General features: G+C 39.7%; 5 protein-coding genes across 8 annotated transcripts; 3 read left to right on the forward strand and 2 right to left on the reverse strand.

The window, feature by feature from the left end:
• Positions 1 to 348: 348 nt before the first annotated feature.
• Positions 349 to 11,713, reverse strand: coq5.L (coenzyme Q5, methyltransferase L homeolog). The gene is given in 7 exon segments (NM_001096042.1): positions 349 to 1,142; positions 1,718 to 1,829; positions 3,005 to 3,093; positions 3,300 to 3,406; positions 4,535 to 4,759; positions 9,660 to 9,809; positions 11,530 to 11,713. Coding segments are annotated over 7 exon segments (933 nt in total). The 5' UTR covers positions 11,678 to 11,713; the 3' UTR covers positions 349 to 1,040.
• A 157-nt stretch (positions 11,714 to 11,870) lies between these two features.
• On the forward strand, positions 11,871 to 35,463 carry rnf10.L (ring finger protein 10 L homeolog). Of its 2 annotated transcripts, XM_041566395.1 has the most exons (18): positions 11,876 to 12,342; positions 15,861 to 15,963; positions 16,057 to 16,238; positions 17,891 to 18,087; positions 18,170 to 18,260; positions 18,371 to 18,555; positions 18,654 to 18,790; positions 19,282 to 19,442; positions 28,270 to 28,389; positions 28,461 to 28,677; positions 28,974 to 29,107; positions 29,252 to 29,369; positions 29,824 to 29,925; positions 31,506 to 31,646; positions 32,992 to 33,068; positions 33,894 to 33,951; positions 34,018 to 34,176; positions 34,260 to 35,463. In XM_041566395.1, exons 3-18 carry the CDS (start codon positions 16,221 to 16,223, stop codon positions 34,331 to 34,333), a joined length of 1,989 nt encoding a protein of 662 aa, XP_041422329.1. In that variant the 5' UTR covers positions 11,876 to 12,342; positions 15,861 to 15,963; positions 16,057 to 16,220; the 3' UTR covers positions 34,334 to 35,463. The 2 variants fall into 2 exon arrangements, with proteins under 2 accessions (XP_018117068.1, XP_041422329.1); XM_018261579.2 differs by lacking the exon at positions 15,861 to 15,963 and having other exon boundaries at positions 11,871 to 12,342.
• On the forward strand, positions 19,449 to 26,326 carry LOC108716019. Its single transcript, XM_018261592.2, has 2 exons — positions 19,449 to 23,383; positions 23,886 to 26,326. Exons 1-2 carry the CDS (start codon positions 22,858 to 22,860, stop codon positions 24,434 to 24,436), a joined length of 1,077 nt encoding a protein of 358 aa, XP_018117081.1. The 5' UTR covers positions 19,449 to 22,857; the 3' UTR covers positions 24,437 to 26,326.
• Positions 35,464 to 39,014: 3,551 nt separating the features above from the next.
• pop5.L (POP5 homolog, ribonuclease P/MRP subunit L homeolog) lies at positions 39,015 to 44,062 on the reverse strand. The gene is given in 5 exon segments (NM_001099903.1): positions 39,015 to 39,653; positions 39,731 to 39,814; positions 42,816 to 42,965; positions 43,785 to 43,927; positions 44,002 to 44,062. Coding segments are annotated over 5 exon segments (492 nt in total). The 5' UTR covers positions 44,019 to 44,062; the 3' UTR covers positions 39,015 to 39,555.
• Positions 44,063 to 63,698: 19,636 nt separating this feature from the next.
• Positions 63,699 to 93,381, forward strand: cabp1.L (calcium binding protein 1 L homeolog). 3 transcript variants are annotated; one of them, XM_041566401.1, is made up of 7 exons: positions 85,675 to 85,882; positions 86,814 to 86,975; positions 89,191 to 89,221; positions 89,426 to 89,569; positions 91,006 to 91,115; positions 91,904 to 92,051; positions 92,689 to 93,381. In XM_041566401.1, the coding sequence occupies exons 1-7, from the start codon at positions 85,766 to 85,768 to the stop codon at positions 92,712 to 92,714; spliced, it is 738 nt and encodes a 245-aa protein (XP_041422335.1). In that variant the 5' UTR covers positions 85,675 to 85,765; the 3' UTR covers positions 92,715 to 93,381. The 3 variants fall into 3 exon arrangements, with proteins under 3 accessions (XP_018117075.1, XP_041422335.1, XP_018117078.1); XM_018261586.2 differs by lacking the exons at positions 85,675 to 85,882; positions 86,814 to 86,975 and adding an exon at positions 63,699 to 64,804; XM_018261589.2 differs by lacking the exon at positions 85,675 to 85,882 and having other exon boundaries at positions 86,515 to 86,975.
• Positions 93,382 to 122,315: the final 28,934 nt, after the last annotated feature.

Below are 122,315 nucleotides of genomic sequence, written 5' to 3' on the forward strand. Positions count from 1 at the left end.
TTGTGGTAGAAATCACCTGACAAAGGGGTACACCCCAGAAACATTGTATCCTTGTTGGCTTGACATTGAACACAGGTTATGTGTGCTGGATCTACTGTTTTTTTCTTTTTTTGAACTCCTTTGTGTGTCAGGTAGCTGAGGTTACCCTGTGAAATAATTTTTCCATTTTAGAGACACCAAACAGAAAAGTCAGTTCAGTACAAGTCTCCAACATCATAATCCAAGAAGCAACAATGCAAGGTCTGCTCAGCCTTCTCCAACTGAGACTTCTAAATTTATAGGTACGTATGTGTGTGTGTTTAAACTAACATATAAACAAAACTTACAAAAATGCAGCACTGTATTTCATTGTCATTTTTCTTTCTTTATAAATTTTATTAAAAGCAATATTTCAGGAGCATCAATTCTCTTTATCGAGCCAATTTCGTATGTACTTCACTCACAGATCACACAATTAATTACATGTCCAAGTAACACAAGTCCATATGTTTACATTCCAGTTGCCTTAGCACTTTCACAGGTTTAAATGGTATACATACATTTCACTGCCTCCTTTTGGAATCTCAGCTTTATCAAGCTCTTGCTAGACAAGTGTAAGTTTATGTCAGTGGTTCTTTAGTTTACCCCAGCAATATTTAATAATACAAAGAGGCCACTTAAGCAACTTTGCTGTTGTATCACACTGATTGGCTGTATTCTTTTTTTTTTAAACCGTTTTCAACTGAGGAACAATTTTGCAAAAATAATTTTACTTAAAGAACGAGTGTTTTAGACATGCTTAGTATTCAGTTTCCACTGCCAAGAATGACTTAGGAATCCGTCATGTTTTCCTTTGATTGTGATAATGGGAGAGCCCATCCTGCAAACAGCAACTCTGAAGTCTCTGATTGTACTCGGACGTTTCGAGAACTAAACCACATAAACAGCATCCACACTCAAAGTGGCTTCATTCGTGAAAATGTAAACGAATTTAGTTTACATCAATTGCAGGTTTTCATGAGTTTATTCTAGTTCTCTGTGTGCTTTATAGTGTGTTTGATTTATAATTTGAAGCCCGAGTGCACTGCGACAACACCAGATGTCAGATTGTGATAGTTCACCTTGGAAAAGCCAGCATCTTCTATCATGGCCTTAAACTCCTCCTAAAAGAAAACAAATCAAAAAAACTCTTCAGAACAGAAAATAAGTCACTCTAAATGAAAAACAAAATGTAATGAAAAAAAATCCAGTCACAATAATTCTGTAATAATTTTGTCATTCATCTACAACAGTTTTTCAGACTTCTTGGATTCAAGCCACCTCCTTATTAGTCTAGTGCTACAAAAGACCAGAAGTCCTTTAGTTAATAATAATAATAATAATAATAATAATAATAATAAGTTAAAAATATGTAAAGACATTAAGGGGCATAGTTATTAACATTGGAGACAATCATCACTGGTGATGTTGCTCATAGCAACCAATCAAATATTTGCTTTTGTTTTCTTACTTGACTGTTCAACTCTAATTGCCGATTGGTTGCTGTGGGCAACATCACCAGTGATATTTGTCTCCAATGTTAATAAATAACTGCAATACTCACCCTTCTATAGATTTCTAGATTCAGAAAAGCAATTTACTCCGAAGCTCACCCTCCATTGTTTAAGTCAGCTATAGAGAGTAGCCCCACAGTCTAGGAGAAACCTGCTGTACACAAACATTATATGACAAGTTTCACCTGAGATGGGAAGCGCCTGATGCTCTCTACAAGGTACTGGTAAGATTTCCAGTCTTTGGCAATGACTTCTCCAAGCACTGGAATCACTTGAAAACTGTATACATCATATATCCTGGAATGTTAAAGAATAACATAATGAACAACTAAAAAAAAGCTTATATGTAACATTACTGCTGCTACTGTAAGGGTCAAACAGTAAATGACATGCAGATTCAATTTTAATATTCCTGACAGAGGAACGTAGTACATATACAATTTGAAAGAACCTAAGCAGTCACTTTGGGCAACTTTGCACCGTGTTTGTTTCCTCACCGACAGTTTGCATAATTGCGATGGGAAGGAAATAAGGGACATTTTGTAGCCCGCTGTAGCCAAAATTTATTGCTGGTGACAAAACATCCCATGTGCAATTTCCCGAAAAAAGGGAGGGAGAGAAATATTGGGCCCCCTGTAGTTGCGATTTCTGCTGATATGAGTCATACCACTAAGACTTAAGATAAATGGGGTTATGTAATACAAGGTGCAACATTTGCGATAATTCTTATTAGCAACCAGTCATACTAAAATAATAGTAAAAAGCAAACATCTCATTTGTTGCTATAGGTTACTGTACATGAGAAAAGCTGGCACTTATATATATATATATATATGTGTGTGAGTGTGTGCTCTGCAAGAAATGTGTTAACCTTTTCAAATAGAAAATTTATGTTATCCCTTTGATAGAGTTACAGAATACATTTACTGGTCTCACAATTAATTTAGGTTTTATAAATCATGGTATTGTCCTTATGAGAAATTCCATGGAAATGCATGCATCAGCTGAATTTCCTTAACTTACTGATGGACTACATGGTATACAGTCCATGGGACACCATATCAGTCATCCTAATTATCACAATCAGCCTCAGTATACTTGGAAATCCTGGGATTATTTTGGACCTCAGTCTGGTTATGATCACAATATAGGGACCATCACTAATCAGTAGATTATAAGTATTTATCAGTGGCGGGAACTACCTGGGGAGCAGGGGGTGCGAGCGGGCCAGGGCCCCACCCCCTCAGGGCCCCCCGGCAGCCCGCACGCCACTGACAAATGCAGCCAAATGCGGCCGTACGGAGGGGGCGGGGCCAGGCTGCGCATCACGCACCAGGGCCTGCCCCCCTCTAGTGACGCTACTGGTATTTATATAGGAAATTATATATTTGTACCCTTATGCAATAGATGCCATAATGCCATGTCTAATATTTCGATGTTAACAGCAACATTTGAAATAAAGAGGTCATTACTTGGAGAGAAGTGGGTTGTTGACATGACTGAATTCAAGGCATAAGAACCTTCCTCCAGGTTTAAGTACACGATAGGCTTCCTGCAATGCCTTAAGAAGAAAAAGAAATCTGCATTAAAGCAATAAATAGGTAATACATTGTGTTACTATTCAGAAGTGGTTACCATTAAACGGTTCTGAAAATCGGGTGTTGGTTAGGGGCTCATATTTAATATTGTCATTGTAAAAAAGCATTGACTTCACTTCTCATGCATTGCAAATTAACATGTATATCTAAAGGTCTTTTAAACACTAACCTGCTCTATATGGGTCACATTTCGAATGCCAAAGGCAATGGTATAAACATCAAACTTATCATCACCAAATGGCAGCTCTTCGGCATCACCTGCTACCCAGGACAGTCCTAAATACAAAGCACAAAATAACATTTCAATATGCTAAGAATTGTTTTAAATATAGCTTTTGCTATAAAACACTGAAATATTTGCAAAAGGCACACTACAGTTGGAGATAAAACAACAAAAAAACTTTTCCCATACATCTTGAAAACATAACAATAAAAAGTACAATTACATATAACATAACTGTCCAAAAGGAGCTGCACATTTTAAATTTGATTGAAAAAATCTAATTTGAGAGATGTGCAGTCCCAAGCTTGTAGCACTCCAGGGGATTTAGATTTAAATAAAATATTTTTCAAAATTTATGATAACATATATTATAAAATATACAAATAGCAATAGAAATTTGAAGAGCAGGTAAGCCTGAAGCTAGTATTGGGTAAGTGGAAGGAAAAGGGGAAAAAACACGGAAAAGGGAATACCTTCGGAATTGTGATAAAATTAGTATTGGAGGATAGCTATAGACCAGTGATTCGAAACCAGTGGCTCGTGACAAACATGTTGCTCTCCAACCCCTTGGATGTTGCTTCCAGTGGCCTCATAGCAGGTGCTATTTTTTTATTCCTGGCTTGAAGGCAAGTTTTGGTTGCAAAAAAATCCAGTTGTACTGCCAAACAGAGCCTCCTGTACATTGCCAGTCCACATGGGGCTACCAAATGGCCAATAACAACACTTATTTTGCACCACCCAGGAGTATTTTACATGCTTTTCTTGCTCCCCACCTCTTTTTACATCTGAATGTGGTACATTTATAGTTTGACTGTACATAGAGGTTGCAACAGACAGTGGCATTTATTGGAAGCTATAACATCCTGCCTGGAGTTGAACCTGTGACCTCTAGGTTGCTGTACAGGTTCTTATACTGCAGTGCTGTATGAGCAGACTGCTAATGTCCTGGTTCACTCTTATAGGCCTCGGCTGGCAATTGCTGGCAGGAAAGCAATTGGGTAGGTTAGTCGCCTGCAGTAGCGAAGATTTGTCGCTTGGCGACTAATTTCCCCCGTGTGCTACCGCCCTTAGAAACACTGCTCAACTGACTTTGTTTCTGTATTACTTCACTTCTCAGGAAGAACCAGGCAAATTCTGACAGCCTCCTTAATGCATTTTAGAGAGGATAGACCATAACTCACCTTCAGAATAGCCCAGCCTGAGTGACTTCTGCAGACCAACCTTAAGCATTTCTTTGTTTATATCACATATTACAGCTCGGGATCCCATCAAAGAGCCTTCTTCTTTGTTCTGATAAGTCTTTGAGATGTCTGGCCAGGAAAGATCCTGTTGGAATTTCAACTCTTGACGAATCCACTTTTCTCTCTGAGCGCGAATATAATTAATAAAACGAAATGAAATATCACCTGTATAAAGAAATTAATAAAAACATGGATGAGGTTCTAATGAGCTGAAAGGCTTAAACTTTAAAGCAGAAATTAAATAATATAAACTTTGTATTTACCCAAAGCCTTAAGAGTCTGGATTTGTACAATTAATTTTACAAGAAATTGCTGTTTATGCTAAAGAGACACAATTCAAAGGAGCATAGTCATAGTAATCTGGATGCATCTGCACTGAATATTCTTGGCAAATCCCAAAAGTGAGAAAATGGAGGAAGATGAAATGAACATCTGTAGGAGGTGCTCTGGAAACAAAATGTCTCTGGTTCGGGGGGTGTTTCAGAGTTAAGTTGCCATAGATCCCAAAGATAAATTCACACAATAATCTGTTTCGTACGATTTTCAGATCGTGTGTGGATTGTTCCGACATTTTTCATACCATGGCGTTCGGTCGTTCTGTTGAACGGACAGATTAGAAGATTTCTGTCAACCAATGATAAGATTATTAGTAAAAAAAGAAGAGTCTCAATTTGCACTCAGTAGAAAGTTTAAAAATTCACTAAATTTTATTTAAACAATCATCATTTCTGTTAATCACCATTACCCAATATGGAATTAAATTAATTAAATCTATCATTTCATGCATTAAATGAAGTTTATAAATACACCACAAGTTAATTTAAGTTCATCTCTACACCATAAATCATTGGTTTAAACATTTCCTGTGGTGAATTAATTGATTAAACCACAATTGAATATGAATTCATCTAATTCCTATAAAATGAGAGATTTAGGTATTTCATGTAATACATTAATTAATTAGACCACATTTGTGTGTGTGTGTGTATATATATATATATATATATATATATATATATTTCAGCACCATCCAGTAAAATAAATTAAAGTTGATGAATTGTGCAAACAGTCCAGTATCAAAAATTAATTGTAGAAAAGTTCCTGTTAAAAATAGAAAAAAAATAGAGAAGGAGAAGTTATTAAGTGCCCATGCTGGTTCCTTGATCGGAAGACTTTCTTTAGTAATAGCCGTGATCATCAAACCCATGGTTGGGAGCTGCAGTATAACACGGAGGCATACTTCAATCCTTCTATATAATTAACTTTGTTATACTGCAGCTCCCAACCTTGGGTTTGGTCATCACGCCTATTACCAAAGAAAGTCTTCCGATTAAGGAACCAGCACGGGCACTTTATAACTTCTCCTTTTCCATTTTTTAACAGGAACTTTTCTACAATTAATTTTTGATACTGGACTGTTTGCACAATTCATCAACTTTAATTTATTTTACTGGATGGCGCTGAACTATTTATATACAAATGTGGTCTAATTAATTAATTCTTACATGAAATACCTAAATCTCTCATTTATAGGAATTAGATGAATTCATACTCAAATGTGGTTTAATCAATTAATTCACCACATGAAATGTTTTAAACCAATGATTTATGGTGTAGAGATGAATTTAAATTAACTTGTGGTGTATTTATAAACTTAATTTAATGCATGAAATGATAGATTTAATTAATTTAATTCCATATTGGGTAATGGTGATTAACAGAAATGATGATTGTTTAAATAAAATTTAGTGAATTTTTAGAATTTCTACTGAGTGCAAATTGAGACTCTTCTTTTTTTTTTACTAATAAGGTTACTTTCTCTAGTCTCTTGCACCGTCAGCCACTGTTACATAATTTCTAACCAATGATAAGATCTCTGCACGTTTTGCCTATCTGACGATATCAATAGGTGCTATTTTTCGGACATAACTTTCGTATGGTTGCAGTCATGGCCAGAACATTGTCTGGTTTGTTCTTTTACTACTGTATTTAATCTGAATGGTTAGTTGCAGGTCGAAGATTGAGCAGTACGATCATTCATACAATATGAGGCTAAAATCTATACATCTAGGGCCAGCATTAACTGCCAACTGAGGCAACTGAGGCAACAGACCCTGAAGATAGCACCTGTGAACTCCGCTGTAAATTCCCCTGAAAATGCTTTATCTGCTCTATCAACACCCGAGCTGCCATTAGACGTGCATAAAACTTTTTACTATATGTTGAAGACAGTAGGAAGGCAACTGGTAACAGGCCCGGACTGCTAATCTGTGGGTTCTGGCAAATGCCAGAGGGGCTTCTGTAAAATGCCATAGACAGTCACTATTTATTGGGCCTGTGGGGGCTGTTTGGGCCTCTGAGTACTTGGCATGCCAGGGCCTATTTTTACTCCTAGTCCAGATTTGACTGGAAGGTAAATAATAAATAAAAAATAATAATATAACAATAAAAAATCATATTTAAGTAGTAAAGTTAGTAGAAGCAGCGTGTGCTTGGTCTGTTTTTGCTACATTTGCACTGTATAACCAATACAGAGTCTCTAATCCACCAATCCATTCTTGCTTTGAACATCATGCACATCAGTCACAAAACAAGCCCACATGGTTACCATGGCACCCAGGTTATACACACACACACACACCACAGCCAGTCTGGATACACAAAGCACAGCTCACACATAACACAGTCACTCTGGACACAAACAAAACAATCAAAGAAACATGCCCAGTATACAGCCATAAACAAATGCACACCAGAGCCATCATGGACAAAAGAGAGGACACAGATGATCTCCATAACTTATACTAATATGAGCTCTACATAAACATCACCTCTTTTTCTGACAGTTTTGACCTATATATAAGTATAAGTCCATTATGCAGAAGGGTTATCTGTGCAATGGTAAAATCAGATTATATACAATAAAGGGATACTGTCGTGGGAAAAATATTTATCAGTTAATAGTGCTGATCCAGCAGAATTCTGCACAAAAATCAGTCTCTCAAAAGAGCAAACAGATTTTTTTTTTATATTCAATTTTGAAATCTGACACAGGGCTTGACATACTGTCAGTTTCCCAACTGCCCCCAGTCATGGAACTTGTGCTCTGATAAACTTATGTCACTCTTTACTGCTATAAAACATATATTGCTTACACATGCAACTTAGGTATTTCTTGCCGATCCCTTCACAGTCCCTCAGCTGTAAATAAAAGTCCAGAGCAAATGTATATGTATTTCCTAGGGAATAAATATAAGGAGATCAGCGCCTGTGGCAACAGAAATTAGAAACAAGCATAGCGTAATACGTTCAATTAAAGGGAATATCACCCTGTGTGTGTGAAAAAATTTATAAATGTGCTCCCCTTTTCCTTGGGCAGCTATTAAAGGACAAGGAAAGTCTAAAATAGAATAAGGCTAGAAATGTTGTATTTTGTATACTAAACATAAGCATGAACTTACTGCACCACAAAGCCTAATCAAACAAAAGATTTATGCTTTCAAAGTTGGCCACAGGGGGCTGTCATCTTGTAACTTTGTTAAACATCTTTGCCTGACCCTGACCTTGCACATGCTCAGTGTGGTCTGGGTTGCTTAGGGATCGTCATAAACAAAGCTGCTTGAGTTCTGCATGGCTGGGAAGTAAGGCGGGGGCTCCCCCTGCTGTTTATAAGTATGATTGTTTTCCTGCTCAGCAGTTAGGGACCATCTGACAATTCCTATCCACAGCAGTAAATGAAGGGAGAATTTCACTGCATACAGTCAGGTTTCTTATAAAAATGGTACACATTTTTTAATTAAAGTATATTGGAGATAGGTTTCTTTTTCATTAAAGAAAGTAAAAATGGGATTTTATTTTTTTGCCTTTCCTTGTCCTTTAATTAGCAAAAGAAAGACAAATCCAGGTGATTACCCCACGCTTGGACCCAGGAGAGGCACCACAAGGGAGTCTGAAAAAACCGGCAGGACTGCCCCGAGGGACCACACACAAACTTTTTGGGACTGAATGCGTATTACCCAAAGAGGGTAAATGTGAGTGTATTTTTACTTGATTTTAATTATATTTTAATAAAAACGGTATCACACTATCCTCAGTTCCTATTTCTAATCCAGAGTCTGGCAGGAGCGGTGATCTGGAGGAGGGACCAGAAAGGATTTTTCTTGATATGCATAACGCCACAGCAGTGGTTTGTAAGTAGGCAATTTACACAGAGTGTGGAGGCACTTTACTATCGGATTGCACCTTTGCTGTATAGGAAGAACATCTCTTCTCCTTATATTCACCTGGATTTGTCTTTCTTTTGCTAATTAATAGCTGCCCAAGGAAAAGGGGAGCACATTTATAAATTTTTTCACACACACAGGGTGATATTCCCTTTAATTGAACGTATTACGCTATGCTTGTTTCTAATTTTTGTTGCCACAGGCGCTGATCTCCTTATATATATTCCCTAGGGAATACATATACATTTGCTATGGACTTTTTACTGCTGTACTGCAAGTTGGAGTGAAACCAACCCTCCCATCACCAGAACAATGGGAAGGTAACCAGATAGCAGCACCCTAACACAAGATAACAGCTGCCTGGTAGATCAAACAGCACTCAATAGTAAAATAGAGGTCCCACTGCTACACATTCAGTTACATTGAGTAGGAGAAACAACAGCCTGCCAGAAAGCAGTTCCATCCTAAAGTGCTGCCTCTTTCTGAAAGCACATGACCAGGCAAAATGACCTGAGATGGCTGCCTACACACCAATATTATAAATAAAAAAAATACACTTGCTGGTTCAGGAATGAAATTTTATATTGTAGAGTGAATTATTTGCAGTGTAAATAGTGTAATTTAGAAATAAAAACGACATCATAAAAATCATGACATAATCCCTTTAAAGAAGCAGGATGTTCAAAAAAATTAAGCTACTCTGGATTTCTGTTTCTGTAGCTCAAGCCTAGTTATTTTTTCATTAAAACAATAAACAAAAAATATGTTTAACACAAGATCTATTCATTAAACTAGACAGAATAATGCCACTTTAAATTCTGATGGTTTCTTGTAATTCTTACCTGTTCCTCCAGCCATATCCAGTAGCTGCATCCCTGGTGTAGGTTTCATAAGCTGCAACAGCCAGTCCTTCCAAAACCGGTGCACTCCCAGGCTCATGGCATCATTCATAATATCATAATTATGAGCAACATTCTCAAACACTTTGTAAACTTAAAAAAAACAAAACAAGGAAACTCAATGTCATTTATAATTAGTGTGGTACATAAACCTCAATAGGGAAATGTGGCGCACAAGTGATATTGCCTACAAAATCTGCTGTTATTGTGATAAGTTACAAAATTGTATAACAAATTATTGCCTTTGGTGAGTATTTTTAGCTCCCTTCCTTGTGCCACTGGAGTTTTTTCAATTATCCAATCTTCTTCTAACGTGTCACTATGTCATTCCTTTATGTGCCGTCACCTTTAGCACACACTCCTTGTGCCAATATCTTACCCATTATCCCACTTCCAATGTCTTATTAAATTTCCTCCTACCCCCCAATTAACTATTCTATGTTCCGTTCCAACTGTGCCCCACATTCTTAATCCACCTCTCAGTTTTATACCTTTTCTTCTTCTTCTCTCCTACTCCTGATGATGTTCAACATGCTCTCCCCTCGCTTCACCATTTATCACTCTCCGTCAGAAGAGATCATTTAATTGCACTCTCCATCTTATGTTTTACTTCTTTATTTCTTCTTGTGTCAGCTTTACAACTTGGACTTCTGTTCCCCTCATCAATAACTTGTTTAATTGAGTTCAATCAGTCCCATCCTCTTGTGTCTGTAAAACTTACTACTACCATGTAAGTGTAGTTAATATACTTTGTATATATTATTGTAGACCTGTTTGTTCTATTAATTTATTGTTCTGCTGCACAGCGCCATATATATATATATATATATATATATATATATATATATATATATATATATATATATATATATATATATATATATATATATATATATATATATAAAGCATCAAGAACCGCACTCACAGGACTTTAGAAGGTGCAAAATCAAAAAATATTTATTTCAACGTTTCGGCTATTCACTTAAGCCGTCATCAGGAAGTCACTTCCTGATGACGGCTTAAGTGAATAGCCGAAACGTTGAAATAAATATTTTTTGATTTTGCACCTTCTAAAGTCCTGTGAGTGCGGTTCTTGATGCTTTATCTATGATCTATTATAACCAGCACCTAGGCAGTAACAATTGTTATGTGTGCACCAGAATTTGGTCTTTATATATATATATACGCTAGTCCAACCTGGTGCACTCACAATCCATAGAAACAGCTGCCTGGGTGCTGGTCAAAACCAGTATACATACATTGCCAAAAAAACGCACTCCAAGGACTTGTTAGTGAAAAAAAATGAAATGAAAAAGTGATTTTATTTCAATGTTTCGGCTCCATTACTTGGTCTGTCATCAGGTCGATCAGATGTCCTGATGACGGCCCAAGTAATGGAGCCGAAACGTTGATAATTTTATTTCAAGTCCTTGGAGTGCGGTTTTTTGGCAATGTATTTATATATATATATATATTGTATGTGCAGTGTTAACACTCTTACCGGATCACAAGTTTATTGCAGGTGCGGGGTTAAAAGTGTATCATATAATATCGCAGAGGGACTAGCACTGCATTTGGATTATATTATTTAATGATGCATATACAATGTTTGGCCCACATTAGGGCCTTTCTCAAGGACTCATATATATATATATTTTTCGATCAGGGCAGCACTCAGCTTATGAGTACTCTACACGTTCGATGTGTGTGGTCTCTCATGCCCCCTGTCCCTGGGTGACTAGTGTTTGTAGTAGCAGTGCAGAGCACACATGCAGCAATACGTTTGACATTAACTTTTCAGCTGCAAACTCACCTCTCTCCCTCTTCTCCTCCTCAGACACTGCCTGGAAACCGAAGTGAGTCTCCTTCCTGGAGGCTTCCGTATAAGATGCTTTTTGGCACCTCAATATCTCCCTCATCCCACAGAGGCGACCCCGGAGAACAGATCTCATGTGCGCCATCCTGAAACTCACGACCTTGCCGCAAACCAAGTCTGCCGTTTAACCTCTCTACTAGTTCCAATAGACAACTTGTAAATATGACATTTAGCACCACCAGGCAAACAGAAAGACTACAATTCCCATCAGGCCTCGCTTTGAGTCCCGCCCCTCTATATAACTTTCCCATCCGGGGATTTCATACCGTCAGGCGATCAGTCGCCATTGTGTACGGAGCTAGTGCGCTACTTTTCTTCCCCTTTCCCCGGGTCCTGCCAGGGGTTTTTCCTCCCGGGGTGCGAACCTCTGCCCTGTCCCGGGGCCTCGCCTGCTTTCCTTGTCCCCCTGGGTCTGCTTCGGCGATTCGGGTTCGTACCCGTCCAGCTGCTTTGCGGCCTGCTCTTTCCTTGTTTTCTATAACTCTACAATATTTCATATTCTTCTTCTTGCCACTCATATAAAGATGTCGCCATGAGTCTTGCTCTCCGTTGTCCAGCTCTCCTGAACGCCATGCTCCTGGCTTCCAGCCGCCGCCTGCACTCTGCTCCCCCCACTCTGCCCACGGCCTATGCCGCTGAGCTCCCAGGCTTCCCCAGCAGATATGGATCCTGGATCAGCCAACAACACCAACAAGAACCAGAACCGCTCGGGCTCTGCGGGACCTTCCGGGGAGTCTAAGACGAAAACTGGTGAGTAGATACTAAGGTTGGGTGAGGCGTGACTTGGCTTCGGCCTACAGGCCAGGGAGGTGAGCTCAGGTTTGATTTGGTCCCACCAGGTCCTGACCAAGAAGTTTCAACTAGAGTCTATTTTGCTGATTATTAAATCCAGTGATGGGGGAGGGGCGTGTTGTGCTATTCCAGCCGCAGGTGACATCCCAAGACTAGGTTCCATCTCTCTGTCACTCTCAAACTTGATATGTAGCGTCGGGCTTGTTTCATGTCAATTTTGGTCTGATTGAGCCTTGTGTGTGTGACTGCCTTGGACTAAACTAGCGCCTAATACTGACAACTGACTAGGCGGACCTAACTTTTTAACATGTCGCTAGTCGCCACGACTTGTTATTGTATGTGTGCACAGTGCGCGATCCATGCTACTCTATGTGCTTGGTGGTGCTCTTGTTGTTCTCTGGAGGTGGGTGTTGCTAATGTTAAAGTGACAGGCCCATCACAGAGACCACAGTCTGTCCTGATACCATTAGATCCATCTCAGAGACCCCAGTCTGTCCTGATACTATTTTGGTACATAGATCCATCTCAGAGACCCCAGTGTGTCCCGATACTATTTTGGTACATAGATCCTTCACAGAAACCCCAGTCTATCCTGATATCATGTTGGTACATAGATCCATCACAGAGACCCCAGTCTGTCCTGATACCATGTTGGCAAATAGATCCATCTCAGAGACCCCAGTCTGTCCTGATACCATTTTGGTACATAGATCCTTCACAGAAACCCCAGTCTGTCCTGATACCATGTTGGTACATAGATCCATCACAGAGACCCCAGTCTGTCCTGATACCATGTTGGCAAAGACCTTGGATTCAATGAGGTCATGTTGAAGGTGTAGCTATGTGGCTAATAAATAACATATTTTTAGAACTACCAAAGGAGCAGTTAGTAGCTGCCCTTTTCTAATTCTTTGTTTTGGGATGGGATATTACTTGATGCAGCCAAAAATGTCATTTGCAGAGCCATGAGTTACCTATACATTTAAAGTACCTTTACTCTGAACTGGTAAAAGCTGTTTGTATTGAAGATATATATTATATGAAGACCCAAAGACTGCAGTTTAATTCCAGTCAGGCTGAAGAGCTGACCTTTGTATAGTCATAAATAAGCATGTTTAGAATACAGTGGACACTGTTTTAGCATGAAAATTTTTCTCCTACAAAATTCTTTTGCTGCCAACAAATAGCTTATAGGCTGGTTTCAGGTCACACAGATCTATTTTAAAAGCTTAGTTACTCCAGAAAGGGAAAATATTATGTTTACGTTTACAGCAATACTGAAATTCCAGAATATAAAAGGAATCCTTATCTATGGCTAGAAAAAACTACGAAATGCCAATTTTATCTTCTAAAAATAGCTTCTGCCTCCCTCCTCTGTTACAGCTGTCAGAACCGACAGTACTCCCCCTCATTCTCTCTTTGGCTGGAGGACTTGTAGGGTAGTGACCACTAAGCCTGATATAGTATGTAGAGAACCATTATTGCCCATAGAAAAACTGTGTAGCGTAAAAGGGATTTACATTATCTGCTATACAAATATGGGCTCTACAGCCTTTTTTGAGCACACATGGCAGCCTCCATCGCTACAGAGTAAATGAAAATGTTACATTTATGATGTTTTGTTTTTAAGTGCAGATAAGCATTTAATCTGTTCTAATAATGCTGTTCTTGTATTTTGACCTATGCTTTATCAGCATTATAAACCAGACACCACTTAAGGTCAAAGCATGTAAACAATAAGAATATGTAGTCACACCCTCGCATGAAATTGTATGTATATCACATGATCTTTAAGCAAAGTGTGTGTAACTTGCTCCACCCAATCCTGCTTTTTGAGATAAAGGCAGTGTTGTTGATCTTGCAAATAAACATTAAAGTGACTTTTCGTGGAAGAAATCAATACTGCAAAAAGTAAAAATAGGAATGAAATTTGGCAGAAACAATGGTACGTTCCCCTTAGCAGTGGGCATGCTGTTAATTTATTTTGATGTGGAAGGAGAAGTGGACCTTTAAGTATAATTTTGACAGTGAATATTCCAAGGCAATTGCAGTTGGTCTTCAGTTTTAAATTATTTAGATTTGTATTCATCAGCTTTTCAATTTTCAATTTTGGCTGATATCCAGTTGGTAGGGTCTAATTTATCCTAGCAACTAGGCTTTATTTAAAGGAGAGAGGCAGGTGAGTTGGAGTGCTGTGTGGACAGGAGGTGGGGCTTAGCTAAACCGGACACCGGACAGGGGTGAATAGAGGTTGATTCCAACATAAATGCAAGCTGAGTAAAAGAAAGTCCAGGAGTGCATGAAGTTTATCCAAAACGGAGCACTCGGAGTGATGTGTTAAAATCATTAAACTTTAATAATCCAAGTTAAAAAAAGTCCAGGAGTGATATGCATTTGGCATGTGGAGACCAGAGCAGCTGCAGGTAGGTTATGCAAGGTAGGAAGAATGGGGCAGAGACACAGTGAATGGGCGGATAACAACAGAGCAGCGGTAGTGAATGCTAGGATAGCCACTCCACATACCACTTGTCTCTTAAGTCATAAACTGTACATTCTGATGTTAGAATGTGACCTTTGTAAGTATACCATTTACTGTTTGGTTTATAGGCAAATGGCCAAACTGTAGCTGATAACCTTCTAATACACGAGCCATGAATATCCTGAAAATTTTACCGGTGCTTCGTGATGTCACCAGTTATAATCAGAGTTTAGCAATATAATTTCTTTCACATGATTCACTGAAATGTGTGTATAATAATAATTAAAGTCCCCCCTGTTGCAAAATATGAGGATTTTAGAAGTCACCTTGGAGTTCCATGACCTGTATTAAAAACAGCATTCAGCCTCATGTTTTTATATGGGCATGAAACTCCTTGGTAACTTGTATTTTACAAGAGGGGGTACTCTTTCACTATATAATACACGAACCGTTAATATCCAGTACATTTATATTCTTATAAACTGTGCTTCATGATGTTGTCAGTGGGAGGCAGAGGAAAAAAAGCAGGAAATTTCTAAATTCCATAACATGTTGGCCCAAATTTTGTGGGCTCTTGGGCAGAGTATTGTTTTCTTTTCCACAGTCATCTAGTCGTAGATATTATTAAAGTATGAAAGAGCTGTTTCATATTATAAGACATTGCCAATGATGGTATTTGTTCACAAGCTAATTTAACTAAATTAATTCCAGGAGTAAATGTGGTAGATCCTTTTCAGGACTGAATTTGTTGATAATGTACTTGAGGTGCTGGAGGAGGTTTTTTTTATTTTATCAGTGTGATAATCTAAAACAAAATCGAAGTATTGCAGACCTCTTTTTGGGCTAGCGGTCAGCTACAACTAGTCAAGAATTTAACTTGACCTTTGTTCGCTAAGGTGTTGGATTTGTTGCATTGTGCCTTGCAAAGGACCATAGATGTCTTGGATACATTGCTGTGCTGTTGTGGTTTTCTCCCCTGCTTTGTATTCTGTTGCAGGAGGAAAATATTGATTTTAAGAGTGTCCTTCTGGGCTGTAAGAGTAACCTTTGTCTTCTGCAATGCACCCTGTTCCTTTCTCAGGGTAATTGGTGCAATACAGGTAACGGAGGGCTTTTCATTGCACCTCTTTTATCCCAAAACTTTTAGCTTGTTAAAACATTTAATTAACATTTGTTTTCCTTCCCGTCCCCAGAACAGAAGAACGGAAGTAGCTCCAAGCAACGATATAATAGAAAACGAGAAAATTCTTACCCTAAAAATGAGACTTTTGCTGGTCAGTCCCGCCGCTCCGGTCCACAGAAAAGCAAAACTTTTAACAAGGTTCCACCACAAAGAGGTGGCAATAAACAGTATGGAATGGGAAGGAGGGAAGAGGTTAGAGTTAATTCATCCTATTTTTGGTTTGAGATTAAAATTAAAACTATTTAGAGCAGGGGTCCCCAACCTTTTTAACCCGTGAGCCACATTCAAATGTAAAAAGAGTTGGGGAGCAACAAAAGCATGGAAAAGTCCCTTGGGTGCCAAATAAGGGCTATAATTGGCTATTTGGTAGCCCTATGTGGACTGGCAGCCTACAAGAGGCTCTACTTGGGACTATAATTAGTTTTTATACAATTAAAACTTCATTTCAAGCTTGAAATTCAAAAATAAGCCCCTTCTTTGTGGACCCTGAGAGCAACATACTAGGGGTTGGAGAGCAACATGTTGCTCACGAGCTACTGGTTGGGGATCACTGATTTAGAGGTTGTTCACCTTTAAAAACAACTGAACTGAAAAAAAGTGTTTCAGATTGTTCACCAGAAATAAATACTTTTTTTTCAATTGTTTTTTTTTTTTTTTTTTTTTTGGCCTCGTTTTCCAAAATTGAGGTTTAATGTTCCTGTCTCTGGTGTTTGTCTGGCAGCTCAGTGATCCAGGTGCACTCTAAACTGTTGCATTTTGCTACATTAGTTGATATATTTCTCAGCAGCATCTCTGGAGTATTAGCAACTATTGTATCAATTATAACCGCTGACTTTAATGAAACTCTGGGATTGTGCTCAGCAGGGACAAAGATAAGAATTGTATCAACTAATGTATCAATTTAGGTGAAAAATTAAAATTTAATATTAGAAAAATGGTCACAAATAGAAAGTATTTGGAAAAAAAGTCTATTTCTGAAAAATCTTAAATGAAAAGTGTTGGAAGGTGAGCCATCTCTTTAACAAATAAACACAATTTGGGTTACTTTTATATGTTCATAAAAATCCTTTCTTTTCTAAGGCTCATATACAGTATCTTAATGCTTGGAATATAGGAAGATATATGCTCATTTGGGCCTTTTTGGCCAAATCTGGTTCATCCTGTTGTTTGGACCCATGGCCAATTATTGGATTATAATAAGGGCATATGTAAATTACTAAACAAATATGTGGAATTAAAAATACTTAATACAGTTAAAAAAAAAAAAAAAAAAAATATTTAGTGACTGCCCAGTCTACTCACAATCCAACACACACACACGTATTGGATTTGTTATCCGGAAACCCCCAGGTCCCGAGCATTCTGGATAATGGGTCCCATACCTGTATATGGAAACAATAAAAATATGTTTGAGGTAAAAATTAAATTACGTGGTAAAGGGGTTGTTCAAATTTAAAAATAGGGCCTGAATTAAAAGAGTAATAAAATGTAGCAATAACAATAAATCTGTAACCTTATAGAGCATTTGTTTTTTAGTTGGGGTCTTGCTAAACTACTCCTTGCTACTATAAAAGACTGTACATTTGCAAATCTGCTTTTAGGATATTTCTTAATGTGCCCTATTAATTTGCGACACCAATCAATAGGAAGTGAGTTATGCTCCTTGGACAAACCCAAAATGGCAAACTCTGTTTATTCATCAGGCACTGTGTGCCCTTGGCTGCCATTTACATGAATAGTAAAATTTGACAACACAGTTTCTTTTTCAGTCCTAGGAGTTTATGAATGTAGAGTGGCAGAAACTGTGTTCAGAATAAGCACTTATTTATTTTTCCCTGATACAGGTAGCAGAGAATCAGAGGGCAGAGTTTAGTTCAGCTCAATATTCAGGGCCAAAGAAGATCAACCTTAACCATCTTCTAAACTTCACTTTTGAGCCACGTGGATATCCTGGTGGACATCACAATGGGATTGGAAATTTTGGCAGAAGACATAAATGGGGAAACAAACCATTTAATAAAGAACTCTTTCTGCAGGCTAAGTGAGTGGAGAAAAAAGTGTTTCAATGTATGTCTTGTGACATTCTGCTTACTTGAATGTAAATATTTTTTATCTCTTACTAGCTGCCAGTTTGTGGTGTCTGATGATAATGATTACAGTGTCCACTTCACTGATCCAGATACTCTTGTTAGCTGGGACTTTGTGGAACAAGTGGTTAGTAATTTATAAGTTTTATCTACACAGTGCCATTTTCACATGCTTATATCAATCTCTGATATGGGTCAGGATTTTAGTTTTGGTAACTATAGACTTTCCTTCTGCAGCGCATTTTTAGCCATGAGGTGCCATCGTGTCCCATTTGCCTATACCCTCCCATTGCTGCGAAGATTACTCGCTGTGGGCATATATTCTGCTGGGCTTGTATCTTGCATTACTTGTCACTTAGTGAAAACGACTGGAGTAGATGTCCAATTTGTTACAGCTCCATTATGAAAAAAGATCTGAAAAGGTAAGAATATTTTAATTGCTAATAACTTTAATAATAACGGATTCCCTCGACAGATTACTCTATACATACATCCTTATGTGTTCATTGTTTGTCTGTAGTGTTGTCGCCACAGAAGCCCATCTTTATTCAGTGGGTGAAAAAATCACAATGCAGTTGATGAAGAGGGAGAAAGGAGTCCTGGTGGCTATGCCAAAATCTAAGTGGATGAAGCTCGATGAACCTATTCATATGGGAGGTAGGACAAATAGCCTGTGTGAGTTTTATGAAAGCTTCAGATATATGAACATTAGCTAACAAGCTTTTGTACAACTAAATATAATACCAATATATACAGGTATGGGACCTGTTATCCAGAATTCTCGGGAACTGACCTTTTCCAGATAATTGATCTTTCATGTAATTTGGATCTTCATACCTTGTCTACTAGAAAATCATATAAACGTTAAATAAAACCAATAGGCTGATTTTGCTTCCAATAAGGATTAATTATATATTAGTTGGGATCAAGTACAAGGTACTGTTTTTATTATTACAGAGATAAAGGAAATCATTTTTATAAATTTGGATAAAATGGAGTCTATGGGAGAGGGCCTTCCTGTAATTCGGAGCTTTCTGGATAATCGGTTTCTGGATAACCAATCCCATACCTATATTAAAAGAGATCATAGTATGGTTTTTTTTGTTGTTGAATTTATAGGTCTGTAAAAGAAATGGTCCTTTTTTCAGATTTGGAACATACCCAGTACTCTAAGCTACTCCTCGCCTCTCGTGATCAAATCCTGAATCAGGTTATTGCTGAGGAGAAGTTTGCCCTATTGGAGCAATATAAAGCTGAAAAAGAAACCCCAGAGGCATGTTTTATAGAGGCGGCTATTCAAGAGCTGCAGGTGAGAACTGTCTAATATGAAAGAGAACATGACATCAACAAACTAATCTGGTCCATGATACATAAAATAAAATATGCGGTAACTGATCCTGTCTGTCCCAGAATACAAAGGGTAAACACTCCTCTCCTTGTTTCCATGTCCTCTTGTGGGTTTTATGTCAGCTTTAATATAAATTGTTTAATAATTAATGGTTTAGCATCACCATGTTTGCCACTGTCAGTTGGGCAGGATGCATATCTCTGTATGCTTCAAATCTTCACTTTTGGTGAGCAGTTTTGAGGTGGAATGGGACATATAGTTCATATTGAACTCATTCTCTGGTTCTGAAAATGGCTCTTGGTCATTAAGTATGAAAGCATTCGTTTATGACCCTGTGGCCACAGAGATATACCTAAAGAATTATAGTATTGAAGCTATCACAATGTCTCATGCTGTAGGGCACTGATTTTGATAACTAAGAATCTAGGTGTGCAACTTTGATTACAGGGTTCTAGCAGACTCATTTTCAGTATTTTTTTTAATGACCGAGACCAATTACAAATGTTTTTTTTTGTTTTTTTTTTTTTCTCTACGTGTCCTTGCAAAGAAGACCTCTGTCGTGTTTGGCATTTTTTCTCTGCAAATACGCATTAGTGGGCTAAAATCCACCCTTCTGATAACTGGCAAGTTGATGCTGTGCCTATCAGGGCTAACTGAAGCTGTGGCAGAACCGGTGCAATTTGTGTTTTATTCAGATAAACACTGTGTGACATTATTAGCCTTATGATCTGCTCCTTCTGTCAAAGCCTAATACGCTGCAGATGGTTTTGCATGTACAGTAACAAGAATGTAACATTAATTTAAATGTCACAATTTGCCTTGTTTAGTGTAAAAGCCATACACAGTTCTTACTATTTTTGTTTTAATTATGCTGAACACAAGTCCTATTTGTTGTAGTAATGTTGCTAGTAGGTACATTTAATAAACCACATATTTATGTTAGTGTTTGCAATTAGGAACTATATATTGTTTAACATATGGGAGTGATGTTAATCTATGATGCTGTAGTGAAAAGCGTTTTAGAAACTAGGTAAGCAAGACCAAAATAGCTTAAAATCTCCCTTCCCTTACTATTGTCTGCTATGCCAATTGCATACAAAGTGTGTGCACAGACATTTACAGGTGATAATCACTCAGACAGAAATGCTTGTTCAAGCACTTTCAAGTGACTGAAATAGGAGTTGGGTTAATTTAGGCAGTGTGGTGCTACATGTCTGGGACTAAAAATGCAGTAATGGACTTGGCTGAAATCTCCATGTCCTTCATCTTAAAGGGGTTGTTCACCTTCCAACACTTTTTTCAGTTCAGTTGGTTTCAGATAGTTCACCATAAAATATAGACTTCCCGGGGGCATGGCCTACGATGCTGAGCTGAGCAGACGTGTTCTCTCTTAGCTCCGTTCCCAGGGGGAACATTTAAGCTAATATTGGCACAACCGGCTAGCAACCACGGGTGCTATACGGCTACTCTTCAACTGAACGATGCCCAGAACTGGGAAACACAAGAAACAAGCAGCTCCTAAGAGATTTACACTCTCTCCGCCACCATCCCCGCGGCAAACTGAGTCTCCTAAGATGGTAATTCCTCCTCACCTTTCTATAGCACGCCGCGGTCCGACCATGGATCGGAAAATAGTGAGGCAGTTCAGGAACCGCAAGGTGAGCTACAATATTCTGGGGACTCTATCCTAATCAATAGATTTAAACAGCTCCTACATACGGAGCTATGGGAGGTGGCGGACTCCATTATGCAACGAGTTTCGCGGGAAATTAAAGACCTGGGCACTCTAACTGCAGCAATTGAGGACAAAGTTGAGCTAGTGGCAGAATCTTCCGCACCCGCAGACATGATATCGGAGCTGCGACAGCAGTTACAGGGCCTACAAGACCGCATGGAGGATTCTGAAAACCGCTCCCGCAGGAATAATGCTCGCATAAGGGGCCTGCCAGATGCAACAACTAATCTCCAGGAGGAGATTCCTGCCTTACTCGCTGCACTTGTCCCTGAAATCCCTCAGGACAAATTATTACTGGATAGAGTCCATCGGGCCCTGGGACCACGATGGGAGGGCGGCCCCCCCGAAGGATATCATTGCCCGCTTACACTTTTATACAACCAAAGAGGAAATCATGCAATCAGCGAGAGCCGCTCCTCATCTGGAGTGTAACGGAGCTAAATATACCCTGTTTACGGATCTATCTGGGGTTACCATTCAACGCAGAAGGGAAATGAAACCAGTTACTGGAATCCTCTTGGCCAATCGTCTAAAATACAGGTGGGGATACCCATTTCGTTTGACTTTTTCTTATAACAACAAATCTTTCTCTGTTTGCTCTGCGCAGGAAGGGCTTGATGTGTTAGCAGAGTTAAAATTGACCACAACGCCCAATAACTCCCCCCGCTCCGCTGCCTCACACACCAGTGCAAGACGGGGCGCGATCTCACCTCTGTGGCAAAGATCCCCAAAGACATGATGCAATCAGGATTTCCACCACTGGCTTGTTTTTTCTCGGCACATTCATGCTTTCTTTAAGATTTGATTCATGTTCCCCCTGGGGGAGCCCCCCCCCTGAGCTGATACACAATCTTCGGCCCACCCCCGCTAATGCAGGGGCATACAATTGAAATACCCTCCGATAGAAGGTATTTTTCTGATGTTTGGTCTGTTCTGTTTTTGTTATATGTTATGCTGTTTGAAAGTATCAGAGGGAATAATTTTTTGGGGGAATCCAACCCACGACCAATTGACAGTTTAAAGCAACCTGATAAAATGGCACTATGGCGCTGACGTGCGCAACACATAACGTTAAGGGACTCAACTCTCCCATCAAGAGGGCTAAGGCCTTCCGCCAATACCACTCTATGCACATTGACATTGTTTTTTTACAGGAGACACATTTCTCCCGGGATTCGGAACCCAAATTCTTTCACAGGATGTATCCTCAAGTGTATACAGCAAATGCAGCAAAAAAACACTGCGGAGTGGCGATATGCTTCCACAAGAGGCTTAACATCCAAATACAATCCTCGTTAGCGGATAAACACGGGAGATACTTAATCCTAACGGGACTGTTACAAGACTCTGTATTAACTCTGGCTGTGATATATGGACCCAACGAACAACAAAAACCCTTTTTTCAAAATTTTTTCACCCTCTTGGAAAAACATCAGAGAGGTCAACTTATATTAGGTGGGGACTTCAATGAGGTGGTGAACCCAGCTATGGATCGACAAGGGCCCCCCCCCCTGACCCAACATAAACGGCATACCCATTATCTCTCGCCACTATTGCAACAGTATGCCCTGGTAGACGCATCCATTTAAAAGGGACTTTACGTTCTTCTCCCATCCCCATAAATCCTACTCAAGATTGGACATGATCCTTCTTAACAAATCCCTGGCTTCGGTCATAGACCATGCCTCAATACATGTTTTTCCTTGGTCGGACCACTCCATTGTTAAGCTTCAACTCAGGAACATCGCACCCAGACCACGGGATTACACCTGGCGGTTAGACAACATTCTCCTGTCCCAGATGCAAATTGCCTACCACATTGGACAAGAAATAAAGACTTATTTCCAGCTAAATAAAGCACACGATATTAAGAACTCTACTCTATGGGCAGCCCACAAAGCCTATGTTCAAGGACTGCTGATCCAATCCCAGGCAAGAAGAAGGAAGGCCAACAGAGAGAAAATTTCCTTGCTGATGTTACAACTCTCACAACTAGAGGCTGCCAACAAGACCAGGTCTACTACCATGCTTAGTCGTGCAATAGATAAGTTGAGGACTGACTTGAACTTATTAATGACTGAGCAGGAATTGAAAAAATTGCAATGGGTGAAGCAAAAATATTTTCAAAAGGCTAACAAGGCAGATACAATGCTTGCACGTAAACTAAGTAACAAATTTTTCCATACTCCATTTACACAAATTCGTACTAAAGAGGGGGGGGGCCTTAACTGCTAACCCGGTTAAGAAAGCTGATGTGTTTGCTCAGTTTTACAAAGCTCTGTGTGATCCAAAAGTTGAGCCCTCACCCACGGCGATTGGTAGCTTTCTTAGTAAGACCTCCCTTCCCCAATTAACCCAAATACAACAGTAGAAAATTTCTTCTCCAATAGGGATGGAGGAACTACTGGAAGCTATTAAAGGCCTTAAGTTGGCTAAATCACCGGGACCAGATGGGTTCACGGCCAAATACTACAGAATGTATGCCCAGACGCTCACCCCTATGCTATTACCTCTTTACAATGATATCATGTCTGGGAAAGATTTGTTTGATCAAGACTCCCAACTTGCCCTCATAGCGGTAATCCCTAAGCCCAACAAGGACATAACCCAATGTAAAAACTTTAGACCCATCTCGGTGTTAAACATTGATCTTAAACTGTTGGCCAAAATTTTGGCAAACAGGGTAAGCCTGTTCATTAGTGATCTGATCCATAAAGACCAGGCCGGGTTTATTCCACATAGGCAGGTGACCGATAACATCCGCAGGGTAATCGACCCGGTTCACTTTAGCAAAACGAAAGGTACTCCTTCCATGCTACTATCGTTGGACCTGGAAAAGGCCTTCGATACAGTCTCCTGGCGATATTTAGTCCAGACTATCCAATCATATAGCTTCCCACCTGAATTTCTTAACATCATCAAAGCCCTATATCACAATCCCAGAGAACGTGTACAACATTTAGGCTTTCTATTCGGGACATTCCAAATTAAGAGGGGCACCCGTCAGGGGTGTCCTCTCTCCCCTCTTTTGTTTGCCCTTATTATTGAACCCCTGGCAATTCACATTTGGCAACATGCTGACATTCATGGTCTCCAGATAGGTGATTTTCATCACAAATGTGTCCTATATGCTGATGATTTATTAATGTTGGCTTCCAAACCCATGACATCTCTCCCAAATTTATATAAATTACTGAGTTTGGCTCGGTCTCCGGTCTGAAGGTTAACTCCCAAAAATCCGAAGCACTGAACATTAATCTCCCTCCTCATACTCGGAAGCTGCTGGAGATAAACTTTGGATTTCAATGGCAACCCAAAAGCATTAAATATTTGGGGGTCCAGATTACTCCAGAATATAGCAGTCTATCTCAAGCTAATTATCCGGGGACAATTAAAAAAAACTATTCTCAGTTACATTCTTGGGAACCCTTGCAGTTGCCCTGGCTAGGGAAAGTACATGCCCTGAACATGACAATCCTCCCCCATCTGTTATATTTGTTCCGCACACTTCCAGTTAACCCCCCAATGACTACTCTAATTAAACTACAGTCTCAATGCCTAAAATTTGTATGGGGTGTTAAACGATCTAGGCTGAAAGCAAGCATAGCCTACAGTAGTAGGACTAAAAGCGGCTTGGGAATTCCAAGTCTCAGGGCCTATTATATTGCAGCCCAGCTGGCTCAGATGGTGGAATGGCATACCCAGAATACTTCCCCTCTCTGGACACAGTTAGAACAAAGCTCTGTGGGGGACACCCTCCTCAGTAATTTTATGTGGATTGGGGCCTCCCCTGACCCCACTTATTGCCCCACAGTAAACCATTCCCTACAAGTGTGGAAGTCTACTTCTAATAAATACCCCATAGTATCTACCCATCGGCCAGCATTATCTTTACGGAACAACCCTGGCTTCCCCCCGGGCAGGGAGGGCGGTGCCTTCTCTTGGTGGCAGGAAAATAACCTTCTAGCCCTACATCAGCTCACCCGAGATATGTTTGTCTTACCAAACCCTACGAGAGAAATTCCATATGCCTACTGCTGAATCATTTAGATATGCCCAAATACGCCACTATTTCCTCTCCCTTACGGGGAACAAGTTACGGGACTTACCCACACTCACAATATTTGAACGCTTATGCCTGCACTCCATCCCATATAAAGGGGCCATATCTAGAATTACGAAATCTTAATACACCAAATGCCCGTTAAAGATTTGAATTTTGTTAGACAGTGGGAGCAAGACCTGCGTCTCTGCTTGGAGGAGGATGCTTGGCTGGACATGATGCGGGACATGACTAGGTGTTCCCCAAGTATTAGTACAAGAAACTTCTCAAAAAGTGGTTACTAGGTGGTACTTAGTTCCCGAAAAGCTTTCGAAATGGTACCCCTCCAATAGCTTTAGGGGTTGTGGGCAGACTGGCTCGTTGATTCATATTTGGTGGCATTGTCCCAAGGCAATAACTAGCATCACTGGGCTTATACTTAGGAAATCCCCTTTGGAAGCCCTGCTACATGGGCGAGTGCCAGGTGGGAACAAATGGGTTCGGCAACTTGTAGGCTGTATATTTACAGCAGCCAAACAGACAATTGCCAAGGCTTGGAAAGCCAATTCACTAGACTTACAGGAGGTGAAACACAGACTGGATAACTATTTGGCTATGGAAAGGCTCTCCTCTATTGCCAAGGGTGACTTGCGCTCTTGTAATAAAATCTGGGGCCCCTGGGTTCAATATAGAGGTCTATCAGCAATAGGTTAGATTACGGGTACGAAGGGAGAACAGCGCCCTAGGTTTGCTATTTTTCCCCAAAACACACCTATATTCTTATGTGATCATATTCTTCACCGAGTATGCACCCCCCTACGGATACATTTCTTTGGTTACTGTTTTACCACTTATGTCTATTCTTTTCTGTTTAACTACTATTGGCGTTCTATTTTCCTTTTTGCCAAACAATAATTGTAATCTGTATCTTTGCATTATTGATACTGCTTTTTACATGCAACACATTACTTACTGTAAGAGTACTCATGGAAAATAGGAAAAGCGGTTGTATTTTGATTTTCTTCTATTTCTTTTTTGTAAAACAAAATAAAAATATTTTTAAAAAAAAAAAACCAATTATTTTCTATGTGTGACCATTTTCTAATATTGAAGTGTAAAGTGTAATTTTTCACCTTCTAAAGCAGCTCTGGGAGGGGGGGTCATTGACCCTGTTCTAAATTGATACATTTAGTTGATACATTTCTTATCTTTGGCCCTGCTGAGCGGAATCCCCCAAGTTTCATTAAAGGCAGCTGTTAGAATTGTTACAATAGTTGCTGAGATACTGCTGAGAAATGTATCAACTAAATGTTGCAAAATTGTAGCAGTTTAGAGTCTGCACCTGAATTACTGAGCAGACGGGAAACACCAGGAACCTTAAACTTAGATTTTGGAGAAACAGTAATAAATAAAAGATGGAAAGCAATCGAAAAAAGTCTTTATTTCTGAAGAACAATCTGAAAACAACTGAACTGAAAAAGTGTTTGGAAGGTGAACAACCCCTTTAATGGGCTGCTTGGTTGCATTAGAACCCTTTAATGTTTAGTGTTACCCTTCTCTTCCCAGACTGACATTTGCTTTAATTGTTTTTTGTTTTGTTTTTAACTTTTCTTTTCAACAATCATATTTTCTTCATAACAGGTTTTTTTAATTTAGTTTCAAGGGTAGAGCAACTTTGCCAGTATAGGGAAATGCATGCTGGGTATTCAAGGAATTGTTCAGTGTAAAAATAAAAACTGGGTAAATAGGCTGTGCAGAATAAAAAATGTTTCTAATATAGATAGTTAGCCAAAAATGTAATGTATAAAGGCTGGAGTGATTTGATGTATAACATGTCAGTCTGAACACTACTTCCTGCTTTTCAGCTCTCTTGGTTTACACTGACTGGTTACCCTGGCTACCAGGCAGTAACCAATCAGAGACTTGAGGGGGGGGGCACATGGGTCATTTCTGTTACTTTTGAATCTGAGCTGAATGCTGAGGATCAATTACAAACTCACTAAACAGAAATGTACCATGTGGCCCCCCTTCAAGTCGCTGACTAACTCAGAGTTATAGAGCTGAAAAGCAGGAAGTTGGATTCTGGCTGTTTTATTAGACATCTGTTCACTCCAGCCTTTATATATTACATCAGGGACGGAACTAGGGGTAGGCAGAGTAGGCACGTGCCTAGGGCGCAAAGCTGGGAGGGTGCCAGGCAATTACCTCCTCTGTCGCCTACCCCAAGTCCGGTTCCATTCTCTGCCCGACTCTGCATTTCTTCTTGCTTTTTGCGCTTCTGCACATGAACCTCAATTCACGCATGCGAGTGCAAAATTGCACATGCTAAATAGGCGCCGGGCCTGCCTAGAGCTCCTGCCCAGCGTGGCCCGGCACTGCATTACATTATTGGCTAACTAACTATATTAGAAACATTTTTTATTTTGCACAGCCTATCTATTTACCCAGTTTTTATTTTTACACTGAACTATTCCCTTAAGTGTCCTGTGACAGAAATTTATAGACCATCCATTTATATTCCTATAGCCTGCTTAGATTGGGAAGTCCAGGGTTTTGCCAGAGTGGGGCATAAAGAGGACTAGGTCCTTTGAGATCAGTAGATTTTGAGTTGCAGTACATTTGTATTTGTAGTGCAAAAATAGGTAGGGAACCATAGTTTTGTTGTGTGATTAAAACTTAACAAAATGTATGTGTGGCATAACCCTTATTCATTGCATTCCTGCTGAACAAGGTAATATAATGCCCCTAAAAAAATATGCTTTATCGTATGGTGACAAGACTGTTTGACAAATTGGACGGTTAAACTTATAGCAGCTACATCTGAAATGGTTGCTCATGCAAGCAAATGCCAATATTTTCTGCCCGTTTTTTTTTCCATTTTATCCAGTCCCACTTTACACTGGAGGTTTTTATTTGTCATTTTCCTTATTAGAAAAACTTAGTAGAAACATGTTAATTTAGATTTGCTAAATTAATTTTTGCATGGCTTTCAAAGAAGTTTTTCCTTGCAGGATCGCACAGATAATCTGTACACTGCCAGCAAGCCTGAAATCGAGGCAGCTACAATTTCAATGAAGGCTTTGAATTTTGAGTCTACCAGTGATAAACCAAATACACTCATGGAGAAAGAGGTTAGTACTGAAGGGAATTTCATTTCTGTATGAGTCCTTAACGCATTGAAATAATAATCACTGTTTAACAGGTTGTACACTATATCTCTGCATTTGAGGAGGAAACTATGGAACCACCATGTGGAGATTGTTCACCTACAGAATCCCCTCCTCCAGATATCCAAACTGTCTTGTCGACAGACGTGAGCACTGCAACTGATGGAGGACTCCCTTCACTCAGTCAACAGGAATTGAAACATGAAAATTATGAGCCACCGGCAAACTCCCACTATTACTACTTTTATCAAGGTATGTGCTGGGAATTAACATAACCATATTAAGGCAATAATGAGAATATTGGAAATATCTCCCAAGTTCTCGGTGTGGTGAGCACACTATAATTAAAGGATGACACTGAAAGCCAAGTGCTCCCCCCCCCACTAGCTTGGGGAATTTTCTAGCACAGCATCTCAATGCCATATTTCCTGCCTCCCCCAGTCACTGCTCCAGAAAGTTTTGGGGGTGGGAAAAACTTAATTAAGGCATCTGGCCGTGGGGCCCCCAGTTGAGCATTCTCAATTTAACTCTTTGCAATTCTCTCTTAGCTGTGGATGGACAGCATGTGTACCTTCATCCAGTGAATGTACGTTGCCTTGTTCATGAATATGGCAGCCTTGAGCGGTGCCCAGAGCAGATCACTGCCACTGTTGTAGAGATGGATGGGTTTACCATGACTGAGGCAAGTTCGAATTTTAACTAGCACCAGCTTGCACTATTTCTGTGTAAATAGCTATGGATGCAAGTTGTTTTGGATGCAAGTTGTTTTGGATGCAAGTTGTTTTGGATGACAAAATGACAGAATTTTTTTTATTCTTTCTACAAGGAGGTGCGCAGACGCCATCGGTACCTTTGTTATTTGCCTCTCACTTGTGAGTTCAGCATCTGTGAAATAGCCCTGGGGCCCCCTGATGTTTCTGTGAAAACCTTAGAGCTTTTTACAGGTAAAAGGAAATTCCTGAGCACGTTTACTTTTCTGGCTTATTTTGTAAGCAGATTGTAACAGTAGGAAAGTAATGGGAGGAGGGCATTGAATTCACAATTGTAACTGCATTAAATAATTGTATTGAATTGTATTTCTAATAATGCACTTACTGTTACTTTTTATTCCAATGACCCCTTGTTTGTTACTACTAATTTATTGTTTTGCTGTACAGTGCTTTGCCATCGAGGAGCGCTTTACAAATAAAAATATACATACATACAAATATACATACAATAACACTTATACTGTATACAATGTAGGAAAAACCGTAGGCAATATGTAATTGGAAGCAGGCATAATAGTATTTTAGACTTTTAGTTAGATTTTTATAAATATGTTGCCTTATCGGTCTGATATTTGAAAACCTGTTTGTTTATGCGCCTGCTAGGCTATTAAGTACCTTTGCTTCGTAGATGAAGTTGAGAAGAGAAGACGTCTGCGTCAGCGGAAGGCACGAGATGAGCAGCGCAGGGAAAAAAGGATTGAGATTGAGGAAAACAAGAAGCAGGGAAAGTGTAAGTGTCTTATTACATAATTCTGCCTTTTAGTTTAGTTTCAAGATTGCTTTCTGTTGATTAAAATCATATGTAATATGATGTATATTCAACTAAATATCTTAACAAAATTGCTACTGCACCCTTAAAGGAGAATTCAACCTATTTGTAAAAAAACAAGAGTACCCCCCACCCCAGGTAGACTTTCCTCCCCCCCAGGGGGAAATACCCCATACTTTATACTTACCCCATACTTTATACCAGCTTCGGACTGAGAATTAAAATAGGCCCTGGCATTTCAGGTACACAGAGGCCCAATCAACCCACATAGTGGCCCAAACAGCCCCCACCAGCCCACTAAATACTGACTCTCTATGGCACCTTATAGCAGCCCCTCTGGCATTTGCCAGAACCCACAGATTGCCAGTCCGGGCCTGCTTTATACTTACCCCTCTTACTGCCATCGGAATTACACCGGGTTCTCAGTAGAGAGTTGAAATGATGAGTAGTATATGAATTCAAAGCAGTCACATTTTTTTGTTTTTTTTAGAATCTAGTTTTTTATTAAATAAGCAAACATTTGAGTCTGGTAAAATGTAACGTTTATTCAACTTAAAATCTGTAAAAATTACAAATTCACATTTTAATAACTAGGCCACTTAAAGGAGAATTCAACCCCCCCCCCCCAACTAATAAAAACCCCTACCTTCCATAGTCCCCCCTCCCTACTCCTTCCCCACACCTTTAAATACCCCATATCCTGTAATTACCCATCATTGCAGAGTCAGCGCAGCTCAGGGGCGCCATCTTCCGGCGCTTCGTTAATCTTCGGATCTTCTTCCTTCCCTTCTGCAATCCTCGTCACTTTCAGTGCAGGCGCAGTTATCACAAAGCGGCAGACTGCTCCAACTGCGCATGCGTCGATAAGGCTCTTACTTTCCGAACTTTACTGAAGCGCTGAAGATGGTGCCTGTGAGCTCCGCTGCACTGACTCTGCAACAAGGGGTAATTACAGGCTATGGTGCATTTACAGGTGTTAACACCTGTGTGTGTGTGGGGGGGGAGCAGGGACTATGGAGGGTAGGGGTTTTATTAGTTGGGGCTTGAATTCCCCTTTAAGAGCAAGTTTATACCTGTATTTTATCCCAAAAATGGCACCAGTATGAAATGTATATGTATAATTATATGTGTGTACAGTTCCAAAAAGAAGGATCAAGTTGGATCTGCGTCTTTTAGTAACCCAAAAACGTCATTAAATTGCCTGAAACATCCGCCATATAATTCTATTGCATACCAGTCCGCTAGACACAGCATCCTAGAAATGGGTGGTAATGTAAGCATTACACTAATCTGGGTGGATTAAGCAATACATTAATAAAGCAGTTCTGTGTCCATTTCCTCACTTTTAGGTATGTAGAGTATAAGTGAAACTAAAAAGAATCATTTATTTCACATTACATAAAGTACCATCTTCTCTTATTTCAGTGTCTTTTTTTCCATCTTGTTTTTGTGTGTGCTGCCCATTTTGCTCTTCTCTTTCCCTTAATTATTATTGCTTCTCCAATATATTACTGCATAAGTGTTTGTCTTTCTATCCACAGACCCAGAAGCACACATTGCATTAGAAAACCTTCAGCAGTTTCCTGCTTTTAGCTCCAGTCCAGTCTATCCACTCTCCAGTGTGGAAACTCAAAGTTTTGTTTCCATATCTCCTGTGAGCTGCAGCCCAACATCACAGTCTGGTAAAGCACTTGCAAAGTGTGCTATATTAGAATTATTTTTAGATCACATCAGTTTCATGTGCATGTCAAATCTGAACACCAATTTTAACACTTTCTTTTGCTGTGGATTAGCATAATTGGGCTTGGTCAGAACTAACATGTAAACATTCAGAGCATTTGAGATGTCGGCATATTTAAAGAAGTGAGCAGAAACAGTTACAGTAGAAACAAATGATATAAATGAGAATTATGCTCTTGAGTGAAATGCATCTTGTTTATTACTGTTAACTCATTCTTATAAGATTTTATGGATCCAGTTATAATATACTGGACACCCTGGAAGTATTAGAGAATATCTCAAAGAAATTTGTCTGCTAAAATATTTTTTGACTGGTCAAACACAAGGTTTACCAGTGTTTTGTAGGACTTTGTGGATCTTGTGAGGGACAGTAAATTTACATCTTAGCTTTACTGCCCATAAGTGTATGGCACAAACAGCACAATGTTTTTTTCATAGCATGAAAAATAAGTTTGGTGTTTTGAGCTACCTTTAAAAAGGAGGGCAGACAAATGTCCGAAATTGCTACAAGTGCCATAAAAAAAAAAAAAAAAAAAAAAGTTTCTAGATTTAGAGACAACCCTTCCTTCGCAAACCATCTTAAATACTTTGGCAATAAACAGCTTTGATTGTCTGTTAAAAGCCTACAATATAGTGCAAGCATTAGCTGCCGCTACAGATATAAAGAGTACACTTTAAAGGAGAAGGAAAGGTTGAAACTAAGTAAACCTTGTCAGAAAGGTCCATCTAAATGTATTTATTTAGTGCTACTTATGGACACATGAGGTTTTCTGCTCTCCCCGGCCTACCATTGTCAAATGCCAGCTTCAGAATTCTGGTTTCGTCTTTTATAGACGCTGCGCCTGCTCGCCCAGCCCCCTTTGTGACATCATCGGCGGGTCAGTGTGGGTCTATAAAAGCAACCCAGAAGCGCAGATGCGGGCTAAGGGAGGGCAGGTTAGGGTCGGGAAAATCCTGACCCGCACATCACTATTGTGCAGTAGCACATTGATCAGAGTTGAAATCCTGGTGCTTTTGTTATGTTTATTATTCTCAGGCAACAGTTCTGTTTATTATATACCTACCTGCATTTTTGTTTACCTTAAATGTTTGATCTATCAGTGCAGTGTTTTTTTTTTTTTTTAGCTGTCCAAATAACCATTCTGTCAGAACAGTGTAAAGCAAACATACAATTTTCAGTGCCTGCTATTTCTATATTTGTGGTAAATTGTAGTATTTTCATATAAAGAACTTCACTTGGACAACTGTAATTAGAACTGCCATGTCCTTTTGTTCCTCTCTGTGCAGGTTTCCTTCTTGGTGCAGAATGTTCCTCCGATCCTTCACTCATTGAGGATGAATCCCGTTGTCCATCATTTGCGCAGGTGAATTATTCAATGTGTACATAGTTTTCAATAACACTGCTTTGTCTATATGTATTTTTATTTATTTAGTGCTACTTATGGACACAGTACTGTACAGAACAGTATTTGTGCAGTAGTGGTATGCGGGCTGGCCCGAAACCCCGGGTCGGGTGGGTTCGGGCCGACCTTGCACGATTCTTCGTGGGTTGAGGTTTTCTGCTCTCCCCCGCCCACCATTGTCAAATGCCAGCTTCAGACTTCTGGGTTCGTCTTTTATAGACGCTGCGCCTGCTTGCCCAGCCCCTTTTGTGACATCATCGGCGGGTCAGTGTGGGTCTATAAAAGCAACCCAGAAGCGCGGATGCGGGCTAAGGGAGGGCAGGTTAGGGTCGGGTGCGGGTCAGGAAAATCCTGACCCGCACATCACTGTTGTGCAGTAGCACATTGATCAGAGTTGAAATCCTGGTGCTTTTGTTATAAATGTTTATTATTCTCAGGCAAGTACGTTTAAATGCATAGTATACACAATTAACAGTACCAACATATCTTGCATCTGATATACCATCAAATGTTTTCTGGCCCTTTAAGAGCTTGATCATTGGCTCTAGTCCCCATCAGTTTTCATGAAACTGGGCAGTAGTTGCCAGTGGGAATGAGCATTTTTGACCATTATGGTTTCTACATATAAATAGGGTCACCAGACAACCTTAAACAGATAAAAAAAAAAACAGTAGCAGAAACGGTGTATCAAAATTGCATGTCTACTGACGGAGCAAGGTTTAATTGTACAAAAATGATGTGAAGCGCACACTGTCATGTCTAACCCTCCATTCTTATGGTTTTTAGATGCTGAGAGCTGGTAAAGCAAAGCAAGAGACCTGGCCTAAAGCTGCCCATAAAAGTGGTAAGTGTCAGCCATACCTGCTCTTTGTTAGAAGATTAGCATGTACTGATCTTTTTCTTTTTGCAGTGGCAGAAAATACTTTGGCTCCAGCAACGGCTGACAGTGATGGCGAGAGTGATTGCTCTGAGCGAGTTCCTGTCCCAAGTTTTCAGAACTCTTTTAGCCAAGCTATGGAAGCAGCTTTCTTGAAGCTGGATACAGCCCTTCCTACTTCTCCTTCCTCAGGTATGAACAGTTGCAAGGAAGGAAGGGCATGTGTGACCTGCTGTCTCTAGTCCTTAACTTTTATTTATTTTTATTTGTTGCAGTTGAGAAAGGAGGGAGAAGAAAGAAGAAGCAACAAAAGCTTCTATTTAGCACCTCAGTTGTCCATACCAAGTGAACAGTGCAATCATCCATTTCTCTTCAGTCATGTTCACCCTAAGGGCAAGGTCACATGTAACATATTTAAAAACACGCGGTTGATTGTACATACTCCAATGAAACCACACACGCATGATATGTGTTTTTCAGCCTGTAGTTTTCTTTTCCCAACATGCATTTCTGTTTCCCACAATTCCACTCAGAAGAATTTTAGTCGTTTTGCAAAAGAAGTGGAAATCAATTTGCATGCAGAATATAACCATACTGCTTGTCAATACGTAACATAATTACATCACCAGCATACAATGCCGTAAATACGTATATGCAAAATCCATCTTGTGAGAGTTTGGCCGCCATGTTGAAAATGCGCAGGGTATTTCAGCAGAGTGTATTTCCAAACCTGTACATCCCATAGAGCTCAATAATATGGTGTTTCCTTGGTTTTTTTTTTGGTTTTTTTTGCTATAAAAAAAAAGAAAAATCATACTGGCGTCTTGTGGCGGATGTTGGCTCGCAAGCGCCCCAGTGGAATTGCTATAGTGCATATTCTATTAATTTCAATAGGGCTGTATGTTTTTAAAACGCCATGTGTGACCTTGCCCTGATAACCTTGTATAATTTTATCTGCAGTATTTATGGTTGAACATGTATCCGTTTTGAGCAGATTGCTCTTGTATACTGCACCAAAATTGGGGCCAGTTTGCTTTTGTAGGATCAGATCTTAACTAATGCAGTTGGTAAGTGATTAGTATGAAGTAGCAGAACTGTGTATAATGCTGAGGTATTTGGCTGCACTATGTAAGCCAACAACTGAACCAGAATGTTTAAGTGGAGCATTTCAGTTTCAGGACACTATGGTGGAATAGACAAGAATGAAGTTCTACTAATTAAACTAAAGCTTCTGTTGGTAGCAGAGTTCCCCAGGTCCAACCATCAAGACAGACAATGCTTTCAATATTACCACAGTTGACACTTTATAATTTGTAAATTCTTTAGCTATGGAGTTTTTTGCTCTTGGATGTGGGGACTTCTGTTTTTCAGGATTTTAAAGATGAGCTTCACAATGCTCTGCTTGTGGCTTTTTTGTGTAAAAAGAATACCCTACACTGATTCTGTAGTGGAAAGAATAAAATTTAGAGCCAACACTGATTTTCTTGTGTATGTTTACTTGTGTATTCTTTCTGTTATTTGTATAGTTTTACACTAGCAGCCTCAAAAATTGTGTTCCTTTGGTTACCTACTTTGCACGTTTTTTTTTCCCCTGATAAACCATGAAGATTGGTACACAAGTCCAAATACATATTAAGTGACTTAACAGCAATGGCATGCGTGGCATTTGGTATTCTGTCTTTTGTAGGGATGACAGAAAATGTTACTATTATCGCTGTAAATTGCTGAGACTTTCTTCATATGTATATTCATCTGATTACACAACATGAGTGTTACCTGCAAGATTCTCCACACCCAATAATTTGACATGTCATCGCCCTTAAAAGGAAAATACCAGTTGGCATTCAGCTGTTTCATTTTAAACGCAGGTACATATACTAAAAGGTTGTATTACTGTGCTTCTCGACCTTTTAATGGTTTGCATACATGGAAGAGCTTGACCACAATGATGCTTTGCAAATTGGTCCACAGAGACCCCTGCATGCTCCGTTCAAGCTCTTCATGTACTGGTTTACCAACTTTAACATAGATCAAAGATATAACCATTTTAATACAATAGGCTGTAGTAGATTAAGATTTCCCTTTTTCCTTTAGGTCTATGGTGCTTCCACATGAAATTGTTATATGATTATAACTTGCCTATACGCCTGGCTGTTAGGAATGCAGTCTTCACAAATGGGGAAAAAAGGCTCAGGACAAAGAAAAATGAGGTTGTCATAAGGCCTTTAGAACTAGACTAAGGTCCCATTTGGGCACACAAATAGTATTTAGGTTCAAGATTGGAGAGCCTTTGCAAACCTTATGAGGAAATATTCTGCTATGGTCTCACACATTAAGACCCTCAACGCTGAGATTTGGACTTAATAATATTAAAACTTGATATTAGGTGCCAGATTTTTGGAAAAGCCTTCCTGTAGAAAATTCAGAATTTAAAAAGAAGCTGAATAAAATTGTTTGCCATGTGTGGCTTGTGACACTTAATATTTTACCACCTTCCATGGATTATGGATTGAAACAATTCATTTACCTTTCATCTCAGAATGGGTAATAGAGGATACCTACTCCTTCCAACACCTCTCTGAACAGTGGGGGTTAAGGGCATTACTTCACAGGCTGCTCCTCACATTACAAAAGTGTCCTTGTTTGTAAAAGTATAGCAAACCACCTACCCTCAGTATGTCTATAGGCACTAGAAGCAGTTTCCCCCAAAAAAAACATTGTGTAATGACTACCACCACTGACTACCACCACTGAACACATCAATTTAAAGAGAAACATTTGATTATATATCAAAAACAGGTCCATTATTTATCTGTTTTTACGAACGTCTATTTTAAAAAGACAGACCACCGCGTAAATACGATAGCCTAGTGTGCCATTGACTAAGCTTGAAATGCGCTGCCAGGATTGTGCATATATACACAGCGGTCAGTCTTTTTATAAAAACGAATGTGTGTCCATGCCCTTAATGTCCAGTGACCACTGTTGTGGGCATATATTCAACCTGGTCAAATAAAAACATCAGAACAAGATATACTTGAATACCCAGTAGTGCACACACCCTATACCCTACTGGAGCAAACTGCTACTATATATAGCTAAACATTTGCAAATAACTTATACTGCCCAAAAATTGTAAAAATAAACAGTTAAACAGTTCAATTCTTACCCACTGAGGCTAATGAAATATTCACTTGTATCTGTAGAAAGAAAGCAGATGAAGGTGGGGCATTTGTAGTAGATGGAAGATTATAAATATGCAGCCTTAAAGGGTTTATTCACATTTGAGTTAACTTTCAGTATGATGTAGAGTAATTCTGAGACAATTTGCAATTGGTTTTCATTTTTTATTATGTGTTTTTTTTAGTTATTTAGCTTTTTATTCAGCAGCTCTTCAGTTTGCAATTCCAGCAATCAGGTTGCTGGGATCCAAATTACCCTAGCAACCGTGTATTTATTTAAATAGTAGACTGGTATATGAATAGGAGAGGGACTGAATAGAAGGATGAATAATAAAAAGTAGCAATAACAATACATTTATAGCCTTACAGAGCATTTGTTTTTAGATGGGGTCAGTGACCCCCATTTGAAATCTGGAAAGAGTCAGAAGAAAAAGGCAAATCATTAAAATACTCTACAAAATAAATAATGAAAATCAAATGAAAAGTTGCTTAGAATTGACTATTCTGTAATATGTTAAAAGTTAACTTAAAGGTGAACCACCCATTTAATGGTGAAAAATAGATTCCAGGAAAAGGAGTATGACCCGCGGGATCTTAAGTGATCAAGGAAGTAAAAGCTATACCAAAAGACTTAATGAAAGAAAAATCTTCACAGCAAGCCTATATACCTCTTCTAATTAGTGGAATTCACAATTTAAGTCTCCCATGTTTCTAAAACAATTGTACATGTGATCTTCAGCAGAAACCATTATCAGTAGAAAGGGTTGCACTGAAGAAATGTGACTTTCAGTGTGGCACCAACAAGGAATGCTGCCTTACCAACAAGGCTCAGCTCATTTGTGCAGATAAAGAAGCTAGCTATAACTCTGAGCTGGAGAGAATAAAGGGCAAGACGTCAGTCCACCTGCTGTTCACCTTGAAGCTTGTTCCCAATCTTCTTGGTGGGGCATGGCCCAGAGTATGGTATAGTGCAATCTAAAGTTAGGGTAGGCATATAAAAAAAAACTGACAACACTAACTATAAAATATATTAAATCTGTTCTACATTAAGTAGCAAAAAAAATCTCTTATTATTAAAGGGGTGGTTCACCTTTCAGGTATCTTATTGTGTTATTCAATGGCCAATTCTAAGCAACCTTTTAATTTGTTTTCATTATGTTTTATAGTTTTTTGCCTTTTTCTTCTGAGACTGCAGCTTTCAAATGGGCGTCTCCGACTCCCTCCTAAAATGCAAACGCCCTGTAAGTCGTATTGTTACTTTTTTTTTTTTTTTACTGAATCTTCTATTCAGGCCCTTTACTATTCATATTCCAGTCTCTTATTCAAACCAGTGCATGGTTTCCTGCGTAATTTTGACACTACTAATGAGATTACTGAAACTGCAAACTGGAGAGAGAACGAAAAAAAAGCTAAATAACTCAAACCTTTAATAAAAAATGAAAATAAATTGCAAATTGTCTCAGAATATGCATCTGTTTATTAAAATAATTAAAAAAAAAAAATAGCTGACAGTTTACTGCAAACCAGAAATCAACAGTAGAAGGCCTTTTACAGTATCCAAACCATCTTGTTCTGCCTCCCATAACTTCTGTGAATACCTATTTGGGTTCCACTATAGTTTTTCATTGCCCACGCGAATGGCCTATTGCTGGTTGTTTACATCCTTCCTTTTTGCTGCCTTTTATGTTATAATCCCTTCAAGAAGATTCCAAGGTGTGTGGCCCACTGGGTTATTTTCATGGACTGTACAGTTTGGTATTCTCTTTAACTTAAATCTCCTTTAAAGTGGGCTGTTTTAAGAGGTTGGAGTACTGGAACTTCCCTACCAAGGCTGACAGGAATCAGGTGTGTTATGTTTTTAATTTTATTTGGAGGTAATAATGAAAATAAATAATTTATTACATTGATTAGCATAACTCATATATATTTTTACAAAAATGAGCACACTACATATGTAAACAGCCTGGGAGCTAATAAAAGGCACCAATATAAGTGAACTGTCTATGAACTGTCTATGACCAGAATGTTGGGCTAATAGGCAAAAAACAATTTATAACCTACCAAAGGTGAACTGAAAGGTAACCTACCCTTCAATAACTGGAGTGCATGACAACTCAAGTCTGGCACAAATATATATCTTTGTACCATTTACTTAGCATTTTCTTTCATACTTATATACTGTTTCAGTAAAATGTATTATGTGTTTGCTCAAAACCTGTCCATTCAACGAAAATTACATCTAAAAAAACCAGTAAAATACCCAAAACTGAGTGGTTAGGTCTGCATTCTGCACTTCAGCAGTTCTGATCTGACCCTCATTTCTAAACATTGTATTTCTGGGCTGTATTCATAACTATCCCAAATCAATGCAATTTCTTCACCAGCTGCATCATTCATTGTCCTCACTTTTGCTAAAAACAAATTCGGGTTCTTCCAAGCTCTGTAAGGAACAGCTTTGTAATGATTGGCGGATAGCTTCTTTCTCCGCTAAAAATACAAAAAAATTAAATCTCAGTTGATGGCAAGTCCTGTATTGAAACCATTGGATAAACAAAGTATCTTACCAGCATTGGTGCAATTCTTCAGTAACTGTAGCAATTGATTTTTGTTGTATTGAATAAGGAATTTTTGACAAGTGCGTATTGTACCTGTAACAGAATAGACTGTCAGTGCCACCCTGCAACTTCATCTGTGACTTTTTAAAATGTTTCATATCAAAGTGGACTACCACTGTTTCCAAGTAATCCTTACTTAGAGGGTACCACAAAAGAATCTAAAAAGTGATCATGTGACTTTTCTGTTCAACACCCAAAACATAATTGTCACTTAGACCACTTGCTAGAAATTGGTTTTTTTTTTTTTAACAAAGGTTTTTATTGGACACATGAAATATACTGCAGCTCAATATGTGTAGCTAGGTTCAAAGCCATGCTCTTGTAGGAATCATACCGCTATAATGAATCAGTGCAGGAAGCTTCTATACTTCTTTGCTCCTGTCACTTTGATCAATAGAAATAAGCATCTGGATATGCTTCTTGCATCAGTAAAAATAATAATATAAATTGCAAAAGTGTAAAGAACAGTACTCTGAGCAATTTTACATTATGTTGCTTGGGTGGGCACTGTATATGATCTCTTTGAGTTTAAATGTTCCCTGTAGCAACTCAGTATCCCAGATCACAACTTTCAGATTGCATCTGATACATTGATTGCTGGGATTTTTCTGGTTCTGCAGAGAAATGTATCACATTTAAAGAGTTTAAAAGTTTGGCTACCTGGCCTACAAAGTTTATAGAGGAAATGGAACAAATCCATTTTTAAAACTATTTCAAATGATATCTTTTTTTTGTGTAAACCTTTCTTTGCGTAAACCCTTCCTTGCAATGCATCAAGCAGCATAGTCTGTGGCTCATACAAAAAAAAACCTATTTCAAAAAAATGGAAAACATTGTCAATTCTAGGCCCTCATATGGGTGTGTTTGGCTTGTGCAGCAGTGATGAAAGCCAATAAAAAAATTAAAACTGTCTCCAGAGCACTCAGCCATGTGGTGGCCTATTTACTAAAACTCAAATCAATCTAAGTGACCAAACTCCATTCCACAAACAACTGATTTTTATCAATCATTTTTCTTGAAAAAGTTGAAGCAAAAAACCTGCTGCAACAAAATAGAGCTGCCAACAAAATCTTTGCTGCCATAACAGCCTCTACACATCAGGGAAGACTGTCCACTAGATTCTTGGAAGATTATTGTAGACTGTGCTTCCATTCATCCACAAGAGCATTGGTCAAGCTGGTTCAGGCTCCTAGGGATGGTGGGAATCAGACCCGGTTCGTTGTCAGTATTCCAACTGATCCCAATGTTCTGCGCAGGCCAGTCAAGTTCTTCTACTCCCATTTCAGCAAACGCATTTTTGTGCTGATTGAGTCTGACCATGTGGGCACGAACCACATACATTTTTTGATAGTATAAAGATTTTTTACTGTTTTATCACTTTTTGATGGCCTGTTTTGTGGTTTCCAATGTGCCTGATTTCCATTTTTTACCATATCATAACACTTTGTCTGCTCCCTCAAGCTAAGGGTCTTGGGCTGAAGCACCTGGACAACTGTATCTACATTGGTGGGTTTCTACTTTTGCTTGGCATCTTTTGTTTTTCGTTCACTTTTGTGCTAAAACAGCAAAGGGCCTTCCCCACACTATTACTGCAGAATAGGAAGGATGGAATGGTCAATAATGCCATTTTAAGGTTGCCATAGACGCAACAATTACAGTCTTTCCTGCAACAATTACAGACATTTAGAGCTGAATTGTCAGATATACAGGTAGAAACAATAGAATTCTACCTGTATCTGATGATTCAGTAGTAAACCCTGGCTGATGTACGAATATTTTCGGAATTGGTTGATTGACAAGCTGACCGATATCGGTCGGCTCATCTTCCAACATACACGCACCGAATATCGTATTGAACTTTGTTTTGTATGAGAATATCTGTGCATCTATAGCCACCTTTACACTGTTGCCTTGAAGGGAAAATATACCTTTGAATTTAGGAGAAGCCTAATTGACACTGGATAGAAACGTTTGGAACAGCACCACACAATATTCTTCTTATTAAAAAGCTTTTATTAGTGTTTTAGGGATGCCCTAAAGCACTTAATAAAGGCTTTTTAATAAGATGCACCTTTGGTGCTGTTCCAAAGGTTCCTATTTGTGAAATCAGTGGAAAGTAGCCACTGAAGAACGTGCACTACCCCTGCAGGGAAGTGACAATCATCGTGCTGACTGCTTGTTTAATGGACACTGGATATCATTAGAAATAATAAAGATTTCCTTTCAATGACAACACATTTTAGAAGATCGTGAACTTATGATAAAAAGACAAACTAGAATCTTAAATAACAAACAACAAAATAAACCTGTGCACGCAGCATGAACTCATTGGAGGTATATTGTAAAAGGCAGAGTGCGCCCAACAATCACAAATATGTAAATATAACATTTTACTGCAAGTTTTAAAAAGATAGATAATCTTGTGTTGTGTAGGGTTCACCCCTTAATAAAAGCTTTCTATGTGAAACAGTGTCAGGCATTTGTTTTTTTCTGATTTTACATTGCTGTGTATTTTGAGCCAATAGGGACAACAGTATACCTTATACTCTTAAGGTCATGTCTGACAATAGGGACAACAGCATACATTATACTCTTTAGGTTATGTCTGATGGCTCCAGTATATTGGGTTTTAGGATCAATATAACTACAAACCTGTCTCTGCATTTAGACATAGATAGGGTTTGTTGGTGGTTCATAAGCACACTGGGGTGCAGAGTTCTACATAGTCTCTAGTTAGCTGGCCAGTATTCATATGTTGGATTGGATTTTGGGGGTATATTTACAATAATCTTTGACTAGATGCCACAAGGTGGAGCTATGTGACTCATAGGCCTTATATTTGTTGCCATGATACCTTTTCTTGGTTCAAACACAGAATACACACAGAGTGTGATTTTTATGATTTTTTGTGTACATGTTTTATATATTCTGAATCCATTGTAATACAAGTTATGTATAAATTGATTGTAAAAACTACACAACACAAAGTGGGAAGGTGCACTTACCCAGCCATTTTTTTAGGATAGAATCTTACCTCCAACATGCAATGTATTTATGAAACAAGGAATGCGCTGGCCTCTATTATCCAAGCTAGTAATGAAAGGTAGAGAAGACCACAGGAGCTGGTAAAAATCCTTCCGACACCGAAGAAGAACAACTCCAGTGTATACATTAAGGTATTTCACTGAAAATGACAGAATTGAAAATATATATATATATATATATTTTTTAAAACAAAAAGACTTGGTAACGTAAAAAAGGATTAACCAGAAACTACAGAGAAATGGTTTGTTCTGTTTACTATGCAAGTATAGGCAACGTTTCCAGGGGATGCAAACAGGTTCCCTACCAGAAGCCACCTGCCCCAGAAGATACAGACATTTAGGGCCCAGTGTAGAGTACAGTACAACAGATTTCTTTTGAGAAACCCTGTAAATACAGCATATGAATAATACTATTGGGCAGGTCCAGACTGAGAATTAAAATAGGCCCTGGCATTTCAGGTACACAGAGGCCCAACCAGCCCACACAGAGGCCCAAACACCCCCCACCAGCCCACTAAATACTGACTTTCTATGGCACCTTATAGCAGCCACTCTGGCATTTGCCAGAACCCACAGATTGCCTGTCTGGGCCTGCTATTGGGCTCATTTACTAATGCCACACCAGGCAGCACAGAGAAGACACAATTCCTTTTGCACCTACAGAAACCACTGAGTTTAATGGGAGAAACATGTGCATACATTTAAGGAAGAGAGATGCTCCTCTGCACTTCAGCACAATTCCTATTAAAGTCAAACAGAGCTAGGAAGCATCTTCCTAATATATAACAACCACCAATGATTATTCGTGCTTAGGAAACTGCACTAGAATAATGTACTAAAGTAGTGTTAGAATATGTGTCTCAGTTTTCCTTTTTTAGGGACTTGGTGTTGAGTTTCTATGGAAACAACAAAACTTGCAACATCTTCCTCCCTGATGCATAATATAGTAAATCAGGTACCTGACAAGGATACAGCGCAGGCTGCGGCTCCGAAGTCCCCATGAGTGCGGGCTACAGCTTCCCTTACGTTATACACAATTGTCCCGTGCGAGATGTTCTGTCTCCACCGAGGATCCTCCAGCACTAGCTCACACAGCAAATACCTACAGCGAATAACAAGAACCCGTTACCCGATGGAACTCAAGAGACAAACGTTCTATATTCGAACTTCTCTTACCGAGATTTGAACCGCATGATTACGTTTCAATTCCAAGCCACATGTGGGAGACTGCACTCCCGGAAGTTGATATACCGTAACTTCCTCTCGATAACTAGTGTATAGTGGCGGCCATATTGCGTGTGGAAGCGTTCTTGTTGCTGTTAGAAGGTTGGTTTAATAACAAAACTTTATTCTGCTGTTTAGTATTACTTAAAAAAGTGAAAAGCGAAGCCTCGAAAGCAGCATGTAGTATTATGTACAAGGTACAGAACATAACTTTATTTTATAGATTGTGAAGGTATCATTTCAGTCAGATAACTCAGATTTGAGATAATCTGAAAAATCAGATCCTCTACAACAGGGATCCCCAACCTTTTTTACTCCTGAGCCACATTTACATTTAAAAAAGAGATGGAGAGTAAAACAAGCATGAAAAAGTCCATGAGAATGCCAAATAAGGGCTGTTTGGTAGCCCCTATATGGACTGGCAGCCTACAGGAGGCTCTGTTGGGCAGTACAACTGGTTTTTATACAGATGCATAACTCCAAGCCAGATGTTAAGCATCTGCTTTGATCATACCTCCCAACATTTTGGAAATAAAAAGAGGAACAAAAAAGTTGCGATATTTTTTAACCACGCCTGTTTTTGTGTACACACCCACTCATTACCATGTTCATTTTACAAAATTTGGCAGGTTATGAAAATTTGAACATATTTCTGTGTTTTTTTTTTCCAGTTATATCAGTTTTGCTAATGAAGATGAATTGCCCTTTAAGCTGTGAGTCTAACTTTTCCCAAGGGACCTGTTATTAGTTATTAGATATATATATTGTTACAATTACTTATTTGCTTATCTGGAAATTGTTACAAAAAGTATCTTATCTGCTGCTCTGGCTGTTCTGGACTCTCTGCCAAAAGCCAATTAAGTTAGAAACTTTGTTTCTTTTTCTGCCTATTCAGTTCAGAGAAAAACGTGACTTTCTAGTACACACGAGAGACTGCTGGTTGAGCTGTCCAAAGAGGGACTGTATCTCTAAAAACGGGACAGTTGGGAGGTATGCTTTGATGCCTTTGGGAGCAACATCCAAGGGGTTGGTGAGCACCATGTTGCTCAGGAGCTACTGGTTGGGGATCACTGGTCTACAACACACAATAAAATAAATGAGTGACACCTCTAGGAAATGCCAGGAAGGCCACCTTGATTTGAAACTATACAGCTGAATAAATAAATGCAACAGTGGTTTTACAATAATTACCAGATTAAAGGAGTTGTTCAAATTTGAGCTAACTTTTAGTATGTAGAGCAGTGATCCCCAACTAGTAGCTCGTGATCAACATGTTCTCCAACCCCTTGGATGTTGCTCTCAGTGTCCTCAAAGCAGGTGCTTATTTTTGGATTCCAGGCATGGAAGCAAGTCTTAATTGCATAAAACTAAGTATAGTGCCCAGTAGAGCCTCCTGTGGGCTGCCAGTCCACATAGGGGCTATCAAATAACCAATTACAGCCCACAGGGTCTTTTCATGCATGTGTTGCTACCCAACTCTTTTTATATTTGAATGTGGCTCACGGGTAGAAAAGGTTGGGGACCCCTGATGTAGAGAGTAACATTCTGGAACAAAAGTTGCCATCTTATTGAGCGTAGCAACATCAGAACACTTCTCTGTTTTCCTTCTATACAATATAGAAAATGTTGCCACGCTACTGACTTCTGTGTGATCCAAAGATAGTAGGCCAGGCTTGGATCTGCTTGACTCAAATTAGAATTACACACAGTGTTGTTTTACAAACCACAGTCAATTGTAACAAAGTCAGAAAGCTGACTGAATTTTGAGCACAAATTGATACTGTCTATGAGACATTTAGCTGAAATATTATAAACTACAATATGTCTACTTTCAATATCTGAACTAATTGCATGTTAACTAGACCTTTCTGCAGATTCTGTTTAGGATTGTTTTGTAGTTTCCTGCAGTTCTTGAGGCCTCCACAAGGGAGCATCTACTCACCAAGTGTACAGTCTGTTTTTGTAACTGAGAAATATAATGGAAGATTCACAATCCTATCTTCTTCCTTGCTCCTCAAGTAAAAATATTTGTTTTAATTATTTGTGGGTTCTGCTGCAATTCTAAGCCGTTTTACAACAAAAACCAGATTGGAACAAAGGCACACTCCACTCAATTCTACCACAAACAAATACAAATCTTCTTTATTTAAGATTTGGATATGTTTGCAGATGCAGATTGAGTGGAGTGCACCTTTGTTTCTATCTTGTTGCAATGGAAGACAGTTGTTCACCTTAAAATTAACTTTTAGTATGATGTACATACATCAGTATGATGTATGATGTACAGTTCTGTGACAGTTTCCAACTGGTCTTCATTTTTTATGGTTTACCTTCAGGAGCTCTTCTGTTTTATCAGATATCTGGTTCCTAGGTGGAATAAATAGGAAGATAAGTTGTAAAAAAGTAACAATATAAATACAATTGTATCATCAGATAGCAATATTTTTCTGCCTGCTGGGGTCATAGACTCCCCCCCCTTTGAAAGCTGGAAGGAAGTAAAGAGCAAGGCTAATAACAAAAACTGCACAAAACAAATAAGGAAGACTAATTGCAAAGTTCCTAGGAATAGGGCATTCTATAACATACTAAAAATTAACTTAAAAGTGAACCACCCCTTAATTTCATAAGCTCATTTATCAATTTCTGTGAGCTACTGAGCTGATGAAACATAAAATAAGGTAGCATAACATGATGTCACAGCTGCGTTTGCCTTTATAGAGATAAAACTATTCAAAATTGGCAATCACATAATAGCTGCTCAAGCAATAGAAATTGCTTAAAGGAGAAGGAAACCCCCTGGGCGCAAACCCCTCCCCTGTGTTGCCCCCCCTCCCTCCTTCCCCTGGCCTACCTGTCCCCCTGGGCAAATGCCCCTAACTTGTTACTCACCCCTCTGCGCAGGTCCTGTCCAAGGAGTTCACAGTCGCCATCTTCTCCCACGCGCGTCTTCTTCCTGCTTTAACCGGCGTCTTCTGGCGCACGAGCAGTAGGAACATTTACCGGTACGGCTCTACTGCGCATGCGCCGAATGTCACGAAGTGAAATTGGAAAACTTCGTGACATTCGGCGCATGCTCAGTAGATCCGTACTGGTAAATGCGCCCAGGGGGTTTCCTTCTCCTTTAATAGATATTTTTGCATCTCCTACTGTTCCACGCACAATCATTTATATCCATGCAGAATTTTTTTTAATGGAATACAGAACTTGATGGAACCCAAGTTCAAAGGTGATGGATGTGAATTGTGTGAGATAACTGAAAAACAATATAATAAAATGAAATGAGAAAAGGGCTCTGGTTTCCTAACTACGTGTGTTGTGGACTGACAGAAGTATCTGGGTCTGCCCCCACCCCAATTTCCATGGCCATTTACTCAAAATATAGGGACTTTATAGAGTGTTTGTACCCTTCAATAGCAGTATGGATCCCTTACAGTGGCCCGGCACACTCCGATCCCCATTCTCCTGCCCACTTCCCACGCCCACCATGCCCAGACTCCACCCATGTCCCATCTGACTCCGCCCATGCCCCACCCCGACTTGTGTACCCTTCCTCGCCGGTAAGAGAGCGGCTGGGAAGGGGGGGGGTTTTCTTATTAACTATAGAGGAAGCAGACCTCACAGGCTGGGCTACCGCTGCTTTTCAACTTCAAAAAGTTAATCCCACCCAACTTTTTTGAATGCTTTGGGGACATATAGCACCAGCAAGTCTCAGCTGCTTGCCCTTGGACTAGTTGTTGAAAGATTAAGATATACTCTCCTAATGTTTATTGCTGCTGTTTTATTGGGCATGCACCCAATCTGGCTAACATTCATTTACATTTGGGTTATTTTTGCTCATTGACAAGTACTTTAGCATATATTTTGTTTGTACTGCTCCAGTTATACTGGGCAATAGGATTTGCTTCTGTTGACCTAGCTTCAGGATCAAAACTATAGAGTCTCTGGACATTGTGTCTGGTAGGGGCCATGGTGCTAAGGCATTGTGTGTGCCTTCTACAAATTTTACTGGGAGCCCTCCAGGGCAGGGGATTGCCCTTGGAAAATTAGTCTATGGCTTCTGTTATCTGTAGTAAAAGGCACTAAGTTTTACCAGGAGCAGTAACTAGGGTTGCCACCTTTTATAAAAAATTTTACCGGCTGCTGGGGGGCAGGGCCTCAAAGGGGCGGGACGTGACGTCAAAAGGGGTGGGGTGTGACGTCAAAAGGGGCGGGATGTGACGTCAAAAGGGGCGGGCCACACCACGGACGCTAGAAGAGGCAAAAGAAAAGGTAAGTTGCAGGGGATTGGATTGGGGGCAGGCCGAGGGCTCCTTTTGATCGTATTACAAATTTATTTCTCATATAAATTTGTAATACCGGCCCCGGCCTTGGCAGGTATTTTTCCAGCTAGGCCGGTAAAACACCGGCCGGGTGGCAACCCTAGCAGTAACCCATAGCAACCAATCTGCAGGTAGCATGTACTTGTCACCTGTTTAAAAACAGGAGCAGTAACCCACAACAATCAATAATATGCAGCCATGTGGTTGGAGAATCTAATTCACCAGGTCCATGGTATGATTGTACATCTAACTGATTATAATGTATGGGAATTTGTGCAAACTTAGTGTATTTTATCACATATAGGGGAATTTCACGTATTGGGAATGACCTGTTGGTACCCCAACATAAGATAGTTAGAAATTATAAATGAAATAATAACTTTGGGCTCTTGTCCATGCTGGGATAATAAATCTCTATGAGAGACATGTGTGCTGTTATTAGACACATTATTTACTTCCATAGGTGTAAAAATGTTTGTAAGCATGGCAGAGATAAAGTCAGCACTAAATGTCCCTGCCAGATGTAGAAATTTGTTTGTACAAATCTATAGTTGATACATATGTCTTAGTAAGCAACGCCTGACCCTTTGCTGTCCTCTCATCACAGGCAGTTGAAACTTTTATGGGTAGGATCACTTTGCAGAGTTAGGAGCCCTACTGCCAGGTCTCTGCACCTCCCATTACATGATCCCCTCTTTCCACTTTCATTTTTAATGAGAACAGAAGAAGCTTTCTCTGCTGTTAGCGTTAAAAGAGGTGTTGGTAATGTTACTGGTATCAGTGAGGTGGCGTTTGAGGAATACCATTCCAGGTGATTTAATTTTCTCATATACAGTATAATTAATACTTATAACCCGTTGCGCCACACAAAGTCTGCCGTACAATTATATGCAGAGCGTAACTACAGAATATGGAAGTTTTTTGAATGGTTATTTCAGAATGATTTTACAAAAAATCAAATACTTTTTGAGATTTAGGGGTAATGGTTGGGTGTTAAAATGCAAATCACCATGTTTTTACTTCATAATTTTCCCCTCTAGAATTTCGTCATAAATCCAGGCCCCAACTGTGTACCATGTGAAGCAACTTGTACACATGTGTGTGTGTGTGTGTGTGTAGTTCAACTAGCAAAGGGTGCACTGGAAGTAATACCTCTTCCAGGATCTGTACTTTGCACTTTATTCAGAAAAGTAGAAGCAGCTAGTGTTTTGGTGCAATGCATAAAGTCTAAATTGTCATGTATAGATGCAGGTAATTGCATTAGTGTGCAATTTTGCAATTTGCACATTGCACTTGACTTTGTAAACCAATCCTTATGTCTTTTTACAGGTGATGCTTCTTAACTGTGCTGTACGTTGCATCAGGAATCATTAGTTGTACCGACTATTTGTTAGGTGGGGGTAACATGTGATTCTAGAGCATCCTTGGTATGGAATGCCCAAAGGTTAAACAGCATGATTTCAATGGCACAACTTAGAGTTTTTGTGCTTCAGGTGCACCTAGGCCATGCCTTTTTAATAGTGGATTGTAAATTACATCTGATTGCAAATAACAAAGAGCAGGTAACTTGTTTGTGTGAGACCAGGTGAGGGGTGGATACCCAAATAATCTGTATTAGTTGACCATGATTTAGTTTAGAGCCATAAAAATTGTTAGATTGAGGGAGCTCTCTAACAAACACAACAGAAATTATAAGAAAAGTATAATGAATTTATTACGAAAAAAATTCAGATCCATTGTAACACTGGATATACAAAATAAAAATCTATCACTTGCAAAAAACATATCTCCCAAATACATATCCAACCACAGAGACTTTTATGTGTTATACATGCATTTCTATGTAACCACATACACCACTGTCTGGAAAAAAATTGAATGGCTTATATCCCTCTAATCAGTAATATAACCCAAAGTGCCAAGTCAAATGTTCTGCAGATGCCATTACTAGATACCTTTGTTTTCTGGGTACAGTACTTATTTTTTGCCCTCAAACTACTCCTTCCACAGTCATCCCAAGTAACTATGCTCTCATATGCCAGCATCAACAGCATTTTGGTCAAACTATTTGGAAAGCACTGCATCAGGTGGTTGACTGTTTTACATAGGCAGCTAGTAAGTCTTGGGTGGCCAAATTGGCTAAAGTAAATATGAACAAGCAGTAGTTTTACATTTTCAAATGTTTCAATTCTGTTGTGATAGATTACATTTTCTGTATTAGTGGACATGCCTCCTTTTCTCATGTATAATCTTTAGAATATTTTATAATTACCTGAGATGGTTACAGTAACTAATAAAAAATAATTATAAGCTGATTATCATAAGTGCACATTTCCTACCACTGATATCCATCACAGGCAAAATCAAATGGATCTTAGACTTGGCAGAATCCTGTGCAGCTTGACCCATAAGGGTCAAATGATGAGATTGGCATGGACAGCTTCATAGTTCACTGCACAATACTGTATATATAACTGCTAAAATATGCTTGTTTCTTTCCAGCTCTTTACTCACAACCCAGACTAATCAATATTCTGCTAAACCTTGCTGTATGTGAATACTGCTACAGCAACATCTCTTTGCTCAGTATTGGATGCATTACACATGAAAAGCCATATGTTTCTGCACAGATCATTATGTACATATATACTTAAATTCATCTATCTTTGCTGATCTGCATTAATTAGAAGGATGTCTGTATGTAGTGTACATGCCAAATGCCCAACTTCTGTAAAAACTTGTTTTATGACTGTCAACCTTTTTATTAGTGTTGTGTTTCCAGGGTTAAAAAAAAGAATACAATATGAATAGACATTAATATAATAGACATTACCTTGACTTTCTTTATAAAAAAAAAAGTAATACTCAATAGGACAACAATCTGTGGATTGTGCCGGCCAGTCCATCATACATTTTATACCAGTTACCAGTTTCTTCCTTATTTTTCAATAGCTTATAATTATGCATTGGATTGCTGTCCTGCTGCATGATGACATTTGTACACTAGTATATGAAATGGTAGCAACAAGGGTCCCACCTAGTCACACTGGTTCACAAAACATCTCTCATCTGTTTATCTATCTGGCCCCCCTGCATTGGCAATGCCAAGCCTCTTTTTCCCTTCTCGAGAAAGGGGTAGTTCGATGTCAATGGCTATACATTTAAAGGTGGGACAAAGTATTATCCACATTATGGATTATGTATATCTGTGGAACATAGGTGATATTTTGCTTAAATTTAAATTAGATTAGACTTCCTTTCCAATGCTCATATTTTAACAAGTATCCCCCTGCTGTCATGAGGCAAGGTTCTTAACAGTCCTGTCCCTTATTGTACCAATTTAGGATTAATATAGACGAAAGGCTATTGTTTTGATTACTTTTTGCTGCAAGCTTTTTTGTATGTTTCTGGGATATGGTAGTTGTTGATGAGTAGATGTTTCCACTGGGTTGTTACCTAGTGGCTGTTGGTGGAATATTTAATAGATGGGATTGGAGAAACTCTGGTTTCACTTTTTTGTTCATGATGAAGGTCCCCGTAGGGGCCTGAGACACTGAAACCTTTCCCTTATTTCTACTACAGGCTTTATTAGAAACACTGTAACATAGAACACTAACATTTCAGCTTCACTTGGAAGCCTTTCTCAAAGTATATAAGTCTAGGCAGGTTTTTACATCACTGAATTATTTATACATTGATAGTATGCAACCAGCTAATAAATAAATAAATTGTGGACTTATTCAGTTTAAAGAGTAACAGGGCCCTAAGCTTTGTGTCGCACCTGTTCGTATCCCCTATTCTGCTTCCTTATTAGTAACATAACACAGGGTTCACTCAGCATTCGGCAGCTTTTGTTGGGAAGAGTAAACCCAACACAAGGCCACATTAGCCTGAGCCCAACTGCAGCTTCTGTATCATTGGGGACATTCAATACACAAGTATTTAGTAACAAGTTAACTGAAGGTGAAATTGACATCTATCCATCAAGTTCAACCCATGTTAATTATTAATTTGCAGACATTCATTTTCTTTTTGTGCTTTACACAATTTGGTTAATAACCAACAGAGTTAAAAATATATGTGGTGTGAGTAGGGTTGCCACCTTTTCTGGAAAAAAAATACCGGCCTTCCTATATATCTTTTTTTCCCTATTAATAACATTGGGATCAACCATAATTTTTACCGGCCAGGTGGCAACCCAAGGTGTGAGCCTTCTTGTTATATTGTGGTTAAACTGAGCAGCTCCATTCAACTCTATGGCCTACAGGGTGTTCTTATTTCTAATATTAGGAGCGGCTACTTCAGAAGATCACTGATCACCAAAAATCACCCTACAGGGGCAGTTATTGCCATCAAATGCCTGTTGTGTTCTCCAAGTGCTTGCGTGAGTTTCTACTTGGTACTCTAATTGCTCCCACACTCCAAAAACAGATTAGGTGGGTCCTGATAAAAAAGTACCTTTCCAAGTGCGGCAAAATAATTGTGTGTATGTGTGGAGGGGGTTAGCAAGTACTGAGAGGGATTCAAGAACTTATTGACTAGAGAGTAAATTGGGGCAGAATAGAGATTTAAGGGGTAATATGGAACTGAGGGTCTATAAAAAACGTTTATTGAAACACACATACAAAGGAAAGGTAATGGAGGTTCAAACTTAAAACGAGAAGTGGCTTTTTGTTATCCTTGTTATTCTAAAATCTAAAAGCTACTCTGACAAATGGTCACCAGCATTTAAGTTTCAGATGCTTTAAGTTCAGTGCAGAATTATTTTCCCTGCTGACTGCAAGTTGTGCCTAGAGAAAAAAGAAAATTAGCTTACAGTTTGGTAGATTATGTCCAATTTGCAGAAAATGCTTTGTGTTTTTGAATGACATCACTTCTGTCACACAGCATTAATTTCAAGGAACAGTGAAATCAAAAACAGAAAGTGTTTTAAAGTAATACAAATATAATGCAGTGTTGCCCTGCACTGGTAAAACTGCTGTGTGCACTACTATTGTTTAGAATAATAAGCTGCTGTGTAGCAATGGGGGCAGCCGTTCAATGGAGAAAAGGCTTTGGTTACACAGCAGATACATAGTAAATTATATTAAAAGAAGACACACGTCCATCAAGTTCAACCTTTTAAGGCTATATCTATCAATATATATATATATATATATATATATATATATATATATATATATATATATATATATATATATATGTCTGCACATATATATGTATCTTAAAGCTAATGCATCAACCTGTACCACTGATTCAGGAAGAGAATTCCACATCTCACTGTAAAAACCCCTTCCTAATTTTTAGATGGAAACTACTTTCTTTTAATCGGAATGGGTGACCTTGTCTCAGCTGGAAAAACCTACTGGTAAATAAAGCATTAGAGAGATTATTATATGACCCCCCTTGTATATTTATTCATAGTTATCATATCACCCCTTAAGTGCCTCTTCTGCAGTGTGTACAACCCCAACTTAGCCAGTCTTTCCTCATAGCTAATATTTTCCATACTTTTTACCAGCTTAGTTGCCCTTCTCTGCACCCTCTTTAATAACCACCCTCTGTACACAATCCTGTAGGCAGTTTCCTATCCATGTGCAAACAACTTAATTAAGCCCAACAGACCTTAGTTTAGAAAGCAATCGTTTTTGTGACACTGTATTAAACGCTTTGGCAAAATCCAAATAGATCATATCTACTGCCCCCACTGTCCAGAATACATACCTCATCATAACAAGCAATCAAATTTGTCTGACATGACCTATACTTAAGCTAAGCCATAGCAGATAAGCTCCATAGAAAATAATGGTGTTATCTATTTAACCTGTGCCATATAGCCTTTTTTTCCGCCATTGCTACACAGCAGCTTGTTTATAAAAAACATAGTGGCCATTGTGGCTCTGTCACCCCCACCACCAGCTAACTACCCTACCCTTGTGCCTACTGACTGCCACTATCTGTGTCTACTGGCTGCCCACCCCTTGTATCTACTTACTGCACAACATGGAGCTCAACCCCCATTTGATTGTGAGTTCCACCTACTGAGTATTAAATCTCTGTATATGTTCTGAAATGATATGTTCTTTCTATCAGGATTTGCGCCAGGTGTGACCCATATATAAATATCGGCTGAACGATTATACACGGGGCCCAATTGCACCCAATCGGCCCTGGCTTTAATACAGTTGTTCCAAACCGGTTTTACCTGTGAGCCACATTTTGATGAAAAAAGAGTTGGAGAGCAACAAAAACATTAAAAAATGTTCCTGGCTGGTGCAAAATAAGTGCTGTGGCTGGCCATTTGGTGGCCCCTATGTGTGGGCTGTCACTCATTCAGGCAATTGCCCTGAATGAGTTCTAAAGTGTCTTTTTAAAAAGCAACATAACATATTTGAGTAATGATTTTTTTTTTTTAAACGGATGTGAACTTAATGAACTTTTTATACCAGAATCACTGTTCCAAAGGAATTGTTCTGTGGAAAAATTAATTTTTTTCCCTCATGCACAGATACTGTTTATGCAAAAGAATATCCTCTTAACCTTCACTGCTGCAGCCTGATACTGAGCTCTGATTCCAAGCTTTCGATCTTCAAGTATTCTTTAATCCATTCCCATTAAGTGCTGACCTACTTTCTATTACTTGCCTTGCCATGGTAGGTGGATGTTCCTGCTTCATAAAATCTACTGTCTTACATTTTGTGGTTTAAACCTTAGCTGCCATTTACCTGTACAGAGACTGCCTTGTTAAAGCAGGAAGATTACAGCTGGTCTTGTTTTTCTGCTTCCCATAGTTTATTCAATTGAGCATTGATACAGGTTTCTCCAAGCTTGGTCACCGTTATGTGTGTCAGATACATTTATTAAAGTCCTTAGGGCTTGTTCTCATTCAGGCCTCTTGAAGCAAAAGCAAGGAGGAAAGTCAGACTGTATTAGCGCCAACAATGGGCACAGGCACAGGCTCTGTGGGATCTTAGGGTTACAATTAGGGTTGCCACCTGGCCAGTATTTTATCATTTTAAAATTATAGTTGATCCCAATGTTATTAATAAGGTAAAAAGATAATTATATAGGAAGGCCGGTATTTTTTTCCAGAAAAGGTGGCAACCCTAGGTACAATAAAGTGTCTACTAGAGTCCTATCACTTGTGCAGTATTCATAGTAAATAGGTATATATTTTAGAATTTGCTAGATTCATAGAACTGGACTTGAGCATTTTTCATTTTCTGTATTCTTCTACAATATGTGGAGATTCTCACTTTGTTTCCAAAATCATGGACATTGGCACAAATTATATACAAATTTCTTTTAAGCATTTTAACAGTATGAATCAGTAAAACCTCTTATCCAGAAAAACCCAAATCTCAAGAATTTCAGATGGTGCACCAACGAACAGAGGAAGCCTGGATGCTGGTTATAAGCAGAGATATAAACCATAATAATGAAACCGCACTCCTAGGACTTGGATGAAGAGAACATGCTTGTCTTTATTTCAACGTTTCGGCTCCAACACTCGGGCCGTCATCAGGTGACGGCCCAAGTGTTGGAGCCGAAACGTTGAAATAAAGACAAGCACGTTTTCTTCATCCAAGTCCTAGGAGTGCGGTTTCATTATTATGGTATATATATATATATATATATATATATATATATATATATATATATATTTTTTATTATTATTATTTATTTATTACCCCCCCCCAGACCACAGTAATTACGCTAAAGTCTACCCTGTATTCATATTGTCTTATTCAATTATTCTTGTTTCCCCACTCTTTCCCCTCACCTGTTTCCCCCCTGCAGCACTTTTCTTTGCTCTCTATACAGGTCAGAATCCATTAAATTAATTTCCATTCCGGAAGGCCTAAGAGTGTCATCCATGGTTGTATCCAGGCTGGGGATGAACACCAATCTATATATAGCTTGGCACAGGCTGGAGGCAGCAGTGTATGTGTATATACACATGTAAAGCATTGGAATTCTCATAAGCACACCTGATTACACATATACATGTACAAAGCTGACACAGCCTGTGCGTTGCCTAACGTGGCCATTTATTGCATGCATGAATACTCCAAAGTATTTCTCTCTTTCTCTCCCTTTTAAATGGAGTTGGCCTAAAGCCAAGCAGACTGTGCTTATTTGGATAATAGCATGTTACAAATTAAATCACTAATTATGTGTATACAAAGCCAGAAAATATGGCTTAATCTTTGGATCAGCTATCTCTTCCTGCAGTACATTATGGTATCAGCCAGTTGCTTGCTCTCGATTTTATTTTCACACACCAGTAAGAATCAGAGTGCAAGCTTTTATGATCACTTAAAGGGATGAACCTCATTGGGCTTTCTGCTGTGGTTAGCAACAACTCTTTTTATTTTGGCTGAGGGTGCTGGGAGCTGTTAATCACCATGGCTCAAGGGTCAAGATTTTCTCAATCCAGACTTTATTATCTTTAGTATTTGTCTGCATTTTATCATCTTCCACCCTGGCCATCCCATCTCTCTGGATCGGGCTGTCTCTTCCCTCTACCATCCTATTGATTATATTCAACATGATGTTTTCTCTCCCTTCACCCTTGTCTCTGAACTGTCATTTTCTCTTAATCTCACCTGTAATTTGGTTGCTTTTTTATTTCCGCAACTGCACAGCTGTAAAATATGCAGGGTACTTAGGCATTAGAATCAACCGCCATTTTCCTACCTCATTAATGGTGCATGCCACCCTAAGTTTTTTCCTAAGTATTGTCCTTGGAAGAAATTAATGGCACCATACATAATGTGTGAATACACACATTTAAAACTAAACAAAAAGTCCTTTTTCTCTCTACAGTTGAAAGTAATATGCCTTTAGAATAATTCTATATTTTTTTGCATACGTTTCGTTTTGACATTGCAAATATAATCATGTATACAGTGTCCATCAATAAAGAACATTTTACAGTGCTGTGTTACTTTACATATAAGGGTGATGGTAGATGCAACGTTTTGTTGGACCTGCTAAATCTCCTCCAGTGCGGGCTAAAAAATGTTGGAAAATACCTTTGCATTGATGTTCGTGTGAATCACCGATGGTAGAACATTTGAATCGCATAAGCACCGGATTTTTTGCCTCTGTTTTGTCACCCAAATTACCAAAAAAAATCATTGTGTACCATTGGGAAACTGCAATATCTCATGTAAATCGCCATGTTTTTTTTAACCACAATGCACCTAGGCAAATGTACAGTTGCAACAGGAAACAGAAATCCTCAAAGTAACAATTCCTCAAGGCTGGTGTTAATTCCAGAACCAGGGTCGGATTGGGTTGGCGCGACATCAGAAAAAAAAACAGATGGGCTTGGCGTACCTTAGAAATAGCAAAGTTGCAAATAAAAGTGTGTCATGTTTTTTGTACTTCGCACCTTGCTCAGGCTTGATAAGTGAGACCTGTTAGTCCAGAGCATTACTAATACTTGTGATATCAGAGAAAGTTTAAAAGAATTGGACATGTAAAAAAAGTTAAATAACATCTGCTATAAAATGTAACATGATATAGAACCCTTCAATTTGTCCATTTTTGAGTGTAATGTAACCAGACATTCCCTGTAACATGAGATGCTTATACAAAATGCAAAGTGTAGAGTTGCACTATTTCCTATGCAGCCCTAAAGAATTATTTTTTCTCATTAAAGAGAAGGCATTGGGTAACCTTATTCAAGTGTAAATAAGGGTTGGCAAATGCACAACTATCTATGCTTGTTTGCTTAATTGTTAAAATGTGGGATAATTAAAAGTGAATTTTAGCATTAGTGTTGTTTGAGTGCATGCCTATTGTATCTTTTATATTCATACAGGGCCACCATTGGGGGTACAGCAAGGCAGGGATTCTATGAGAAAGGGGATCCTGAGACACAAAAGCAATACTTGTGTGATCACAAAAGTAGCGAGGCTTGTGTGGGGAAGGGATGGGTTTTGGTGGGTCATGGGTGGGGTTTTGTCATTATTGAGATGTGGTTGGGGTGGGTCAGGGGCATGGTTGTGCATGTGAGGGGCATTTTTTTTCATTGGGGCCCCATTTCACTTGTTGGCAGGGGCTACCACCCATGGGCCAGGTTATTGGTGGCCTTTTAATTGGGGGGCCCTGCTACTGCTAACTTAGTAGTATGAGACCCATGATTACCTATGGCAGCCTTGTATTCATAACATTCTATTTTATTGTTTTCTAAGAATGGGATAAAAATTGGAAAGGAAAAATGTGTCCCTATAGCACCCCCACACCCACCATCCACTACTCATTTAGGTATAAAATAAGTAAGCTTCTGCCATAAGTGAGTTTCTGCAGTAGGAGCTGGAGATAAACAGTTTTAGTGGTGTTGCAGCAGTAGAAGATAGGCTGCTTATTTTGGTGAAAGCCAACAGCAGCCCAATTGCTACCACTGATAATGGGAGGACAGCATCTGGCCTTGACCCATGTGATCTGAGCATTTGAGCCTTGGGTCCAATCTGGTCCCCTACTTAATACCAAAAATATGTTTCCGATAACCTGCCCTAATGCCACCTGGCCAGAACAGGTGAGATAATCCTGTTCGTTAAGGCCCACGTTGGCAAGTTGATCCATAGTATGGTCAGTTTGAATTGGTTGAGAGTGTGGGTGGCGAAATCATGCAAAGATCTAAGTACTAAAGCTAAGATCTCTCTCTACAACCTCTTGGCCATCCACAACCTCTTGGTCTGCCGCTTTATTTGCTATATCCGTGACCAAGCAGATAATGAACCATGCATTTTGTTTAGACCTTAATTCCTTGTTACCATTAAGTGTGAAATGGAACTAGTTTGGATCATTAGCACCCGAATGACATGGTGCTAGTTGATTGTTTGGACCCATCAGGCAAGCTGTATAAGTGACCTGTTGCTGCCAATGTGGCTTTTTTGGCTGATAACAGAAAATATGTAAAAATCCATTATTTCTTAGGTTGTTAACTATAGTCAAAACTGTCTTTATATATGTATGTAGAATAATATTATTGAGTGTAGGAATAAAATGCACAGAATATGTATGTAGTGAGTATGTGAATGCTGATGTAGGAAGTGTCAAGTTGGAGTGCCATGTCTGTGAGTGGAATCTAAATCAGTATATGTGCGTGGGAGGATGGTGCCAATGAAAGATTCAGGTATACAGATCAGCATAGAAGGCTGCAAGGAAAGTAGGGCAATTAAAAGAGAACAGTCTAAAAATAAACAATAAATTGCTCATGCAGAAGCACTGGTTTTTCTATTTCAGTCCCACAATATGATACTAAACTTAATTTTCTAATATATTCACATATGCATGTGATGTTAGTCTTGTTATCTCAAATTCTACCCTGCTTCATTTTTATTTGTTTGTTTTTATTGGGTTTCTTTTTGTTTATACAATTTAAGAGAGGATGACAAAATCCAGTCAAAACCAGACTGTACCTAGATGAGGAAGGGTTTAATACAGAACTGGTGTAGATCAAGCATATATGCTGATATTTGTTTATGTACCGCCCCTTACCTATATATTTTTATTTATCAAACGTTTATTTGACATGTAGATAATACACGAAAACAATAAAGCTGTGAACATTCACATTATACATATCATCGCAAAAAATTACAATCCTCCAGATAGGTAGAGATATATTCAAGCAAATAGTCAAAGGAGGGTATATACATGTTATAGTAAGTAAAACTACTGCAAATAATAACATATTGAAATTATAACAACAGTGCATTCCTGGCATGAATTAGTACTCCAATCCTATTCCGTGTCGGTCTGTGTGTGTGACTAGGTCTCCCAAAAACTGAAATCCCACATAGGGGAAATATGGTCAGGTCTTATCGTATCCCTAGCAGGCAATATTAAGAGGTATTGTCTGAGGCAGCAAGAAATTGTTTCCACGGCAGCCAAATTGAGGCATATTTAAGATAACTATCATGCGAAAAGGCAGTTAACTCCTCCATCAAGCATATCTCATTAACAAGCGTGTACCAGTTAGAAAGCGTCGGCGGAGCTTCCTTCCTCCAATGCCTTACCTATATATTATATATATTTTGATGCTGCATTTGCATTTGATGGTTTAATATGATTGGGTATTTGTATGTGGATTTGCTGATATATGGTCATCCAACCCACTACCCTTATATATAAATGTGATATAACTTAATTCCCCTACCCAATATTACATACTGTAATAAATAAATTGGGACTTTCACAAACATTGCTTATATCATATGAATTAGAGGTTCCTTGTACCCAACCAGAACAGCTTGTTTTGGACCTTGGTGCACCAAGGAATGGAATATTTCAAGTCTAATACTATAATCAATTGTTTGTGATCCTACAAAAAGCAAGGGCACTATCTGCAAGTAGTTTGTATGTTCTCCCCGTGCTTGCTTGAGTTTCCTCCACGTGACCATAGTGAATGTGATAAGGACTTAGCCTGTAAGCTCCACTGGGGCTGTGAATAATGTATAATCTCTGTAAAGTGCTGTGGAAATGTGTCAGTGCTATGCAAATTATGGAAATAAGGAAAGCTATATATCCAGGGTAGGACTGGGTGGCCCACCGGGGCTGTTGTCACAGGGCCCCCCTCCTGGCAGTACCCGGGGCCCCTCCTGAACTCCTGCCTGCCTCCACAAAAGTGAGCAAAAGACATAACGCCTGGAAGACGCGCCACTAACTTTCTTTCTGGGCAGCCTCAAAGAATGCACCGTGCTCACAAAAGACATGACATGCATGAGCAGAAGACTTTCTTTTCTGGGGCAGCTGGGGGAGCAGGTCTGGCCTGGCAGGGGGCCCACCATTTTTTTTCCTGGTGTCCTGCCGGCCCAGTCCGACCCTGCAGGCCTCAGTTGGGTTGGGGGGGGGGGGTTGTTGGCACACTCTTGCCTTGGGTGCAAAAAATAACTTGGCTGGCTCTGCTTTGTGTACTACTCAGGGATACTACTGGGTCTGAGGCAGGAACCCCAGTATCGTTTTCCCCATACACTTACCAACAAAGTGTGAACTGGGATGGGGATGAGAGTGAAAATGTGCTCTCTACATTAATAGAGTAATGTGTAATAAAAAGAGATAGCTGCTGTCTTTGACATGAAGAACAGTGTAAGAAATAACATTTATTGCATTAAAAAACAACATAGTTATATCATCAAGCTCTAACCTGGGTGAATTGATAATGTTAATTGAACATTCAAATATTTCTATTTTCATAAAAAGTTTCCTACATACAAATATTTTCATATTATATGTTCATATTACATAAATAGGAACAGACCTGTATGAATTAGGGACAGGGAGGAAGTATAAGCCAGGAGAAGGCACAAAGTAAAAAGTGACCAGTGGAGTTTTGGCTGACAGCAACATGCTGATGTCAAAAGCTAAATATTTCCTGGTGTCAAAAGCTAAATAAATGCATGTACAAAGCACTTCTGGCTATACAACTACTAGATGCTACAAAACCATTGTTTGGGTCTCCAGATGTTGCAGAACTACAACTCACTGCTTGATTAAATGCTGATTAAATGCTGACAAAAGGCTCTGAAACAGTGGAAATGTATCCGATCTCTTTGTCTAAATGCTGCGCACCAAGTTGCTTTCCAAGATAACCAGGAAATCAAGATTATATATTTACTTGGTCGTACTTGGTCGGGCAGTTTACCATGTGAACATAATTCCCACCCTCTGCCACTGACCTGGAAATGTGGTACAGTAAGGCTGCTAAAGCTAGTTATCTGTCTCATACACATTCCAAGGCTTGTTTTCTACAGACAGATTCTTTCTTTGGTGCAATGGGAGGAGATTTGCATTGCAGGGCTGGAGACTGGAGTGGGAAACCATAACCTCTATCATGTCACCTGCCATAGTCTTTCCACCATAGCAAATAAACATTGTAAGAACTACCAATATTCTTTCAGTTTAACCCTTCCTGTCCATATTTGTTGTAGTTGTACTTGCTATGTTGTATACTTTGAAGCTTCTGCCCAAGGACAGAACTGATTTTTTATTAATTTATTACACTATTGTGGAATAATACATTGTATTACCCCACAATAGTGTAATGAATGAATAAAAAATGTCCGGGCCTGGTATAGAACCCAGTGCATAGAGGCTTGAGGTGCCCAGTAGAGTATGTTATATATTATTGACAAAATGTATGAAAGGCAACACTTACGGGAGAAGAGGAGATTCACTGCAGGGACAGCCAAGCACAGGGGTGCTTCGCCAATGAGGCGAGTTGAGGCTGTAGCCTCAGGCGGCAGCGCCCCACTAGGTACCAGGGGCAGCAAAAATGCTGCTCCTGGTACTTTAAGGGCAAATTTCCGGGGGAGGGGGGGCAGCAGCAACTGCTGCTGCCTCAGGCGGCGGAGGGGCCAGGATCGCCCCTGGCCAAGCAGTGACTACTGAACTATAAATAACTAAAACTGCTATGGCAGGAACATGGATTTGTAATGCAGCAATTAATACCAAAGCAAAGGTATGATATATCTTAGTGCAGGCTTAGCTGAGCTGGTGAAACTGAAAAGAACTGAAAGACTTTATTGACCTATACCAAAAAGGTTAAACAGAGGTGCAAGGATGTAAAAATGTGTGCCCCACCCCCAAACCAGTCACTGTATATTGAGCTGTCATTGGACAAAACAGTACTAAATGCCTAAAGGCCTAAATGATTATAAGGTCATTACACAGCAAAAAGTGGCCCACCTGGGACTTAGTATCCTCAAATTATATCGTAAAACCTACAGAGGGTATTTTATTTTCAATACTCATAGAAGATTAATAAAGGTTTAAGCAAATTAAAGTCAACAGAGAGACATGCAGACTTATATATACTCGAAGATTAATGCACACTCATATTGATGTGCCCACACACAGTAACTATTATGTAGATTTAAGGCAGTACAGAGTGACACACACTGACACACAGGCTGACATAGATCTATATATACTTAAGTACATGAAGACTGACGTGCACAAACAAACACACATACACAGTGATCCATGCATGCTGTGGGGGTTATACATTTGGTTGTCAGCCACACACAAAGACCCACAAACACAGGTACATTTACGTTATATATACACACAGACATCTAGAGTAATCTGACCTGAAATATGGAGGCTGGAGTCAGGGGTAAGAAAGAGGCTAGACCAGCAAGATGTCTAGTTAGTCTTTATTTTCAGTTAACCAGTTCAGCAGGAAACAAGGGCTGGGGATATAACTAGATCTCTTGCAGAGCTGTGACACTTTTCTCACTGTGGCTGCAGGATTCATGCATTTAGGGACGGTCACACAGTCTGTTTGTCTTCCTCTCTGCAGATCACTGATCAGCTGGACTACATGTTTTTCCCACCCCTTGCTCCTTCCAAACAATGGAGAGAGATCAGTGCTGTCGTCCTTTTAATAAAGCAAATGAACACCCAAGCACTATGCCAATGCCTTTTTCCGGCCCTGAGGTTAAATTGTTCAACACAATCTCCTCCTCAGCTACACATCTCTTTCTCTCCACTCCATCCGTACTCTTCTCCTCCCTCCCCAGCAGTCCCCTCCCTCCCATTCAAGTTGAGCACTGGAGCTGTCACACGCTCTGTGGTGCTGATCTGAGGTGGCCAGTAGGAGATGCCTGCACTTGTCGTGCCTGGACTATGAGAAGCAGGCATTAGGACATCCTCAAATCAGGAGTATGAGCCAGCCCAGCAGCTCTCTTCTCCAAGCAGGGGATGTTCGTAGATCCCACCATGGACACCAGCTGCCCCACGAGCCTGATCCGAGCTTTAGGAGGCCTCTGTGTTATCCCATGGACAGAGGGATGGGTGTGAGTAGGATGCGTGTATCCCCCCACCAACCTGAGTGCTCCCCACTACCAGGAATACCAGGAAGATCTACTCAGGGAGATGGTGGGAGGAAATCTAGGCATCCTGCTTATGCCCATTATCATCCTAACCCCACCAGCCATCACCAGCATATTTCCAGTCATCACCATTACCCTTCCAATAGTCAGCATACCAGTAGCCCTTTCTATGGTCACCCCAGTCACATACAGCATCACCCTAATTTTCAAAGTCACTACCCACATCCTCCTACTCATCATCATCATGCCAATGAAATCCCAATAATCCCTGTCCATGAAGCTTGCTCAAGATCATTAAATTCTAGCCCCAGGCAACAAAACCCTAGCTCCAGGCATCCAGCTCACCATACCAGAGAGTACCCAGTAAGTCCAAGGGAGCAAACTCCAAGTCCTAAGCAACTTCCACCCAGCCCAAAGGAGCAACCAGAATGTGTTGATGAACAGAAACTAAAGAGGAAAGAAAGTGTTAAGAGTTCAGATGGAGTATCTAATCAGCCACCCAAGCCCAGCAACAGTGACCCAGAGGCGGAAACAGAACCACTGTTTGTGGAGTTGCACCCTATTCTCAGCTCTGTGTTTGGTCAGGTGAGAAACATAGATTTCATGTTGTTACTGAACTAAATATATCATCCATTCATAACAGGAGGCTATGATAGTTTGGAATTGTACTTCAGTGGCTGTAGGTCTACAGCCACTGTGTGACTCCCTCAACTCATTTTTTTTATATGCTGTAGTTTTACATTAAGTTCAGCCTATGCTCAAGTCCATTCACCTCTACTACCTGTATTTTCTGTGATTGCACAGTTAGTAAATGATAGTATGGAATTATTTTAGAGATTTTGTTTTGTTTATGTTAGGAATAAATATTTTTTAATTTATAGAATTACAAGCAAAGGCCCAGATTATCAAGTTAAAAAAGCCTTCCTAACAGCTAGAATTTGGGTATAGTAATTTGGACAGTATAATAATAGTGGACAAAATCTGTGTATTTAAGCAATCAGTTTGTTGATCGCTATCACGCACACAGTGTGGATACTGGAGTATGCAATGTATACCTCATCTGATTCCAGGATCTGAGCACTTGTAGGCAAACAAGCAAACACTGCAGCACTGCATAACATGGAGAGCACCTTGCTTTCTGCATACAATGTTACAGCATTTGTGTGTTAGATATATATATCAATTGATAGATAGATAGATAGATAGATAGATAGATAGCCTTTATCTTTGCTGAAGAACTAATAAATAACAAGATGCCTGTTAAATTGAATCATAGAATGGGTTCAAATTTGGATCTGTCAATACTAATTCAGAGATGGTAGACTAATGGTAAAGGAAACAGATGCTTTAGTGTATACAGTTTATGTGTTACTTTATAAATAAAAGCAACGCTTCTGTTGGAGATGCTGATTAACAACATAGACCAGATACAATGTAGGCTCCAGACACCCTTAATTACAACTTTATAAGGTTTGCACCATCAGTTTTTTGATAGGTTATTCACTTATTATTGTTGTCAAATTAATCAATTATTATAGAACATAATATACAGTACATTAGAAAATACACAAACATATCATCTATATTGCAATAATATAAATGTGATATATATGATTATGTATGTTTATTTATTATATATACACATAAATTGTGTTCTTATCCTTATGTCAAGTAAATGAAGCTGTTCTAATATTAAGTTTTTTATGCCAGTGCTATGATTCAAGCAATACAATGCTTCAGCTATGACATATGCATGTATTAGACTTAATAATGTTCCATGCAGATCTATTAGGATATAATTCATAAATGTCTAACCTGCAGAGGTCCAACTCCCAGCATCAGTGGTCACCCATATTCTGTTTGAGGGGTCACTTGATATAGATGAGTCATAGCTGGACAACTGCAGGTGGCATACTGCAGATACGAGGTCACCCTGGAGTCCCAAGACCTGTAAGGAGCGATGAGACTTCAGCATATAGGATAGTTAACATCAAAGTCTCCTGTTACTATTCAGCATTGTGTTTGCTTCGCTGAAAATGACTGCTAGTGTATAAAATTGGTAAAGGTTATCTAATGTCACCTTGAAGCTTTGTAACCTGTCACAGGACTCCCTGATGACCTTTGATGTCCTGATGTGCTTTATCTCATCTAGGAAGCACAAGCTTTACAATGAGCATTTTGTGTGTTTTTTATTATCTGTGTATTATATATTGAGGCATGCAAAAACTATAGTTGTAAGCTATATACAGGTATGGGAGTTGTTATCCAGAATGCTCGGGACCTGGGGTTTTCCAGATAATGGATCTTTCTGTAATTTGGATCTCCATACCTTGTCTGCTAGAAAATCATTTAAACATTAAATAAATCCAAATAGGCTGTTTTGCCAATAAGGATTAATTATATCTTAGTCTGGATCAAATACAAGGTACAGTTTTATTATTACAGAGAAAAAGGATAAAATGGAGTCTATGGGAGACAACCTTTCCGTAATTCAGAGCTTTCTAGATAATGGGTTTCGGATCCCATACTAGTAATGTAAAAAATGTCTAATCCTATATAAAGAAGCTGTAGTCCTCAGCTATTCACATAAGAACACAAATGGACACAAAAAATTGTTCCTACATTAAAACTCTTTCAGTCACCACTAAAGCATTTACACTTACCAATAAACTCATACAGTATACTAATCTAATGCATATTCTTCAAGGCTGGATACATTATGGCAGATCTGCCCGTAACCCTTAAATACCAACAGATAAAAAAGCAGATCAATACAGGCCAGGGCTACTCGTTCAGCATTTGCTAAAACTTGAAACTGAGCACATATATACACATATATATATCGGCAATTAAAAAAATTATGATCAGACTCTTTATGATTCTAAGCAGGTTCCAACTGGAAGTGCCCCAGGCACATTGGCAGATATTGGTGAGTTTTGTTAAAACCTAAAAAAAATTAACAGACTTAATTTGCCCTTATAGTATGTACTCATCTTAACACATTTCATAGTCTAAGCACAAGCTGTACTGTGCCTTTCTACCAAAGATATGCAGGTACCGTAGCGGCAGCTCAGCATCTTTTATTATCTTGCCAGTTTCTCAGCTGGATATAATTTCACAATGGAGCTATCTGAAAATATCTGTCCTGTCATATGACAAGATAATGGGAGCTGCTTCTCAATCTAATATCCATGATTACAGTGAGCCGGCTGCACAGCGTAACCTCTGCTCCTCATTAATAGGCACAATTTTATTTGCGTTCTAAACCAGGAAAATCAACTGGGAAGACTATTGCCACACGCACGTTTTAAAGTTACTGAAAATGCATGGGATGAGATAGGAAAAATAATACAAATGAACTGCACAGTATTGCTTTAGTAAACAATGAACCCCCTCTCTAGCCCAAGAGTCAAGCTTGCCTAGGTTTTGTTTAGATTACTCCTTGGTTCTGGCCTAGAAAGCCCTGCCAACAACTTTTGAGTTAAAGTTTTGGACTCTGCTTGTCCGAGCACTCTGTATTATAAACAACACTTTAGTTGTTGGCCCTTGTAGGCTATGTCATTATACAACATTATAAAGTGTAATTTTTACATAATTCCTGCCACAGCACTGTTTAATACTCTTTGTTTAGGTCCCACATGCATTTCTGTTGTTTTGGTGCAAGTTATTACAGGAATCATTATTGATATAAAAATACAATGCTCAATTATACATCTCTCATTATTGGACATTATGTTATTACATGTGACAGTGCCCATGATCAAGCTTAGATTGATGTGATGGTTGTTTGTGGGAAACGTGAATTAGTGCAAGGTTTGTGGGAGAGTGGAATGTCTAACCAGGCTGATACATGGGTGCAAAAATGCTCATATTTTCCACAGGATTTGTTAAGTTATGAAATAGCCCTTAGGCAGGCAGCAGAGACAGAAGAACTAAAATATGTATTTGTACTTTTGTGACAGGAATCTTGTGTAGCCATAGGTGTTATCTTCATGTTGCACTACACAGAATTGTTTTACCCTTTCACCCTAACTCACAATTTCCTCTATTTTCGCCAGAGATCCTAGTGATCATACCTTTCATTGCAACTGTTCTATTGCTCTGCAAATCTTTCCTATCACCATTTCCAAGGAACTAGCATTATAGATTGTAGCCTATATATTTATGTTTATCTGGTGCCAAACATGCATGTCATTTTGATGTGAGTGCATTAGGTTAAGCTTAATAGCATCAAGGAACCCTATACTGGCAATTTCTGTCCTCATTCTCTTGTGTGTCTAATTGTTTGAAAATAACTATTTATATGTCCCCTCCTTTAAACAAAACATATATTGCAAGATATCTAAACTGGTAAATTCAATCAAAATCATTTAGACGTCCCAACAGAGATCACCTAGCTTAAAGGGAATGTAACAGCTATGTATGCCTGGGAATTGTTGTTAACGGAAACGGCTACCCAAATCCCATGGGAGTGACTGGATTTCTGTGTAGGCGTGCTCTTCTGCCTATAATAGCAACCTTTGGCTTTGGACCTGGCCCTCAGCTACTGGTGCTGCCAGGACTTAAAACACATGAATCCAGTAATCCCACATACCAAATGTATACTCTGGGATACAGCCGGTAAGGAAGGAGCTGGACGTAGTCAGACAGGCTGGGTCAGAACCAGATAACAGGAGCAGAATCGTGAGACAAACTCAAGGTCAGGAACAAGTCAGGGTCAAAACTAGATGTCACAATGGGACAGGAACAAGTTGCAGGAATCAAGGAACAAGCAAACAAGATTCAGAACATTAAAGGAAAACTATACCCCCAAAATGAATACTTAAGCAACAGATAGTTTATATCATATTAATTGGCATATTAAAGAATTTTACCAAACTGGAATATATATTTAAGTAAATATTGCCCTTTTATATCTCTTGCCTTGAACCCCCATTTCGTGATGGTCTGTCTGCTGTCTTTAGAGATCACCTGACGAGAAATACTACAACTCTAACTGTAACAGGAAGAAGTGTGGAAGCAAAAGACACAACTTTGTTATTATTATGAAAATGGTTTATTTACATGAAGCAGGATTTTACATATGAGCTGTTTTATGCAATATCTTTTTATAGAGACCTACATTGTTTGGGGGGGTATAGTTTTCCTTTAATGAACATATAATGGACTGTGAGAACATGGGGTTTTATAGCCAGCCTAATGGAAAACACTTTTTACCTGTGTCCAGATTAACAACAGATGGAACAAGCCATGCCTACTTGGAAATGCAAGCATACCAACAGCAGTGAACCTGAACCTAGGCTGTCTGTCTGTCTAGCACAGGAGCAGGAACAGGAGATTGTATAACACTCCACAGCTCACCAGTTCAAGCCCTGGCAGGATTTTACACAAGGAGTTAAACTCATTAGGCACCTCTGAGTGATTATAATAGCTAACCTGATACCCTGGGCTGGTGTTACTGTTAGCTAAATACTGCACCAACCGAATACCAGGGTTGCCCTGGCAAAGGCATAGGCAGTAGAGTGAAAAAGCAGGCTTTTTGTTTAAACTTTGGCTCTTCACTTTGAAACTGTGCATGCGCACCTAGCACAAGGAAAGAAATAGCATGGTGCTTTGCAGTAGTTCCCCAGGTCAGTTCTCTTTTGAGCTAACAGGTGCACAAGCCCAAGTAAGCAGAGATAATCACTGTGGGGGGGGGTTCAGGTCTGGACTGGGAATAAAAATATGGCAGGGGTCCCCAACCTTTTTTGGCCCGGGGACCAAAAAAGAGCCGGGAGGGGGGTCGGCGTCCAATTTGGGTGCACCGCGTTAATTGTTCTGCGGCCCAGTTCAGGACTGTCCGCAGCCCGACGGTTGGGGACCCCTGGTCTATGGCATCTTTCAGTAGCCCCTCTGGCATTTGCCAGAACCCTGAGATTGCCAGTCCAGGCCTGGGTGGTCTCTAACATTTGGCACTCCCCTAATGACTTTCCTTCTACTTTAAATACTTAGCCAGCCTTTGAGGGGTCATTTACTTAGACAATGGACACCAAGGAGCGCCAATTAGAGCTCATTTAGAGATCACTTTTGTCCAGTGTCTGGCTGCACACTGCACCTAGTACCAGATAAAAAGTTCATAAGGTGCAAAGCACAGCAAAACAGCTTGGCCTTACCATCTGTCATAGTAAATAACCCCCTTGGTTGTTGTACATACCTTGAACAAGAAGTGATTATGTGGGGGCTGCATTTGTTTTGGAGCTTATTATTGAGTTATGCGGTGGTGTATCTAGTAGTAGCTTTTACCCCACAGAAAAATAATTTCAGGCTCCTGCAAACCTTTTCAAAGATCATATATTTTAACCCATATATACTAAAATTTAATGCCAGTTTGCCCATTCTTATTGAACCCTATACAACTATTATATTTTTGCCTTCTGGATATACTGTAGTATGGCATGGAGTGGAAGGCTTACTATTTGTAAGATCCCCACCTCCACCCTAATGCTTTGTTACATTATAAACATTGCAATCCAAGGGCTTGGGAGGATTTCAATTATCCAGAATTTCCCAGATGCACTGATTTATATTTTTTAGTATCAGAGATATTAAGCTGTTATGGCCAGTTTGTCATCCTGATTGACAGTTCGTGCAGTGTACAATCCCAAATGATGTTATTATAAAGGACACAAGCAAGGGAGGAGGACAGGGATGAGGAAAGCAAGGAATTAGGGTTTGCTGTGTTATATACACAGTGTTTGTTGCCTTAAGTGTTGTGTAGCATCTGTCCATCATCTGCAATGTACTAGGTAGAATATTTTTTCCTGTCAATGTATGCACAAATAATCTCTCGGTTTTTACTGCAAGAGTTTTTTATTTCTAAATGGGGATGAAAGTCTGCTAAAATTGGCTTTAGCCATTTTTCTGTAACACTTCTGTAAAGTTCTGTATATTTCCATCTGAGATGTCAAGCTTTGGTAGTTGTAAATGGCAAATCCCAACATAAGCAGCAAGCTGCTGTCATTCCCAACAGCTGGAGGTACAAGAGTATAGCACCCCTGCTGTTAATCACTTTGATACATATATCTTCATTGAATTCTGGGATTATGTCTTGTGACCTGCTTCTACACATCAACCAGATCACTTGCTTTCTAAAGAAGTGAAATATAAAAACAAGCTGGATGTGACTTCATATGTCACGCTAAGATGTTCCTAGGGGATTGGTACAAGTAGCTGACATTCCATTTGTTCACATTAATGCCTGTAAGGTTAGTAGTGACAGGAACAACTATACCAGGTCCCGCTGGACGATGCAGCCCTATCATCACCATTATTAATAAATGCTAGCCCAGTGTCTATAGGTGAACTTTTTTACTTTATTATTCTTTATTTATATTGTGCATTTGGTTCAGAGAAGTCCTCTGTGTAAAGAAACCCCCCTTCCCCTAGCTGCAGCATGTTAGGCTTTTAGAAAAGCAGCAACTCATTATACACTTGGGCTTGTCAGTGAACTGTTTATTTATTTTGATTGCTCTTTTGTTGAATGGGGAGTAGAATGTCACTTACTTGTATCTTACATTCCTGCCTATTGTTTTAATTATGAAATATGTATGTGTAGGCCTATTCATTGCACTAAAATAGGGATATGCTGCCCCTTTACAAATGTGGCTAGGACATCAAGAAGGTTTATTGAACAGGATACAGCAAACCTGGGAGATATTTCTGTATATTCTGCTTAGAGCATGGGAGTGTTAAACTGTGACACTTATTCTCAATGAGGAAGACTGATATCAGATTTGGGGCTTATTCTCAGCCTGTATTTTTCCCCAGGCTGAGAATCAGACCCATGCGGCATTAGCCATAGGTGTGATGGGTAACATGCTGCTTACACACACTAATAAAATTTCTTGAATCCACCATCAAAGCTGCTCAACATCACTTGCTATTTTAGGGTCTCTGCCTACATAAGCTAATGTGTTTTTTAAGTTTTTGGGAAAGGAACTCAAAGTATGACAAACAGCAATTCAGCAAGGAATTACATGTTTGGTTCTTCATCCACAGCTTAAGAATCCCTGGTATAATCACTCAATAAATACAATTCTGAGATCTTTTATTTCTCCATCCATGGTTCCACCATTTCTCTGAACACCTCATCTCACTGAGCATTACCTCAAAACATTCTTCAGGTTAAGTGTCTTGACAGAATGAAGCCTGGGCTGAGTTCATGTCTCACCTTCCTAAGGCAACAGGTACAATGTTTTGTGTGTCTGCAACTAAAAGCCAGAGTCATATTTATCAAAGGTAAACAGCAGATTTGCCACAAAATTCTTCAAAAGAGAACCCCCAAATCCTGTGTATAGACCTGACTGTGAAGTATGCATTGATTGCACCTGTAAAATGTGAAGCCCTGTAGTACAGAACGACATGGCTACAGTTTCTGTCAGATACTTGTTTACTCTGGTTGCAGTGAGACCATTTGGAATTTGTAGTATTTCTGTACATTAGTTTGTTACATGCCATCTTAAACTAATGTTGCCTGCTCAGTAAACCAGGTATATTTATTTAACTGAATACAAAAATCCATGAACTTCATGAACGTATGTTCTGCAGGTTGCTAAATTTTCAGTACTTCTGTACACTCTCTCAGCTAATTTCTGTAATAAAGTGGCATATGGGGAATTTTCATTTTCTTGGACTGAAAATGTACATGATGTAATACAGGTATGGGATCCGTTATCCAGAAACCCGTTATCCAGCATTTTTCGTTATCCAAATTATGGAAAGGCTGTCTCCTATAGACTCCATTTTATCCAAATAATCCAATTTTTAGTAGACTTAAGGTATGAAGATCCAAATTACGAAAAGATCCATTATCCAGAAATCCCCAGGTCCCAAACATTCTGGATAACAGGTCTAATACCTGTATAATAAACTGAGACACATTTTATACACATATCCTATTTTTGTAAATAGTCCCCTTAGTGTGCTGGTATTCAACACTATATTGTACACAGCACCACACACGCGAGTTCTAATTATAGTTTGGCTCCCCAGGATCCACCCTACCCCTTCTGGTTCCAAGGCTGTATAGAAGGAAGGTCATTCCTCCCCACAGTGCAGTTATTATTAACCTGTATTTATATTTATGTATGTATATATGTATATGTATAATGTTATGTATATAGCGCTACTTATGTACAGCTGAACAATAAATAATTTAACTAATTAAACTAACAGGGGTTATTACAAGAATACATTCAAATAAACAGGACAGTTAAGGTCTTAAATAGAGACAAAAGGAAGGAGATTCCTGCCCCCTAGAGCTTACAGTCTAACTGCCTGGTTTGGTAAAAAGCTACTCACATATTTAAATAGCATCTACATATTCTGCAGGCCTTACAGAGAGTATCCTCCATATACATTGTGATGTTCCTGACCAGTGAAGCACATATTCGTTTTTTAAAAGCTTCAGTTATAAAAATGAGTGTTGGTAGCTATTCCAAGTATTAAAGCCTTTTGGTGGCCTACAGCCAGCACTAGACATCAAACACTTGAGCAATACTGTGTAACAATTAGAGGTGACAAGCGACTTTGCAAAACAAACTGTTGTACAGTTAAGGGACCTGTTATCCAGAATGCATGCGACCTGGGATATGCTGGATAAGGGGTCTTTCTGTAATTTGGATCACCATACTTTGTCTACTTAAAAATAATTTCAAAGCTGAATAAACCCAGTAAGATCGTTTTGCTTGCAATAAGAATTAATTATATCTAAGATGGGTTTAAGTACTAGGTACTGATTTATTATTACAAATAAAAAGGAAATTATTATAATGGAGTCTATGGAAGATGGCCTTCCAGTAATTCAGAGCTTTCTGGATAACGGGCTTCCGAATAATGAATCTTATGCCTGTATATTTTTGAACATGTATGTACAACTGATGTTTCAGTCTCCCTTTGGGGCCTTTCTCTTTCATACACATTTGCAAACCCTATATATATATATATATATATATATATATATATATATATATATATATATATATAGTACCCTTTTCCCATAGGTCAGGGGTGTTCAAAAGGTAGTTTGGGATCTACCAGTAGACCTTTAGCTGGTGATCAGTAGAGCTCAAGACACTGTCAACAAACAGCTTATCTAAATCATCCTCCTATTCCATGCTTTTCATTCAGATATTTATTATGTTAAGATTACATAAGAAATAGTTGTTTGTTAAATATAGCAATATACATTTTCTCATAAATCCATACTTAAGTAATATTTTCAACGGAACAGAATCCTAACAAAGCTTTTATGGATGTAGCTCATGATGGGAAATCATGACTAAAAGTAGACCTTGCATTAGTAAAGTATGTGCACTCCTGCCATAGGTGATAGTGACATCATAAGGCGCTATTAACCCATACCAATTATCATATAGAATTAATATCAATATGTCATAAAATTACATGATTTTATATCACATAATTTACATAATAAAAATGTATGTAATGTTATGACATATTGATATTAATTGTAAATGATAATTGGTAAGGGTTAATAGCACCTTATGATTTCACCATCACTTGATGGGAGAAGGGTATAAAATGTTATACATGCATGTTCATATGATATAACATTGTTTTGCTTAGTCTTTTGGTTGCTGGTCTTTTTTTTTTAGTAAGTAACGTTTTTTACTGTGCACCCAGGCAGTTTGAAGGGAACTGGGTTCTGTTTATGTGTTCAATATATATATTTAATATATGTATATATATGTATGTGTGTAATATATATTTTTTTAACAATGGGTTAAATTGTCATAGAGTATGGTTCACTGTGAAGCTATTGAAGGGTTAAGTCTCAACATAACAGGGCACTGAGGAATCCTGTCTAAGGGCTATGATACACAGAACTAACCTAAGCATTTTGCTCACCCAGATTTGATTTCTGACTCACTGGGAATAAAACACAAAAAAGTGCCTCTTTGTAGACTTTCACAATAATATCTGCAGCCCTGCTGGTGGGAGACCTATGGTGGTAGGAGTGGTGCTTGGGTAATTGAGCAGACAATTGCATGGGCAGCTATATGTGCACCACAGTCCTTAAATTGGTTTATAGGCACCTGCTGGCCATAGGGCAGTGTATCATACAGTGACCCTGGTTGCCGTTAGGGACTAATTTCTGCTAAACTGTGCAGAACATCTCTATCACTCTGAGAGCCTTGTGGCTCAGTTTTGATATTCACACTCCAGTAGTGGGAGTCTGGCTATAGACAGATTTATGATAGAGGTGTGAATAGCTACCCAGCGATTATCTAGGGAGATGACAGCCACCTCTAGTAATCCCTCCTCCTAACTGCCTGACACATTTAAATGGAGAGTGTAAATGTTTTCCTAAATACTGCTCGAATAATAATGGTCCCACAAAGAATCCTTTTGCTAACTCCAGTGCTCTTAGAAAAGACTACAATAGTGTCCCACCTATATAAGCCAACATAGCAATACTATTGTACAAAACTGTGCCTCTGTTTTGTAACACAGTACAAATAATTTCTGTAATCCCATCAGCTCATCATGCATTCTGCATTTTTCATCTGCCAACTCATTAATCCTTACCTACAGAGCACAAATTAAACAAATTGTGTTCCAGTGATCCACACCACAGCAGCTAAACCCTTCATTGTCAAAAATCCACAGAGTGTCTGTTACTGTGATTTGCCTCTTAATTTCTGTGTACAGAATAGTTATAAGTGTGTTAAAGGGGTTGTTCACCTTCCAAACACTTTTTTTTCCAATTCAGCTGTTTTCAGTTCACCATAAATAAAGACTTTTGTCCAATTACTTTCCATATTTTATTTTTTACCATTATTCCAGTATGGAAGTTTAAAGTTAATCCAGGTGCAGATATGGAACTGTTACAATTTGCTACATCAGTTGATACATTTCTCAGCAGGATCTGGGGAATATGAGCAATTATTGTATCAATTCTAACAGTTGCCGTTAATACAACTCAGGGATTCTGCTCAGCAGGGCAAAAGATAAGAAAAATTAAAATTTACTCTTCAATATTAGAAAAACAGTCACAAATAGAAAACAGAAAGTAAAATAAAAAAGTCTTTCTTTCTGGTGAACTATCTGAAAACAACTGAACCTTCGCCATCTTATTTTCTGAAGCAGCTCTATAAACTGTTCTAAATTGATACATTAGTCGATATATTTCTTATCTTTGTCCCTGCTGAGCAGAATCCATGGGTTTCATTACAGACAGCTGTTAGAATTGATACAACAGTTGCTAATATCACACAGATGTTGCTGAGAAATGTATCAAGTAGCAAATTGTAACAGTTCAGAATCTGCACCTGGATTGCTGAGCTGCCAGACTGAAACACCAGAAAAATTAACATTAAACTTTAAACTTAAATTTTGGGAAAAAAAATGAAAAAAAAAATGAAAAATTGAAAGTAACTGAAAAAAAACTTTATTTTTAAAATCTGAAGTGAATTAAAAAAGTGTTTGGAAGGTGAACAACCCCTTTACATAGTGAACGTTTTATGTTTTCTTGCTGAAAACCTTTTAAAGGGACAGTTAGACATACAGTCAATCCAGCCTTTATAAATTACATTTCTGGCTAACCCACTGTATTAGTGCCTTCTGCAAACACTAATACAGTACTTACAATACCCGACCCAAAGTCATTAATGAACAAATTGGATAAAATTGGCTCCAATACAGTGGGTCCCCACTAAGAACACCTGTAGGTATGCTGTAAACGTGTAGTTTTAGTGTGATACAGGTGTATGCTGCATACTATGTTTTTTCTGGGACCTAGTGTTCAGTGGACAACTCCCAGAATCTGTACCATTACCTTTAGTCCTTGCCACTCTGAGGGGCACAGCCAGATAGTTGTAGGAAAAGATCACACAATGAATTTTCAGTTGAAAAATTTGGCACAATGACCAGGACCACAGAAGAAACTTCTTTATTAATCCCAGGCAGTTTATCATCTGGTAATATCAGTAGTAATTCACATAAATGGCATATGAAGTATAACAGAGGACAGCTTCTGGATCATGAGTAAGCAATTAAACTCATGCTTGAAAACACAATCCTTCCTGAAGGCAATGCATTACCTTCTTGTGATTCTGTCCCCAGTATAGAAGATCTTCATGGTCGTATCTTGCTCCACGCAACCTATCTGGTCCTGACTATGAAAATTTTCATTTATCAAGGTCATGGTATATCCGTATAAATAATTCTAAAACAATTGGACTTGCTGAGTTATTATTGAAGATGTTTCACTACTCACTCGTTTTTCAAGTTGAACTGAAGAAGCTGCTCAGATGAGTAGAGAAATGTCTTCAATGATTACTTAGCAAGTACAGTTTTTTTAGAATTACTTATACTAGATATACCTGGTCCCGAGTTTACCCACTCATGTCTCAACACCAGCGGGGATCTAAACCCTCTAAACTTCTCGTTGGAGCAAAGGGCTGCTCAGCTAACTTTCTCCTGATCCTACCTTTTGCTCCTAGACCCCTCGACCTAGCACTGCCGGCGCCTTAATTTATAGACTCGCCCCCACCTCGCCCCTTTTGTGACGTTGGGGCTGGGTAGGCACAGGTCTATCAATAGAGGGGGGAACGGTGGGCCAGGCCGGCTGTGGGTTGGGAGGGTTATGGTCGGTGCGGGTCGAGAATTTCTCAACCCACACACCACTACTGGAGAGGTGAGATACCAGGACCTTGGGTGCATGGGTGCTCTATCTTTTATACTTTTCAACACTGCCACCTACTGGGCAAACACCGGATTGCTATTGCATCACCTTTACCATAGAAAAGGAAATAATCACCCAGGGCTCACTGAGAACCACCTTAGGCATCCAAACTATAGGGGAAACTGCCTCAGTAAAAATACAGCTAACTCTCAGGCTCTCTACACTATCATTTGTTCTTCATTTTAAATCCTATCAGGTTGTTGTTGTCACTGATCCCTTCACAGAAAATTCAGAGTGGCTCATTTACAAAAATATGAGCTCAGCTGTATACTTGCAATTGCCAATTTTCTTATTATTAGTACTGTTCAAAACTAGTTGTTGATTGGTTGCTATTAGCAACTGCACTTGTGCAATTTAGCCATATGACTGTCACATGAAATCTAAACAGAAGACAAACATGGCATACCTTTCATTATATGTATATTTAAAAGTGGCAGTAGCGTAACTAGAGGGGGGCGGGCCCTGGTGCGCCTCCTGCTCCCCCGGTAGTTCTGCCACTGAAAAGTGGACAATTCAGGCCACTCCCCTGATCTTTTCTATTCACTCCCAGTAATGCACCCAATTTGAGGAATATGGGCCTCTGACAAAAATGAAAGACCTATGCCCCACTTTAGGTGCAATTTCATACATCAAGATCACTCACCTATTATTGTAGGAAGCTTATGTTGAAACTAAAATTGCACCTCTTTTGCAGGAGACTAATAACATCCAAATGCTTTCCCACTGGCATACATTGTGTAAAATATAACTTCTGCTTTGTATTCATCAACTCGTCCAAAGTTTCCTTTGAAAGCCACTGTGCACTTTCTAGAGGAGACACAGCATTAATAAAACTCATGCAAATATGTTCTGTTCATATGTTCGCTATACTTTTGATAGAAAGGTTGTTTACAATCTGAAAGGAGAAACAAGTAATTAGATGTGTGTGCATAAAAGCAAAATTCTGTGGGATGGGAGAGATGTAGGAAAAATATTCTGGGAAATGTAGAGGAATGTGTAGGAAAAACATGCAGAGGTAAGAGACTGAGGCTTATAGAGGAATATACACTGAAGTAATAGAAGTGCTACTATTTCACCAGCCTAATCAATAAAATACCAGCCTGGTGGCAACCCTATCAGCGGCATAGCAATAAAGGAAGCAGACCCTGTGTAGCAGTGGGGGGCAGGTTACTCTATACAGGGGTCTGCAAGAGGGAATGGCAGGTGACCCACTATTTCTGCCTGCTAAAATACCAGCCGAGGACAGACCATACAAATTTACAATCAATGTACTTGCTGGAAAACATGTAATATCCTCTTGTTCCACTCCAATTCCTGTTTAAACTTACGTTCTCTGTCCTGATTCTGCTAAATCTGACTCTACAAACCGCCTCTTTGCATTATCAGCTCGCCCCATCGTATCTCTGACCTGTCCTTTTGTGTCATCATGCCATTCCTTGGCTGGCCCACGATGGTATTTAACTTTAGGAAACGCAGCAGCCCTAGTCATAGGAGGCAGTTATGGAAACCTTTTGGTAACCTGCATGATCAACTGGATCTGAACTGGAGATAACAGACCTAATTTACTATAAAAAAAGGCAGAATACAAAAAGCACACCTGTGGCTAATCTGTATCCTCTGGCCCTAGCCTAAGTGTACCATACCTCCCAACTGTCCCGTTATTTGGGGGACCTGGATTGTTATTAAAATGTTCAGACTTTCTCTTTGATCTCCTGCACTGACACCAGAAAAAAATACAACGTTTCTAAAACTTAATTTAAAAGAGGCTTTTTGGCAGCGAGCCCAGAATACTCAGCGCCTGCACTTAGATACATTGTTAATAATTTAAGATAAACAAAGATACAATTGTAACTAGTTAAGATAAGCAGGTCTTTTGGGGGAACTGAGACTTACAGCTTAAAGGGCAATTCACCTTCATTAGCAAAACTGTAATAACACATAGAACCTGACCCTAAAACCCAGGCCCGGATTTGTGGCAAGGCAACAAAGACCTGGGCCTAGGGTGGCAATATTTTAGGGGCGGCATGGCGCCCAGCCAAGTTCTTATTTTTGTAGAAAGCACTGGGGATTTTGCTCTGCTAGTGTCCGGGTAGACATTTAGCTGCAGTGTCGGACTGGGTTGCCTGGGGCCCACCAGGAAACCTCATCTCAAGGGCCCACCCTCCCCCTGCCAGATACAAAATCACCTTCAAATAAATATCAATATAAAGAATATTTTTTTAAAAAAGAACTGGAATGGGCGCAACAATATTAAATAAAATTAAAATATGAGTCATTGCCCTTATAAGTGAATTTGCCATTACCTGGCAGGAAATTCCACAGCTTCTCCATCCTTTTCCTTTGTTCTCTTCTATGTGAGAAAAAGATATCTATAAAGTCCTCTAATCTATTCGTAAACAGTGATCATGTCCCCATACAAGTGCCACTTCTCTAGGAAAAACACGCCCAATTTTGTTATAAAATTTGTTAATTAGTTAACCAATGAAACTTAATTTTAAAGGGGCTGTTCACCCTAAAATTAACTTTTAGTATGATGCAGAGAGTGATATTTTAAGACAATGTGCAATTGGTTTTCAGTTTTTATTATTTCTGTTTTTTTTTAATTATTTAGCATCTTGTTCAATTCTCCAGTTTGGAATTTCAGCCCCAATCTGGTTGCTAGGGTCTAAATTACCACAGCAATCAGGCAGTGGTTTGCGTGAAAAGTTGCAAAGAATTGGCCATTCTATAAAAAAAAGTTAACGTAAAGGTTTAACAATGTTGAGCTATATGTTGGCCAACTTTTTTGTCTGCTCATCGCCACCCTAAATATCAGTGACACAATGGACATTTGTACAATTTTTAAAGGGATTCTGTCATGATTTTTATGTCTTTTTATTTCTAAATTACACTGTTTACACTGCAAATAATTCACTCTACAATATAAAATTTCATTCCTGAACCAGCAAGTGAATTCTGGTTGTAATATTGGTGTGTAGGTGCTTCTCAGGTCATTTTACCTGGTCATGTGCTTTCAGAAAGAGCCAGCACTTTAGGATAGAATTTCTTTCTGGCAGGCTGTTGTTTCTCCTACTCAATGTAACTGAATGTGTCTCAGTGGGACTTGGATTTTACTATTGCGTACTGTTCTTGTATCTACCAGTCAGCTGTTATCTTGTGTTGGGGAGCTGCTATCTGGTTACCTTCCCATTGTTCTGTTGTTAGGCTGCTGGGGGGGAAAGGGAAGGGGTGGAGGTGGTGACATCCCTCCAACTTGCAGTACAGCAGCACAATCACATGACTGGGGGCAGATGGAAAACTGACAATAGCCCCATGTCAGACTTCAAAATTAAATATAAAAAAATCAGTTTGTTCTTTTGAGAAACAGATTGCAGTGCAGAATTCTGCAGCAGCACTATTATATGATGTGTTTTGAAAAAACATTTTTTTTCCATGACAGTATACCTTTAAAATAACTTTTTATTTATTTATTTTTATTTTATATATAAAAACGTATTTTTAGCAAACATGAAGTGTTTGCTAACAATCTTAGCACACGAGATAGCCTAGTTTTTTTTTAAAATCAAAAGGCAGATCAGTCATTACCTGTGCCACTTTATTTATGATGCTACATCAAGGGACTCACAATTGGAGGCTTCAGTTTAGACGAGTCAAGGGCAGGCTTCAGTTTGATGTGCAACAGATGCCACTGCCAAACTTCTGCACGTTCTCCACAGTCTGCTTGCACACACAGGCTGACCCCACTTGGTCCCTGCAGCCTTACCTGAGCCGCACCTTTGGAAGGCATATGCAGGGCTGCCTCCTGTCTGAAAACATTTGCACAACTGCTGGCTGCAAAGGGTGAGGGGTCCGTGTCACATTAGCAGAGTCCTTCGCTCCAACTGGGTTACGTGAGCTACGGGTGGAAGCAGAGTGACGCGGACATCGTTGATGGGCGGCAGTGGGCAGCCCACAGGTTACTCACTCAGAATGGACCGCCTGATACAAAATTATTTAATATTAACAATGCTATGGCAAATAAACTTGAGTAAGGGCCTAGGAGCCCACCAAGGCTGGGGCCCACCGGGTTTTTTCCCGGGCACCCGGCAGGCCAGTCCGACCCTGTTTAGCTGGTGATCAGTAGATCACAAGACACGGTCAACAAATAGCTTGTCTAAATCACCCTCCTGTTTCATGATTCTCATTCAGATATTTATTATGTTAAGGTTACCTAATAAATAGTTGTTTAATAAATAAAGCAATATACATTTTCTCATAAATCAGTATTTAAGACAGACAGTCATGGGCTGCATCCAAGAGATTTGCCCTTAGTGGAGGGGTTATTTTAAGCTGAAAAATGACCACTATGAGCAGATGTTCAGATAAAAAACTGAATTCATTTGTGATACTAAACTACAATATACAATAAGCACATATATATAGAGCAACTCATACTACATACCCTATTAGTTTTAATAAAATCCTGCATCAACTCTCTGCTTTTGTTTAAGGTTATTAATTCTATTAATGAAATATTGATTACTGAGTGTTTACAGTACTGTCCTTCTGTCTGCCTGTCCCTGTAATTTCTCAAGAGAGGCTCAAGTCAATTTGGAGCGAGAAGAATCAGCCCTCTTGTGTACTATAGCGGAACTGCACCCTTTATACTAACAGTTGTGACTGGCATTATTATTATTAATAATAATAGTGACAGCATATTGTACAATAAATGGGTGCATACATTCATCATACAGAATTGCATATAATGCAACTAATAACTAATACAAAAGATAGAGAGGGCCCTGCCAAAAACAGCATGGAACTGATTCTATTTTACAGTAAGAGTTGTGATTTCCAATAGAACACCAACAACTTAACTTGAGATTTTGTGTTATGTAAATCAGTGTATGGTGCATTGGCAGATGAGAAAGTGAAGAGGAGGTGAAGGTTCTGATTGTTCAACTGATGGCCGGAAAGAATTGAACAATAGAGAGGCATCCAAACTGTGTGTGGCCCCCTGTATGCTATCATCCTTGCAGCCCTCGGGCCTATAGGTTGGATATTGTGCTGGGTGTCTGTGGCCACATTAACTTGCATTTGCTTCAGAGTATATTTCACCATATAAATAAATACATAGATATAAATGTCTAGTTAAAAGGGTTGGACTGGGACGCCGGGACACTAGGAAAAAACCTGGTATGCCCAGCCGAGACCCATTGCTACTACAGAAAAAGTATGTGCTGTTAGGTGGAAGGAGCAGAGGGAGGTTGTGGCTGGGGCCAGGGTAGTGTGTGAGCCTGGGGGTGTGTGCGGGCCAGGGGTGTGTGTGTGTGAGCCCTGATGCAGCAACTACGGTGGGCCCAGAGCCCCCCCAGTCCAACACTGCTAATTACAGCAGAGCAACTGAATAAGCATCCCACCAAACACCCCATATAAGTGGAATGTTCATACAATGCATAAGACTTACTTTTATTCAGCTTGTAAAGGGGTCTATTCTCAAATTATATTGTGTGAAATGGCAGAATAAAAGTGCAAATTTGACATTTTTGTCTGTGGCCTACAGTCAATCATGAGTTTTCTACAAAATAACATTTTTTGTTTCGTCTTTCATCCTATTAATTTATTCCTCCTTAATATTTCCCTAAGTCTATCCGCCACCTTGAATTGCCGTCTTGGAATTTTTAATTCGGTTCCAACAGCATTCTTATATTAAAATCCTCTACATACTTACCTTACCAATCAGAAAAGCATGCTTAGCCTTCATTCCCTACTTAAATATATCACACACTTTTAAAAGAGAACTAAAGCTTAATTGTAGACTTAGGCTAGAAATGTTGTACATTTTATCTTGGGCTTCTGTACCAGCCCAAGGTTGAGCTTAGGGGCCCACTCACAATATACAGTACACATAGAATATAAATGTCCCAATATAAGGCTGATTAGTAATTAATACAGATAATTACTACATGGAAACAGAAACTAGTGCAACTAGCATTATAATTTAATAATCTGCCCTGTAGCATCATCTTATATTACAGGCCAACCTCATTTTCTGCTTGATAATTTGTGAGGGCCCCTAAGCTTAGCTTCTCAACAGCTGCTCAGAGCCCACTGCACATGTGAGCCCACTGTGACTGCCTGTGACAGGTTTGAATCCTGGATCATTGCTGCTATTGACAAGATGAAACTTTAGGCTGGTGCATTAAGGTCAATATATAAAAGATGGCACTATTAGCCATATTTATTTTTAGGGTTTAGTTATCCTTTAGACGGTGTGTATTCTCACGAATGCACAGTTTTGTATGCTGGCAATCTAATTATCTACCTTGTAAGGACCAAACATGGAGTAGCTTCAACTTACCTATTTAGCTAAAAAAAATAACACATACATTCCATTCCATGATTATGGCTGATGGCAGATGGGACATTTTGTCACCTACTCCAGCATGGCCAACAAAACATCTTAAAAACATTTGTGTAAGCACAAAAAAAACTCAAGAGAAGGCAGTTTTCAGTGTTTATGTGATTCAAATGTTATACCAGTAGAGGCTGAAACTGATATGAAAGCAATTGTATTTTTGGATGTTTTGTTGCCCACACATTTAGCTCAGGAAACAAACGTCCTACCTCCCATCACTCTATAACAACAGGTAAAAAGTATGTAGAGAGCAATCCCTATTCATTGAACTCATGTTAAACAAGAGGGCATAATGTCACTAATGGGCTAATGAAACATAACCTTCAATGTAGCTACATACAAGAACAATTCATCCTCATCCAATAAAATTGAGTTCTCTATATCCCAAAGGCGTATTCCATCCAATGAGGTGTAATAATGTCTCTTTAGCAAATAGAAGAAATTAGTTGCAACAGTGTCCATCTTATTAGAATGGAGAAGCCCAGTCATTTGGCCAGTGAGCCAATCCATGCAGGCAGAGTGCCCTAGCTTCTTATTGGTTGTGTCTGTTTAAAGCCCTTTGCATGGGCTACTTCGGGGGTTTTGTTTGAGATATTTACGAGATGTTGATGTTCCTTTGTACCTGTTTGGCACAGTCATTGCCTATAACTGGCCATCGACACAAAGAAACCATGGTATGAAACGAGGGTTCATACCATTTTCGGGCCGTGTGTGGAGTGTGCCAACATTTTTCATACCATGGTGATTGGTTGTTCAGCCAATTGTACAGGTTAAAAGATTTATATCAGCTAATGATAAGATCTCTGCATGTATTGCCTATCTGATGATCTCAATGGGAGATTGTCACTACTGTTTGTCAGACATAACTTTCATATGATTGCTGTCTGTCAATTAATGCCCTTAGCATTATGTGATTTGTTCCCTTTACTACTTTATATTAATCTGAATGATTAGTTGCAGGTCAGAAGATTGGCATGGATAATCGCTTGTCCGACATAGGCTATAATCTGCAAGTCTATGGCCAGTTTTACACCAAGGCTATAATAGGAAGCAACAGGACATTTTAAAAGTAACTCTTTTCAGGCAGAGGGCATGGTTTGAAGCAAATCACAAATGTAGAAGGTTTTTTGCATTGTTGTGCATCAACGTCAGTCATGTACCCTGCGTCCGCCTCCAGCTGATCTACCCAACATCATGTCACTGAAAAGCTCTAAGGCTCATGGGGGAAGGGGACCATCTCCAAATTAGCAGGATTCTCTGAGCTCATCAGGGAATAGTTTCTGCTGCAGTTTATCTGCTGTAAGCAGAAGCTCTATCTGGGAAACAATCTGTGGCTCAGAGGGGTCTAATCTGCAGGCCACCACTCTCTGTTCTCAAAGCTCCGAAGTGTTCACTTAGCGGGATGCCTCGCCGTCTCTTGTTCTCTAACTCTCTTCCTTCGGGAAAGCTTGTCCTCTGCTCCTCACTTTGGGTTATGGGAAACTGTGTCAAGTCTCCTCTCCGAAACCTCTCGAAGAAGGTATGTCATCAGAGGCAAGGGCAGCAGCCACTACAAATGGAAGTTGGGGTTAGAATAGGTAGAAGGATGGCGGCTCAGGATGATAGTAGGGCTTAAAAATGACAATATTTAATTCCTTTCATCCTTTTAAACCTTGAATGCAGTGATAATTACAAGCCTACATATACTAAAAGGCAATCTTAGCATCTTTCCAATACAACCCTCTCTCTGCTCTGTCTCCCTCCCCATTCTCTCATAGCACAGTAGCCCAAGGCTTTGATTTCTCCTTTGAGTAGATGATGATGTAAATATTTCACACTCAGGTTATATACACAGAGTATATATATATATATATATATATATATATATATATATATATATATATATATATATATATATATATATATATATATATATATATGAACTAGTAATTGCTTTTTAAAATCCAATCCTGTCTTTATAGTGTGACCTTTGATCCTGGCCAAATAATCCCAAAGGATCTGCAAGAAATGCCAGGAGAATTGTCTTATTAAGGCGTGGGAATAGAGGGTCCTGCAAAATGTGACCAGAACAGCTCCTTATATAGAGAAGGAGAGCCACAGAGAGGGAATAAGGAGGGGTGGGGGGGATGCTTACGGGGATGGAAAGAAAAATAAGAACAAGGTTGGTGGATTTACCTAAGGATAGCAACAGACCAGATTCCAGAAAGCAAAAACTAATGGAAAAATAGAAATACTGAGCAGAGAGATGCCCATGGGAACAATTTTTCTTAGTTTAAGAGTCTAGGACTGATGAAAAGGCACAGAAATAAATTAATGAATATACCAGGCCATCGTGTTGCATCCCAAAGTCACATTTATTACTGTACAAGGGACTGGGTATGTTCTCCCCCCCCCCCGCCTCTGAATATTAACCTTTCAGTTCCCTCTGGTAACAAGCTGTGTGTTGTAAGATGCACCAGGAGGAACGACCCAGCCTCAGACCAGCGCAGTCAGGGGAGGAGGGGGCACAGGGACCACTTATGCTTTTGGCTCAAAACTGCGCAGTGATGCACAACCTGCTGGGCCCAGCCTGTATCTTTCTCCGAAAGGGATTCGCTGAAAATCGGCAGCCTGTACGTGAGTTTTATCCCTTTGTAGCTTTTGTGTCACTTTAGGCTTGCTTTGCCTTTTCATGTCATCCCCCCATTCCATATTATATGACTTTCTTCTTCACATCATGTAACATCTTGTTATTTGGTTCAATAAGATAAAAGAGTCAATAATATTAATGTAATCCTAATGTATTTGCTTTTCTTTTCCTGATTTCACCAAAAGAACGCATAAAGGTAGAGACGGGGCAAATATACCCCAAGTGTTGAAACCCATAATGACCAATAAGAGATTTCTTTTCATTATTCTACCTGTGCTAGACCTGTAAAAAGTAACTGTTGATGTGGGCATTTTAAGAGGGATTCCAAATTGTATTAATCCAAGGTCTGTGGCTCAGAAATATCTCAAGTTAGTAATGTGTCATTAGTGTGTTTTGTTTTTAACATTTCTATCTCCAAACACCTGATGTTTCTCTGTCAATTGTCTGCTGCTACAAAGATTTTTGGTTCTGATATCACGATGGCAAAGTGATTGTGTGTTTTCTCTGTTGTGAGTATGCTGGGCAACTTATATAAAGAGCCAAGTATCTTAATATAGCATTTGAACTTGCCTTCATAACATGTAGTGCTATCAGGCACAACTTATGCATGACATTTAAGGGGGTATGAATATGGGTAGGTCGTGGGCATCCCCATGCGCAACCCTTACTTGCACAAGCACATTTATAGCCCAGTATAACTGCCTTAAGGCATTAAGTACAGGACTCCCTTGCAACAATGACTGCTGCTGTGACCCCTTTGGAGAAAAAAATATTAGGGGTCACATTATATGGATATGCTTATATAAGGCATGCTGGGGTATAAACATTAAAAACATATTGTCAGCTGCTTACTCAATAAAAGACCCTCATGCCTTCTACGTAATTATTGTAACACAGACCAGTCTTTAGTGCATTTGGGACTATGTGTGTTTGTGGGGGGGTTAATTTATTGAAAACGTGCAGAGAAATTAATTCACATTTATCTGACAATTTGCACATTTTTATGCAATGCTACACTGAGAGGCACATTATCAAAGGTCGAATTTCAAATTCATGTGAGTTTTTTTAAAACTCCACTAAACTCCCATAAATTCAAAATTCGACCAATCAAAATGTATTTCAAATTTCAAATTTTTACAACACGGATGAATTAGACCGAATCGAATTTGATTTGAGTTTTTTTCTCCGAAAAAAACTTGAACGTCAGGAAGGCTGCAAACTCCAAATTGATCTCTGGACCTCTCCCATTGACTTAAACAGCAATTTGACAGGTTTTAGGTGGCGAATAGTAAAATTTGAGTTCTTAAAGGGTCAAAGTATGATAAATCTGGAAAATCTAATTCGATTTTCTTTTTAAAAAAAACTCAAATCAAATTTCAATAACTCCCTAGTTGAATCTGACAGTTTTGACCATTAAAAAAAATCAATAATTCGAATTTTCAATTCAACCCTTAATAAATTTGCCCCTGAATGTGGCTTTAGCTGGAAGTTGGTACTGGGGGCAGAGTGGATAATATTATATAGGTAGAATACCTCCCACTCCTTTGAAATATGGATGTGTCTAATAAATGCACTCAAATGAATGCAGTGCTGCCTACAAGATAGATCTTTAGATTGTCTAAACCAGACGTGATTTGGTAACTAGCATGAACAGATGTGTGGTCTGAATCAAATCTGCTGTGTATTCTGGGGCACTTATCCAAGTAGTCTAGTAAACACGTAACTCGTCATTGTAGGCATAGCATTAACATTTATTAACAAAATGACCCCCTACCCCAATATGTACATGCACTGAATTAACCTAGGATTATTTGTCCTGCATTTTTTAGTTAATCTGAATTTCTGCAGTGCCCGCCTTATAGGTTTCCTAAACCTAACCCAGAGACATCAGAACAAAGCTCTGGTTCTGGCGGCTTTCCCTTTTATTCATTGAATTTTTTTCAATTAGGCAGGAATTATGTTGTCAATTTGTGATTTGAAGTGTTTGAATAAAAATGAAGAAAAAAAAAAAATATATATATATATATATTTTATTTATAAAAATGAAAATGAAGGGCTGAGCAATCACCCCCCCCCCATTCCACCCTACAACCTTATGTCCCTATGTGATTACTTTAGCTTGTTTAATCCCCTTCCCTCATTTATCTTCAATTCTGCCTTGCTTTCACTTTAATCTGTCTCAATATGTCTTGTTTTAGGACAGAGAGCTTCGGCCTGAAGAAATAGAAGGTAAGCAAAGTGCATGTCCTCGGTACAAGGAGGCTGGACTCTTTCAGTATTTTCCAGTCTGAAAATAAATTTTAGGGTTGAATAAAAAAATGCTACTCCAACAGTGATTTTGTTAAGTGTAGGCTGGCTTTACAGGGGTGGAAGTGCTTTCGTGTGGGTTGGTTGGTTCAGGTTCACTCTGCTGATCTCAGGGGTTTTCTACAGAGCTCAAAGAAGCCTTCAAGGAGTTCGACAAAGATAAGGATGGCTACATCAGCTGCAAGGACTTGGGGGACTGTATGAGGACCATGGGATACATGCCAACTGAAATGGAACTGATAGAATTGTCTCAGCAAATAAACATGAACCGTGAGTCATTTGTTGCTCTTAAAGGGAAGTTTTTATGGGCAAGGTGCCAAGTGCAAAAAAAAAAAAAAAAACAGGAGCATGCACGCTTGTCCCTCTTTCTAATTTCAAAATGTTGGGATGTATGGATACATTATATATATATAGATCTATATATATGTGTGTACAGTCCAGAAGTCCTTAACGCACACCGTAATATGTCTAACTAGGTCAATACCTGGGTGCTATCTTTACTGGCAAAATTATCCAAATAGCGGAGGAAAGAAGATGCACACCAGGATTTGTGTACAAAAAGTTAAAATTCCATATCGGCCAACGTTTCGGTCTGCTCCTAAGACCTTAGTCCTGATAAAGGTCTTAGGAGCAGACCGAAACATTGGCCGATTTTTTAATGTAAACCAATAAATATGGAATTTTAACTTTTTGTACACAAATCCTGGTGTGCATCTTCTGTCCTCCGATATATATATATATATGGTCCGGAGACGACTGAAATGTCAAGTTGGCTGTTCATGCTACAAGAAAAACACTTTTGTAAAGTTTTTAGGAAAACACCGAATCCAGGATTCGATTTGGGATTTGTCCTTTTTCAGGAGGATTCGGATTTGGCAGAATCCTTGTGCCTGGCCAAACTGAATCCTTATATGCATATGTAAAATAAGGGCAGGAAGGGAAATCACGTGATTTCTATTACCAAACAAGGTAAGTAAAAAAAAAAAAAAACTTGAACATCAAACTGACATGTAAGCTAGGGGAGTTTCAAGGCTCAGTTTTAAGTACCTTCTGCATATGGAAGGCTTAGGCACAGGACTGCCTAGCAGCTAACAGTGCTAGATTGTTATGCAGCACATGGTGCAGAGTGGAAAGATTGCCCCAGATGCACGTGAGCACAACTGTAGATTACCCCATTAGTACAGGTCAGACCATAGAGCTCAGGCCAGGAATCAAGGAAGAGAATATTTATATAACAACAACTCAGGTGTGATTGGCTGCACCTAAATAGCCAAAGAGGCTGCTGAGATTTGATGAATACATTAGGAAAGGAAAATGAAAAGCAAAGATTCACTAGGAACATGTTGGTTGCTTACTAGCCCTGGAAAAGGCAACAAAAAGCTTGGTCAAATCCATGCAGAGCCTTCTATCTGGATACTAAAATTATCTTTAAAGACAATGACAGACATGGAGATTAGTCGCCTGTGATAAATCTCCTCTTCCCAGGCGACTAATCTCCACATCTCTTATGTAAACTACTCATTTATCTACTGAGATGACACAAAGACGGCCAAACCATTGGAGGCATATACTACACTAGATTTTGTACCTGATTATTAATGAATTACTTATTGACTTCTATAATTTAAATAACGCTGTTTCATTACAACCATATTTTAAATGCATGGAAATGTTTAAATACTTCTACATTTTCCTTCTCACTACAGTTGGGGGTCATGTGGATTTTGATGACTTTGTTGAGCTGATGGGCCCCAAACTTCTTGCTGAGACAGCTGATATGATTGGAGTGAAGGAACTTCGAGATGCCTTCAAAGAGGTGAGGCAGCCCAAAACCTGCACAGTACCTGCAAAACATCAGATTTAAAGCAAAAATGGACCTACTAAAATAGATTATAAATGTATTTGTTAAGCTGTAAGTAGGGGTTGAAGGTAATAGCGAAATGACTACTGTGTTCGTAATTAACAGTCAAGCAGGTATCAATACCTATAGTAGATACTTATAGAAATGTTTTCTGTTACTAATAACTGGCATTTTAAAGGGGACCCATCACGCAAAAAAAACATTCCAAATCCTATTTTATCATGTTAGTCAAGCAAAATAAACTTTAATTACAATGTATGAATTATTTTAATTTTGTTTCGTCCAGTCTGGGAATTTATAGCAGGCAGGAGCCATTTTGTGGACACTGTTATTAAGGCAAGCCTTGCATCATCTCAGAATCTTGTTTGTGCACCAGAATGGGGGATCCGATGTCCGTCCCCATGCCCTGGCTACACAATTAAATGGTTAAGAGAACTGGGGGAATGTAGGGAGAACAGTGACACCTAGGAAGTGCTGAATGGAAAGTGAAAGTAATTGCCCAAGGTATAGAGAAGGGGCAGGCAATATTTGATTGACAACTGAGATTTTTAAATGAGTTTACAACAGCTATGAATGCTCTAATAAAAAAAATAATTCGGATTTTATGTTTAATTTAAAAAGGACTTTTATTATAGAGCTTTTTATGTCTAGGTGACAGGTCCACTTTAACAAACAGTGATGATAACAGCCATGCCTCTAATTCTAGTGTGCATTTTTTTTGTGTTTTCCTCATGTCGCAACAGTTTGACACTAATGGCGATGGAGAGATCAGTATGAGTGAACTGCGCGAGGCTATGAAAAAGCTCCTGGGGCAGCAGGTTGGGCACAGGGATATTGAAGATATCATACGAGACGTTGACCTGAATGGGGATGGACAAGTGGATTTTGAAGGCAAATATAATTTTAATGACACTTCAAAAAAGAAATGGTGCTGTTACCTCAACCAAACTGCGAAACAACTTGTGATGCACCTCCGCGTGTGTGCTGCTGAATATATCCACAAATATAAAGTTCGCAAGGATCGACCAAGACTGCAGGTTAACTGCTCAAGCTTTAGTGTTTATTGTTTAACACAAGGGCTTGACAAAGAGTCCCACGAGACTCGAAACATGTTGTGTTAAACAATAAACACTAAAGCTTGAGCAGTTAACCTGCAGTCTTGGTCGATCCTTGCGAACTTTATATTTGTGGATATAATTTTAATGAATATGTTTTACACCCTATTTGCTTGGGCAAGTGTTTTTGAGATTATTTTTTTGCTATTTGGTTGGAGTGCATCTACATTGGTGGAACAAGTGATAGTTGAGATTAATTAATATTTTTACATTGGTGGAACACGTCATGGTTGAGATTAGTTAATATTTTGTGCAGTTAGGTTATTATTTATATTAAGATGCCCCCCTGGCTGACGAGAACTGTAATTACCAGAATTAGTGTGTTAGTTACTGGTTACTTGAGCAGCACTGTGCTTTTTGATGGAGCAGAGGCTGTTATATATGTTAATTCATTACTTTTTTTTTTCTGGCAGAATTTGTCCGAATGATGTCTCGCTGAGACTGCGCTCAAGACACACTGCATGACGACCCCAAGGGGAAGTGCCCATGTCACCTACAGTACCTTATCCTGGAGGCACTGTTCTCTGCCACCCAGTTCCTGCCATCAACCAGTCCTCTTTTGAATCCTTCTGCCTTAACATCCCATAAATACAGGTTGTATTCCAAGCATGGGTCCTGTATGTACACTCATTTGCCCTGGATGTATATTCCTAATCCTCGGCAGGTAGAAGGATCATAAATTCTTATGCAAAAGAGAAGACTGCCTGCATGAGCCTTCCCTCAGTGTGTGACTTAACGTGACTTAACTCCTAGAGGATTTGTGCAATAATAGAATAGATGCAGCTTCCCATATTTCCTAACAAATGAATAATAATTGTCATTTTAAACTATTATTTGACTGACCTGCTTTATAAAGCAAAAGTGGGCATATATGTAGCACAGAGCCAAATGTGTGTATTCTGTGGTTACAGGTAAACTGGTTGTATATTTATATTTGAATTGCAGCCGGTGCTAATAATGAACTGACATTTACACAGATCGAAGGCTGATTGTGGTGCTGGCCGAGAATGCATTGAGCATCCTTAGTTTTGGCAATAAGTGGTCCAAGGAACATATTTAATACTACTTTTCACTGCCTGAAAAACAAATAAATTGAATTAAGTAAACTGCATGGTGAGTCATTTGGTGGCATGGAAATTCCTGTGTACAGAATAGCACCAGGTGCAGATTTGGGTATTCATACAGAAGTGTATATGCTGAAAATAATGGTTACATGTGGAGATGATTATAATGTTCATTTTCAGCAAATTTCAGCAAATAATTCAAATGCACAATTTAGTGGCTTGTTCACACGCAAAACTTTACACAGATATCTTTTATGTAAAAATGCAAAAAGTCTTTTCTAAAGTGTTATACATTTTAATATTAGAGGAACTCACCTCCATGCAAGTAAGTAGAATATCTATATGTTTATCTGTTACCTTTATATTTCTATTACAAACTGATGAAGACAAGAGGTCCTCTGCACTCATAATCAGTAGGCTAAGGTCTTCAAGACATTTTGTGCATTAAGCGCCTACAAAAATTCCCTCCCCTTATATTGCAAAATATTCGTGCTGACCACCTACGTCAAAGTCATCCCTGATTTGGCCAGTCCTTCACTCACTTCTATCTGATTCATCAAGCATTCTACTACTTTATTATACAGGAACTAAGTTTTACTGTACCTCCAACCTGTTCTCCAAGATGAAATGCTTGCAGTTTTTATGCCACATTTGGACACCACTGGGATAACCTGACTGTTGTTGGAAATGATGGGAGCTACCATATGAAGTTGGCCAAAAACTACATAACAAAAAATGTGGTCCCCTTATTTGGGGCAAGGTGACCTAAGGTGAAGTGTTGCACAGGCTGAAACCTTCTTCTTAAAGGAAAAGTAACACTAAAAATGTATAAGTAAAAATACATTCCTCCCCCCCTCCATTAATACTGCTATCCTTGACAACATTAACTCTTTTTAATATTTAATACATAGATAGTGCAATAAAATCTCTCTTCCGGTTGTGCACATGCTAGTACATAAATATGAAAGTAAAAACCATTGTGATTGGATGCCTGTGATTTTACTACCATTAAGGGTGAATGCCAGGGAATTCCCTACCATTCAGTTAAATCTTAAGCAACTGGACTTTCTGAGTTTTCTTGAAAAATCTGAGTGGTTTATTCTGTTTAATTCTACTAGATATTATAGGAATTCTACTAGATATGGTATATAATGAGCTGGATGAATGAAAATCTTCATAGACATGAAAGTTAAAAAAAGAAGCACAAAGAGAAATCATGAACCTCATTACACAATATAATCTTCAATCAAGAGAAATCTTTGTAAAATATCAAAAAAAAAAGAATATTTTGGCTGTGGTTTATCAATAATAATAATAATAATAGACAGACACAATACATTTTTAAAAACATGGAACCCCTGAAATCTTTATATGGTTCCTAACAGCCAGGGCCCTATCTATATTTAGCTCTGGTGGATCTTGAAAATGTGGAATATAATGGGAGGCCCATTTTTCCTATACAGAAAAAAATGTAAAAAAATCATCAAAGGTTATTTTTATCCCTCTCTGACTATACAACTATAACTCAATGTAACTAGCACTAAGAAATACCAGTGACTACCCCTCCTCTTTTTAATTCACATTCCCTGTATCCAGGAGAAGATTTATTTCATATTTATTTCATATTTATAGCATTTATTGTTCTATAACCCTCTGTTAAATCCTTAACTCCCTCCACTTAAGGCATGATCCCTGTATCTCTATTTATCCCCTTCCTTTACAGGGAGGAACAAATATTATATCTACAAACTGTCATTCTACAAATGTTTAACTGCTATGTCCTTCTTATGTTTATACTTTGAGAGGCCAATAAATGTTTGCAATAAAAAAGCAGAAAATGATTTTTTAAAAAGGCTTTATATCAGTACAACAAATGGACAAGACTAATTATAAAATGATATTCTCTGTGGACAAAAGATAGGTTAGTGGGGCACATAACATTAACAAGCACATGAGTTATCTAAGCCATTCTGATGGCATGGGCCCTCAATTAGGGGCAAATTTACTTCAAAATTACGTCAGCGATGGCTTCACTGACATCGCAACATTTGACCAGGTGTAGATTCGCCAGGACAAAGCTAATTCACGAAAATCCAAAATTGCGTCCAGGGAGCCAAACGCTTGCAAAGTTGCGCTAGCGTTACTGCGGCAAGCAAAGCGAAGTTATGCTAGCGTTCGCTAATTTGCATATGGCGGGAAGTTAAAGTTAAATGGACATATATGTTGCAGACAATACATTACACTACACAAGCCCAGGGAACCTTAATAAAGTAAACTAGAGTTGTTATATTGCCCTCCATATGTGCCCAGAATTTTTTGACCAAGTCCTATCTACTCTATTGCACTTCACCTGGTCTGAGCTGGCGAAGGAAAGTCTGGTGCAAGAGGTACAGGTAACGTTCAGTCAAATCTCAATCTAAGTGAATTAGCGTAGTTACGTTCGTTCGTCAGAGCGCAACTTTGCCTGGCGTTAGGGTGCGTAGTACCGCTAGAGTCTATCTCCTTTGCTAGCGAAGTTACGCCAGCGCCCGTTCGTAAATCAGCGAAGTTCCGAAATGACGTCATCCTGGTGAATTTTCCCTTTGCCCTTTAGTAAATTTCCCCCTTAGTGTTATCCAACTTTTCTGTACAAAATATTGTCCTTCCTATTTCTGTGTTTCTGCAATCCAGCCTCTCCGCTGCTCTTCTATTTGGGTCCTCCTATACTCGCATGCTGCCCTCTCTTCTTCATCATTATCCAGGGGTGCTGCACCAATGAGACAAGTTTCTTAACTCTCCTCAGGCATCAGCGCCCCACTGGTGGCAAAAATGCTGCTCCTTGTAGCTTTTAGAGACAAATTTAAAGTTTTCAAACTGGAAATTCGGCTCTTATAGCGCAGAGAGTGCAATTGCGTTCTCTATGCTAGCCTCATGGACCCCCCTGGGCCACATCCAGCACCAAAAAGGTGAGTGCAGGGGGCGACAGCAGCAAGGGTGGTAAAGGGGCCAAGATTGTCCCTGTCATTATCTGAAACCATTTGTTGTCCCTCAGATATACTGTACTCTATTTGCTTCATATGAGATGGTATAGAATGATATAAATTTGTGATGGTATGGTCACAAAGTCACAAAATATATGCAAATGCATATCATCAGATGCAACTTTAAACCAAAATAAAGTAACCTGTTTTTTTTAGCAGTAGACCCAGTAGCCAATACAAAAGCCCAATAATAGGGCAATTTGCTGCCTACAGCTGCTGGGGAAATACAACTCCCATCATCCCCCGACAACTTTATACATTGGCGGCAAGGTTTTAGGCTGAACAGTCCATAGACTGTGGATCCATGAGAAACAAATATGCTTTTGGATATCAGAATGAAGACATCAGTGCTTTACACAGTGACATCTAAAATACAATGGCAGCCAATGTACTTGTCCCATGGGTATTATTGTGCCCTAGTTATTGTTACACTAGTGTGCAATTAGCCTACTAAGTCACAGAACTAAAAGAAAAAGGATCGTGCAAGGACTTAAGTTCTCCTAAAATAGCTTCAGCTACAAGGACAGTGGGATAAAGCAGGGATCCTGGATGCATTCCAAAAGCTGGAAATCATATACACAACATGGTTGGCTTCTGGCTTAAGTAAACAAGCCAGACTTTTTACTCTACAGTCAACTCCCAGAAGTGCTACACTAGAACAATGCATAGTCTGAAGTTCAGATGGAACCAAGAATGGCTGACTCCACCTGTCTGCACCCAGGCATTATTATTAAAAAAACAAACACCCTATCCATATACAATAACAAAATCTAACTGCTAATAGTTATATACCACCCTTTCTTCTTTGTTCTCGTGGCTTTGTTTCACAGGCATAGCCTCCTTATCTAATTAAAACATGTTTCCTGTATTTCCCATAGCGTTTGACTGATTTTCACATCACTTTTTTGTATAATGCTCTGGGTCCATTAGCTTTTTACAAAGTTATTTTGTGGTTCATACCAACAGATTGTTATGCATGACTGGTTTGCATCATGTTTGACTGCTGGATGCCCCAACCTATTTAAGGCCCTGATCTTGGTGACCTTATGATTACAACATGCCCTACAAATTATGTTTCATTCTTCTGACTTGTTTTTAACCTGGCTTTTCTTAAATATCACTTGTAACCCTTACTAGTTTTACTGGACATGGGAGCCTAGCTTGAACATAAGTCTGTATTGTGTTAGGGAGAATAAGATTAGGGACTACATGGATCTACATGCATCCAGGTATGGGACTTGTTGGCCAGAATGTTGGATAACAGGTTGTCTAGATAAGGGGATCTTTCCATCATTTGGCTCACCATACATTATTTACTAAACATAATTTAAACATTAAATAAACCCAAAAGGATTGTTTTATTAACAATACAGATTAATTTGGTTTAGTTCAAGTAAAAGGTACTGTTATATTATTATAGAGAGAAGGGATATCATTTTTAAAAAATTTTCTTTTTATTAAAATGGAGTCTACGGCTGATGGCCCTCCCGCAATTTGGAGCATTCTGGATATCAGTTTTCCGGATAAAAGATCCTATACCTGTATAGAAGAGTAACTTGAGTGTATTACTGCGTGTATGTATACAGTGGCGTAACTTCAATACAGCACACCTGTATTGTAATCTCTATCATCCTCTGAAGTTTGAGCAGCGGGCTGGCGGCCAAAAATGACAGGGGGTGGGGGCGCAGTGGGGGTCCTAATGTAAAGCTATATAGAAAAATATGATGAATAAGGTAGATAAATAGATAGATGATATATAATATTGAGTATATATATATATATATATATATATATATATATATATATATATATATATCTTAGATTATATTCGTTTATCTGCATTTCTTAGCCCATATCTCAATAACCTTACCTTACTCTCAATTACCTTACAATCAATGTTATGTAACTGTACAAGAAATCAATACTCGGATTGGGTTTTGCAGTGTATTCATTTTCTGAGACATTTTCCTCCGACATCATCATTATCCCATTGGTCTATTAATCTATTAATCTCGGCGCGTTTATCTCTGAGCTGCTCTAGGAATGGAGCCATGTATGCTAGGATTACACTATCTAACAATGCAGCCCGTGTAAGCACTGCAACATCTTACATTTATATTGCTTTCATAGGCTTATTTCTAGGCTTATTGAGGTTAGACAGCAGGCTGTTACAGCAAAAAAAAATAACAGCTGCACAATACTTGATGTGTGCACGAGTATTATCCAACAACTAAAACCATTACTATTTATTTATAGAACTCCAATTATATTCTAACTGTACAGAAATAAATGTTAAGCCCCATAATGATGGGTGCATTTGTTTAGAGCTATTGACTTCACAGTCCCAGCATGCTGGCAGAAAATGCTTAGGGGACAAATAGCACATTAAGATAAATGGTGATCTTACAATTTCTCTGGGATTGCAGTTAATTCATGCGTTTTCTGGGACAATTCTTCCTCTAGTCTGTTTGAACTGCATATTGTCCTTCCAGCAGATGAAATATGGCATTGTGCACACACCCACATGACCTACACAAATGGACTCATTATGATTGTTCGGCTATAAAATAAAATACAAATATAAAAATACCAGATACAGTACTACTTGGCTCAATATAATAGCAGTGTGTACCATATTGCCGGCTGTATGAATGAGATGCAAAGCACAAACAGCAGTGAACTTGTGGTACAAAGAAGCACTGCACTAGGACTTCCTTTGCATATTGAGCCTTTAACCACTTTCCATTACAACAGCTAAATCACACATACAATTAAAGGGATTGTAAATGTATGCCCAAATCCTGCTCCATGATCACCTTTTCCCTCAAAGGCACACATTGCATGGAATTTACTTAGAGCAGTGGTGTCCAACTGGCAGACTCCCCCCCCACTTGTGTGGCCCCCTACATGAAAGTCTGCCTGCTGTGTCTGCTAACCATGTGTACGCTTTAAAAGGTATCACTGCAGAGATTAATTTGCACCTTCATTGTTTGCACCTCAAATTCTGACTATAAAATCCTGCATAGTTCACACATGTAATCCCCCCTGCATTGTTCACACCTGTGACACCTCTATTTTTCACACTTTAAAGCCTTGTACTGTTCACTCTCAGACCTAGACATTGTTCACCTGTTCATGCTTCATACAAACTGTTGGAGGAGCACCAGCACTGTGTTACTGTATGTAGTACATCTTAGAGTGGTCCTGATAGGTTTCCCTGTCTCCTGCTCTGTTCTGCTTTTCCTATGCTCCCTGTGTGCCATACTCTGCCTGCCCTATGCTCCACGTGTGTGCCATACTCTGCCTGCCCTATGCTCCCTGTGTGTGCCATACTCCACCTGTCCTATGCTCCATGCTTGTGCCATATTCTGCCTGCCATATGCTCCCTGTGTGTGCCATACTCTTCCTGCCCTATGCTCCCTGTGAGCACCAACCATTTGGTTTTTTGGTGTGCTACCACAATTAATGTTGACATGCCTGGTCTTGTAGCAACATGGGTGTGGTTTAAAGTGGGTGTGGTTTAAAACTGGGAGTGGTTAACACTGGCTTCCATTATTGGCCCTCCACCATGTAGACCAGAAAAATTCCAGCCCTCTGTACCATGGAAGTTGAACAGCACTCACTTCGATGAAAAAATATTTGCATACTTCACAAAATTCTGGGCCTAATTGCAGCAGGATGTAGTTATGGAGTTATGAGCCAAGGTTAATTTTTTCAGGTAGGGCTAGAGTGGATGAAATAAGTATTTAAATTAGTGTTGTATGGGCTGGCCCAAAACCCATGGGTTTGAGATGTTGCAGCACTGTTTTAGCAGATTGCGGGTGGGACAAACATGTCCAAAGCCCACCCACAGTAGTTTGGAATTTAAATAGCTATCTGGCAGCTAGGGTTATTAAGATGAACAGGAGAAAATGCATAGACATAGCCATCAACCAGAGTACTTACAAAACCAGAGGATTGTGTAGCACGCTTGAGTGCCACCAAAAAAACTGTGCCGGAAGTGACATCACGTTGCGTCACCCGCTGTACCAGAAGTGATGTCATACACATGCACAAACACTAGCCTGAAGCCACTGAATGCTGCCCCTGCATGTGCAACTCTCCTTTATGACCATCAACGAATACTACTGCACATGTGCACCGCAAATTTTAAAGAGAACAATGAAGAGCTGTGAAAAATCAGGGGAATGCAGTAGAGTGGAGGGTTGACAGCTCTGACAAAATGTAATAATAATAATACAATTGTAAGCTCACCAGCTCACCTGGACTGTGGGGGTCTGTAACTATAAAAAATAAAAAGGAAGACCAATTGAAAGGTTGCTAAAAACAGGACATTTCATAACATATTATTAGGACTACACTTTTAAAACCAGTATGACTGTTTTGCTTTCAACATGGATTTATTCTTCTTATTCTTGCTTCTTGCAAATTTATGCAAATCGCTGAAGAATCAGTAAATCAGTTTGTTTAAATTGTTTAATACTACAAGTTTAATACTACTATGGGTTCATAATTATATTGTTTCTGGATAATAGATACCCTAGTTCTATACATCAGGGATGCGTTTGCTGCAATATCTGCAGTGCCCATCTTTTTTCTGTAAGGATATGGGCACACAGGCTGTTGTTGCTATGTATTTTTGCAGGCTGAGAGAAGCAGATCTGCTCAGTGCACCTGCTCCATTGATTTGAAATACAGAAACAGGCCCGGATTTGTGGAAAGTCCACCTAGGCCCGGGCCTAGGGTGGCAGGAATTTAGGGGGGTGGCATGCTGCCCAGCCACACTCACATTGGTTCAAAAACATTGGGGATGCGCTGGAGAATAAAGGGCAGGGGACAGGGGCGAAGAACGGCAGTGGGCCTAGGGGCGGCCGCTATGTACATCCGGCCCTGTACAGAAATACTGACCTCAGCTTCAGCTCTGCTGTGTGTGACCATACACAGGCTGACTTGATTCAAATCAATGGAGCAGGGTCACTAAGCAGATCTGCTTCTCTCAACCTGCAACAATACACAGGCTAACAACAGCCACTAGCAACAGCCTGTGTGCCCATAGCTTACAGTTCCAAAACATGGATAGATAGCCTTGGAATAAAGTGTTATTCTCTTTTATACTGAGCTTGACTGATTGCTTGGAACTGCCTGCAGCAAATGAAGCAGCTGTTTGACAGTACCAAGGTCAGTATTTTGCTGGCTCAGGAGTCTCACAGTTACCAGTGAATACAAACCCTGTAAGCAGTCATATCTAATGCCAGAATTTTTCAGGGGTGGGGGGATTAAGTGAAGACAGTCAGCCTTGACAGTGGTGAGGAGGATTTTGTTTAGAAAGTCGGTAACTTTTTAGTTGTCAGGTTGTAATTGCACCACTTATTCCATCCTCTGCAGCTCCCCCCCCTTAAAAATAGGTTGCCAAACCATTTTAGCAAATTATAATATTTCTTGTATGGGTGAAGGCGTATTTTATACCATACAAAAGAGATAACAGTTCTTCCAATAGCCGAGTCATTTCTGTTCTCCCTACCTGCAGCGCTTCACAATTCCTGGCTTTTATGTTAGATTAAGAACACAAGATCCTTTGAAGCTTCCCAGGCTTATTACACTTCTCTTATGCCCTAGATTTCTTATTGTACTCTAGTGACACATTTTAGTAATTACTGAAGTAATTCTCCTAGCTTAGTTTTTTATTCTAGCGAGCACATGCTTTGACATTAAGTTTTAACTGTTTTTTTCTACTGAATAAATGTAAAAGTGTGCTAAACTATATACAGAGAGTATGATAATGGAGTTTTCTTAAAGGGATAGTCATGGGAAAAAATGTTTTATTTTTTCAAAACACATAAATTAATAGCGCTGCTTCAACAGACTTCTGCACTGAAATCCGTTTCTCCAAAGAGCAAACAGATTTTTTATATTTAATTTTGAAATCTGACATGGGGCTAGACATATTGTCAGTTTCTCAGCTGCCCCCAGTCATGTGACTTGTGCTCTGATAAACTTCACTCACTCTTTACTGCTGTACTGCAAGTTAGCGTGATATCACACCCCCCCCCCCCAGCAGCCTAACAACAGAAAAATAGGAAGGTAACCAGATAACAGCTCCCTAACACAAGATAACAGCTGCCTGGTAGATCTAAGAACAACACTCAATAGTATATATCTAGGTCCCACTGCAACACATTCAGTTACATTGAGTAGGAGAAACAACAGTCTGCCAGAAAGCAGTTCTATCCTAAAGTGCTGGCTCTTTCTGAAAGCACATGACCAGGCAAAATGACATGAGATGGCTGCTTACACACCAATATTACAACTAAAAAAAATACACTTGCTGGTTCAGGAATTAAATTTTATATTGTAGAGTGAATTATCTGCAGTGTAAACAGTGTAATTTAGAAATAAAAAGTACAATAAAATATACATTATAAAAATAATTACAGAAGCCCTTTAAAATCACAGAATTGCAAGGTGACGTCTGATAGACTTACATTTTAGGGGTTGGTTTAGGATCCTATATAATGTACACCCCCACGAGTCAATATGTTTGTTTTATTACTAACAAAGCACATTTTAATGGAATGGCAGATCAATTGCTTCCATAATAGGTATTGTGCATAATGTCAAGTGCAAGTTAAGCAACTTGTGTCTATTTGTTAATGTAGTGTAAGCTCTTGTCTCTTATCATTCTGGGACTGCACAGGGTAGGGCTTGCATAAGGATCTTCTCACACTAACAATGAACGAGACCCCCCAAGTTCCTATGTAGGAGGAATTAAAGTGTTTTAAAGTAATTAAAATATTAAGTAGCATTGTCCTGCACTGGTAAAACCATTCTGTTGCTTCATAATTATAATCAATTGAAATAGGGCTATATGGCACAGGTTAAATAGCGGATAACAGATAAACTCTGTAGAGCACCATTATATTCTACAGTGTTTATCTGCTATGTAACCTAGGTCGTTTCTCCTTTGAATGGCTGCTCCCATAGCTACACAGCAGCTTATTTATATACTACTATATAACTATAGTAGTGTGTATGTAGCAAACACACCAGTGCAGGGCAACAATACATTATATTTTAACTACTTTAAAACACTTTAAGTTGTTGGTGTTACTGTTCCTTTAAGACTCCTATATAAAGAACCTACTATTAATAGCTCTGTAATGCAACCCATGATCCTGCAGTGAGTAGAGTAGATGCAAATACCTAGAAAAATGTCAGCATTGGAAGGGTTGCAGGTAGTCTTGGATTTACACCCCCTTTGAAACTATCACAAATTTGTAACCGAGGAAGATCATGAACAGATTATGAATTTTTTTTTAATAGTGTTGGAATCATAAAATGAGTGGAGAAAATACTGCTCTAATTTTGTGGAGGGGGTAGGCAATTCATGAATGCAATGTGTATAAGAAACTGATCCGCACACACACTGATTAATGCAGTCGGGGAATATCCCCTTTTATTCAGCCACCAAACATCAACGTTTCGGGGGGGAACACCCACCCTTCATCAGGATCATCAGGTTCCTGATGAAGGGTGGGTGTTCCCCCCCGAAATGTTGATGTTTGGTGGCTGAATAAAAGGGGATATTCCCCGACTGCATTAATCAGTGTGTGTGCGGATCCGTTTCTTATACACATTGGTTGCTAAGGCACCCGGCCGGGTCAACGGAAGGAACGCACCACCAACTGCAGGATTGGTGAAATACAGGTGTGCGGTAGGAGAATTACATTGCAATTCATGAATGCAGCACCTTCAGGTAGGATCTTTGCTTTGGGCCCACCATTTCCCAAAAGTGGCTTGACTCCCATTCACATCATATTATAATGCTACCTTCATTTACCATCCAATTTGGATGGTAAATGAAGGTCCAAATTAAACTATAAATGAGCATCAGTGTTACACCTGGTGGGCCCTGCCAACCCAAGCCTGCCCTGAGCCAAGTGTTCCTCCCCCAGTGTCCGCAAGTAACAGATAAACTAGGTGTAGGCTGGCAATGAGTTTTGCAACTGGGCTGCGGGTCCCTGAGTTGACAGCCCAGACACCCCAGTCCGACTGTTTATAGCACAAGTATAATGCCAAGAGCAAGAGTTCACCTGACATATCACTTAAAGGGATCCTGTCATCGGAAAACATGTTTTTTTCAAAACGCATCAGTTAATAGTGCTACTCCAGCAGAATTCTTCCCTGAAATCCATTTCTCAAAAGAGCAAACAGATTTTTTTATATTCAATTTTAAAATCTGACATGGGGCTAGACATTTTGTCAATTTCCCAGCTGCCCCAGGTCATATGACTTGTGCCTGCACTTCAGGAGAGAAATGCTTTCTGGCAGGCTGCTGTTTCTCCTACTCAATGTAACTGAATGTGTCTCAGTGGGACATGGGTTTTTACTATTCTGTGTTGTTCTTAGATCTACCAGGCAGCTGTTATCTTGTGTTAGGGAGCTGTTATCTGGTTACCTTCCCATTGTTCTTTTGTTTAGCTGCTGGTGGGGAAAAGGGAGGGGGGTGATATCACTCCAACTTGCAGTACAGCAGTAAAGCGTGATTGAAGTTTATCAGAGCACAAGTCACATGACATGGGGCAGCTGGGAAATTGACACTATGTCTAGCCCCATGTCAGATTTCAAAATTGAATATAAAAAAAATCTGTTTGCTCTTTTGAGAAATGGATTTCAGTGCAGAATTCTGTTGGAGTAGCACTATTAACTGATTCATTTTGAAAAAAATCTTTTTTCCCATGACAGTATCCCTTTAATGTTTAAATGATTTTAAGCAGATTTAAAGTATGAAGATCCCAATTATGGAAAGATTCATTATCTGGAAACCCCCAGGTCCTGAGCATTTTGGATAACAGGCCCTATACCTGTACATTGGATTATTAAAGGGACACTATCATGGGAAAACATGTTTTTTTCAAAATGCATCAGTTAATAGTGCTGCTCCAGCAGAATTCTGCACTGAAATTCATTTCTCAAAAGAGCAAACAGATTTTTTTATATTCAATTTTGAAATCTGACATGGGGCTAGACATATTGTCAGTTTCCAAGCCACCCCAGTCATGTGACTTGTGCAAGAACTTTAGGATTGAACTACTTTCTGGCAGGCTGTTATTTCTCCTACTTAATGTAACTGAATCAGTCTCAGTGGGACTTGGCTTTTACTATTGAGTGTTGTTTTTATATCTACGAGGGAGCTGTTATCTTGTGTTAGGGAGCTGTTACCTTTACATTGTTCTGTTGTTAGGCTGCTGGGGGGGAAAGGAAGGGGGTGATATCACTCCAACTTGCAGTACTGCAGTAATGAGTGATTGAAGTTTATCAGAGCACAAGTCACATGACAATATGTCTAGCCCCATGTCAGATTTCAAAATTAAATATAAAAAAAATCTCTTTTGAATAATGGATTTCAGTGCAGAATTCTGCTGGAGCAGCACTATCAATGGATCCATTTTGGAAAAAAAACTTGTTTTACCATGACAGTATCCCTTACTGGAGTTGTTTTTATAGGAAAGGAAACAATACAAAGCTCTTTCAACTGATTACATCTAGGGGTTTGCTAATCCTGGATCATGATATGTTCAAAGGTTACTGCAGATTTCCCTAATGTTGTAGGTGAGCAATCTAATTGCTATTCCACATAGAATTTCTCAAAAAAGTGCAGAACCCTGATTTTAATTGACTCTAAGGGCTATTCCACACGGGGAGATAGCGACGCGTTTGCGGTCGCGGCGACAAAGCGCCGCGCCAGTCGCCGCGACCGGCGCAGGCGACAGTTTTGTATGGGCGCCTATGTAAAAACGCCTGTGCTAACCACACGAGGCGATGCGCTTTTCAACAGTCGCCTGAAAATGCCTCGCCAGGCTTTTTCAGGCGACTGTTGAAAAGCGCATCGCCTCGTGTGGTTAGCACAGGCGTTTTTACATAGGCGCCCATACAAAACTGTCGCCTGCGCCGGTCGCGGCGACTGGCGCGGCGCTTTGTCGCCGCGACCGCAAACGCGTCGCTATCTCCCCGTGTGGACTAGCCCTAAAACCTATAATTCAATAGAAGTGAAGCAGCCCCTATAACTGGAATTGCAGGTAGAAATCATCTTGTTTTGCAGACAAGCAGTTAGTCATTAAATTATCAGTAATGGCACAGTAATTATAGACTAGTATAAACCCCCTCCCCCTCCCTATTCCCTGTCCTCATTCATTCTATTGCCATTGGAACCAGGCCAGCAGTGAGCTAAAACCTTTTGATGTGTGGCAGATTAATGTCGATTAGTAATCCCAATATGTAAATGAAGCCTGTGTTGCAGAGGCCAAATATTTTTAGATGTTTTAGAAACTCAATTGATCGGGTTACCAATATAATTTACCTAAACAGTTGGCTGCTGTTCCATCTCAGCATGCTGAGGACATATTATTTAATATTTCATACCTAGTAAACTAGTACCCCTTCCTTCCTATAACCATAAGGGGGTTACAACTGTACCAGGAATCTTTGAAGACCTGTTAATGACAGTTTTTAACATATCTATATATCTATATATCAATGAAACAAGATCTGTTTTAAGCGATCCAGTTAGCAGAAAGGAATAATAGGATCATCTCATTACCAAACAGTTTAACTGTGGGATTATCCTGCTGATTAAATTGATCTCTCAACTCCGTTTCTTAAACTGGCCATAGACGTGTAGATATATGCTTATGTCCGACCTACCACTATCGACTAAAGCTGGCCCTAGACGCAAAGATCTGATCGAACGAATCGAGGATTTGTCCGATTTTCAGACCGTGTGTGGAGAGTCCCGCCATTTTTCATCAGGCGGAGATCGGTCGTTTGGTCAATCGGACAGGTTAAAAGATTTCTGTCGGCTGCCAATAATATCTCTGCATGTATTGCCGATCGTATGATTTTCAGTGGGAGACTGTCACCAGCTTTGTCGGACATAACTTTGCTGTCAGGGGCAGAACATTGGCTGATCTGTTCTTTTATACTTTATTTGATCGGAATGGTCAGTGGCAGGTCGGGAGATGGGGAAGTCAGATCGTATGATGATTCGTACGATCGGATCTTTGTGTCTATGGCCAGCTTAAATGACCGATCGCCATGTTACAAAAAATGTCGATCCACGGTCTAAAAATCGCACAAAATCTCTTTGTGTTTATGGCCAGCTTTAGTCTGCAATTCGAGTCCAAAAGACTTATGGCAGCACAAGAACTGGGATGGTTAACCATTGCTTCAAGTAAGGGGCTCTCTAGCAATCGTTAGTGATGAAAGACAGTCAAATTCCTCAAAAATAAAAAAAATAATCCTGTTCATCAATGATAAATTGTAGAAGGATGTTCATTGGTTGGAAGGAATATCAGGAAGATTCACCTTTTACACGTTTTTGCCATGACCTGTTTGCGTAAAGGACAACTAATCAAACCAATGCAATCTGCCTATGCACATGGGTAAGCAAAAGTTGGCCACATACAGTACACACCAAATAATATGGTTTCTAAAATTGGCCATAAATGGGTCAATATAAAGCCTACTCAGCCCTTCCAGACCAAGGGGCAAATTCAATGAATTGAACGCTCCGCCACACTTTGCAGCACTTCCGCAGGCTTATATGCATTACTACTACGCTAATTCTGTAAAATGAGAAGTTGCGTCTCAGCAGGCAAAGTTTTGCTAGCGTTAATTCATCAGCTCAAGCATTTCTTACCGATCTTTTGCTAGCGTTCAATTCTGCCAAAACTTCGTTAGTAATCTTACCCTTAGGGTACATATAAGTCGTACAGACATCTTTATTAGAGATGTTGGTGCAAATGCTTAAAGTGGCCATTTATTATTACACATGTCCAAGGAAGCTAAATAAAGACAAAAGAGATCCTCTAATGCCCTAGACATGAGCCCATCCTAAAACAAATGTGGCATGCTCCTCAAATTGTTTAAAATTTTTTTATCTTTAATAGTTAGGACTTGTGAAGGCAATTCTGCTTTTACAAATGAAAAGATGCTAGATTTTTTTTTTACAACTTTTATGACTTTCCGGCATACGGGATAAGATGTCACTGACATAAGATTGAGGAGGATGAATCTTTGTTTTATCAGTTCGCCAGGTGGCGAAGGAAACTCTGGCGAAAGAGGTAACGTTCTTTAAAATTCGCACTTTAGTGAATTTGCACAATAACGATCGTTCGCCTCAGTGAAGATACGCCTGGCGATAGGGTGCGAAACTATGCATCTACGCCTGTTAGTAAATTGACGGCAGGGCCGCCATCAGGGGGGGACAGGGGGGACAAGCGTACCGGGCCCGGGCATGAAGGGGGGCCCGGCAGCGCTGCATTTTTTTGAAGATCCGGGCCCCCCTTACGAGCGCCCGAGCCGTACGTCTTGCCTCTTCAGTGCCGAATGCGGAAGTGCCGAAAAGCCGAAGCCGATGCGACGAAAAGACCCGAAGTCACGGAAAAAGCCGAAGTCACGAAGCGCCGAAAAGACCCGAAGTCACGAAAACAGCCGAAGCCGAAGTCCTGAAGCAGCGCAAAGACCCGAAGTCACGAAAACAGCCGAAGCCGAAGTCCTGAAGCGGTGAAAAGACCCGAAGTCACGAAAGGAGGCGAAGTTGAAGTACTGAAGCCATGAGTTCAATTCTACTGAACACCAGTTTGTGTTTTTTTTTTTTAATCCCCTGGCCACCAATGTATTATTTTAATATTCTATAGGCCCCTGCCACCAATCTTTTTTTTAAAACTTTTGTTTTTGGGGCCCCAATTTTTTTTTTAACTCGTAAGGGGCCCCTTGCCACCATTGTTTTTTTTTGGGTTTTTTTTTTAAAAAAAAAATTAATTTTCTTTTTGGTGGCCCCAAATTTTTTTAACTTGTAAGGGGGCCCCTGCCACCAGTTTTTTTTTTTTTTTTCAAAAAAAAATTATTTTTTTTTTTAAATTTTTTTTGGGGCCCCAATTTGTTTTTAACTTGTAAGGGGGCCCCTGCCACCATTTTTTTTTTTTCCAAAAAAATTTTTTTTTCTCCAAATTTTTTTTTTTTGGGGCCCCAATTTGTTTTTAACTTATAAGGGGGCCCCTGCCGCCAATGTTTTTTTTTTTTTTTCAAAAAAAAATTAATTTTTTTTCAAATTTTTTTTTGGGGCCCCAATTTGTTTTTAACTTATAAGGGGGCCCCTGCCGCCAATGTTTTTTTTTTTTTTTTTAAAAAAAATCAATTTTTTTTCAAATTTTTTTTTGGGGCCCCAATTTGTTTTTAACTTAGAAGGGGGCCCCTGCCACCAATGTTTGTTTATTTTTTAGTTTTTTTTACATTTTTTTTTGTTGGGGCCCCAAGTTTTTTTAACAGGGGGCCCCTGCCACCAATGTTTTTAAAAAAAAAAAATTTTAATTTTTTTTTTTTTGGGGCCCCAATTTTTTTTATAAGGGGGCCCTGACCATCAATAGCTTTTTACAACTTGTGTGGGGGGGGGTTACTTTTTTAGCGCTGATGTCTGTGTGGTCTTTTAACTGCGATGTGGGCGGGATATGGGGCGGAGCTTGGTCGTCAGTGTGGGCGGGGCCCAGGGGGCCCCAAAAATTTTGTTGTACGGGGCCCCGTGATTTCTAATGGCGGCCCTGGTTAGGGATCTACGGAAATCAGCCATATGGACTCCCAATCTGCAAATACCAGGTGGGAATCGGGTCTGGGTTAGGGGGGCCCATGAGTCCAGTCCAACCTGGGCAACATGTTGCAAGAGAAGAGTCTGTAACTGTGGGATAATGGGTCTGATTTATGAAGTGCAGGGCAGGGTGCAAAATGAAATTTTTTTACTTGCACTTGGCAGCTTGCCCAAAAGTAAGTGTCCCTATGCACAGCTCCAGAATGGAGAGCAAAGAGCTGCACATATCTCGTGAATACAGTGCTGCCTGCATTTGGCAGTGGAGTGGGCTGGGGTTGGCACATGGGCATACCCTTTGGACACCCCAAAACTTCCAGACTATTGAAATAATGTGGCAGAAACTCCCAGTTTCAATAATGCCTTGCATGTTCTGTGATTAACAGACCAGTAAAGATAATTAATCGAATTAGTGACCGGTAAGTAACTGCGGTTTATTTTTTTTGTTGCAGGACACTAATGGGCCCATATGGGATGGACCGCACTGTGTACTGCATGGAGTTCAATGACTGTGCCAATGGATTGGGTGAAGTATTAGCAATTTATTGTAATTAATTGGATACAGAATGATATCAAAAAATGAGCTTATGCTAGGGATGCACCGAATCCACTATTTTGGATTCGGCCGAACCCCCGAATCCTTAGGGAAAGATTCGGCTGAATACAGAACCAAATATGCAATGCCCATATGCAAATTAGGATTCGGGTTCGGCCGGGCAGAAGGATTCGGCCGAATCCGAATCCTGCTGAAAAAGGTCGAATCCTGGCCGAATACGTAACCAAATCCTGGATTCTTTGCATCCCTAATATATGCACATGCCTGCAGCCCTCATTCACCCAACAATCAGGCCTGGATTTGTGGAAAGGCCACCAAGGCCCAGGCCTAGGGCAGTAGGATTTTAGGGGGGCCGCATGCTGCCCAACTACACCCACATTGGTTCAGAAACACTGGGGATGCGCAGGAGATGCGATTGTTTTTTAAATTTCCCATGCACCAATCCCCATTGCTCTAGTCACAATGAAAATTTGTACAAATAAAAGGGAGGGCAGCGGGGAGCCTGCTATGTAAATCCGGCCCTGCCAACAATGCTCCTGCCCCAGCACCATTTGTTATTCTCTGCATCAAAAATATAAGAAAGATTACTACCTGGTAGTGCTTGATAGGTACCTAATCTATAGGGACAAGGACAAGGGGGAGGTGTTGGAAGGGTTACTGCCTGCTCTGATTTTATTTCCCCGCCAGAAATAGGTATTGGTAGCTATAGACACAGTAGGTGCCTAATATGTAGGGGTAAAGACAAGGGGAAAGTGTTGGGTTGCTGCCTGTTCTACCACCAACATCACTAAAAGTAGACCTCACATTAGTAAAGTATGGGTACTCCTGGGTTAGACACAAGGGGAAAGTGTTGGAAGGATTACTGACTGCTCTCCTTTCATCTCCCATATAGAAATAAGTATAGGAAGGGTCACTGCCTAAAAGCAACCAATCAGCAGGCAGAAATGACTGGGCAGTGGCTTGAAAACACTCATCTATCAGGAAATATAACCTGTAGCGATTCAGAGCATCAGGACATTGGTTTAGATATACAGCATATCTCATAAAGTATTAAAAGATCTCACCAAAGATCTCACTCAGAAGAGTATGTATCTAATGGCACGCCAACTTGCCACAGAGTGTATGCTCCATGTGCCAATGCCCACTGATGCTGTTATCAGCTGGCCCATGGGAAGGGCTTTATGTCTTATACATTAATTTAATCCTCCTAATGCTGATTGCTTTATATCTCTACCCCTCTGCACAGGCCGGTATTATTCTAAGGAGTCACAGTACAGACTGTTCCTGCTGATCTTTAATAAACAAATAGGATTAGCCGTCCCATTCCTCCAATTGTCCTATGTACTCTCACGGCAGCACTATACATAAACAGGCACAGCTAGATGTCAATAACAGCCTCCTACCAGGGCATTCCTCTCAACTTTCCCGTTTTTAGAGGGACAGTCCCTCTTTTGACAGCTCAACCCGCAGTCCCTCATTTGTACTGGAAAGTCCCGGTTTTCTCTGCACTGAACAGCCAGAAAAAGAAACAATGTTTCTAACTTAATTGGCTTTTGGCAGAGAGCCCAGAACAGCCACAGCTGCAGATAAGATACTTTTGTAACCATTTCTAGATCAGCAGATAAGTAATTGTAACAATATAAGATAACAGGCCCCTTGGGAAAAGTTAGACTCACAGCTTAAAGGGCAATTCACCATTATTAGCAAAACCACACTTTCATAACCTGCCAAATTTTGGAAAATGAACATGGTAATTAGGGGGTGTGGCCACAAAATGGGTGTGGTCAAAAATGTGCCGCACTACTCACGCCAACTTTTTTGTCCCTCTTTGTATTTTCTGTTGGGAGGTATGCCAGGGTCAGACTGGGCCGACGGGACACCGGTAAAAAAACAGGAGGGCCCTGGCCGGTTCAGACCTACACAATGCCTTCTTTGCTGCCTCTGACATACATTTGGCGATGTAGCCTAATATTTATGTGTGTGTGAGCACAGTGCCTGTGTAGGGAACAATGCAGGTTCTTACTAAAAAGGAAGTAGTATAGGAGCAAAAGCTAAAGCTCTGTCCATTCATTGGCTAGCATGTGTGCGTGCCCTTGGTTTGTGTGTGAGCACAGTGCCTGATAGAAGTCTAGATTGGGCTGATATAATCATTTGGCCCCATACATGGACAATAAACAGCCAACTAAGTCTGGATATAAGGATGGACTGCCTGAGAAATCATGGGACCTCATACTACTAAGTTAACAGGGTACCACACCTAATGGGCCTGGATCCTGCTACCAACCTATCGCTGTGGCGTTCTGAGTAAACAAATCACAATGGGACCCAACTAAACGATCTGTCTATGACCCTGATCCACACCAATGACACCCCTTAAGGCCCCCATACACGGGCCGATAAAAGCTGCCGACAGACCAAGTCAGCATCTTATTGGCCCGTGTGTGGGGCCATCCGACGGGCGTCCCTGATCTCGATCAGGCAGGTTAAAAAATCCAGTTGGATCGTGGCCACATCTTTTCGTTGATGCGGTCCTGTGAACTGACCACCCGTTTGGCCTCCGTTCTGATCCGATCGTTGGGCCCTAGGACCCACGATTGGATCAGCTCAATATCGCCCACTTCAATGTGGGCACATCGGGGAGAGATCCACTCGTTTGGCAACATCGCCAAGCGAGCGGATCGCCCAGTGTATGACCATTACACCACAAAAGTGCACAATCTATCCAAACTCCACCCATTCCCCACAAGCCATGTCCTTTTTTCAGCCAGCAAATCAGAGCTTTGTGTTTCTCACAAGTGATGTTGTTCTTGCATAAGGACCATAGCCTACAAGCGAAGGCCAGGCAACAAAGGGTTAAGAAAATTCAGCTCCAGGCAGGGAGAGTTCAGGGACAAGGCAGCGTTGGACTGTGGGCCCACTGGGCATGCAATATCGGTGGCCCCCATACCATCCCCCGGGTCCCCCAGACGCAGAGCCCCCTCATCCCAGCCGCAACCCGTACCTCCCCTGAGGGAAGTAAGCAGTGTCAGTGAAGGGAGCGAGTCTGAGCCAGCGGGGCCCAAAAGAGCTGGGGCCAACAGGTTTTTTCCCAGTGTCCCACCAGCCCAGTCCAACCCTGGTACCAGGTAAAAGTCCAGTAACGGGGATGAAATCACAATTTATTCTAATTTAACAATTTAATAAAAACAGAACAGCCACTCGCTAGTCACTACTATGGCCGCCAGCACGGCAAGGTTGAAACACCAAAGCCTTACGCTGTTCAGTAATCACCAGCATCCAGTAATCAGACAGAATTTGAGTCTGTCAGGCCCCGTGGATGAAAGGATTTGCTGAATGGTTGTGGAAATATGAAACCATTACTGCAATTACACCAGCGCCGGGATACTCACACACAGGGCCGCCATCAGGGGGGGACAGGGGGGACAAGCGTACCGGGCCCGGGCATGAAGGGGGGCCCGGCAGCGCTGCATTTTTTGAAGATCCGGGCCCCCCTTACGAGCGCCCGAGCCGTACGTCTTGCCTCTTGCGTGCCGAATGCGGAAGTGCCGAAAAGCCGAAGCCGATGCGCCGAAAAGACCCGAAGTCACGGAAAAAGCCGATGTCACGAAGCGCCGAAAAGAACCGAAGTCACGAAAACAGCCGAAGCCGAAGTCCTGAAGCAGCGCAAAGACCCGAAGTCACGAAAAGAGCCAAAATTGAAGTCCTGAAGCGGTGAAAAGACCCGAAGTCACGAAAGGAGGCGAAGTGGAAGTACTGAAGCCATGAGTTCAATCCTACTGAACACCAGTTTGTGGTTTTTTTTTTAATCCCCTGGCCACCAATGTATTATTTTAATATTCTATAGGCCCCTGCCTCCAATCTTTTTTTTTAAAACTTTTTTTTTGGGGCCCCAATTTTTTTTTTTAACTCGTAAGGGGCCCCTTGCCACCATTGTTTTTTTTTTTTTTTTAAATTTAAAATTTTTTAACTTGTAAGGGGGCCCCTGCCACCAGTTTTTTTTTTTTTTTCAAAAAAAATTTTTTTTTCAAAATTTTTTTTGGGGCCCCAATTTGTTTTTAACTTATAAGGGGGCCCCTGCCGCCAATGGTTTTTTTTTTCAAAAAAAATTTTTTTTCTTTTTTCAAATTTTTTTTGGGGCCCCAATTTGTTTTTAACTTATAAGGGGGCCCCTGCCACCAATGTTTGTTTATTTTTTAGTTTTTTTAAAAAATTTTTGTTGGGGCCCCAAGTTTTTTTTAACTTATAAGGGGGCCCCTGCCACCAATGTTTTTAAAAAAAAAAAAAAAATTTTTTTCTTTTTTTTGGGGCCCCAATTTTTTATAAGGGGGCCCTGACCATCAATAGCTTTTTACAACTTGTGTGGGGGGGGTTACTTTTTTAGCGCTGATGTCTGTGTGGTCTTTTAACTGCGATGTGGAGTGGGCGGGATATGGGGTGGAGCTTGGTCGTCAGTGTGGGCGGGGCCCAGGGGGCCCCAAAAATTTTGTTGTACGGGGCCCCGTGATTTCTAATGGCGGCCCTGATTGACGGTGTCCCTGCGGATGAGATTTCTGCCAAATTTTCGCTAGCAACGGCCACTTCACCCTTTAGTAAATCTGCCCCCAAGTCTATAGCTTATCAGCCTGTATATGGAGACTTCCAGGTGACCTGCCAAATCAATAACAGGCCAAATATCAGAAGGTTTGATGGCTCCATCAGTTGACAACCCCATTGGCATGTTGACAGGTCTCCGTAGTTTCTAGTTACGCTAAAACCATTATTATTTTGGTACAGTTTGAAAACTGTCATAATTTAGTTTTCTTCCAAATATACATACAAGTTTGTGATAGGATGAGACTATTCCCCTGAAACAACCACTGGATCATCCTGAGCAGGTGGATGGCCAAATCAGGGTGAGATTGATATGATATCAATGTGTATAGCCAGTTTAACTCAAAGAAAGTAGGTTTTATTCAGTTAGGCCACATACCTCATTGTAAGAAGAACCAGATCTCACAGGTACCCCAAGAGATGTGGTTCTGCTGCTTTTATCTTTTTACCAATAACTAACGGTGTTTTCAGCATAAACATTTTTGTTACTTTACAGGCAACCAAGAAAGCCGGTTCAGATTATTATTTTGACAATATCACATCATTGCCTACGTCCCTTCCTCTATACTTTCACAGAGACACGCCATGGTATTTGCATAATTCCCATAACTATTTCTTTACATACCACTACCAAGTTATGTAGTGCTTTAATATGTTCTAGCAAACAGGAGTTTTACAATAAAAAAACAAGGGTTAGAGAATGAAACATTAAGATTCAGGACACATGGAGCATTGCTTCCATTTTTCTCAGCCTTTGTTTGTTTTAGGGATGCACCGAATCCAGGATTCCAATTTGGCCGAATCCTTCTGCCCAGCTGTCCCGAATCAGAATTTGCTTATTCAAATTAGGGGCGGGAAGGGAAATCACTTGACTTTTTGTCACAAAACAAGGAAGTAAAAAATGTTTTCCCCTTCCCACCCCTAATTTGTATATGCAAATTAGGATTCCGTTCGGTATTCGGGGGGATTTGGGGATTCGGCCGAATCCAAAATAGTGGATTCGGTGCATCCCTGTTTTGCATAAAACTGAGAAAAGTGGATCTATTTTGTGCCCCAGCTTCGCTGATCCTCAATGAAATGTGCAGGATATGCAAAGCAGGCATTTTCAGCAGACCTCCGCTCCACTGCGTGTGCCCTCAGCCTCAGATGTGCCCCACTTGCAAGCGCTATTGACTTCTGCTGACTCAATGTGCATAAAATAAGCTTCTTCAAAAAAGAAGGAAAGCTACTGAGGCAATATTGACAATAGATTAGATTGACAATAGATTAGATGCAATAGTGAAAGCTAGAACACTATATTTATTCTGTAGAATGCTTTACCATACCAGAGTAAACAGCTCTAGAAGTTATATCTGGTTGTTTAGGAAAGCAGCTGCCATATTAGCTTGGTGTGACATAACTTCTTGCTTGAGTCTCTCCCTGCTCACTCATAGCTCTGGGCTCAGATTACATCAAGGAGTGGAGGAGGCGAGCAAACTGAATATGCTCAAACCCTAGTCCTGAAGGTTTATGCTGAAAACAGGAAGTCTGATACAGAAGCCCATATGTACATAATAGAAGCCATTGGAACCATTGGAACCATTGTTTTTTTTCTTTTGACAGAGGACTCAGAGCAGCATTACCTTGAGGGTTTACCGGTGTATTTATATAGACATTTCTAATAAAACCTACTTGGTTTTTTTTTACCTTTCCTTCTCCTTTAAACAGATGGACCTTTAGGAGAGTCATTGGAAGAATATAGTAGTGGCACAAAATACCAGGGACATGAAGAAGCACAAGAGAAGACCTGTAGTCAGACAAGGGATGAAGAGAAGTGAAGCTTAGAAGTAGAACATAGGGAGGGTGAGCAGTGTATTTTGATCTCAAAGCTGAGGTTTAGGGAGGGTTTTCATTTTTAAGTCTTGGACAGGCCCGGACAGGCAATCTGTGGGTTCTGGCAAATGCCAGAGGGGCTGCTATAAGGTGCCATAGAAAGTCACTATTTAATGGGCTGGTGGGAACTGTTTGGGCCTATGTGTGGGCTGATTGGGCCTCTGTGTACTTGAAATGGCATGGCCTATTTTTATCCTCACTCTGGACCTGGTCTTAGATGTCAGTCTGAATTTGGTAACAAGCTAGGTGCAGATTTGAAGGCCCAGGCTGAGCTGTTTTTCATTATTCAGCATGTGAAAAGACAGAAGAGGGCAAACTGCAATTAGAATTACAAACCTGATTCCTCATTTTCAGAATGAGTATTTGAGCACAGGAACCACCTCTGTGTCAGAAATAAAGTTAACAATAATAGCAGTTGTGCCAAGTTACAAGGCTAAAAATATGTAGGATTTGTGCTACATTCTGGAAGGGGGGGGAGAACACTGAGCTGGCTGTGCGGTGTGGTGAAATCACTGTGCGGGCAGGACATACAACAGCACCTTGTACAAGATTGTGCCAAGGGAGATGTTTTTTTGCACTGCAGGTGGGGCCTGGTACATTTTTTGGCCCAGGCTCTGCAGTTACACCACTGCTGGGTTTAACCAATGCTATAACAGAATGTAAAATCATGTGCATTTAAAGGGAACATATAGGATAAGTGAAACCCCCATAATAATAGCGATATATTTAAAAACGGCGCTCTATAGATTTGCTAGACAGATTCACTGTATGAGTTACCTAATGGTCCCTGCCAGAAGCACAAAAGGAGGGGATAGCCAATCACATACAGCCCTGCAATCACACAAGCAAAGACAGGCTGAAGTTCAATATCAGATCAAACTAGCTGCTGAATGGTTCCTATCCTAAAGTGCAGTGCTGTTGGTTCCCCTGCACAGCCTGGGAAAGGAGGCAGTGGAACAGATGGGCAGGACTAAGGGGGTTTTTGCACACATTTTCAATAAATCAACCCAAAACAATACTTCTTCAAAGGGGTAGTTAACTTTTAGAATGGCCATTTCTAAGCAACTTTTAAATTGGTTTTCATTATTTATTTATTTTTTTATATAGGTTTTTTTTCTTTTTTCTTTTTTTCAACTTTTTATTTATTACTTCCAAATCCAGTCATATGATTCAACATTTAGGTCACAAGAGAAAATAGAGATTTACAAGTCAGAGTATATCACAGGGGTTCATGACAAGTAGTAGTAATCGGATTGTGAAAGTATTATATAACAAAAGTCAAATACATTAGGAAAAAAGAAATAAAAGGAAGAAAGAAAGAAGAGAATGATAGAGGAAAATAGGGGGGGGGGAGAGGGGGTAGGACTCTTGCCAATTGACATCGTACATCAATCAGATATATGAAAAATACACCACTTCAAGTTGTACCGAAAACCTGATAAGCATTAGTGAACATCATGAAAGACATTATAAGAAGACAATCACGTTGCGTTTGCAGGCAAGCTTGATGGAACACGTAAGTTCGTCTCAGTCCAGAGCATCCATGGGTTCCAAATAGTAGTGTAATTGTCCATTTTATGTTGGATCATTGCTGTAAGCTTTTCCATAGAGGACACCCACCATATTTTGCGCTTAATTTCCGGGATTGTGGGTATACCTTCTTTCCATTTACGGCAATAGCACATCTGGTAGCCAAGCATATATGGGAGCAGAGCTTAAATTCTTTCTTAGAGAGAGACGTGGACGGAAAGGTAAGAAGGGCAAGCCAAGGATCCGGTGCGATCCGTTTGTTAAAGATATCACTCAAGAGAGCAAATATGTCTTTCCAAAGATTAGAAATTAGTGGGCATTCCCACCACATGTGCAGTTCATCTCCCAGTGCATCACAGCCTCTAAAGCAAGTAGGTTCAGAGAGGTATATTCGGTTTAGCTTTACTGGGGTAAGGTACCAATCGTATAGCAGCTTATAGGCATTTTCCTTGATAATGGTGTTAATGGATGCTTTCCTAATATTGTCAAAGGCCAATTCCCATTGCGCCTTCTCTTGTACCTTATTAAGTCTCGTTTCCCATCTTTCCATATATTTATTTTTATCTGGAGTGGCAAAGGAGCGAAAGTGAGCATAAATCAATGAAATTTGTCCCTTAGTGTGTGGGCGCAGAGAAATTCAAAAAAAAGTTTTCAGGTTCGAAGTTTTACCTCTGTGTGTTTGGATAAAGTGGCTGAGTTGCAGGTAGCGATAATGTTCACGAAGAGGAATAGAGTATTTGGATCTCAAGTCCTCCCAAGTAATAATTTTGCCAAATGGAGTTAAGCTATTGATATCAAGAAAGTCATTGTCTATCCACCACCTGAAAGAAAGCAAATTCTGTCCCGGAGGAAAAACTGGGTTATAGAATAGTGGAGTGAATGGAGACGGATTTGAGCAAAGCCCTACATTATATTTATGTTTCAATTTATATAGTTTTTTAAAATTAATTTCCTTCTGACTCTTTCCACCTTTCAAACAGGTATCACTGACCCCCATCTAAAGTAAACAAATTCTCTGTGAGGCTACACATCTGTTATTGCTACTTTTCATTACTCATCTTTCTGTTCAGGCCCTCCCCTATTCATATTCCAGTTTCTTATTCAAATCAATGCATGGTTGCCAGGGTAATCTGGATCCCAGCAACTAGATTGCTGAAATTGCAAATGGAGAGCTAATGAATAAAAAGCTAAATAACTCAGAAGGAAAACCAATTACAAATTGTCTTAGAATATCACTCTCTATGTCATACTTTAAGGACTTTCATTTTGTATAGTATAATGCACTGACAGATTCTTGTTTTTCACACAATATGTCTCTTTTAAGAAATGTTAATGGCTGTGTAAAGTTATACCATAAGGCCATGGAGTGTTCAAGCTTACATTAAGGCCAACAATTGGTTAAGACCTAACAACTTGCTAATTGACATATGGAGTTACACAAAGTGGGAGGGGCAGAGAATGGCACACTGGAAAGGATTAGATAGTATGCGAAGAAAGAAAAAATGAATAGTAAATAGTATAGTGAATATAATAGGAGAGGAACATGTTGGAGAATCAGCTTGCAACATGGGGTGAAAAGAAAATATTACATGGGGAAATGGAGTATAGATTGGTACGTAGGAAAAGGGAAAATGACTCATGGGTAGGGTTTCCACCTGGCCAGTACTTGACTGGCGTAGCCGGACTGGTACTGATATTAAAAATTACATAGGTGGTAATGCCTCCCTTTTCCTCCCCTACTGCTGAACACCCCTTCTAACCACAGGCCTGCCTATTGACCCACTCAGTCCTCCCATTTCCCTTCACCTCTTTCCATTCCAATATGTCATAGCCCCACCCTGAGTGACATCACATAACTCCCTCAGGTAACATCACGGTCCGCCAGACGGCCGTTTAAAGGTAAGCAAACAAGTGGCAACCCTACTCATGGGAAGTTAACATGTAGAATAAACTGGCACATGAGGAAAGGGGAGGGGAAAAGTTAGAGAACATGGCAAACTGACAGGGGGGCAAAGGAAAAGTAAATGGTGTATTGGAAGAGGAAAGAGAAGCAAGGGATACAACAGCAGACAAGAAAAGAAGGAAAACATTTAACAGCTGAGAGAAGTAGGGAAGAAGACAGGATACATTGATAATTTTAACAAGGAAAACATTATTTAATAGATATAAGGCTACACCAACTGGACTTTTTGAGAAATCGTCCAAACACTTCGCTATACATCCGAGCAGGTTCTTCAGTTCAGGAGGGGTAGGAAATTCACCAGCATTTTAACCCACTCAGTTGAACTAAATAAGCCAACTGGATGAGTTGTAAAGCAGTCTGAAGCAAGTCCTGTTTCTTTAGAATTATCACTACTAAGAGCTACTATCACAGTGTCATGACATTACTCCAAAAATGACAGGAGTATGTGCAGGTCTTGGGATAGGGCAGAGCAGGCCTGAACTGGTGGTTTCTTTTTTTTTTAAAAAGTCTTTATTTTATTACAAGGGAGGGGGAATGGGGAGATATACAAACAACACAAAACATGGTTTACAATTGAGATTGAGCATTGGCGTGTGGTGTCTACAGTGGCCCCTACTGGAGGAGCTGCCAAAGAGGTCTATGATTAAGTTGTCTTATACAGCACTGTACATTCATACAATGTTATAAACGACATCCTGCCTAAAATGACCCATTGTTATGTAAATCATGAGTCAGGGAGCTCTATCAGGTCGTCCAGCCATGGGCTCCATATTCTTTCAAATTTATACAGACACCCCCTAGCCATATAAGTGAGTTTTATGGAGGGGAGAGTTTTATAAATAAAATCAGGGCCACCATCAGGGGGACTACTGTCCCGGATGATTTGGGGAGTTAAGGGGGGCCCGGCCGTCCTGCACTTACTTGCAAAGCCGGCCCCTGCCATCAGTGTACTGCAGATTTTGGAAGGGAGGGTGGGCTGGAGCTCCGATGACTGCATCATGCTTCCTGTGCTCTGATTCGCGTGTAAGTCCAGGCATTCGTGAAGTGTAAGTCCAGGCAAAGCCGCATGGGGATTGGATGGGTGAAGTATGAACCGCCCCTCTACTTTATCCAATCGCCATGCAGCTTTACCTGGCCCAATGTGTTTTTTTTTAATAACTTGTAGGGGCCCTGGCCACCAATGTTTTTTTCTTTAACTTGTAGGGGGTCCTTGGCCATCAAAAACTTGTAGGGAGGCCCTTGGCACCAAAGTTCTTTTTTTTAACTTGTAGGAGGGCACTTCATGTTTTAACGCTTGTGTCTTGTGTGGTCTTCATTCTGATGGGTATGGGAGTGGTGGCAAGGAGCGCCCAGAACATTTTGCTGTGTGAGTTCTGATGGCAGCCCTGTATAAAATTAACCCATTGGGTAACAGTGGGGGTGTTGGTACCCATCCAGTCTGCCAGTGCCTATTTTAACTCCCAGACTAGGCCTGTAACCAGGGCTGATTTTAAACCCCAATGGGGGGGGGGGTAGCAGTCACAGTGTCTGTAATGAAATGCTTAGGGGCCAATCTGTGCAATGAAATGCTGGAGACCAACAGAACAAATGACGAGAAGTGTTAGAGCAGCAGGAGAGACAGGTACTATTAGTCCCAGAGATCTGCCAGCAAGCAAAACTAATGTCCCACAACAATCATCCAAACTAGGCCCTGATCAGTTGAACCTTCACAGACAAGAAAAAAGACCCCAAATCCCCTATATATCTGGCAGCACAGTGTTCCAGGCGGAGGGATCGCAGCAGTTTACAAATCCCCTCATCCACCCTGGC

Source organism: Xenopus laevis, chromosome 1L (genome assembly GCF_017654675.1).
Source record: "Xenopus laevis strain J_2021 chromosome 1L, Xenopus_laevis_v10.1, whole genome shotgun sequence".
In the NCBI taxonomy this organism is placed as follows: Eukaryota; Metazoa; Chordata; class Amphibia; order Anura; family Pipidae; genus Xenopus; species Xenopus laevis.

Coding starts and splice junctions, on each gene's coding strand:
- rnf10.L (XM_018261579.2), top strand. CDS start 12,222: ATGCCGCTGAGCTCCCAGGCTTCCCCAGCAGATATGGATCCTGGATCA. Junction 18,088..18,169: donor GAACTCTTTCTGCAGGCTAA/GTGAGTGGAGAA, acceptor ATCTCTTACTAG/CTGCCAGTTTGTGGTGTCTG. Junction 18,261..18,370: donor GGGACTTTGTGGAACAAGTG/GTTAGTAATTTA, acceptor TTCCTTCTGCAG/CGCATTTTTAGCCATGAGGT.
- LOC108716019 (XM_018261592.2), top strand. CDS start 22,858: ATGATCCTTCTTAACAAATCCCTGGCTTCGGTCATAGACCATGCCTCA. Junction 23,384..23,885: donor AATGCTTGCACGTAAACTAA/GTAACAAATTTT, acceptor TGTTGGCCAAAA/TTTTGGCAAACAGGGTAAGC.
- cabp1.L (XM_018261586.2), top strand. CDS start 64,052: ATGAGCCAGCCCAGCAGCTCTCTTCTCCAAGCAGGGGATGTTCGTAGA. Junction 89,570..91,005: donor TCAGCAAATAAACATGAACC/GTGAGTCATTTG, acceptor TTCTCACTACAG/TTGGGGGTCATGTGGATTTT. Junction 92,052..92,688: donor TGGACAAGTGGATTTTGAAG/GCAAATATAATT, acceptor TTTTTCTGGCAG/AATTTGTCCGAATGATGTCT.